This window comes from Schistocerca gregaria, chromosome 2 (assembly GCF_023897955.1).
Source record: "Schistocerca gregaria isolate iqSchGreg1 chromosome 2, iqSchGreg1.2, whole genome shotgun sequence".
NCBI lineage: Eukaryota > Metazoa > Arthropoda > Insecta > Orthoptera > Acrididae > Schistocerca > Schistocerca gregaria.
The window spans coordinates 339,376,978-339,486,446 of NC_064921.1; the positions used below are offsets into that span (position 1 = coordinate 339,376,978).

The following is a 109,469-nucleotide window of genomic DNA, read 5'->3' on the forward strand; positions in this document are numbered from 1 at the left end:
ATTGGTTTAGTCAAAAACGATCAACTGTATCAGAACGAATTTCGAAAGTGAATAAAAAGTCAAAATATTATGTATATAGTTGAGACACCCAAAATAAATTTAGACATCTGATTCAGATATTGGTTTTCAAGTGGCTTATACTTACCAATGAAAGAAGAAGAGGAATAAAATGAAGACAAACAACTTTGCTTCAAAAAAAGACCCAAAATTTTATTTTATTCCTCTTTTATATTACCCTAGCGCCTTAAGAGTAAAATTATATGTAAAGTTATTAAATGTTCTCAAAATTTCAGTGGACTTACCATATTTTTTAACATAAACCCCTGACTTACATCCTTTTCACAAACTCAGTAAACCACTTACAGCGTTTTCCAGAAAACGAAAGAATGGCACTTACTTCTTTTCCCATGTACGCTTTGTTCCCTTTATACATATTAATAAAAAACTATTTACATGTTTTGTAGAGGCATTTTGATATACACATATTTTTTCATAAAATTAATATAATCATCCAATATTTAAGACACATTTATTTAATATTGAAAATTTATTTTGTGGCGCTTACATCTTACTCCATTCTTTGCACAGAATTCACGTCTCAAAATAGTTCATGGTCACTGAATAACAAATGTAACATAAAGTTCTTACTCAGCAAGGGAAAAGTGAAATGAAACCAAATTTCACAATCAAACTTAATAAATCGAGAAAAAAGTTACAGTCATCATGCAACACATCACTGCTAACCAGCTAGGCAGCAGATCACTGTCTTCCATCACTCAAGTGGGTGTCCTTTAGTGGAGGGTCTTTCCATTTCTGCTTTGACTTACAGAACTTCTTGTGGTTTGTCCATTCTACCTGCACACCCTTGGATAGGGGTGCATTTATTGTCAACATCTGGTATGGTCAACCAGGGCACCTTTTCGTGAATGGAGTGTTCTCTGCAACTGGTGAGGCGGGAAGGTCATACATGTGAGGACGTTCCTGCATAAATGATTTCGAAGTATCCCACATTAAATATAGCATGTAACTTCTAGAGTTCCTTTCAGTTTTCCTCCAATTTGCATACTATTTTACTTTCCAAAAAGAAATATGGAAATTAATATACATAACAATGTTTACACTTCCACTGAACAGTTTTTTTTTGGGGGGGGGGGGGGCAGATTACTCATGACTCCCAAGATGCACACCCCTCTCCATCTTTGAATCCAAGTGGCAGACTAAATTGAGCCCAATTCACACCAAACATCCATGGAATGGAATGGAATGTCAGGCAGTGTGACTTCCAAATTATATTTGTATTTCTTTAGTCATCCTGTAAATGGTGATTTAATACATAGTTTGCACAAATTATATAAGATATATCAGGCTTAAATAGCACACACAAATTTATACCTAATGTGATTTAGAAAACGACATTCAATAAACGTTGAATTTTGCTAAAATAATTATAAAAACAACAAGAGAATTGAAAAAAATAGTATGGTGAAGAATATGTGATCCAGTACACAATTTTTTCTTGGTGCTCCAAAAACTCAAAACCAGAATAGAAGCTGTGATCAAGTAAGTACTCTTTTGGTTTCACTTTAAACTTACGTGAATTTTGTATCTCTGTCAGATAGGATGGCATGTGGCTATACAATATTGTGCCGGTATGATACACTCCCCCTTATAAATGTTTGTACTTACTGTGTCGACATGCAGGTAATGCTTCTGCCTAGTATCATGAGAGTAGAAATCACAAATATGCTTGAAGATATTTTTTCTTTTAATATGCGTACTTTTATGAAGATAAGTATCTCGTAGATATCTAAATAAGAAAGAGTCAGTATGTTGAGACTTTTAAATATTGGCCTATAGGAGTCTTTGAATTTAGCATGTGTTAGTGTTCTAACATTTTTATAGCCTAAATATTTTTCTGCTACATATGAAGTTCCACTGAAAGATAATTCCATACGTCAGCAGTGAATAAATAGTGCAATGGTACCTTGTGACCACTGATGTACAGTTTATTTTTATGAGACGATTCTTAAGGCATATGTAACTGTATGTAACTTTTTATTTACATTATTCAGGTGTGGCTCCAATTTCAGGTTATCCTAGATATGTATATCTAAAAATTTTGTCACATGAGACAGTTTTCAGTCAATGCTAAAAACTGGTGTTGCCACATGTAGTTTCTGTGAGATGTGTAAACTGACTGGCAATGTTTTTTTTTCAGGATTCCGTACTAGTTTGTTCGTTCCAAACTGCTGTGTTAAATTTTGTGTTACATCTGCACCTGTTTTTTGTAGGTGTCTTCATCACAGGAGTTAATTAGGATATTTGTTATTTGCAAAAGTACTGGTGTCCCTTTGGTTAATTTTCTAATAAATAATGAGCATAAAGAATGAAAAGGAATGGGCTCAAGCACTGACCTCGAGGGACTCTAGATGGACTTTTTCCCTGTTTAGTACTATGAAAATGAGAAATTTTGTGAGTTTTTAATCTCTATTTATTTGAGTGATCTGTTGATTGTCATGCAAGTAAGAGTGATTCCACCTATTTGGTAGGCCTTTTATTCCATAATTCCTTAGCTTCTGTAACAGGATATCATGATCAATTATATTAAAAGCTTCACTAAGATCAAGGAATATGCCAGAAATACGTTGCTTATTATCGACTACAGTTAGAGTTTCGTCCAGGATGGTGAACTTGACTGACTGTGTTGATGTGCCATTTTTGAATCCATGTTGTGAATCACTTATTAATGTTTCCTTATTTAGAAAGGCCTTAGTCTCCTAAGAAACAGATTTTCAAGAATTTTTCCAAAGCGTGACAGTACTGATACGGGATGAGTTGAAATTATCTGTTAATGTTTCTATGATAAATACTGCACTTGCTTTGATGATAATACCTGCTATTTTATCAGCACCTTCTGAATATTTTGGGTAATCTTTTATAATTATAAATAATTCTTCAGATGTTGTAGGTGATATGAACATAACTCTTGCACAACATATGAATCTGATTGTAGTGTGTTACTGTCTGGTTGTGATTTGTAATGTTTCATAATCAGGTGGTGTGCTATATTTGAAAAGTAATTGTTAAAATTATTAGTCATTACTATGAGGTCAATTATCTGATTGTTATTTTCTTATAAAGTTCTATGGTGTCATGGTCTAATGACATAGTGGCTGTTTTTTGACGACACTCCAGAGTGCATTACTCTTGTTCCAGAAATTTTCTATGTTTTTTGTCATTTTCCTTCTTCTTTATTTTTGATAAAAAATTTCTAAGTATTCGTTTGTATTGTTTAAAAAAATTAACAAGAACAAGATTTGTGGTTTGCTTCGGGTATTCACATAATTTCCTTTATGGCGTCACATTTTTATTCCTGTTGTGATCCATTTATTTGGTCTGTACACAGAATTTATTACTGATGTTTGTTCAGGATTAGTTATTTCAAAAAAGTGTTTGTAAGTGGCCATAAATTTATCGAACTTGTCATCTGTGTTGTTTGAACTGCAAGCATCATTCGAGTTTGATCTTCTCGAGGGAAAATAAAAGTAATCCTTATTTTCATCATTGAATTTCCTGATATCAGAAAAGTTTTTGGGGTGTTGTGTCTCCTGGAATAGCTGTTATTACTATTTGGACATGGTGATCACTAAAACCAGTGTTTACAATTTGTTTGTTCTGGGTATATTTTTCTGAATTTAGAAAAACTTTATCACTGGCTTCTGCTGATGTACTAGTTGGGTTAGTGGCAGTTGATTTAAGTTAAATGACTTCAGAATATCTTTGAATCGATTATTAAATTTATTGGGTTTGGAGAAATCAACACTGAAGTCCTCAAATATGAAAATATTTTTCTTGGGGATATCAAAATTCTCTAACAGCTCTTCCATATTACTTTTTACAAGTTTTTTGTCACTATCCCGTGACTTACTTACACAGATGATTACTGTGTTTTATTTAGTAGGTCTGCAATTAACAATTGTATGTCTCTATCTGTGGGTAAGCTATCATATTTCGTTACATTATTGAATTCTATATTTCCTCAGACATATGTGCAGCTACCACCATATCCGGGTATTTTTCTACAAAATGTGCCTACTAATTCGAACTGAGGTAGATGTGTCAGTGCTCAGTAAAACATAAAACAGAAATATCACTCAAAGCGTTTAACAAGGCTTATGTTTCATTCAGCTTGTTGGAAAGAGTCTCAACATTCTGGTGGAGCAATTTAAAGTTTGAACCAAGGATTATATTTTGTGTTGCTTAGTCACTTTCCTCAGTTTTGGATGTACCATTGTTGGGGGTAAAAAAATTCTCCTCATTTTGAGCGGTGGGTAATCTCTTTTTGCTAGATGGTTCTGCTTTCTTGTGCTGTGATGCTTCTAACGATAATCCACTTCTCGAGTTTTCACTTTTAGCACTTGCACTTCACTGGGTTTCAAACTGTATTTACTTCTCTGAATTTCTTGTTGTTTCTAAGACAAATGCACCTGTATTGTACAACCGCTAATTTTAACTAATGAAGAGAGCCTACTGCATACTTACTCCTTTTCCTGTATGTTCAAGAGAAAATCGTGAGGTGTGTGTATATTACATCCCACTCTTTCCATTTCAAAATTTATTGATATTCTGCTTTTGTTACACGATTTCGAACAGTTCACTGTTTGCACTAAATGTTGATTAACCATGCGTATTTTCTATTTTATGTATTATTTGTCGTATGCTTTATGAACTGGGCGTAAAACAACATTTGTCTTAGTACTGATATGGAGGACACTTGCTTAGACATTATCAGTGTTTTCAGGAATGTTGTTGTATGGGTCTTTAGTATCGTCTGACCCATTTTCACACTAGGTGCAACGTCAATGTCAGTTCAGTTAGCGTATCGTTAGGAAGACAACAAATTAGAACCTCACACAATTGACATAAACCTATATTTTGAAAACACTTCCTGCTTTTCAAGTTATTTTATTCACATGTGACGCACTCGCTGGCATTTATTCGCGTATCTGATGGACAAAAGCGCATACAAGAAGTGCAGATCGATTTATGAACGATGTGTTGTACTTGATTCTATCACAGGCTGTACTCTATAGACGTTTATTCCACAAAGATGTGAAAGCGGTGTTACGTATTTAGGATCGAAAGTAAATTATATATCGTTCGGTCACAAAATGCATAAAATATCCATTTAAAAGCTTACATACGTTTATGATAGTGGATTTTTAATGAAGTAAAGGCCACATCTTTCAAATTACAGATTATGAACCTGAAAAAGCGATAAGAAAGTACCCGTTCCAGAGAGTTCCTTTAAAAATCTGTTTGACAAGCGAAATCCCCTTTCTGTTGCCATCATAAACACCCGTGGGGCAAGAGTTGAATACAGTAGGGGAGTGTGAAGGTAAGGCCGTGTGACGCCGGCCTCTTGGCACTGCTGTGGGAAGTGAACTGTGCACTGCGAAATTGTGCTGTCTTAAGCGCTAAGACAGCGAATTGTTCGCCGCGCTGTCGGAATGTTGAGTATACAGTTCGTTGAGGAGGACGTGCAGTTATAAATTGTCTTCACTTGCGGTGGAACAGATAAAGACCGACGATGAAAGGAGAAATGTATGTGTTTTTCTATTGTAATTTGTTAATTTTTACTTTATTTACGACGTGTAGCCCTTCTCCAGCTTCGCCTCACATTCATGCGCACAATCGTGGCCAAGAAAGAGAGGAGGATGGCGGTTATGTTCCAAGAGATGCTCAACATTATGCTGGAGGCGAACATCATTCAGAATTTGACCATGTAGCTATCCTAGGTAAGAAAATCGTCCTACAATGAACAGAAAAGGCAATTGTTTGGGCATAGAAAGTGTCAGAATCAAGCGCTAACCAGCTAACATTTTTCATTTATAATTTTTGAACATTACCTAAAGCAATCTGAAACTAAAATAAGTATGTTTGTACCTATCTCGGCAGTTTTAAAAATAATTCTCTGTTGCGTATTTATTGTGCACTTGTGTTTTATTGGATGACAAGTTCAGATGCTTGTAGAAACGAATGTCACTTTTGTTTTAGTGATAATCCACCTTTCTTCGTTTTAATCACAGAACCAGTAAAGACCATCTTAGTTAATTTAGCATACGCATATTTTTTACGTACGTTTGAATAGCATTGCTGCCTTTGTGGTGGTTATAAATGGACTGTGTTCAACAATAGTTATCCAAGCGCCAAAACTGAGATATTCTTAGATTATAGCCGTCGTTGCTCTCAGAAGGGCTTCTCTAGTTTAGAAAAAGAACTAGGCTGATACAAGGACAGCTGTGTTTCATTAATTTCTAGTAAAAATAATTATTACATGCACTGTGGAGCATGCCCCTTCTTACACACTGCCCCAACAATAATGTGAACGAGGTTTCACACTGAACGAATTAGGACTAATTGTGAAATGAGTGAAAGAACGGGGGGAGGGGGGTTGCGCTAGTTGCAGGTAGAAGGAAAGCAGAACAAGTAAATTTCTCACGCCATTAAGACATAGGAAAACCAATAGTAAAATCCGTATTGGAAACGGGGTAAGAACATAATTTTAGAAGTAGTGGGATAAAAATACATATTTTTCTGTTTCTACAGGATGCTGACCATTATTTTCTTCCCGTCTAGAAGCTTGTAGTATGTTGTTACCTGCCATGTATAACAATTTAGGATACAGGTAATTTCACAATCGGGAGAGTTTTAGCAGCTATGACTGCACTTCCCTCATAGTTGTTTATTGTACTTTGTCCCTGAGAACTTCATTGTTAAGGGAGATTGAAGTTTGAGCGATTGGGTTGCCACTGATAATGTGTTCATTCAGTAGAGATGAGCTACCTTCAGGTATTGTAACGTTTTTATGGCCCTGATTAATTCTGATGTCTATATGAGGATTTGACATCAGGAAGAGTTGGCAGCTTCAGGACAAAATTGTAGATCTGTGAATAGTAAAATTCGCCTGTATCTAGCTGGCAAACTAGAATAATATGTGTAATTTAATAGTAATTGTAAAGTCCTACATTTCCAGTAGGAGATAACAATGGACTTGCATATGAAGGAGTGCATTTGTTGTTTGAGGCATAGTGGATGTTATACAGCATATACATTGTTGTGCAAAACTTGAGGTGAAAGTAACATTCACATAGAAAGAACTGCTACACTGTAGTAGAGAAGCTAACTGAAAAGATCGTGTAGTGAGGAAACGAAAATAATAAATTTATTGAAAGACAGTAATTGCACCGAAGTCATTGAGATTCAAGATGGTTTCGTTGAAAGTTCAAATGGCAGGATATAGTTCGTAATAGGTCATGTTATCACTGATGGCAACACTTCAACAGTGTGCTCCCATGCTGGTCACAAGGTTGGAGGAGGATCTTGTGGTAGATTGTTCCATTTCTCATCCAGCTAAGTTGACAGCTGCAGGATGGTTGTTGGTGTCTGTGGACGTGCTGCAATACATCTCCCCAGTGCGTCCCACATGTGCTCAGTAGGTCTTTAGTTGGGGAAACAGGTACGCTAGTCCATCCGCTTTGTTCCAAGAACTCCTTGATCTTTGCTATTCGATACAGTCGTGCATAAAAATGAAATTAGGGCCAAATGCACACCTCAAAAAATGCACATGGTGAAGGAGTACAGTGTCACAATAACATTAACTGGTGTATGTACCATGTACAAAGCTTTGGAGGTCAATGTGTACATGCAGTGTTACGCCCTCCCGCACTAGCAAAGTGATAATGTACAACAATGTTCTTGGATGCCTTACATGTTCACACCACTCACCATATGAGGGTACAGCATTGTTGGACATGATTTGTTTTGGTGGACGATGTTTTGTGCTCTGGGTATGTATGATGTCACGTGGGCATTGTGGCCTCCAAATTTTTAAGAAAGTTACTCTCTAGTCAAAGTTATTGTTACACTATACTCCTTTTCCATGTGCACCTTTCACAGGTGAATTCGGTCTGACTTTGTCTTTATGGATTAAAATATGCAACTGTATGAAACAGTTCAGATGGAGTAGCTCTTTGAATGATATGATATTCAACAAATGGACTGGTGTGCTCGTTCATGCCCTCCTACCTCCCCACGCAACTTACATCCCACTGAGCACATGTAAGATGCATTGGGGAGACATACTTCTGTTCATCCACATGCACCAGCAACCATGCAGTAGTTGGCAACCATGCTGGTAGAGAAAAGGAACACCTTACTGCAAGAACTCCTTACAAATTTCATGGCCAGCATAGGAGCATGTTTCAAAGCATGCATTGCCACCCCTGTGGTGATCACACACCCCATTAGCAGTCATAGTCGTAGAATCATCATCAATTGTTGTGTCGTCAATATAATTATTGTCTTTGAAGAAAAGTATCATATTTGTTCGTCTGATTGCATGTTTCTTCATCTTTTGCACTACACTGTTGTATTTTCTATTTGTGGTCCAAGGTCATTCGAGCTATGTTGCTTGGCAGTGGCACATCATACCAGTGTTGTTTTTTCCTGGTGTGTTGCTCACTAGTGTAAAGTTTCCTCACACAGATACTTTGAAGAGTCTTTTTCTCAATGAAGTGTTGAGCAGTTTATTGAAATATCATTTTTTCCTCGGTTCGATTCAGCCTACTCATTATGGTCCGATATGCCCTCTAATCATCAATGTTCTTCTGGTGTGCCACTATTCAGAAGTTTGATCTCTTATTGTCTGAACTGTTTACTGTCAGTGTTTTACTTCTGTACAAAGATTCACTCCAAACACCTTCGTAATGATTAAATGTGTATTCCACTCACTGAACGGAAGTGCTGAGTTGTTGACAAACTCACACATAGAAGAGAAGGAAAAATTGTTACTTTTGGAATTGGTTCTTTGTGGAGCTAGAGTAGAAATACACACACAAACTTGGCCAGCATTGGGGCAGGGGAAAATACTATTATTAACGCGTCATTAGCTAATCCAATTCCTGCAGCACAGCCTCATTTAATGACCTCTTTGCAAGACCTCATCTATTTAGGTCAACTGATCCTCCAAGGCGATTGCACAGAATTACAGTGTCACTGGCAAACTTCAGTTTTTGTTTCATCTTCCTAAACTTTCATTCTGTTGCCAAATTTCTTTGTAGTTCTCTTTTTCTGGTTGCTCAGTGTGCAGCTAAGCTAGCTGAGCTTGTTTGAAACTACTGAGAATTTGTAGCCTCTGGTGTTTGATTGTTGGGAAATGAAGCATTAGGACCAGAAAAATGTGTAACGGAAATAAGAAGAGGGTGACAATACCAGCCACAAAATCCTGCATTGTATGTTTCCTTTTGTTCTCATCTGTTGTCAGCATTTCTTGTTTACATTTTTATGTTGCCATATACTAACAAAATAAGTGTAGTGTACAAATGATATCAATTGTTTTGCCAACATTTTAAAGATAAAAGAAGTGTGTTTGCTTGTTGGTACATTAATTTTCTGTAATACATGCAAGTCCACATAATCATTTTCTACTAGACCATATAAACTGTGTTCAAATGTGTGTTACAATTTTCTTTGGACAGGCAGTGTAAAGGAAGCAGAGGCATTTGATCAGCTGGAACCAGAGGAAGCCAAACGAAGGTTACAGATATTGCTCACCAAAATGGATTTGAATAATGATCAGATGATTGACAGAAATGAGTTACATGCTTGGATAATACGTTCATTCAAGTAAGTTCATTTAATTGTTTGTGTTTGTTTCTTTATCACCTGTTTAGGTTCATGGGGAAGCACGTAATGTTCACCTCCTTCTCTTCTGCCCATTTTCTTACCAGCTGTTTCCTTCTGTGTCAGACAGTGAGATGAACAATGCTTGGCATAATTGCCTCTTATTCATGAGGATAAAGAGAGTAGGCCTAATCCTTTTCAAACCATTTAGATTTGTCTTTTGTGGCTTATGTAAATCATTCTAAGTGAATTCCATGATTGTTCCTGTGGTAAGACCATGGCTAATTTCTTTTTCCATCCATATCCAATATGGGCTTATTCTCCATTTGTAAAGACTTCATAATTAATAGATCATTAAATCCAAATCTTTCTACCCTCTTTCCTTCTATCTCCCCACTGGCAAGTGTATTCCTACTCTTTATATCCTTTCATTGAACAGTAGTAAATCAGTGTTTGTATTTTTCTGGTACTCATTTTCATGTTACTCCAGTCCTTCTCAAGTTATTGAATCAACTTGATTCCTACCCATTATCTTTATGATATTTAACTTACGATCTCCCGCTTCTTTCGCTGGTCATTTTCAACTGTGTCTTTGAAGTTACTGTCTCAAATGCATAGATCACATAGAGGCTTCAGTAACCTTGATTCATAGGATCTGACATGAATATTCACTAATATAATAATGTTGGTATAATGTTGCAGTGCAATAAAGCAGCTGGGGTGGATGAAATTAAGTCGGAGCCTATCAAATACAGTGGAATGCCAGGTCTTAAATGGCTACACAGCATAATTGAAATGGTGTGGGAGTCGGGACAGGTTCCATCAGACTGGACAAAAGCAGTAATCACACCAATCTTTAAACATGGAAACAGAAAAGATTGTAACAACTACAGAGGTATCTCTTTAATCAGCTTTGTGGGTAAAATCTTCTCAGGTATTGTTGAAAGGAAAGTGTGAGTATTAGTTGCGGACCAATTGGAAGAAAATCAATGTGGGTTCAGGCCTCTTAGAGGTTGTCAGGATCAGATCTTTAGCTTACGGCAAATAATGGAGAAGTGTTATGAGTGGAACAGGGAATTTTATCTATGCTTTATAGATCTAGAAAAGGCATATGACCGGGTTCCTAGGAGGAAGTTATTGTCTGTTCTACGAGACTATGGAATAGGAGGCAGACTTTTGCAAGCAATTAAAGGTCTTTACATGGATAGTCAAGCAGCAGTTAGAGTTGACGGTAAATTGAGTTCATGGTTCAGAGTAGTTTCAGGAGTAAGACAAAACTGCTACCTGTCTCCACTGTTGTTCATATTATTTATGGATCATATGTTGAAAACAATAGACTGGCTGGGTGAAATTAAGATATGTGAACACAAAATAAGCAGTCTCGCATATGCGGATGACGTAGTTGTGATGGTAGATTCGATTGAAAGTTTGCAAAGTAATATTTCAGAGCTAGATCAGAAATGTAAGGACTATGGTATGAAGATTAACATCTCCAAAACGAAAGTGATGTCAGTGGGAAAGAAATATAAATGGATTGAGTGCCAAATAGGAGGAACAAAGTTGGAACAGGTGGACGGTTTCAAGTACTTGGGATGCATTTTCTCACAGGATGTAAACATATTGAAAGAACTGGAAGCGAGGGGTAGCAAAGCTAATGCAGTGAGCGCTCAGCTACGATCTACTGTCTTCTGCAAGAAGGAAGTCAGTACCTAGTCTAAGTTATCTGTGCATCGTTCAATCTTTCGCCCAACTTTGTTGTATGGGAGCGAAAGCTGGGTGGATTCAGGTTATCTTATCAACAAGGTTGAGGTTACGAATATGAAAGTAGCTAGGATGATTGCAGGTACTAGTAGATGGGAACAATGGCAGGAGGGTGTCCACAATGAGGAAATCAAAGAGAAACTGGGAATGAACTCTATAGATGTAGCAGTCAGGGCGAACAGGCTTAGATGGTGGGGTCATGTTACACGCATGGGAGAAGCAAGGTTACCCAAGAGACTCGTAGGTTCAGCAGTAGAGGGTAGGGGGAGGTGGGGCAGACCAAGGAGAAGGTACCTGGATTCGGTTAAGAATGATTTTGAAGTAATAGGTTTAACATCAGAAGAGGCACCAATGTTAGCACTGAATCGGGGATCATGGAGGAATTTTATAAGGGGGACTATGCTCCAGACTGAACGCTGAAAGGCATAATAAGTCTTAAATTATGATGATGATGATGGTGACACTTCTCTGGTCATATGGTAGTCAGTCAACTTTATCCTGACTTTATTCTCTCATTAGCATTTTTTTTTTTTAAAATTATTAATCTTTCACATGATAACTTCTGGCATTTTCAGTGTACTTGTCTTGATTTATAATTCTTAAAGCCCTTTTTGCTCCAAGTTTTGAGCTGTTGAAACTTCGTGGCAGGTTAGCCACACCAGAACTCAAACCAGGGACCTTGTCTTTCACAGGAAATGTATTCACTGACTGAGCTACACAGGCATCACACAAAATTCAACCTCACAGCTGTATCTCTACAGTGCCTCCTCCTATGTTCCAGACTTCAGAAAAGCACTCTCTCACCTTGCAGGACCAGCTCTTTAGGCCGAAGGGATATTGAGCAGAAATGTTTTAGCCACAGCCTTGGGATTATTTTAATACAATGCTAATCATTTGCCTATTGAAGCATACCGATTTGATATTTGTTGTATTCATGGTGCTGCAGTTTTAAGGACAGCACTGTACGGCCTTTCTGTCGAGAGAGGAGTTTGATTTATATTGGTGGATTGATGATATTATTGTGATGTAGCTTTAAAACACTACTGACAGCCATGGGTTCTATTGTCTATTTCGCACTGAATGCGCACTGTATACATAACTAATCTTCGTACATTACTGAGAGGACTGTAAATAATCTTCATTATCCATATGCCTAAAGGAGGAAAAATAAGTGAAGAAAAAGAGTTCACAGTTGTACACTGATGGCAAATTATATTATTATGTAACCAGTTGACACTATTTGTTGACGTGTAAAATTTTGTTGAACTTTCACCGTCATCTGAATTACTTTTAATTTTAATCTCTGGTGCTACATTTATGTATGACACACTGTTACATCGTTTTGTTAGTAATCTTCTCCTATAAATGTAGTACTTACTCCAGTTTGGAAAATAAATTTATAAATCACAGGATTTTGTAGGATAGTGTTGCAGTGTGTAACTAAATATATTAATGGGCAGCTATGTGGAGAAATGTACGAAGTCTTGCACCTTAACTACCTCCACAAAATGAAATTTAAGATTATACAGGCTAAGAGTTGTGTAGTTATGCAGTCTGCATTGTGCTACACATTAAGTTTGTAGGCTTTACTTTCATTTTGTTTTAATTAAATTTAAATTTTGTCTTGATTTATTTTGCTAATTATTGTGTACTGGATTCCATTTTTAGAATGCTATCAGAGGAAGATGCAAATGACCGTTTTGAAGATGCGGATGAAAATGAGGATGGGAAGGTGACATGGGCAGAATATGCTGCTGACTCATTTGGACTGGGTGCTAATGAAGATGACGATGTTTCCAATGATAGCAATGACAGTGATGCAAAGGTCTGTAATCATTGTTGTTGACGTATAGGCCTACACTCACTGATTGAGCTTTTTAGGGATGTTTGTGTCCAGTTGTAAGCATAAGTTAGAACTAACAGATGGATCACATGCTGACTTTCAGATTACGGTGGATGTGTTCTTAATATTGGTGCAATGCCAGATTTTCAAAGCTATTTTGTTTTTTCTATTATATGCTTTATCCTTAGTTCAGTGCCTTATACTTATCCGCATTTCCCTTTTTTATGCAGAAAGATAACTTAGACAATGATTTATTAGGCCATACCAGTTTATTAACTTTCTGCATATAACGTGCTGAATCTTGTACGCAATTTTATTTCTTCCATATCAAAGGTGTCAAAAGAAAGGAAAAAGAAGAAATAGTAAAGGAGTAATTGTATGTCCAATCCATCAGTCAATCCACAAAATGGCCAATGTTACTGAGGCTGGGGTCGCGCGTGAAAATTATTTTGGGCTTGTCAATTCTTTCCCTGTCCCAAGAGTTTACAGATTGCTTACCTAATCCTTCCGGACCCACTGTTGGACTGTGTCAGACATTATGGTTTTCTAGTACAGCTTCGATGTCTGACTATGTCAGCCAAGTTTCCATTATTGTAAACATAAAATAAATGATCGGGAGAATGTAGTGAGTAGTAAAATGGAGTTGAAAAGGGTTAATTGTCATTGCCTTTTTCTCATATCCATGTCAACAGATCTGTATTTAATCTCTTAATGTAATGTTGAACTGAAAGTGTGGAATGGGTAGAAGTTGTCCACTAAGTATTACATAGCCAGTTGCAGTGGCTTTTTTCACAACTACTATAAATTGTGAATTGTGTCTTCTTGGAATGGACTGTGATAGATAGCTTTTCAGGTTTGTGTTTTAAGGGTTGGACATATAAATTTAGCTGACAGAGGCTCAATTTTGACCCCATCCTAGAAAACTAATGCAGTTAATATATTCACTATGTTATGTGGCACTTAACTTGGCTCAAATGAAAGAGGTTTATTGTTAATATAAATTAGGATAATATATGCATGACAACACTGCTGAATAAGCTATCAACATGGTTATTATTCTTAGATCACAGATGTGACATGTACATAATATATACACAGTATTTATTGAAGGTTTTGTGTTGTAAAGATGGAAGGAAATAAGCAAAAGAAGGTGTTCCAGCAAAAAAATATTTTTTCAGAAAAATATTTTTTTAGAACTAGTTTTTGATGAGTAACTTGTGTAAAATGTTAATAAGATGTACATTGCAGTTAGTGATTGTTTCCATTTTGGATGGTTGCGGAATTAGTTCTGTTTTTTTTTTTTTTAATTGTTGCAAATAATTTTTGTCCAGAAAACACACCAGTTTTATTGTTTATCATTCAGTCAAAAAATTGGTTAACTCTTTCATGGAATAAGCAGCAAGATCATTGGAACTCAGTTTTCTTCCTGTTTTACAATCAGAAAAGTTGGATATTGTCTGTAATGTAAATGGAAAAACACAGCAATCCTTGCACACAGAAAGCTCCACACTACAATGGCCCAGAATGTAGAAAGACAACAGGAGATGTTTTCAAGTCATGTGGTTACATAAAGAAGTGTTGTTAAAATTCTCTTTATGACCAATAGAAATGAATACGTCATCCGGTAGCTGATAATGCACAGTCACCTGGTTGCTTAATACCATGGTTGGTTCAACTCCAAACACAACCTGGTGCCAACTATGGTGTCACATTGCGATACATCTTATGTATTATTGGCCATGGATTTAGGCAGTTTTCTGTGTGGATGGAAGGTCCAATAGTTAACAGGTTTCAGGGTCCTCAAAATGCTAATTAAACTGTTGATGCAGAGAACGACAGAGCTGTTGCCTATCTGAAGGTTGATTTGAACACTACAATTACTTACTGGGAATGATTCTCTTTATGATTATTTCCTTGCCTTCCTCTGATCTTCTAAGTAACTTACCCAGCGAGTTATTTGAAAATGTCCAGTTTGATGTGGTTAACGAACATTGGTTCAGCTCAGCATTTTCAACACTAACAGATATTGCCAGAAGTAAAAATTGATAATTGCAAGCAAAACTTTGTGAATGACTAGGAACTGAACCCCAGACCTATGTGTCTGCAGACCAGCACATAATCATAGTGCTACTAAACTTGGAGGCTAGTAAAGATATCAATGGTAATTTACCTTCATGTGTGCCATCATCATTGTTCATGCAGTTGTCATACCAGTTCAGACATTGTGGACATCCAGCACCAAAATTACCAACATTCTGTACACATTGATTTCTGTAGAATTTATGTACAGGGCACTTTCTGCTGTTCAAGCTACAAGAAGTGTTCAATCATTATTGGCTACTGTTGATCTTCAGACACTTCTGTTCGCTGCAAACAGTGCTAATTTTCCGTTCTTGCTTTCACAGTGTCTATGAAATGAAATGTCTAAACTCTTCCACATCAATTCTTATGGAAGCAGTTATCTGCACTCATGACTTAGGCAGCAGACAATTTTCTTAAACTAACTACACATGTTGGGGAAAAAAATGTTCAAACCTCAGCAGTGCATTCAGATATTTACTTATGTATCTTTTGTGGTAGGAACTAGTTCTTTATTATTTATTTCTTTTAAACTTGTATTTGCACAAAATTAAATCTGCTCTTAGTGTTAATAGGTTGTGAACTGATGAGTGCAACTGAATTTCACTTGATCTGTGTAATTTTGCTAGTGAAAGTTGATACCAGTTCAAAGTGAAATAAGGTGTGATCAGAGATTGCCAAGTTCAGCCTGATCAGAATTCATTTTTTATCTTAATGTCAGATCAGTTGTTTTAGACACTTTGACCTAAACAAGGCAAGGAGTGACAGTGTTGTGCAGATTTTGTTTGGTAGAAGAGCTGTGATTCCTTGCATGTGGGTAGGAAAGTTGTTTTCGTTGAATCTTGGTATGAAAGTCAATGAGAAGTCTGACACGACTTTGATTTAGTTCAAAAGGCAACACTGCACAACACAAATTTCAATCCAGAACAGTGTTGGGGATGGAGGCAACTGCAAGTTTGTAGGTTCATTGGTTTGGTGGTTCTAAACATCTCTAGAATAAGGTTACCAGCAGGATAGTGAGCAGGTTGACGTGACAGGTTTGGAAAAAAGGATGGCTGCTGAGAGCCGGTCACCCATTTTGAGAAAGAGGAATTACCACAATGGGGGAAAAAAGATGATGATCCTGGTCTGAGGTGCCAGAGTTGGCAGTCATCACTGCATGAGGTGGGCTTGATTGTGAGAGTGAATGGTGTAAGTTTTTCTCCTTCTTTTTGTAACAAAGGTTGTGAATCAAAGCTTATGTGTGTCTTTTAATTGTGCCCTTCTGCAGCTTAATGTGTCATCTTGTCAGTAAGTAGCAATTGAGGAGGGCTGTTCAATAAAGAATGATCATAATTTTTTTATGGTCATAATTTCAGACACTAAAATTTAATTGTTTGATATTCTGTTACATTAATGTGCAACAAACGCACTGTAGTAGCTTCGTTGTTGGAACTCCTGGTTCCTGCCTATGAGAGGCAGGCAAGGTCACCCATGTTCAGTATTGCCTACTGCTGCAATGGAGGTAACATGTGAAGAACAAAATGTGGCTTCGAAATTCTGCTTTCATCTCAACATATCTTCAGCTGAGGCCTATACAACGTTACAGGAGGCCTATGGAGAGTCTGTTCTTCCCCACAGCACAGCTAGAAGGTGGTTTAAAATGTTTAAAGAAGGGAGAGAATCAATTTCAAAGAAAGGTGGACCCGGTGGTCCAGTTACTCCTCTTGCAGAAGAAAACATTAGCATCGCTGGTGTCGTTGTGAGAGAGGATCAATGAATTACCTTAAGATCACTTTATGAAATAAAGACCATTTCATTGGGTGCCACCCACACACTGATGACAGAAAAATTACGCGTGGCATGTTTCTGTGGGATGGGTCCCAAGACCGTTGATTCCCGAACAAAAAGACATTCGTGTGCAGGTCTGCATGCAGTTAAAGTTGATGTTAGAGGAAGATCCAGAGTTTCTTTCAAATGTAATCACTGCTGATGAAACTTTGCTACATCATTTTAATCCTGAGCAAACAGCAAAGCTCAGTATGGAAATCTCCATCACCAATCCCCAAAAAAAGAAAGTCGTTGGTTCTGTTGGGAAAGTTATGGTCATCTCATTCTTTGATATTCATGGAATGGTTTGTCAGCGTTTTGTACCTGCACACACATCAGTTACTGGACAATACTACAGGGATGTCCTGAAAACATTGCAAGTCCATATCAGGCCCAAAAGACCACATTTTCGTGAAACAGGCTGGATGCTGCACCAAAATAATGCACAGCCACATATTGCCAATATTTTTGCTGAATCTCTTGCAAAAATCAATGTGAAGTGCATCCCAGAAACGCTTTTGTGGGGGCATTATTAATCATCAGAAGCAGTGGTGAAGGCTGCAGAGGTGATTTTTGACGGACCTCTTAAAAAATGGTTTCCAGCATGTCTTGGAGGACTCACAGAAATGCTGGGACAAGTGCATCGCATTTGTGGGAGACTTCTTTGAGAAGGACCATCAAAATTATGAGGATGAGGAAAGGTGTGTTGTAAAAAACAAAAAAGAAAGAAAGAAAGATCATTCTCTATTGAACAGCCCTTGTATCTTTTCCTACACCGTTAATAATGATTAAGATGTTTTTCCAAATTTAGGTCATTTTATTCTTCTGGTCAATGCCTTGAAGTGTGGCTATTTCATATGCTGATTGTTGTAGCATCTATGTGTTAATGTTTATTGAAGGAACAATACGGTAGTAATGTCTCTCTATGTGCAGATACCAATACCCCCAGAAGGCCGCTGTCTGTGAGCCACAGCGCTTCCCGAAAATGGTGCTTGCTCACAATGCTCCGTGTTGCTACTACACATTCTGTTGAAGGATAGCACTGCCTGAAGAAAATGCTCCTGTTATCTTGCCAATTTATATCAGACATAAGTTCAGGAAGAACGAAATGGTAAAAAGAAACACTTTCATCCCATTAGTACTGGCAGCTCCTTTCTTGAGCTCATCACCCCTCCCACCCCCACCCCCTCGAGCACACATGAATACACATGTGATTACACGTAAGTGTGAGGGGGCCGAGAAACTTCTGTCTTCATTATATCACAAAAAGTGAAGCACCCTGGACAGCATGAAGATATGGAGTGATTAGTGGGAGATAGCACCTGACAAGAGTTTGAAACGGGCCTCATTGTGGAGCTTCCTTTGGCTGCCTGGGTGAATCGTGCAATATCCAGGTGTGTAAGCATTAAAATGTGACAGTGGAATGCAAGGGAAAGTGAGAGCAGGCACAGTTGTCATCAAGGTTCTGGTCAACCACATCTGTCATAAGAGAGGATTGTTGTATCGGGAACCAAGCACTTTGTAACCTACTTCACATTTGCACCTTCCATCTGAGAACAATTAATATTCTGTGTCACCCTGCACCATTGGTCAAAGATTAGCAGCAGCTGGGATAAGGAATTACCATCTTATGCATAAGCTGCCATTAACACCACAGCAAAAACAGGTGCCTTTGGAGTAGTGCCATGACTGGGAAGCATGGACTGATGATGAATGGGGTCGTATTGTGCTAAACGATGAATTGCAGTTCTTCACGACCCCAGGTGACCACTGTTGGCAGATGTGGTGAGAAGTCCCATTCTTCAAATGTTTTGGAAAGGCACAGCAGTGTTGTTCCTGCCATTGTGGTTTGGGGAGCCATTACATGTAACTTCAGGTCAGGGCTGGTTGAGGTTGAGGACTCTTACAACAGAAAGGTACATCTAGGACATCCTGTGTCTTCATGTGGTTCTGCTCATGTGACAGTATTGTGGTGCAATTTTTCAACAGATCAATGCTCATGTCTCCATAAACTGTCTGCATGATGTTTGGAGACTCCTGTGGCCAGCAAGATCCCCAGATATGCCCCTAATAGAACGTGTGTGCCATTATCCAGGATGTCAAGGACAAGTTAGAACAATTGTAGGCCAGTTTGCATTGGGAGAGGATAAAACAGCTTTTGACACCCTCCCCAAATGAATCAATACATGCAACCAGACCAGAGACAGTGCAGTGTAATACTGATATGTGGGATTATACTGCCAAGTTCTTTGTAAATTTGACTAGGATTTTGTAGTCATTGAAATATTATATACAGTCTCAACTCATGAAGTTTCATTTTGTTTCCTCCTCCATTCCGGGTGCTTCAAAACTGTCTGGCAGTGTATTTAATTCGATTTTATTGTATATTAGATTTTGTTAATCAGTTCCTGTTACCTCCCTAATCTCTGCTCTAAATTCAGCTGTGTAACATATTTTCCAGTTTGGACACAGCAGCTTTCAACCATTGTGTTAAGACAGATATTACAGTCTGATCCGCTCAGTTCTTTCCCCTTTATTTTCAGTCTTCTAAAGCACTGAAGTTTTCAGTGTTGTTGTTATTATCTCCAGTCCAAAGACTGGTTCAGTGCAGCTCCTCCTGGTGGTCTGTAGGTAGTTCTCTGAATAATTGATCTGTGATTAACTACTGTAGTCGACGACCATTTAACTTGCTTGCTGTATTCGCTCAACTATTTTCACCCATGACACTTATATGCCCTACCAAGTAGACTACTCCTTGATTCCCCAGGATGTCACCTATCAACCAGTCTCTTCTTTTAATCAGGTTGTACCCTAAATTTCTGTTTCCCCAAATTTTATTCAGTGCCTCATTAGTTATCTAGTCTACATATCTAATCTTCATCATTCTTCTACAGCACTGCATTTCAAAAGCTTCTATTCTGATGTTGTCTAATCTGCTTGTTGTCCACATTTCACTTCCATGCAAAACTACACTCGAGACAAATTCTTCTTAAAAGACTGTGTAGCACTTAAATTCATAGTCTTTGTGCATTCTGTTCAATCACTCCTCCAAATCTTTCGTCATCTCTTACAGAATCACAGTCTCATTGCCTAACCTCAAAAAGTTTCATTTCGTATTCCTGACCTTTAATTCCATTTCAAAATTTCCCCGTGATTTCTTTCACTAGTTACTCAATGAACAGACTGAATAGCATCAGGAATATGCTTCAATCATGTTTCATTCCATTCTCAGCTGCCACTTTCTTTTCTCATCCTACTCTTATAACTATAGTCTGCTTTTTATACGGTTTGTAAATAATGTCTCACTCCCTGTATTTTATTCCTGCTATCTTCAACTTCCTTGGAGTGTGTTCCAGTCCACATTGTCAAAAGTGTTCTCTAAATCTGAAAGTGCTATCAGTGTAAGTTTTCCTTTCTTTAAACTAACTTCTTAGATAAGTCATGGAGACAGTGTTGCCTCGTGTGTTCCAACAGTTCTCTGCAACGCAAATGGATTTTCCCTGAAATCTGCCTCCATATCTTTCAATGCACTGTGAAATCGTCTCCTGTCTCGTGTTCACCTACTTTTTGTACCTTTTCTGTAATATTGTGACCTCTTTACTTAGTTTTGGCTTGTCATCTGAGCTCTTCATATTCACACAGCTGCTTATCTTTTCTCCAAAGATCTCTTTAATTTCTCTATAGGTGGCATCTCACTTTCCCATAGCTGTGCATGTTTCATCAGCCTTGGATTTGTTCTCTTGCCATTTTTACTTTGCCTGTTATCACTTTCTCTGTTTCATTTTTAAGATGTCTGTAATCCTTTAACCTGCTTCATTTGCTGGATTTTTATATTTTCTCCTTTTGTTAGTTAAATTTTTTATTTCCCTTGTTATCCAGGGATTTCTACTAGGCCTTGTCTTTTTATGTATTTGTTCCACTGCTGCCATCACTATTTCCTCTCTCATAGCTACCCATTTGTGTTCTGTTGAATTCCTTTTGCACTGTTTCACTCCCACATTGTATTCCTCTGAAACTCTCAACAGCCTCTGGTTTTTAAATTTCATACAGATCCCATTTGCTTTACTTCGTATGTTTTTGCAGTTTCTGCAGCTTTAATCTGCAGTTACTAACCAATAAGTTAGTCAGTACACATTTTCCCATGGAAATGTTTTGCAGTTAAAAATGTGATTTCAAAATCTGTTTTACCATCTGTCTTTACCTGTGAAATGTTTTACTTTGGATGATACCATTATCTTTAAGCCATATACTAGGGCTGCATGCCATCAGGGGAGGGGGAAGGGGTGAGGATCGAAATGACTGTAGTTTTCCTTTGATTTCTACTATTTGCAGTACCAGTACAGCAAGGCCATGTTTGCTAATGTTACAGATCCACAAATCGTCTAGGCTTTTGCCCCTGCAACTACTAAAAGGGCTGCTTGTCCCTCTTCAGGAGTCACAAGTTAGTGTGACCTCTCCACGGATATCCCTCTGTTGTGATTGTAGCTACAGTGAGGGGATTTGTATCATTCAGGCATGAGACCCATCCCAACTTGGCAAGGTTCATGGCAGGACATTTTTGATGACAAACAAAAATTCCTGGTAACAGTGCTTTCATTGGCTCATTCTGTGGGGGCAAAACAGTGTCAAGCATATTGTTATTCTGCCCCAGGACTGCTCGAGAAGATCGGTGCTCAACAGCAGAAAGGGAGGAAGAACTTGGGGAGTAAACTATAATGCAAGATTGTTTCAGACCAACAGTATGTTCTTGTTTTGTCCAATTTCTACTCCCTCTGCTTGCAGAAATAAAAATGCACTAAAAGAAAGCATTACCGCCATGTGGTAACTCGGAAGAGAAAGCCACCATTGCATTGTGCAAGGTCTAGGGTTCTGGGGACTCAAGAGATCTAACAGGGATAAGTCAGAGAATCCTTGGAATTTTTCCAAACTGAAAATTCAGAAAAAATTTCTTTGAGCTTGAACATAAATTCTTTACTTAAGTCCAGTAACCTGAAAGACAAAAATAGAATCCCAATTCAAGCTTTTAAATGAGAGAGAGAGAGAGAGAGAGAGAGAGAGAGAGAGAGAGAGAGAGAGAGAGAGAGAGAATACGTAATAGAAAGTGAAAACTTTCTTGATCAATTAGCAATAAATAGTGCGAAAAATGCAAATGTTAGATGCTGCTTTTTATGTTCATAAACAGATAATGTGACCATTTGAAATTTCCAATTTCCTTCAATAATTTGCAGTGAAATAGGAGACTTGGAGGTTAGTAAACTCAAGGTTAGGTGAAGTCAAAGTGGGTAATGTAGCATTACCTCTAAGAAACGCGAAGAAAATAAAAGAATTTTAAAGCAATAAGAAGTATTGAATTTGACTTGGTTCATTACCCCTTTGAAGTTAAATTTCTATCTATATCCGAATCCTGCTCCAGCTACTGCCAGGTCTGGGAGCTGACGAGTCCTCTCCATTTGGCTCGGTCCTCCCACCACTTTTCTTCCTCCACTTGCTGCCAGGTCACACCTCTCCTTTCAACAGATATTCTCACGCCCATTTTCCACTGTGTTTTTGGGCGCCCTCTAGGTCTTTTCCCATCCATCTTTAGTTCTTCCATAATTTTGGCGAGTCTCTGCCCATGCATCCTCATAACATGCCCATATCATCTTAATCTCTTTATTTCAATTTCTTCTCTCATACTTTCTTGTTTGAGGTCCTTTCTAATCTCTACATTCCTTACTCTGTCCATTCTTGTTTTTCCCTTAACTGCTCTGAGAAATTTCATTTCCCCTGCTTGCAGTCTGCTCCAGTCCCTTTCTGTCATTGTCCATGTTTCTCCACCATAGGTGACAATAGGGATGTAATAATTCTTATACATGAGTTTTGCTCTTTCTGAAACCTCATTATTCCAAATCGGATGGTTTTATTGTTTGGTAGAAATTGCCTCCCTTCTGTAACCTCCTATTAATTTCGTTAGTTATTCTTCCATCCCTAGATATTTCACTCCCTAAATAAGTGAAACTTTCTACCACTTTGAGGGGTTCTCCATTCAAGGTAATATTTCCATTGATTCCTTTCTCTCTTCCAAATACCATTACTTCACTCTTATCTTTATTTATTTTTAATCCATACGTTTTCATTATTTCCTTCCACGCATCAAGCTGTAACTGTACATCTACCTCTTTATCACCCCATATTACCATATCGTCTGCAAAAATCATCTTTTTGTCTTTTTCTTTTACTATATCTTTAACTTCCCTATTCATTCCCTCCACCACAACATTAAAAAGCGCAGGAGATAGAATACTTCCTTGCTTAAGTCCTTGTCTTATTTCGAAGTATTCAGAGTTCCCCAATGGTGTTCTAATTCTACAATTGTGGCCTCTGTACATTGTCTTTATAACATTAAAGTATCCATCTTCTATATCTATCTTCTTCAGTTCTTCCCAGAGTCTTTCCCTGTAAACTGAGTCATATGTCTTTTCTATGTCTATAAAAACCATTATCACCCTTTTGTTATACTCCCAACTTTTTTCCATCAGTTGACGGATAGAAAATATCAGGTCGATCGTGCTCCTTCCTTTCCTAAACTTATGCTGTTATTCACTCAGCTCCTTTTCTATCTTTTCACTTATTCGATTTAGTAAATTTCTTTCAAAAATTTTGGCTGTATGACTCATGAGGGTTATTCCTCTGTAGTTTTTACAAAGTCTTTTATTGCCTTTCTTGAAGATGGGAACAATGTCTCCTATTCTCCAGTCGTTAGGTATTTTACTATTTCTCCACACACTTGATAGTACTCTATACAGCCACTGCATTCCCTCTGGACCTGCTGCTCTTATCATGTCCACTGATACTTCATCAGGTCCTGGGGCTTTCCCCCCATTCATCTTCTTCACAGCTTTTTCCATTTCTTCCCGTGTAATTTGTCCTAATTCTGCTTCCCAACTTCTCTCAATTTCTCCATTATTTGTTGTTCCCTCATGTACCTGCTCCTCAGTGTTTAACAGCTTCTTAAAATGTTCTTTCCAGAGATCTTTTATATTCCCTGGATCTTCAATAATGGTACCGTCCCCTGTTTCCATCTTTACCTCTACTTCAGAAGTCTTCCTTTTATTTTTCGTCATTTTATAGAACATTTTCTTATTGCTCTTCACATCTTCTTCAAGTTTTTTTCGTAAACTCTTCCCATGCCTTTTTCTTTGCTGTTTCCACTATTTCTTTGTACTTCTTCTTTTCCTCTATATATCTTTTATGGTCTTCGTCATTTTTAGTTTCCCACCATTTTCTCCATGCTCCATTTTTTTCTTCTAACTGCTTGGATTGTGGTTTCATCCCACCAACTTGTCTGTCTTATTTTTTCCGTTCCAAATGTTTTGCCACATACTTTTTGTGCTGCTTCGACTAAAGTGTCTTTGAGTAAACTCCATTCTTTTCCTAGATCACAGAAAACTTCTTTTGGAAACTTTTGTGTTATTAATTCTCTGTACTTCTCAGCACATTCACTCTCCTTCAATTTCCAATCCCGTATCCTCATCACTTTCTTCTGTTTTCTATTTTTCACTCACTGATTCTTTTACAATTGTCCCACCAGTAATCTATGGTCTCCATCTGCACTCACACTTGGAATTACCTTCACATTTGTTACTTTCTTTCCCCATTCCCTATCTACTAGAATATAATCAATTAAAGTCTTTGTTCTTCCATCCCAACTGTATCTGGTGATAACATGACTTTCTCTCTTCATAAACCAGCTGTTAACTATTTTCATTCCATTCCTCTGGCACAAATCCAAGAGTCTTTCCCCTTCTTCATTTCTGCCTCCATATCCAAAACATCCCAATACTTGCTCGAATCCCTTTCTGTCTTTGCCTACCTGTGCATTAAAATCTCCCATCACTATATTAGCACTCTCTATATGGTTTTCTAACACATTTTCAAAGTCCATCTCCTCTTGTTCGCTACATCCCACTTGAGGTGCATAAATCTGGATTACTTTAAGTGTTTCTTTTTGGAATCTCAGGTTTAAGATTATGATCCTGTCTGATATATATATCTCACATTTTCAATACAGCTTTGTACATTCTTATTCACCGTCACTGCCACACCATTTCTTCCAGACCTGTTATTCCCACTCCAGTACAGTTTTCCTCCTCCTCTCAAATTCTTCTCACGTTTTCCCTTCCACTATGTTTTGCTTAATCCCAATATATCTAACTTCCTCTCTGTTAGTACATCTGTCATTTCTTCCATTTTTCCATTGAGGGTTAATATATTAAGGGTGCCGATATTTAGTTTATTTTTTAGTCCAGTTGGTTTCATCTTCTTGTACTGATGAATATCATCAGGTCTCCCATCATTTGCACCTTTACTTGAAGAAGCAGTGGGGTCAAATCCTGAGTGGTTCGTTCCGAGGCTCGTCTGTTTTTTGAAAGCGATATATGAAGACTTTCCTACTGGCTTGCTAGGCCTAATGCAAGGAAGGATTTTCTGTTGAGGTTGTCTCCCTTAGCCTTTGGAGTTTATCCTCCACCACAAGGCAGTGGTTCCCTTCTCATTTAATCCCCAGAAAGGAGGGTTGCCTCATCTGCCAGCTAAGCCGTTCCGAAGTCTTCCTTCTCCGCCGTCGCTGCCGTTGAGGTCTTCACCCGTAACCCTGGGCATAGGTTGAAGTTAAATTTGAATTCCTATATCCCAGTCCGTAGAAAAGTGGCATGGTCCGACCTATCCCTAAGACTGCAAACCTACAGTCACCTTGTAATATATCCACTGTATCCACAGCCTTCACAATTGACTGACTGAATAACTGATACAATAGCGCAAATACTGAACAAATTGAGGTAACTGAGGAGCTGAAGTACACTATGGACAACTGTGAGGCCACAATATTGACGCAACTATACTTACGCAAAGTACAATTAACTTTGATAGACTCCTTAGAAAATTTTGATGGCAAAAATTTGCTGTGAGTGCATTGAATTGGTTTCAAAGCTACTTGAGAAATACCGCATCATGTTGTATGTAAGAATGAAAAGTTGCCATGAAAGCACATTCTCTCGGGATTGGCGAGGGGCACACTCCTGAGCTCACTATTATTCTCCTCGTATGTCACTGGCATTTCATGAGGTGTGGTTTTCTGTAAATAGCCTTTGTTTGCCGACAACCTCCAGCATTACTCAAATGCCTGATGTGAAGATATAAATACTGTCATTGCCAAGATGAATGACGATCTGCCTTCAGTTTTCAGACGGGTGCAGAACTTGAGACTCAAGGTAAATGGGAAAATGTTCCAAGTAGTTTTAGTATTCCATTAGAAATTAATTAGCTCAGAGTTCCATGAAAAATATCCTCCTGTAGTTCTTGGTGGTAGCTCACTGTTGTATCAGAAAACTGTGAAGATATTGGGTTCAACTTGGAGTGAACATGAGAACTGGGCAGGGAATACTGACACCACATGCAGGAAAACTGATTGTCTATATGCCCTCCAGAAGTATTGGGGATGTGAAGTGTGAACTAGTGCAGTCACCACCTTCGCTGAACCTCCAATTGAATCCAACACAGCACGAGTAATGAAAACCAACCATGGATGTTCGTGTGCATTGCATCTACAACAGACATCTGTTTGAACAAGTCACTGATTTATTTGTCCATTAAGGATGGTAACAGCCAGAGAAGTTTTGTGATTACCATATTCAATATCTTAATTCATCAGGTCACCAGTGCACATGTATGCAGGAGCTAGTATGGCCCATCAGAGATAAAGTACCTGCCCTCTTATCTGAGTCACAACGCAAGATCTCACTTAGCTAGTTTTGTAGCCATACACATCCATTGAACAAAAATATTTGCAAACTCACTCTCTGTTGCCCCCTGGAAAAAGCTATCCTGTATTTTGCACACAGTTCAGTGACCCATAGGAAAAGAAACCTACTACTTTCTTCTGCAAAACTCATTGAAAATTTAAACACATATAACCTGTTTCTCTAGGCCAAACAATAAAGTGAATACTTTCCAATTTCTCATTGTTCTTTCCATTTCTCAGTTGTTCATTCCACTTTCTTTTTCCCTTTCTTCAGTATGTGTATTCCATCACATTTCTCTCCTTCCCCCCCCCCCCCCCCCCTCCTCCTCCTTCTGCCAATCTTTCTTTCATTTAAGTTGCTGTCAAAACTTGTAGTTTGAACTTACCTGGTTGTACTTTGTCATTGTTGTTTCACATTTTGTGAACAAATATAAACTGCCATTTTCACTTTTTATATCCTAGTTCCTATGGCATTTATAGACTTTCAAATAGAATTCTGAAAAGTCGTTCTAACTTAGCAAGTAATGTCCTTAGTGATATAAATGATAGTCAAAAACAGCCTGACAACCTTATAAGTGTGTTGTAAGGTAGGTTGTGCTGAGAAATAATTGTTAACACTCTCAGTACCAGGCCTATTAGAAACCAGGCAATTTTGCCATTGTTTAAAAAAATCACTGCATCAAATCTACTTTTTCAATTGTGGCAAATTTAGTACCATTTTGAAGTTGCACTTTTCTACTTTAATTCTGTAAAAAAAAAGAAAGAAAGAAAGAAAGAAAGAAAGAAAGAAAGAAAGAAAAAAAGAAACTACTTCGGAATGCACAGCTTTAAGGTACAGTTATAGAAATCACATAGGTGTTTTTAAGAATTTAGAAAAGTCATACGGATAAGAGAATGCATTTGTTGTTTATTTTTAACTAATATTATGGCACTACATAACATCTTTCTGTCAGTCTACAACAATTGAATACAAATTTCACACAGAATCATGTTGTTTTTTAGTGTGGAAAATTTTGAAGCAAGATTAAAGGCAGAGTATAACACCACACTGTTCACATTTGTACCGTGTCTCTTGCGAGAAGCTTTGCCATTCTCTTTCTTGCTCCTGGCACTACACACGTGACACACACGAGCAGCATATTTCTTTGTGTAGTTGGAGTGTCTCTTTGTTAGCCGACCTATAGTTCCTTCATTCCTTTGTATGACTTAGTGTGTCACCTTCAACAAGCTGAGCGGCAAGCACTGTTACGAAGTCTGTTATTGTGAGTTTCTTGTTGTGCACTGCATTGTATAGCCAAAGATCGTTTGATACTCCCATCAGCAGCAGATGGAAGTACAATTTTCGCCACCATTTCACAGTTCTGTGCTGGAATGGATTGTTCTGCAGGCGCTGGTCTTCAATATCCACTCCAATTTTATTCGTATTGTAATCCAGTACCTGAAGTGGTTTCATTACTACAAACCCATTTTTCTTAGTATGCATACCAAATGTGGCCTGATGCCTGGTAGACAATGTATACACATCCCTCTTATCCTTCCACTTCATTGCTAATACATTATCTTTACACTAGAAAGACATTTCGCCCTTTTTCAGGTTATTAGATACTAAATCTTTTGGTAATCCTTTTCCTACATTTGTTCACAGTACCAACAGCTCCAGTAACTTTCAGCCAATCGTTGAAAAAGCTCTGGACTGGAATAAAATCGGTCCAAATACATAGTATGACCTTCATTCAGCAAGCCGCCGTCAGACAAAAATCGCAATACAACAGCGCATGTAGAATTTTCAACAATATGCTTACCAGCATAAACTTATAGTTAACAACATAGCCCCTAATGGCTTCAGCAGCAGCACAAACCTTCAGTCCATACTTATGAGGCTTACTTTGCATGTAAATGCAGAAGCTCACTTGACCTCGAAATGGGCATATTCCTTCATCAATTGTCAGTTTTTCTGAGGGACGATATGCCTGGATATGTCGCTCCTTCAAATTCTTTTAATAAGATAAAACTTTATGAAGTGGGTGAAATCCAGCTTCACCTGGTTTTTTTATGTTTAGAGGTGTCTACAAGATGCAACCACGACACTATCTGAGTAAAACACAAACAACTCATAACTTGAGGACAGAAGTTACAACTAAGAACAGGGTTAGTGCTCAAGTGGTCCACAATTTTTGGCTTTCTTGAAATACACATGTGGAAAAGCATACCCAAGAAATGCCTCATCTCACTTGTAGTCACTGGCTTCCAGGAACTCAAAACTGAAGTAGGCTTCATATTATTTCCTCTTCTTTTCTTTTGGATTGTCTTTGATGCATACAAATTTGTCTGTATCTTGAGTTCTTGTACGTCACTGTTAGTAAGGAACACTTTACTGCAACCCAGTACAGAACTTGAGTCACCACTATTCACTAGAATCTGCCTGGGTGTAGTGTTGCAGAGATAAGTTTTAACATGAATTACAACACTGCTATGCCATCTATGGACGCATTTTGTTACTAAACATCTGTAAAACGTACAACACTGGCCAAACCTGTAGAAATGATAAATTTTACAGGTTTGACGCTTAGTATTAATAAAAAAAATATGGTGCAGTGTACCATTTCCAACTTAATTAGCAATGAAGTTAGCCATTTAGGTTGTTTCATGTGCAGATTCAAGTAGCATGCCAAATTGGTGTCAGTTTTTCTCATAGCATTGATGATATTGCACAAGACTGCTCAGTCTTTGCCTTTGGTTCGGTCCATACTACTATCCCATACCAAATTATTGTTTCTGTTTGATTTTAGGAAACCAGATTATTTACATGTTTGGTGATGCAGTCTCTGGCAAAAATGTAGTCAGCACATTTATTCTTTCGAGTGAACAGCAAGGTGGATTTAGAAAGAGATCGTCATGTTCAGATCAGATATTGATTTTAAAATCCATGTTTCATAACAAATTACTAAACTCAAAGAACATAGTTGCAACTTGGATTTATTTTAAAAATGATGGCGTACACAGTCCCCATTCTCGTGGTTTGTAAAGTAACATGATAATGACAGAGTATTTAAAGAGTACTTATATTACAGGCCGAGAAGCTTGAGAATCAAGCTTATGCACATGTTCTTTGTTTTATAAGTAGACTTGTGTGAAATGGGGTTATTATTTGTGAGATATTTTTCCTAGAAAACTATCCCACAAAACTTGTGTTTGTTATTCTTTGAAATGCTGTGATAGATTTGTAATACAAGTGTGGGACAGAAGACAGATGTAGAACCATTTTTTGCTGTGAATTTGTGTGAATAAGCTCCTTATACACGTGTCTTCTTAAACAGATAATAAAGGAGGATAAGATGATTTTTGAAGCTGCAGATAAAAACAAAGATGGAGCTTTAGACAAATCAGAGTTTGTAAGGTTCAGCCATCCTGAAGATCATCCTGATATGTTACCACTCATATTGAAACAAACATTGAGTGAAAAGGATACGGATGGTGATGGCTTCATAGACTTCAAAGAGTTTGTTGGCGAAAAAGGTGAGAAACTTGAATTTCGTGCTACTAATTAAAACTTTGTTTATTTGTACTGCAGTTTTGCCATTTTAATGGTACTACAACCTTTTCCTAATACTCGCAGGAATGTTTGTTCTAACATTTTGTACATATTGTCAGTACCTGCCGACCTTTAACTCTTCAAAAAAATTATTTCCCTTCCCTTTTCTCTGTAATGGTACAGGGAGGAGAATAGGAGAAACCCCCTGTTGGAGAAAATACTAATGATAATGAACTTTCATATAATGTGATTGGTAATTTAGCCAATAGAATATCTGTCTAACTTTGCATGCAATTTCTGAGATTCCATATAGCGGTGCTTCTAATTGCTGTTATGACCTAATGAATTAAATTGTTGTAAGCATTTTAGTACTTGTGATCTACAAGTATTCTCTGTGTGATGGATTAATAGTGAGCTTGTGGGTATTTAGCTGAGTAGTTGGTTTCCATTTTCTGCGCTGTATTCCAATCAGTTGGATTGGTCATTGGAGTATTATTCAGGACAGTGAAACAACACGGCTAAAGACTTCGAAGCTCAGTATTAATTTTAGTACTTGTTTAACACCTGTTCTTTCATCTTTTCCTATTAAAAATGATAGGTTACTTCGCACTGTGTTGTGATATGGTAATTATTCTAAAATTGTAGAGCAAAATGTTTATTCTTTATTTCCTTTCGTTTCAGCGCGGCATGAAGACAAGGAGTGGCTTATGGTAGAGAAAGAAAAATTTGATCATGACTATGACAAAGATTCTGATGGAAAACTTAACTCTGCTGAAATTCTCTCTTGGGTTGTTCCCAGCGATGAGTATGTACCCAATGATAAACATATATTACCTAATATTTATATAATAGAGGGAAACATACCACGTGGGAAAATTATATCTAAAAACAAAGATGATGTGACTTACAAACAAAAGCGCTGGCAGGTCGATAGACACATAAACGTACACACAAAATTCAAGCTCTCGCAACTAGCAGTTGCTTCTTCAGGAGAGAGGGAAGGAGAGGGAAAGACGAAAGGATGTGGGTTTTAAGGGAGAGGGTAAGGAGTCATTCCAATCCCAGGAGCGGAAAGACTTACCTTAAAGGGAAAAAAGGACAAGTATACACTCGCGCACGCACACACACCATCCATCCGCACATACACAGACACAAGGCCTTTACAAATGTCTGAATTTCTTAAATCACAGAGCGTTTGACTCTCATTTAAAAATTTTTTAATTACGTCGTAATTAAAAATTTCAATGGCACATTTGTGTTACGTATCTTAAAATGTAACACGCGCAAAAAAGATCAACATTATACGTGGAAGATTAGCTTCTCTTACAGCTTATTAATCTTAGAGACCAATATTATATGTGAAAGCTTTGCTTTTCTTGTAGCAACAATGTGTATATTAATTTAAACGATTAACTTTTCTTATTTGTGTGTTCGCACTACTTAAGAGTGATCTTGCTGACTACCTCACATGTCCTGTGCTGTCATTAGCTTGTGAGATCACGTCGCAGTCTCGATTTCAATGCTTCGGAAAGTAACATGCAATGTTTGATGGAATTCGAATTTGTACGTTCATAACAGCAAAATATGCAGTGTACATGTTGCTGCACATCAAAGATCTTTCCAAAACGTTTTTTCCCCTGAGTTTCATTTTCTGAAGTGCTGGGAAATTCTAAGGCGATGTATAAAACCGTAAACCATTAAAGGATTAAGTTTTACAGTGCCGAGGAAAAGTGTACTATTACTTAACACAGAGAAAGTGTTTTTCACCCGGGAGAAAGTGTATTTTCAACCGGGAAATATGGGAAAAATATGGGAATTTTTTTTCCTTGTCCATGTATACACCCTGATATCGATTTGTCTCTCACACCAGCTAACTTGGGTGTTGCATTTTGTCACTCACTCATATTTAGGCAACTGCTGGTCTGATTTCTTACCACCACCACCACCACCCAGAAATACTATATAGTATACACAGAACAAGAGTTCACGTGATTCAGAAAGATGGCACCCATGACTTTTCTCTTTAGAAGTGACTGAAGATTGGAAAGACAAGGGCATCCTGCTGCAGATTTAAAGTAACATAATTAGTAAATCTTGTATGAATACCTGTCATTAGTCAACACTGTCACAGCATGATAAGTTCTAAAGAGATAGAAGCAGAAGGTGTTACTTTATCTTTAACTAGTGCTTTGCAATTGCTAAATATGTACGGGAATTGGATATATGACCAAATCTCCTCCTGCCCCTTCTCTTAGTGCATCATCTCCTACCCTCTGTCACATCTCCTCCTCCTCCTCCTCCCCCTCCCCCCTCCCCCCTCCCTCCTCTCTCTCTCTCTCTCTCTCTCTCTCTCTCTCTCTCTCTCTCTCTCTCTCTCTCTCTCTCTCTCTCTCTCTCTCTCTGCCCATCTCCTGCTCTCCCCCCCCCCCCTCCCCATCTGCCCTTTACCCTGTTTATCATTGTTGCAAATGAAACTTTGATTGGGAAGTTGAATGAATGGGATCATCGTTTACAGCATTGTGGGAGAGGTCACGCCAGCTGATGGATCTGTGAGGATAGTGGCACCAGTGACAAGTCTTTAAATATTTTTAATCTGCAAATGCGTGGGGTTACAAACTTTCAGATGATACAGATTCCATGCTTGTAAGCTATAAGTACAACTTTTGTACTCTGCTGAAACTGACTGCGAAGAAGATGAAAACAAAGCAAAACATTGTTGTGTATAAAATTTTTGTTGAAAATTATATATGGGGAAACAATTTTTCTAATGGTTTAAATGCCCTGCTATCATAGTTGTGGCAGTCTACCATAAAGTTAGGGTGTAAATGTTGTCCTCATTGCCTACACAAATGAATAGTACTATTTTGAGAGGTGAAGACTTCTCATCAGAAAGTATCATTGTGTTCTATAGGTGCCTATAGTTGAGATGGTGTAAGTATATCCCTGACAGCTTGCACCACTATTGCAGTTTTCGGCAGCGAAGTGCTAATGGCTTCAGGGGAAAACAGTAGCCACCTACAGAGCTATGAAAACACTGAGATGCTGCTGTAGAAATGTGCACCAAATTGCTTTGTTATTAGTTGAGATAGGCGTGCGGTACTATTGTGGTCACCCCACTGCAACCATCAGGCATCAACTTTTCCGACTTGACTATAGTGTACAAAGAGTGGTTTCATGTCTGTGTGACATGAGCTCCTCTCTGAACGCAATTTAGAGGTGTTCTGAGAGGTCTTCCAGCTCATAATCCTTGCTCATTTGGCCTCTTTTGTATTGTCTCGATTGACACTTACACTCCTGTAGTTGTTTGGAATTGCTACCACTGACATTTAACATTGTGTTGAGGATTTCTGCTTCCCGTTACGCAGAGATTTCAGTCCTGCACACCTTTAGTTTTTCTTCTATGAAAACCTTCAACTGATTGTACCTCTAGAAACTTGTTACAGATTTTAAAGATATAACTTTTATTCACAGCAACAGTTACTGTGACTTCCACATGCAACATTCCCTACTTCATTATAGTGACTATATGGAGCCTCTGATTATGCGTTGCTCTCCAAACCCCGCTGAAGCAACAAAACTCTCATAATGACACGCAGCACAAGTACTGCAGTGTTTATAGGTGACACAGTCTCCCCTAGACTGCTTATATTGCCCCCTCATGGTAGAAACATGGACTATTTCTGCTAGATTTATATTACAGGGCATGTACACCCTGGGACAACCAGGAAGCCTGGGAAAAGCCAAGGAATTTTTTCATCTGGGAAAAAAACTATTTTTTTTCTCATACTTCTGTGAATATTTGATTGTTTTATTTTCTTGTTAAATTTTTGGAATTTTCTCTGGTAAGAACTGATACTTTAACAAAGAATTTTACTTTTGCCCACTACTGCAGAATAATACTGCAGCAATGAAACATAAATGAGAGAAAAAAAACCAATACAAAACATAGGTTACAAAGAAAATGCACCATTTACAACAACAGAACACAGTGCGCATTCAGGCATCTATGACAGCAGAAGTACCAGAGGCTTTAGGATGAAGACTGTGCAATACTTTGTAACAACAAACTGCTTCCAATGAGCGTGACGTCACAACTGTTCAAATTAGTCTTGTTTGAGTAGTTGCCAATGGGCTCGTGTGTATGTGTAGGGCTGAAGTTCCATATGAGCAGTACCTTCTCCTTATTTCAGGTGTGGCTGTTAGCTGTATAAGCAGTAGTTGCAGGTAGCCAGATGCTACCCAGAAAAATTTTTCTGGTGTGCCCAGGCTGCCAGATTTGTGCATGCATAAAGCAGTCCGAATTGCCATGGGGAGTAGTTTCTACGTGATCCTCATGTATGTTTTGTGATTTTTGCTGCTCTCTCTTCGTTTACAGTGCTCATGCCAGATGAAACAAAATGGATTTGTGTGGCCTGGAGCTGTCAAATGAATTAAAATCTTCACATAATCACAGATTATTTTATTTCCACATTATTTGCAATCTAGCATTAATCACTTCGCAGAACAATGAAGTTATTTTTGTTTTGTTTTCTAAAGAAATTTGGCGTTTATTAATCTTTTCCACAGAGGCAGTCTATTTGAAATGAAGCGTTTCATTCCACGCTATGGGCTGGTGTAAACTCTTCACAGAATTTCAAGTGCACATTTTCATATTCCGACATGTATGACATTATGCCATAATAAAGAACTAAACATGAGATAATAGAGTACTTCTTCTCCAACAAAACTGATTTCCTGAAAACCACACTGAAAAGCTTCATCCATGAGACAGTGTTTTTCGATCACAAGATGTGCTTCAATACTATGCTGGTACTTCCTCTAGGCTTGACAGTATAATCTAAACTTGTTAGTTAGACATCAGTTACATCACTTATCAGATGTAGAAATTTGATGCCAGAATTTCCCTATAGGTGGTGCCATCCATCTGTGTAGGGCACACGAGTCCGTGTCTGCGGCACCACCTGCTACCTGTAACAGCTGACGATGAATATCAACATACAGTAACCCAAGTCCATACATCTTTATCTCTTTCAACCCGTAAACTTGCTGAGTTTTGTACCTATGAACTATGATTTGCAGGTAACATTGGTTTTCTATTATCATTAGAAGAAAACTGCTGCAGAGTTGCATTGAATGCTTTTGAAGCTTTTGCTGAACATTCTCTTGGGAAAGCACAGTGTTTAGAGTGGTGATTTTGGTGTGAGAAATGAGTGTGGGAAACCAGTGAAAAGTTCAAAGATAAGGAATTGCTGGCTTTATTGGATGAAGATGATACTGAAAGTCGCGGCATAATTGAATGTGATGCAGAAAGCTGTTTCTCTAAGGTTGAGAGTTATAGGAAAGGTGGAGAAAGTGGGTACAGCATAAACTGAATACAACAGCAAGCACATTGAAAGACTACTTGTGAAATGCTGCTCCCAAGATAAAAAAGGAAGTTGTTTCTATGTCGAATAGCTACTGGTGATGAAAATTGGATATATTTTGAGTCCTAACTGTCATAAATCATGGGTGAATCCTGGCAAACCATTGACATCCACTGCAAGACAAAATTGCTTTGAAAAGAAGACAATGCTCTGGGTTTGGTGGGATGAGAAGAGTGTCATTATTATGAGCTGCTAAAATGTGCTGAAACCATTAACACTGATTGCTACCAACAGCAGATGATCGATTTAAATCGAGCCTTATGTGAAAAAATGACTGGAATATGGAAAAAGGCAACACAGTGACATTGCTCCATGATAATGCCCCATGACACACAGCAAATGATCAAGGTGTTCAGTTGGGAAATACTAGGATGTGCGACTTGTTCTCCATACTTGGCTCTGTCCAATTATAATCTTTTTGAATCACTGGGACACAGTCTCGCTGAACAATGCTTCAGTTTGCATGAAAATGTACGAAAATGTTTCGCAGACTGGTTCACTTCAAAAGAATTGACCTTTTTTTGTGTGGCATTCATAGTGTGCCGGAGAGGTGGGAGGAATGTATAAATAGCAATGGAGATTATTTTGAATAAAATTTTATTTATCAGTTTCAAACAACGGACTTGTAATTATAGCATCCAAAATTCCGGTTTCATGCTTCTACAACTGGTATACAGATTCTTGCTTTAACAAGTAATGTTAGCTTCTCATGAAAAGCTTATTGTTATTAATTCTGGCGTTTACAGAGAGCTATTTTTTCAATTTATTTTTGCAAGAAATTTGTATTTTTTCATACTAGCTTTTTTTCAGTGCTGTGTGGATGTAAACTTGATTGGAAATGTTAAATAACAGTAATACTTCAGTGCTGCACATGATCATGTGGTGCCCCACTACACACGAAATTCTAAATGCAAATTTGGCAAAAGCTGTAAGAATAGAGCAAACACCAAGCATGGGCTTCCTATGTCATTTTAGTTGCGCATGCGCAGTAACACCTGTTTTCTGGCATGCTCTGGCAATTGCACAAACGAACCTATTTCTAACAGGTTGTGAGGAAATATTGTGAATGGTGGTTTGAGAAGCGTTACTTTTAAAGTAAATTTCCTTTTACGCAAGATGAATTATTATGTTGAGAATGTTGTGTCCAGAAGACCAGCCATTTGTCATTATTTCAAATTTTCCTGGCACATCTGAAAGGGCAACACACACAAAAAAAGACAAATATTATATGTGAAAACTTAGCTGTTCTTGTAGCTATACAATTTGTACATTAATTTAAACTCTGAACTTTTTATGTGTTTTTACTGCTGAACGGTGATGTTGCTGATATCATATGTTCCATGCTCTGAATATCTACTGTTGGTGAAATCACGTGGCCTGAGCTATGATTTGCTGACAGAAGTTTGTTGCAATTGTGATTTCAGTGCTTTGGAAACAAATGTGCTGTGTTTGGTGGAATTCGTATTTATTCTTTAGTAATTTAAAATACTCGGCGTACATGTTGCTGTGCACCAAAGATCTTCCCAAAATGTGTACGCAGGTCTATAAAACCTTTACCATTCAAAGGATTGATAAGTTTGAGTTAAAAGGGAAAGTATGTCACTTAACACAGAGAAAGTGTACAGGGTGTCCGAAAAGTCTTACCCTGGTTACATAAATTGATAACTCGGGCTAGAAGTAAGATACAAATATGAAACTGGTGTCTAATTGTTTACAAACTATCAAAGTTTTTTTCACACATCAGTAAACTACCACATGAGCACCCTTGGTAGCATGTAGCACATCTAGGCGATATTCAATTTCTGTGGCCCATCACAACCAATCCATCGCCCAGGAAAGGTCATATTGAGATAGGCACGGACGTCCAAACCCCAGTGAGATGGTGCACAGTCTTGCTGAAACAACACCTGAAGCATCTGAGGAACAGCATACAGTTGCAACATGTCCACATACACTGCAGATGTGATGGTAGCCTCAGCGAAGAAGAGTGGCCTGATAATTCGATCGAGCAATAGCGCGCACCAAACATTCACCTTGTGAATCCCAAATGCGCACCTTATGGCAATTCACTACTCCAATGACAAAAAAAGGTCGCTTCATCGGAAAAGGCCATTCGTCTGAGATAACTATCATCGTCCTCAATACGTGATAGCATTTCGACCACAAAGTCATATCGACGTGTACTGTCATTGGGCAACAAGGCCTGAACAATTTGTACTTTGTATGCACGAAACAATAAACGTTTGTATACAATGTCATGCAGAGAGCTTTTTGCATCTGTAATTCATGTGAGGCCTTGCACACCGACTTCTTCAGACTTCACAGAAAAGACTGCCTTACAGCTTCCAACCTGTCTGCTGAGGTTCTTGGTTGACCAGACATCAGAAGGTCCACAACCGATCCTGTGTTCTTGAACCTCTCATACCAGGCTTTAATGTAACGGTATATTGATAATTTTTACTTATGGACCATCTGACAGCAATGGAATAAAACACAATTTTAGTGCCATACGCGTTTCGCCTTTATTTTCTGCAAGGCATCATCAGTGGCCTGGAATATGTACATATGTCAGCTATTTTATTTACATTTTTTGTCACTGTGCCTATAGGTTATAAACAGTTCTGGTGATTGGTATTTCCTATTAAGTAGTAATGTTTTGAACTGTACTTACAGGTTTCATGGGCAATTTCTTACATATTACAGTAAAAATTATCAATATACCGTAATATTACACGCAACTAAGGAAGACAGGACTACAAAAGTTGAAGATGTCAGGCTTTAATGCTCTTGACATCAGGTGGATTCCTTCCAAATGTTGTCTGGAAGTGTGTCTGCACTGTGGCTGGTGACCGTGTCTCATGGTACCACAGGACACACAGTGCCTTCTCCTGATTGGTTAACATGGCTTCTTGGGCACCGCACCTCATCCACTACTTACATACTGCTAAACAGAAAAAAACTTTGTTAGTTGTAAACAATTTGACACAAGTTTCATATTTGTATCTTACTTCTAGCCTGCGTAATCAATTTATGTAATAAGGGAAAGACTTTTTGGACATCCTGTATTTTCATCTGGGAATTTTTCTTCTTGGCAGCATGTACAGCCTTATTATAAACAAACCAATGTATTGATACTGAAACATACTTCTGGATCACAATGTTTATTTTGCAAGTTTTGGCAATAAACAAAATTCATTTTGACCATTGTATTATATATAATATATATATGTTTACTTTCAACATATAGCCCTCCAGTAGGTATATAAAAATATGTGCATGTTTGAATCCAACATTGTGTCAAAATACAAACAGTCGGTGAAAAACTTTCAGAGACCTTAAGATTTCAAAGAAACGAACATTCACATATTTATTTATATAGATAACACAGGGTAACACCGATTCTGTGGCATCTGATGTATTAATCAATTTCAGGTAATTTTGGTCTGCTGAGTAAGAAAGTAATGTTTTTGCTGCGCTGACTCTACATTTGGAGATATAGGCAATCTAATTATACTGGAATTAAAAAAAAAGGAATATTTGTAAAATGTTTAAAGTTATCAGATGATTTCAAACAAACAAATTGCTATAAATGATACAAACAATAATACCAAAATTAATCATAACCAGAAAAACATATCATTAAGAAAAACATTCTGTATGGGATTTTCTAGTATGTTTTTGGTCCAGACATTGTCTGAAATTCATTGTCGCCAATTTGCATTTTGTGTCCCCTCTGCTTTAGCAATCGCCAGTTCTTTTGCTGCCCAATGAGTAAAACTCATCTCCTACTTTTAGTGTTTTGTTTCACGATTTCATTCCTTTAGTATTGCCTGCTTTAATTCATCTACCTTCTTGTACCCTTTCTTACTTTTATTAATAATTATAAAATATTTTCGAAAAATGTAGTGCATGTTGTTCATATCCTCTTCAAAGTCCCTTGCTGTCTCTGACAGAATTACAATGTCGTTAAGGTTTTTATTTCTTCTCTCCTGACTGTAATTGCATTTCCAGGTTTCTCCTCACTTTCCTATAGTGCTTACTCCATGTGCAGTTGGATAACGTCAGGGATAAGCTTCAGCATTCACTCACATCCTTTTCAATCACTGTCCCCATGCATGTCCCTTGAGCCTTACTACAGCAGTTTGTAAAAGCTATAGGTAACATTTTGCCATCTGTATTTTATCCCTGGCGTCTTCAGAATTTCAAAGAGAACATTCCAGTCAACAGTGTAAAAATGTTTTGATTGTGATTCATTGTTGGTGCTGTTGTTCTGCTATGGACAGCAGCACAAGCCCAGTCTTGGGGAGCGGCATCTGTGGTGAGCAGTGCATAGACTGCAATGTATGCACGTGGGGGTATATAGTACAATGGTTTATAGCCCTGGTATCAGTTTTCAGGACTCTACTATATTTTTGCAATCCACCTGTCTGCAGCAGTAGTGTCTCCCCTAAAAATGGCAATGTTTCCCCCTTCTGGTATCGGCAGCTAGAAAGGGCGTGCAGTTATTAATAACCTTTGTAAGAGGTGACTAAAGGACGTCTTGCACCAGTGAAACTTTTACAGTGACGACTTGGCCATTATTAGAACAGTTGCCAGTTTTAGCTCATTTCACAACATTCCCTTCAAAATTTTCGTGCATAATTACTTAGTCCCATTTTAATGTTCCACCTCCACTTTTCTTAATCTCACAGAAGAGTGGGCCATTTGGGGAAGGACACCTTGCCTGGTGCCTAATCTATTCACCACGTGCTGTGATCCTCTGCAAATGTTTGAACCCAAAATTCAAGTGTGGTAGCTAATCCATTTGGAGTGGGCAGGGGAGGGGGAGGGGTGTTGTATCCCCTCTGACAGTGGACAATGCAGCAGACTCTGGATAACGGTTATTACCCCAGGACCCCAGGTAGCCTTTGCTGTGGTCGGTGGAAGCCATGGGGAGAGCCTCTCATGGGAGTGGGTGGCACGAGGGCAGATGATCTGCAGTGAAATGGATCAAACTCGCCCAAATCATTGGCTGTGCTAGCACGGCTGTCTTGGTGGGTAGAAAGTAAGATTTTAATACAGACGCTTACAACCCCATGGCATTTCGGTCTCGTCATGCTGTGGGACAAGAGTCGGGCGAGGAGACAAGGAGGATGAGTTCAGAGATGTCGCAGCTATAGAGAGAATGAAAAATGGGTCTTCGTTCACCAAATATTGAATGCCAATCTATTGCCAGCACTTCAGGTGTGTTATAATTTGGGGAAATACCTATTACCATCTCTCCTATCAACAGACTCAGTAGGATACAGCGTGTCATCATCTACCATTGGGACTCACACTACAGATGAAGAATTACCCACTAACCAAGAGTGGTATGGAGTCAATTTTGTTTATTGTGTCGAGAGAGGATCTAAAGATAGTATCACGGGCACTGGAGCTGTCATCATAACCTGCGATGGAAATGTTTTACAGAGAACATTAGTCATAGTTTATAGGTGTGATAGAAGACTTTATTTTCCTACTGCTGTACTAATGAGGCTGCATTGTGTCAAAATTCAGTCCTAGTGTGATAAGATCTCAAACACCAACCCCTGGCCCTACTCACAGGTCATTACCTATTTTTCAGGTGTGGGAGGGTACACTGGCTCCCTCGACCCCCACACGCACAACACTGGTGGTAATCGCCCCATGGTGCCCTCTTCCAGCATCGTCAGAAAAGATGGCACACCTGCTGAGGTGCCTTCCTTCCAGGACGAAACAGACCAGCAGTCTACACCAACCAGTGACCAACAGAACATAGGTTGTGGGTTGTAGAAAAGAACAGTCCTCCTCTGCCCCAGAAGTCAAGACAGGAAAATCCCCACAGATACTGAAACCTTATAGGGAAAAGAACAAAATATCTAAAGTTAAACTATATTGTGCTGCTCTGGTCAATCTGGTCCCTCTTCCATGAGAGGTCGAACCTGTGAATACAAATGAAGAACAGCACATGCACGTGGAGTGCGGCTCAGCAGCAAAGTAACTTGTATTTCCATTTCCCCATTGCTGCCTTCTCAGAACCCAGTCTGATGTTTCTGGTACCACCATCACTGGCTGAACGCCATCAGTTAATGGCTATTTTGCAATTGACGTCATGCTTCAGGAGACACTGTTGTTAGAAACATAACTCCTTACCCATACAAATTACAAATCCTACTGTACTAATAGAGTTAACACTAAGACAGCATTTAGAGGAGTCTGCATGCTTTTCCTGAGCATTTGCTACGAATCGCTGTGTTAGAAGCAGTGGCTATTCATGTCCACCTGCCAGTTAGGGTAACAGTATCTAGTATCTATCTACCCAGATAAATCTACACGATATCACTATATGGTGGAACACCTACCTCCATCCTTCCTCCTGGCAAACTTCAGTGCCCACAATCCCTTGTGGGGCTTCCATACCACATTCTAGAAGGGCTGCAGCCTGATCATCTCATCTTTAATCTTGTGGTCTGTTTTCGACAAATCTCTGTAACATTTTACTATCACTACCTCTTTCATAGCCTATTGTGCAGTGAAACATGGACCACATTGGTCAATTTGAAAAGCCAGCTACCAGGCTGTTATCTCCAAAGCAACTTCCGCGGCCCATGACGAGGAGGATACGAAAGGAGTGATACAGGATACTGTTGACATGGTTATGCACACTGTGGAAACAGTGATAACCTATTTTTAGACTCTTCCCGAGTGATATCGGTGCCACAGTGCTCTAAAAATAGCTGCAGCTGTGGGAAAGTATTGCAAGGCACTTTAACCACCACAAGCACCATCTTCTATGGAACATTTAATAGCATCCAAGAGAATTTGAGCAAAGGCTCTGTTTTTAATGAAGAAGAGAAAATGTGGATGTTAGGTTAGGTGTGTATAATCTGACGGGCTACAGACTGTATGTATGGACTGAACTATCCTGCATTTGGCCCCCAACCTCCTCTCATCCCAGGAGTTCCTGGTATGTATGTCAGGGGCAGTGCTTGTACTGATCAGTGTTGAATGTTTCGTGCAATTACCAGTATACCCACATGCATTGACTACCACCTTAATTTTCTGATCCAGAAACATTTGGTGGAGTGAAACTCTATCTTTCCATGTACAAGGCTTTGAATGGCGCACTGTTCCATTTAGTGAATGGGGATCTGCAGCTCTTTAGCAGAATGTAGAGACACAGGCCCTGTCCCTCCCAGTGATGAGAGGATATATTATTATTCCTACCTTAAAACTGGGAAAAAGACACTCAGATTTTTACTAATTATCCATCAATCTCTAACAAATGGGCTGTACAAATTATTCGAAAGAATGGTCATACAACTATGTTGTTGCCTGGAAGCTGGAGAACAAAAATCGGTTTCAAAGTAGCTTTCTGGCATTCCACTCCACAACAGACAAACTGATTGCTGTGTCCTTTGTCATGCAAAAGACTTAACAATACCACCTGGTGCTATCACATCCTGTCTGTGCTGCGTGAGTAGGGCTTTCCATTTTTACCCAGAATTTCTCTCTCTTTGACTGCGAGGTCCCTGGTTTTGCCATCATTGTATGTGGATGACATTTGCTTATATTACAGCTCTGCACCATTGCACACCATAGATCGCTAACTTCCAGGGGCATACATCAAGAAAATAATTTGGCCCTAAACCATAGATATAAATTTCCTCCCGGGAACCCCTGTTATGATGTTTTGTCGACTCAGAACTATACCTTCGCACCCAGAACTTTATCTTAGTAACAACTTGTTTTCAGTCACTAAAACTTTCAAACTTTTAGGTCTTTTATTTGACAGTAAATTAAAGTGGTTACCACACGCTAAATATCCTCGAGATTTCTCAGCAGTACCTCCTGGGATGAAGACCACAACAGTTCTTCTGTGAGGTTTCCTTTACTTTCTTTCTTTTTTAAATAAATCTTTAATTTTATGGTGACTGAACTAAGGCTGTGTTGTACTGAGTTTGAGAGACCCTGCCGACTTAAAGGTGTGTGGTTGTCAGCTGTAGGCTTTTGCACCAGCCCTGTAAACAGCCTCTTGTTGAAAGCCGATGTCCCACCACTGAGAGCTAAAAACTAACAGTACCTGGTCAACTATGGTGTCACAATCTGTCATATGTCTGCCCCACTCATATTACTCAACTCTCCTTTCACAATCAGAAATGGAAATGATCACATGACGTCAGTGGCTGGGAGTTCCGTAGTGGGAAGTTCGGCCGCCAAGTGCAAGTCTTATTGAGTGCAACACCACATTGGGCGACTTGTGCGTCGTTAGTGGGGATGAAATGATGATACAACACCCAGTCCCTGAGGGGAGAAAATCTCCCACTCCAGACAGGAATTGAACCCGGCCTCGTGTGCGTGGCATTCCAACTCGCTGACCGTTCAGCTAATGGGGCGGACCACAATTAGAAATTCAAGACGGTTTATGAATCGCTCAGAAATGGATGACCAGCTGTGATATGACGGGAAGCTCTCTGCTAGGCATCCAACTGGAATCTTTTGTCTGTGTTCCAAGAGTTCCCTCTTGGTGCACTCGTGCCATGTAACCTAGTTCTATGATTCAAATGGATCTCTTTTGTAGTCATAAGAAAAATGATGATACCACCGTTCTCAGGCGGCTGTTTCATTCTTGTCTCCATGATTACACAGATGTGGCATGCACCTACATGGACAGATCAAAAGTCTGTCATGGAGGTGGTTCTGCTTTTGCACATGCAAGGGGGCACAAGAAGTACACTCTGCTGAGTGCATGCAGGGTATATACTGCAGAGTTTGTTGCCACAACATGGGCTCTGCCGTATATAAAAACTCTCATCATGAAGGACTTCCTGTTTTGTAGAAACTTCGAACTGCTTACAAGTAATAGTTAAATGCTACCCAGAAATTCTTTTAGTTGCCAGTGTCCTCCACAGCTCCAGTACGACAGTAAGGCTCATCTGGACATAGAGCCACAAGGGTATTCCAGGGAATTAACTTTCTAACAGATTAGCTAATAAAACAACTCTAGGTAACAAACTTGTACTCAGAGTAAGGGCTGCAGACTTAAGATTGTAACTGTGACATCACATTGGAACCCCTGGGGGTATGGAATGGCAGACTACCACAATCCTCAGTGACCTAATTGTGATAAAGGGGGATGGCTTACTTTCTCCAGGTTTCTCAGAAAGATGTCATTGCACTATGCCGACAGTGTACCAGCCACACCAGATTTATCCACGAGATCCTCCTACATGCAGCTGTGAAAGTTATCTCACAATAGCCCATATTCTTGCCAAGTGTGCCCTACTGGCTGATTTGAGACTAGCAATCAAACGGTCTACCTCAATACTTGAAGATAATGGGTTAGCAGCTATCAGAGTCCTAAATTTCCGGGGGATGGAGGGTGGGGGAAGCAAATTTTATAACAAAATTCACTTCATCTCCACGTTCAGTGTAAAGGGTGGTTATGAGAGATACCTCTCGCTGTGACGTGCACTGAGTTACTTCAGGCTACGTTTTCCATCAGCATTGTTTTAACCTTTTACATGCATATTTTATTTATTTAACTGTTTAATCTAATTAGCTCTATTGTCTGTACAGTCTGCATTTTCTCATCCCATTTTTGTTGGTGCTGACTATGATGACCATTCTTGGTGTAACCTTCAGATACAAGCTATAGGTTTTAGCTGCCTGGGTTTTATCCCATTTTCAACCACAAGGTTGAATCGAATATGAATGGGATTTTTGTTCTTGAGTGTCAACAGTTTGTAGACCTGGACCCGCGCTTCAAGTACTGTTAGGTGGCGCCGTTAGGAGTGGGAAGAGCTGGCTGTTAGCTACTTCCAATAGCTTCATCAGTAATGCTGACACTATCAGAGCAACAGGTGCACGCATCATTATAAAATTTCTTGCTCGTGAAGGAGTTCAAACAATGGAAATTTTCCAGAGATTGACTGCACAGTTCAGTGATCAAACATTGTCAAGGACACATGTGTTTGCCTGGCATAAAAAGTTAAAGAAAGGAAAAGAACATGTGAAAGATTAGCAACATTATTGCCGTTCTCAGTCCAGCCTTACAGCTGAAAATGCTGGCATGGTGAGAGACACGCTTGAAGCCGATTAACAGGAGAGTATCAGAAATTGCAGAACAAGCTGGAATAAGTCATGGGAGCTGTCGGGTAATCATCAGAAATGATCTACAGTTCTGTAAAGCGTGTTCCAGATAGGTCCCTCTCCTTTTGACCGAAAATCAGAAGTGGAGACATTTGTGGGCACAAGAGAAGCTTACAGCAAGGTTTGCGAAAGAAGGTGATACATTTTTGAGTTGGATCATCACCTGCGATGAAACATGGGTCCACCACTACTCATGGAATCCAAAAACATTACAGAGTTGCAGTGGGAAGGGGAGGTCAGCCTAGTGAAAGCCAAGAATCTGTCGGCTGGCAAGATCCTTTCAACAACTTGTGTCCACCAGGAAGGCATTTTGCACATTGAACTACTGTTATTTGTTGAAGCTGAGGGATGCATATTGCCCAAAAGATGAGAACAACTGATTGGACAGGTCATCTCCCTCTGTGACAATGCCAGGCTCCATGCTGTAGCTCAAATGGTCTCCAGACTACAGGAAATGCACACCTCTCCCACTTTCATCCTTTTGCCCCCCCCCCCCCCTCTCACTTCTTTTCTTGATTCTTGGATACAGTCAAGCCCATTGAGACTCTTAAGTCTTTCCCATAGCCATGTGTGCCTCTACAACTGTGTATTTCTTCTCTAACCATTCCTGCTTTGCCATTTTCGGTTTCTATCAGTTTTATTTTCTTGGTTATCCTCATTCTCTTTTGTCCACTTCATTATTAGATTTTATCATTGTATGATTCGTATTTAGTCTCATGTGTTATCAAAGGATTTCTACTAGGCTTTCACTTTCTGCCTATTTGATTCTATGTTTCCTTCATTATTTCATCTCTCAAAACTACGCATTTGTCTTCTGTTGTATTTCCTTCCTGTTTGAGAAGGTGCCTTAGGCAACAATAGATAATCATTTTCAATTTATCATATCCAGTTTCCTTAATTTACTACCGTTTTGCAATTCCGTCAGTTTTAATCTGCAGTTCATAATCACGAAATTATGGTCAGTTAGCCTTTACCCCTGGGAATGTTTTGCAGCTTAGAACAGTGTTTTCAAATGTCTGACTTGTCATTACATAATCTTTATGAAACCTTCCAGTTTTTCCAGGTCTCTTCCACACATGTAGAGCTGTCTGCCACAATATTTCCACCAAACGTTATCAGTAATTTAATCCTGCTCTTTATAAAATTATACCAGGAGGCTCCCTCTATATACCTTTATCCCGGTCCATGTTCTCCTATGTTTCCTTCTCTTCTCTTTCCTGCTATTGAATTTCACAATTCAACTTTTTTCATGTCCATTACCAACCTGAGTAATTTTGTTTCTTATTGTAACTCTTTCAATCTCTTCATCTCTGAAGCTAGTAAACACATAAACAAGTATTACTGTATTAATTGGGGCCTTGCACCTATCTTGGCAAGAGTTACGCATTCACTTTGCTGCTTATAAGAGTTTACCCACATTCTTAGTTTATTATTCATTATTAAACCTACTCCTGTGTTGCTCCAGTTTCATTTTGTGTTGATTGACCTGTTCATTGTACCACTGTACTTCACAAATTTCCATTATATTTAACTCTAGCAAATCCATTTTTCATTTTAAATTCCCCAACTTACCTTCCTTATTAAGGGATCTAGGATTCATTGCTTGGGCCCATATAACACTAGTTTTTTTGCTTATGGCAACCTTGTCCTCAGTCTCCCATTCTGGTCTCTGGGTGGGTCCAATATTTTGTCTATGGAATGTTTTGCCAAAGAGGATGCTATCATTAAACTATCCAGAACAGCTGCATACCCTTTAGAAAATATAGGAGCTGTGGTTTCCCCTTGCTTTGGGCCATTTACAGTACCAACATAGCAAAGCTATAATGGTTAATGTTACAAGCCCAAATTGGACAATTACTTAGATTGTTCCTATGCTGTTACCCAGAAGGCTCATCTTCAGGAACCATATGTTATTGTGACCCATCCAAAGATACACCTCTTTTGTGGTTCCACACACAGTAAATCTGTTTGCATCTTTGATGCAAGCATGTCACCTCATTGTGGCAAAATTGGCAGATTGTGGGAGGGTAAAAGTTGTGTAAATTCTACTGTATTAGATGTAATGGAGTTGAGTATGGAGTGTACTATTTGCTTGATAGATTTGACTGGGTAACCACCTTCTTTTAATTGTTACATTAATATCGTTCATTCCTAGTGACGATATTTATCCTGAGCATTTCTCCTTCTTGATGTCTTTGTTTATTCCACATGAATTTATGAGGTATGTGTTAAGAACTCAGCAGCAAATATTTACCTTTCAAACTTGCTGGAAAGCATTGATATCAGTCATGTCAACTTAATTCATGTTAAAGTATACATGTAAAGTTTCAAAGAGACAGTTGGGTGGCCAGTACATACTTTTTGGATGGGGGAAGGAGGAGGTTGTAATGAGGGACCAATCAGACCTCAAGGTTCCACAACACATCTCTCACTCCTGACTGCAGAAGGAACTAACAGATCAAAAAGTTAGGATAGTGATATTTTTTTCCAAATGTTATTGGAAGTACTTGAAATTTTACCCCCAGAAGATTGATTTAATTCTAGCTAGCTGTTCTGTCTCCTAGTTACTTCTAAGTGTTCTGTAGTGAATTGTATTTTGATACATTAATGTATAAATGATGCCATTTCTTAAAACTTCTCAAGGTTAGTGATAACAATCATGGATATGGTGCTCACAATAACACGATTGTGGTAATTGTTATAACCTAAGGATCTCGCTGCTTGTTTCCCATTAACCTTCATGTGTACATGCTTTAAGCTTCTTGAAGAAACTAAAAATCAAGGGAATTTTATTATGTGGCCTGCATCACTATCCAGACACACTGAATAAAGCAAATATGGAATGCAAATCATAGACTCATTGCCACCCTTCATTACATTTTTTTTTCATGTGCACTTACCTTCAAGCTGAAAGCAGTATATGTGGGTACCACATGTCCAAGTCACAAATGAAGAGCCTGATCATGTAAAAATACACTAGACTCTCGCTAATCCGGCCGTCAGTAGTCCAGCTTGTCTGTAATCCGGTGCACATCCAGAAACACGTGCACAGTGAATTATCCTATTCAACAATGGTTAGTTAAACAATGCTTTATATACTGTATTTGAAATTGTAGCTTCCTTTACAGTTCGGAATCATGTCTTCTAAAAGGAAACGCGTTACGCTAGACCTCAAGCAGAAACTCGAAATTTTAGATAAGTAAAATTGAGGTTCTTCACAGAAAGTCGCTGCTGCTGAGTTCATTATTGGATGAGCATCTATTTATGACATCAAACAGAAAGATGTTATTTGACAGTACTCTTGACAAATGGATAGAGTTGGGGAAATGGAAGATTATGTGAAAGAGAAAAGATGCTTCCTTCAAACACAAGAATAAGAAGGAAGCTTGTGGTTACAAGCAACAGAAACAGCGCTTAACATTAATGGTGTGTTGTAACGCAAATGGGAGTCATAAACTACCGCTTATGGTGACTGGATAATCCAAACATCCACAAAATCTAAACATCCTCATTGTTTTCAGCACTCTGACATCAGTACTCTACCAGTGCTGTATTCCGCTCAGAAGAAAGCGTGGATGGACAGACAGATATTCTCTAAGTGGTTTATTGTTTGTACCAGCAGTGAGAAAAGAGCTAAAGAAGAAAAAGATTCCACTGAAAGCTGTCCTTATAATTGACACTGCTCCCAGCTATCCTTCAGATGTTTCTCTTAAAGTCCGATGGTCACGAGTCCCCTGCACACAGCAATCGGCTACACGGGTAGCAGGGGTTGTGTGGCGTGGACTGGGCCGTTTTTTAGGTTAGATGGCCTCGGGCAAGTACAGAAAGGGCAACAGCCTCAAAGGGTGCAGGGCTAAGTCAGGACATGCGGGGACCAAGCAGCATTGGTATTGTAATTGTAAACTGTCGAAGCTGCATTGGTAATGTACCGGAACTTTAAGTGCTGATAGACAGCACCGAAGCTGAAATTGTTATAGGTACAGAAAGCTGGCTGAAGCCAGAGATAAATTCAGCCAAAATTTTTACAAAGGCACAGGCGATGTTTAGAAAGGATACAGGTAGATTGCATGCAACCGGTGGTGGCATGTTTGTCGCTGTTAGTAGTAGTTTATCGTGTAAGGAAGCAGAAGTGGATAGTTCCTGTGAATTATTATGGGTTGAGGTTACACTCAACAACTGAGCTAGGTTAATAATTGGCTCCTTTTACCGACCTCCCGACTCAGGAGCATTAGTGACAGAACAAGTGAGAGAAAATTTGGAATACATTTCACATAAATTTTCTCAGCATATTATAGTCTTAGGTGGAGATTTCAATTCAACAGATATAGACTGGGACACTCAGATGTTTAGGACGGGTGGTAGGGACAGAGCATCGAGCGACATTATACTGAGTGCACTATCCGAAAATTACCTCGAGCAATTAAACAGAGAACCGACTCATGGAGATAACATCTTGGACCTACTGATAACAAACAGACCCGAACTTTTCGATTCTGTAAGTGCAGAACAGGGAATCAGTGATCATAAGGCCGTTTCAGCATCCCTGAATATGGAAGTTAATAGGAATATAAAAAAGTTTATCTGTTTAGCAAGAGTAATAGAAGGCAGATTTCAGACTACCTAACAGATCAAAACAGAAAATTTCTGTTCAGACACTGACAGTGTTGAGTGTTTATGGAGAAAGTTTAAGGCAATTGTAAAATGTGTTTTAGATAGCTACGTGCCGAGTAAGACTGTGAGGGATGGGAAAAACCCACCGTGGTTCAACAACAAAGTTAGGAAACTACTGCGAAAGCAAAGAGAGCTTCACTCCAAGTTTAAACGCAGTCAAACCTCTCAGACAAACAGAAACTAAACCTCTCAGACAAACAGAAGCTAAACCTGTCAAAGTTAGCGTAAGGAGGGCTATGTGTGAAGCGTTCAGTGAATTTGAAAGTAAAATTCTATGTACCGACTTGACAGAAAATCCTAGGAAGTTCTGGTCTTACGTTAAATCAGCAAGTGGCTCAAAACAGCATATCCAGACACTCCGGGTTGATGATGGCATTGAAACAGAGGATGACACGCGTAAAGCTGAAATTCTAAACACCTTTTTCCAAAGCTGTTTCACAGAGGAAGACCGCACTGCAGTTCCTTCTCTAAATCCACGCACAAACAGAAATATGGCTGACATCGAAATAAGTGTCCAAGGAATAGAAAAGCAACTGAAATCGCTCAACAGAGGAAAGTCCACTGGATCTGACGGGATACCACAGAGTACGCGAAAGAACTTGCCCCCCTTCTAACAGCCGTGTACCTCAAGTCTCTAGAGGAACGTAAGGTTCCAAACTATTGGAAAAGGGCACAGGTAGTCGCAGTCTTCAAGAAGGGTTGTCGAGCAGATGCGCAAAACTGTAGACCTATATCTCTGACGTCGATTTGTCGTAGAATATTAGAACATGTTTTTTGCTCGCATATCATGTCGTTTTTGGAAACCCAGAATCTACTCTGTAGGAATCAACATGGATTCCGGAAACAGCGATCATGTGAGACCCAACTCGCTTTATTTGTTCATGAGACCCAGAAAATATTAGATACAGGCTCCCAGGTAGATGCTATTTTCCTTGACTTCCGGAAGGCGTTCGATACAGTTCCGCACTGTCGCCTGATAAACAAAGTAAGAACCTACGGAATATCAGACTAGCTGTGTGGCTGGATTGAAGAGTTTGTAGCAAACAGAACACAGCATGTTGTTATCAATGGAGAGAGGTCTACAGACATTAAGGTAACCTCTGGCGTGCCACAGGGGAGTGTTATGGGACCATTGCTTTTCACAATATATATAAATGTGTCAGAAGTTCCATGTGGCTTTTCACAGATGATGCTGTATTATACAGAGAAGTTGCAGCATTAAAAAATTGTAACGAAATGCATAATGGATCAATAGAAGTATGCTTCTATCTGTGGGGACCATGTCCGCCCTTACGTGCTGTTTATTCCTCCTCGGCACGTTGATATCTAGCAGCAGGACTATGCAAAGCGTGACACGGTTCGCAGTGTACGTGCGTGGTTCGAAGAGCGTTATAAAATTGTAGCGAAATGCAGGAAGATCTGCAGCGGATAGGCACTTGGTGCAGGGAGTGGCAACTGACCCTTAACATAGACAAATGTAATGCATTGCGAATAAATAGAAAGAAGGACCCTTTATTGTATGATTACATGATAGCGGAACAGACACTGGTAGCAGTTACTTCTGTAAAATATCTGGAGGTATGCGTGCGGAGCGATTTGAAGTGGAATGATCATATAAAATTAATTGTTGGTAAGGCGGGTACCAGGTTGAGATTCATTGGGAGAGTCCTTAGAAAATGTAGTCCAGCAACAAAGGAGGTGGCTTACAAAACACTCATTCGACCTATACTTGAATATTGCTCATCAGTGTGGGATCCGTACCATATCGGGTTGACGGAGGAGATAGAGAAGATCCAAAGAAGAGCGGCGCGTTTAGTCACAGGGTTATTTGGTAACCGTGATAGCGTCACGGAGATGTTTAGCAAACTCAAGTGGCAGACTCTGCAAGAGAGGCGCTCTGCATCGCGGTGTAGCTTGCTCGCCAGGTTTCGAGAGGGTGCGTTTCTGGATGAGGTATCGAATATATTGCTTCCCCCTACTTATACCTCCTGAGATCACGAATGTAAAATTAGAGACATTAGAGCGCGCACGGAGGCTTTCAGACAGTCGTTCTTCCCGCGAACCATATGCGACTGGAACAGAAAAGGGAGGTAATGACAGTGGCACGTTAAGTGCCCTCTGCCACACACCATTGGGTGGCTTGCGGAGTATAAATGTAGATGTAGATGCAGATGTGGACGGTATACAAGCACTCTTTCTCCCACCCAATGTGGAAGCCCTAATTCAGCCCATGGACCAGGGAATTTAGGAATCAGTTAAATGTCAGTATCGACATTCACTTCTCGTCTTGTTGAACAAAAGTGGAAACGACTCTATTGAGAGTATGCTGAAGGTGTGGAAAGCAATTAACATATGTGATATTGTTTTCCAAGCAGCCAAAGCATGGGATAAAGTGGAGAATGCTACCATAATGAAGAGCTGGAGAAAATAGTGGCCACCCGTTGATGCCGAGTTGGATCCAGTAGTGAGCGACGGCACTGTTCCAGTCGATATGGAATTATCAAATACTTTGTACACAGACATGTTCCACAACCTTCCAGGAGGAGAAAAAATTGATGATGATGAAGTTACTAAGTGGCTGAATGAGGATACTGTGATACGGACAAAACTTTAACAGATGTAGAAATAAGTGTGCAAGAAATTAATGATGAAAGTTATGAAGAAGAGGACGCAGGAGAAGAGAGCATGAATATTTCTCACACTGCTGGTGTCGAAGCTGCTGAGGTCTTCCTGGAGTACATTCTGCAACAACCAGATACATGCAGTACCAATGTAATGCTTGTAAAGCGGTTGCGTGATAAAGCGTGCCACCGCCGCGTATCATCGTTGCGACAGTTAAAAATTGGGGACCTGTTTCACAGGAAGTGATACGAGTGTATAATTATGTACAGTATACACTTGAGGACTAAGTTTTCTTTGAGAATTAATATATTTGTGGATTTTATAAAGTATATCCTTTGTTTCAAAATTGTATCCTTCAGTTTAATGAAGTACAGTACGCTATATCCCCAATGTTTTCAAGATAAATAAAAACAAAATAAATGAATAAAATAAATTTCAGACACTCAATAATCCGGCACTTCTGCTAATCTGGCACCCATATGTGCCAGGAACGACCAAATTAGCGAGAGTCTAGTGTAATGGAACATTAGTGATGTCTTCAAGAAAAGTAGGACAATAATTCTTCATTCTTCACAATAAAGGATGACAGCCAAAAACAGTTGCAGGATAAAAATGTATTAAAATTCTTTACCAAGTTTTTGGTACATACAAATATACCTTCATCAGAAGTTAAAAAATCTAAAATTACATCATGCAATGGAGATTAATAAAACAGTTGTGCCAAAGGCGTCGTCAATAATTGAGACATCATCTCCATCTGTACAACATGACTTTGGGCACAGGGTCAAAGCGAACAGTTTAGCACCATTACTTCGCCTATGAACTATCGAGACAAGGAGTGTGAAAGCACATCCTTTATTGTGAAGAATTTCAACAGTTGCTGTTGCAGCCATGTTTAAAATCTTTTAATTCTTAATTCATTGGTATACTGTGGCTTCAATTATTAAGATAAATTATTTTTAAAAAATAATACATGTTTGGTTGGAAATTAAAATTCCTATAGTGGAAGTAAAGAATGCGTCCACTATAAATTATAAGCATATCTAATGGCACTTGGAGCACACACCTTAGTGGTAAGCCATTCTGTGCGAGATGCTTGGATAGTGCATCTGGCAGTTAAAAAGTGGGGTGTCCAGGTTTGGATATGAACAATTATGAGAAGGATAGATTGCTACTCACTGTAAAGGCAACATGTTGAGTTGCAGACATGCACTCCTTTCACAGCGGGCTCCACTTTTTCAAATTCCACCAGTCCCTGTCCTTCACAAACCTGGTACTGCAAAAACATATCTCTGTGGCACATCTGTTGCCTCCACAAGATTATGCTACTGTGCAGTCCCTACTACAAATTGTCTGACTCCTCCACCTGTAAACTCTGCTGGAGGGATCCTATTACAGAAGTCCAATATAACCTCCAACGCCTGCTTAGAGCTGTAGGCCCTTCCCAGAACCTCTCCCCTGAATCCATTTCCCTGTTCACCCCCATGACTCGCTGCACACCCACCTACATGCTCCCGAAAATCCACAAACTTAACAATCATGGACCCTCCCTTGTAGCTAGTTGTTCCCACTGAAAGGATTTTCTACTTTCAAACACTGGTTTGGATTGTTTGTTATATTTGTAAGCAGTATAAGAAAAAGTTTCCTTAGATTTAAATTCAACACTATTAAAAAAAAACTTGATATGCTTCTTGTGTTTTAGGGAGATAGCAGAAGATGAAGTTTCCCATCTTTTTGCTGAGTCTGATGACAATGAGGATGGTATTTTATCATTTGATGAAATAATTAACCACCATGAAACATTCGTTGGTAGTGAAGTTACTGATTACGGTGATCACCTGCATAACATTCATGTCTTTCAAGATGAACTGTGATCTTCCTGTTTTGTGCCACAATAATATTTATTCTTAGTATTTATTGTTTTTTTTTTAATGTGTGTAAATAAATGAGTGACAGAGTGGATTTTTTTATTGTCATTTGTAAATTGCCCCAAAAATTATGAACAGAAGATGCAACAAATATTGTTACACTAATTTTCTGGGTAACGTTCTTTGTACCGAGCAAACACCTTATTCCTTTGTTAGTATGTTACTATTGAAAGTGATGTTTATTACTATCTAAAGTGTTATTTCTGGCATAAATCAGTTATGCCTGAAAGAATTTGGGGAACTGAATAGAAACGCGTGTCAACAGTAATATCAGTCTAATATTTTTGATAAATTTACTATTTGCTTTGAGAAAATGAAGTGTGTTTTTAGCAAGCAAACAGCATAAGTATAAAAAATTTGGAATTTGTTTTACTTGTCATTTTTATTTCTTAATGAATTGTTGTTACTAGTGCATTTTCAGAATTTTCTCACTGCTCGTTCATCCAACAGACATGAATAAACATGCTACTCATTATATTATGAATATATTGTAACAAACATTAAAATGAAACAAAAACACTGTACCATTTTTTGAAGCTTATATTATTGTAGTGTGTTAAAAATAAGAAAGGAAGTAACCCATGCATGTGCGTCACTCGTGCCTCATCAACAACAGAAATGTAAGAAGACTTTTAAGGCAGTTGTGGGAGGGAGGGAGGGAGGGAGAGAGAGAGAGAGAGAGAGAGAGAGAGAGAGAGAGAGAGAGAGAGAGAGAACATGGACAGAAGTGCAGTCAGAATGTCCTGTTCTTTTAGTGTTTTCCTGATGGAGCTTTTGGATGCAGATCAGTATTAATGATTTTTTAAAATATTTTTGTCAAGTGTTTGTTTACTAAAATATTTCACTAAAATAGACGATTTTTCCAATAACTGCAAATTTGTGGCAAGAACAATAAAAAGTATTGTAACATGCACACTAGAGTAGAAGTTTCATTCCAAACTAAAAACCTACCTGAGCAGCTGGAATAGAAATGTGACTGGTTAATTCTATTCTCAAATGTAGTAGAATGACTGCTTCACAATAATGGATGTAATTAAGAATTGAAACTTACCTGCAATAGTTTTGTTATAAAAGGAAACATATGTAATTACTAAGTGGACTTTACTAAAAAGGAAGAAAACAAAGTTGTGACAATCATTAATTATAGCATGTAAGCTTTAATCATTAATTATAGTATGTAAGCTTTCACAGCTGGCGTTGTGACAAATTACCAACTCAAAGGACGAGAGAAATCAAAAGGGAATGTAAATATTAACTGGTAGGTACTCCCAGGAACACACATCATCTTGCAAAAGCCTGATTAGCAAAGTCCAAGACCCATCTTGCACAGCAGAAACGACGACTCCCCTACTCCCACTGCAAGATACAAGGTTTCTGCAATTAAATTTACAGTTTAAAATGCTGTAGAAAGAGAACTGTTGCCCAGAATGAAATCGGATTGGAACAGCATATTATTGACCTGGGGAAACACCATGGAACAATAGAAAATATGACTAATAGACGGTGGTGTAAGTGTCAGGGTACACACACCAACCGTGCGGCTCATAGTTGTTTCTCAGTTTGTGCCCGAGGTGCTCAACATGACTGTCTCCATGAAGAATCAAATGCTACTGGTCAAGTTTCACAAGAATGGTAAAATGCACCCTTAGCCCTGCAGAAGTCCTGGACACTCATAGTTACGAAAAAATGCATTGCTCCAATGTCTGATAAGGTCTGGCAAAAATGGTTACAAAACTTGAAAAAGACAGGTTCCATTGAATTGCAATGTGACAAAGAGAAAGGAAAGCAGTTGATCTCACTCCTGTCAAGGATGTGGCCACAGCAGAATTGAAGGAGTGTAGAATGGTGGTTTGCAGACATGCTGTGCATGGGAAATTGCCCAAATGTAGGTCATGCCTGCAAGCATGGTGCATAAAATCCTATGAAACATCCTGCATTACTATCCACACAAAACCACCCATGTACAGGAGTTGCTTCCAGCTGACATGCCAGCAAGACAAACATTTTCACTCTGTAATTCCTTGCCCACACTGAAGCGGTCAATGAATAGCTGCAGAAAATTCCATGGAGAGATGAAGCCTGTTTCTATCTCTAAGGATAGCCAGGGGATTGTATACTGTTGTATACATCTCAATCGCCAATAAATTTAAATTTCATTGCAGTACCCATACCACATATAAATATTGATACAGAGTAATCTTTTGACAATTACTCATAGGTCTAATACGGACACACACACAGGTTTGTCAATAAAAAAATTTGTAGTTTGGTCAGTTCTCGTAGCCGCCCGGGACTGGTGTAGTTTCCCATTTTCAGTTCAGTTGGTCCTTTACTATAGGGCACAGACAATTTCTCCTGAATACCTTTCTTTCCTGACAGATTTAGTTCCCTTAAAGACGGAGCCTCTGTGCTTAAATGAAAAGAGCTGTATCGAAGATGAGTAGAGCATCATTTGGGAGACCTCCAGCACTAACAGTTATATGATAAATAAATAATAATCCAAATTCTCCTCATTTAAGCTCATGTATTTGCCTACTGAAACATTCTTTAATGCAGAAAATGATCTTCCTTACATTTCAAGAAGTGGAAATTTGGGAGAGTTTAGGGTTGAATAATTCCAGATCCTTTGCATTTCTGCCACATAAAATTTTGTAGCTTCTCTGTCGAGTAGAGAGCTCTTTATTTCAAAAGTCCAGTTAGTAATAATCACAATGTGCCAAAAAATAAGCGCTAATGCATTCCTGCTAAGTTTCTCAGCTCAAATCCAGACTGAAAGGAGGAGAGTATAAAATGACGTTGGAGGGTGAAGGGAGATTGGAACTTGACTGCTTCATAGTGGTTTGCCAAAATACAGCACTCCTAAGTAACAAAAGAGTATATCTGCTTGGTGAAAGCACCGAGATCATTTTCAAATAGAATGGTTTTTTGTGCTTTATGGAAATTTTCAGGAAAAGTGAAAAACTTGTGTGTTGTGCACATTGAACAGTACAGATGGTGTAATGTGCAACTCAAATCACAGCTCCCATATTGTGATTCATCTGTCACTTTTAGTTGAGCCTGTTTATATTTAGATGCTTACAGGGCCATCCACTGATAAAATTTCCCCTTGCGTCAATAATATGTTGTTCCAATTTGACGTCATTCTAAGCAGTGGTCCTCTTTCCACAGAGTTTTGAAATTGAAACTTTAATTATGGACACCCTGTGTATCTTGAACATACGAGTAATAATAGCTCAGACAGTACATCTGTGACTGGAACAGAAACCATAATATAATGTAAAACAGAAACTGCCTTTGCCACACTGTATTGGTTCCTAAAGTACAGATGGAAATGAAGATAATTTCCACTAAATTCAATTAATTCTTTTTAATGATAGTGGGAAAATGGGGACTAAAATAATCAGAGTATGTGTGTGATGTCGCAAGTGAAAGAGTTAAAACTCCCAGCTAATACCTTTTGGCTCCCACACACATATAACAAAGCCAAGATCTTGAACCCTTTTTATTGTTGTGCATGCTACCAACGTGCCTCAGCTCATTTAGAGTCCATTTCGTATGTTACGACTGTGCACTGGCCTGCTGATGCTCGTCTTTTAGAGTTTTTGGCCTGCCAACAGCTCACTCTGCCTGAACTCGATGAAGGGCATGGACACTTACTACAGCTGCCAAAATTGTGAGTGCAGTGTTAGATATGATCAAATGCTAAAGTAGTTCAGTATTATTTAAGTAATTAAATCTCTTGTGTGGAGAAAATACTGGTGAAAACAATTAAGTACCCCATCGAAATACATTATAACATACACACAACTGTTTTTCTTCCTCTAGCTTTAGTATACGCTTCACACGTGGATGTCTTACTTGATGTACGATGTACATCTGCTGTATCCAATGACTGGTCCTCAAGAAACAAAGGAATAACATAATGCATTAGGTAGTATGGGTGAGAGTACACATTGTGGTCTAGCAATAGGGATGGGAAATAGTTATGATGGATGTTTCACTGTCAGGTCAGCCGGGCACACAGTGTCAGGTGAGACTGAGGCTCTGCTGTGGCTGCTGCCTCAAGGCAGTCAACGTGTTACAGAACATGTTAGCACTGTCAAGTCTTAGTCACTTTGACAAATGTGAAAACAGACTATCACAAGTTGAGCTTTAGTCTTCTGTTTATAATGCATATTGACATGCCAGCAAACCAAATACACACACACAAAAAAAAAAAAAATTGCAGCCTGACAGTAACATCTGTATGGAGTTCCACATGTGTGTCTGTAACCTAGGGGTTATCATTGACACAGAAACCCATTGCTTAGTTCCCAGTGATTACATCAAGTGCCCCCCCCCCCCCCCCCTGCCAGTGTTGAAGTCTGAAACGAGGTACACTTAGCTTCATTTGGTCAAATGAGGATCTGAAAATTGTAGTACAGGTCGCTGGCTGTTGACTGGCAATTATAAGCCAGTCCAACATTTCCAAAATACCCTAGAAGAATGAACTGCAGTATCATGTTCTCGCAATTAGAGAATAATACAGACTAACTGAGATTTAAATTTTCATTAAGAAGTGCATCTGCAGATTAAGCTACTGTTCAACTCTATACAAATAAAAAGCGAAAAATAAATAAGAGGAACAACTTTACACATCATACTTTTCACTTCTAAATCTCATCTAACTTAGAATCTGTTCTAGGTTCTCCCTTTTTCCATACAGGCAGTTTGCTCATATAAAAATAAAGAAGTTCTAAGCAGTACAGCATGAAGAGCACGAACAGAAAATTTATCACTCTTTTGAGACCAGGTTTCACACTTGTAGTTTTCATATGCACTCGAGTGCTGCTCTCAAGATATAAAGAGATTCTTGAAACTTTAACTATGTCGTCTTTGAATTGCTTCACCACACTCAAGGCTTGAGCATGCTGAACAGGACAGGACAGAACAGAAGTCAGTCAGTCATCCATGTTCATAGGACTATGAAGTAGTAGTATTACTAGTTCTGTTATATTCAGAAAATGTGTTCGTGTTCATGCCTAAAGAAGAATAAGTGAGTCTTGATTGAAAGGTTTTTTAAATTCTGACTTTTCTTTTTAAACCAGTGAATTTGGAAGCTAGCTTTGTTCAGTAGTCTCAAGATATTCACACCATTATTTGTAACCATGTGTACTGTTAAAAGCAAACCTTAACAAACATGGAATAGATTTTTCCTTTGCTCATTTTGACCACTAATGTGCCTTCTCAGCTATGTACTTTAATATTTCACTCTCAGGTACTGAGGACAGGTGGGTTCCACTTCAGCCACACCAGGACATAGTGAGATTTTCCCAAAAATCATCTAGGTACAGGTCAATTAAAGTGTTTGCTTCATTCTGAAAGGGTTGTTCCATTTAAAGGCTGACAACTCAGGAATGTAGACAAACACTAAGGTATTAATAGCAGTGTTCATGAGAGAATCTGGCTAGCAGTCACCATCAGCAGATGCCTCAACAAAACACACCTGAGAACACCACAGTGGTTTCGATGTCACACGACAGTCACCAATGGGGGAATATTGACTCACAAGGTCTGAAATTTTGTGACTGAAGATGGGAGAGAGGGTGTGTGAGGGGGGGGGGGGGGGGGGGGGGGGAATGAACAAAACTGCCAGGTGGCGATGGCCACAAGATCAGCCAGTAACCGGCTGAGCAGTGAGAAGTCTCAAAAGATGTCTGAGAACTGATTTGCATGCTGGTTCGTACAAAGGGTTCTTTTCCCTCAGGAGGCATGTCAGTCTATTATGTGTCAATATATTCAGACAGTCGGATCTCTTCATTAATTCCAATGTCTGTTGTAACTTTGTGACAACTTACTTTCCATTCCGTGGGACATACTTATTTTCCATTCCATGCTGGATGGATTTTCTTATGCTCCAATGCTCGATTCTTTAAGCATCTGACTGTGTTTTCCTTGTCTGACCTTCAGCTTCCAAATATTATGCTGATGGGACCCCTGCAGACAGTTGACACCATCTGCACAGAAAATAACACCACATTGGCCACTGGGGCCACTATGTGGAGGGATTAGGCTGCATTTCATCCAGCAAAAGAAAGGAAGGAGTTGAGCCGGTCCAGATCATCACCTCAGAGATGCAGGATGCGGGAGCTTGCCCTTTTCTCGCATGATATCCTGCTACTAATGAAGGGAAACAGGCAGATTCCATATTCCTAGATCTCCACAAAATGTCTGACAGTGCATCATTTCAGCCCGTTAACACATTAACGGCAGCATAGTCGCCAGTGGCCAGCAGACTCTCATATCTGATACTGTGTGTCCAGTGGTGGCCACAGCTGAGCCTCACAGCTAATGCTCACAGCTAATGTCATGTGCCTGGCCTAGTGGTGGAACATCCATCACTAAGTATGCACCAGGCACCATGTTATCGAAAGTAGGTCCCCATATATGTGAGAGACTTTGTATAAAACACTAGAACGATTTTCTCGAGTCCTGCTGGAGTGTTTGAGGACTACCCCAGGTCGGATTAAAGAAAGACATTGAAGTACTACAAGGGCATGACATGGTGCCACTACTATATTTGTTACTGGCAAGTTCATGGTGGGAACACAATCTTTTTGTGAAACACCATTGAGAAAATTTAGAAAACTGACATTTGTGGCTGACTGTAGAACGACTCTTCTGTCACCAACATACATTTCATGTAAGGACCACAAAAGCAAGCTGAGAGAAATTAGGCTCATATGAAGGTGTATAGCCATTTGATTTTCCTTCACTCCATGTGTGAGTGGGACAGGAAAGGGAATGACTATTAGTGGTACAAGGTACCCTCTGCCATGCACTGTTGGTGGCTTGTGGACTACGTATATAGATGTAGATGAAGCCTAAGAATATATAAATGTAAATGTTGACTACCAGCTGTCAGCCCGCAGTCATGCCACAAGAGAGCTATACGTTGGGCGTAATTGCATCAGCCAAACAACTGTTATGTAACACCAAATATGTGGAATGGTGAGATGAGGGGATTAATTCCCCCACCCCTGTACCTGCCAAACTACTGAGCTGTGTCTATGCTCAGTCAAATCAGTCCTGGGATTATATTTGTATTGTTGACTGACTAATGCTTGTACATGAATAACAATAAATGTGAATAATAATTGTATTGTTGATTGAATAATGATGGTGATAATACATTTATTTATTATTTTTTAATTTACTTTGTTTTTTGCACTTAGCATGAGGCCATTTGCATATCAGTCCCTCAATCTTAACTCACTACATTTTTGTGCCTGTATTGTGCAACATCAGTACCGTCCTGATGTCACATAATACAAGATTCCTATGTGCTTTGTGGTTGCATCTGTATTGGATTTTATGCTTATATATTTTACTTTAAGTAGTGATTATATTTTCACAGATACTATGTGGGGTCACAAGGAGAATGTCATCATGACAATGACATGTTTTGTTTAAGTTTGTTTCGAGTATTACGATATGATCAGCTTTCTTCCCCGATGATTAAACTATTCATTTAGTTTCACTACTGACAGTACATAAAACACAGGAATGTAATTAGACTAACTGAAAGAAATCAATTGCTGTTTACCCATGATATTGTACTAGATTCAGAAATTACTTTATAATTAAAATAACATATTTTCTTGTAATTGACATCTTCTCTGCTGAAAAGTTGATTATAATAGTAAATAATTATGAACATTAATTACACATATTAGAAACCACTCTTACATATTGCTGTGGCCAGACAAAATCTGAATCTTGTACATCTCTCAAAATATGCTTAATGTATAATGCATTTAAGGAAAATGTTTAGATGACAAAAGTGAAGGCCTACAACTGAAATGTATAGTTTTCACATTCACTACTTTTTTTGTGCCACTACAGATTGATAATTTACAAAATATGATTTGTGGTAACAATGTTTGTGGTTATGAAAGATCTTTTCACAGGTTCTCTAAATGATTTCAAAATTTAATCACTATGTCTCATGTTGGCATACAGTCAAAAATTTAAATGTGAAAGTGGTACATAGATTATCAGTAAAAAAACTGAACATGCTTTTTAGTGTGTTTATTTCATTTGTTGATGCAATCTATCCATAGGACCTACAAGTGAGTCAGTCCACCCTGCCACTCCACCCCCTTCCCCTCGCTTTCTTAGCTTCTACGAAACAGAAGTTTCTTTCCATAGACAACTAAAATTATGGGAAAAGGAGATCAAGTACTGTGAAATTAGTACACCACTGAATGGAAAGCATGTTTAAGAAAGAGATTTATAACCTTTAATCCTATAATGTAAATAAAAACATTGCAACGGTCAGTGTAAAAAGATCATTCCCTGTTATTTATTAATGTCTTATTACAAATTCCATTACTTGTTTTGGAATACTGTGAATACTAACTTAATGACAAGATAAGTTGAAAGCACTTAATACATACCAAAATTTTAAAACATCCAATCTTTCAAAAAAATAGCTTTTATTTACAAAAAACTTGATTTTATAAAACAAACTGACAATGAAAGTATAGGCTGTGATTACCAATCTTGTTAAGTAGAGAAGCATTCATCTTGGGAATCAATAAGAGTAAGTAATTTCTGAGGGAAACGAAAAGTTTACATGAGTAGTTAAATTTAGCAAGGAGATGCTTACTGTTCCCATCCACTATAAGTTGTGTAAGCTCTTATAGATATTTTGCACTGACTTGATAACTAGGTTAATTATATCCACCTTATGAATTCTTATTGCATTGTCCCAAAAGTGGCTTTTTTTTTTTTTTTTTTTTTTTGCTACCTCTACTCATCATCATTTGTTCTGAAACTATAATCATTCTACTTTTTGAGCTGCAAACTTTTTTAAGGACAGGACAGAATAAGTTTTTCATGGGGATGTCTCTAAATTGCTGGTTTCAACATGAGACCTAAGTTTCATAGCTGTAATAACATGAACAGATCATTTACAAAACTCAGTTGTTTTTTTACTGTTCTGTTACAGATAAAACACTTGTAGCAGCAGTATTACAGAGTATCCTTGAATTTGGCTATACATGCTAATTATTTAGTATGTTTGTTAATTTATAGCTCTCCAAAGGCAAGCAAGTCAAAGTCATTTCTGAGTAGAGATATTTCCAAGAAAAGTCTAAAATTTTGCCCATAGATCCACAGTAGTGTATAAGAATACTCCAGCAATTTTATTGTGCAAGTCAAACTCTTGAAAGACATTTTTAGTATCACATTTAAGTTTCCTTGTGGAAATGAAAATAACAAGCCATATGACTGCTGAAGACCTGTTGATCACACTATTGGCAACTGCCCCGTTGCAGCACAGAAAGGTGAAGAGAACTAATAGTACTTGTAATGAAATGTCACAAATTTCTCCACAAAAATAACATCAATTCTGTACAATCTAACAACAGAATTCTTCAATAATATGCTGCACAGATTCAATGGATTGTAAGATCATCAATGTGAAGTTCTTGGCTCAGCTGGGTTTGCAAATTGGACAACTTGTTCTTTAACACAGCCACACCCATTGTCACAATATTTTCAGGCCGCAAAGCTCCTGCACTTTCCACACAGAAGAAGAATTTATTAGGTTTCGCTTCCCATGTATATGGTGCCTCATCTGCAAAAATTGAATTAATTGTTAAAAGTGAAAATGTATACACAGCCCTTAACAAAGAAACCAATAATGGTATCGCTTACGTTGATCTTCTGGCAGTTCCGTGTAGTCACTTTTTGGCCATTCATCTGGCTTAGGGAATAGTGTATGTCTCATGGAATTGTCTGGATCATACTCAAATGACACACCAGCTGTAGGATTCCATTTTGCATGCTCTTTTCCAAAGCCTTTCTTTGCATAAGCTCTTAATTTCAACTCTTGGCCCTTTCGCAGTTTTACTATTAAAATCTCTGGAAACATGAAAAACAGTAAGTACACAATTCACCAGCAGAAACAGACAGTAGACAGCAATCATTTTAATGCAATTTTGTCATATGATGACATGGTTGGAGACCATGGCTGTTGTTTGAAACCAAATGTTGATAGTGTTGAGACAGCAAATAGCAGCAAATTTATTTTAAGTTCCTTTATTCAAACAGTACTATTACCAGTTTTCAATCATTACAATTCATCGTATTGTGATGCATGTTAGAAATGTATTCTGTGACAAATCTGATACAAATTTGTATGTGAAACAATAAGTATGTAGTGGAAATGTATTCTTTGACAAATCTAAAGTGCTCAATGATACAAATTTATGTTTGCAACAATAAGAATGTGGTGAAAACTACGAACATGATTTGATGGACACAAACTATGAAAACAAATACTCCAGACCAACATTCACAACAACTAATTAATAAAACAAAATGCACCACTTGTTCTAATGAAAGCATCAAAGTCGTCTGACGATGACTTGTAACAATTCGAAACCGGTAACGGTGCCTTTTGAATAACAGAACTTAAATTAAATTTGTGGCTGGTTGCTGTCTTGCAGACTGCCCCATCTTGTTTCACTGTCAATGTACTCATGCAGACTGTTAAAGGACTTAAGCCCATATCTGCAATTCTGCTATATGTGAATAACAGAGATGTCTCTTTCTCAAGAAACTAGTTCACATGTTTTAACATAACTGTGATGGGACACACATATGGTTCACATTCCTATGAAAACTCATAAAAACAAACAATACCATTCACCAAACATACCATCTGTTTCTCCATATTCATTTGCATCATCTTCTCTGTGTCGAGATGTGACAGGCACAACACGAGGGTCACTTGATTTTAAATCTGCTGTTGTTACATGTCTTGTTTGGTCATCTGTGCATTTCACATCTAATGTAAACTCTACACTGCATTCTGGGCAGAAATCCATGCACGAACAGTCCTGAAAAAATATTCTTATATGGCAACACAGGAAGGAAAAAAAAAAAAAAAACCAGAAGAGCAAACTGAGGAAAAATATAATGTTAGATTTTGTTGCTATTATGACAATTAAAAAAATATTATTTACTTTACCAAGGATTACACCCTATCTGGTTTGTTACCTCCTCAAAAATCTTGGTCCATCCATCTCTTCCACATTTCTCCTCCTTTGTTTTACACTGTAGATTAGCAACGTCTCTGGATTTTTACGGCTATGCCAACCCCATGGAGAAACACAATGAGCTTTCCATGCGTAACATTTGTATCCCAGTCGGAGGATATTTCCTAAACTGAAAACCCTCAATGATGTGGATAATTAGACTGAACAGATTATGTACTTCAACTTTAATTGGTATTGACCATGATGAAATAACTACTGAAGCTGTAGATATAATTATTCACTACTGCTAGGTGGCTGTCTGGGGTAGCTTCAAAATACGAACAAAAGTTAATATGACCAGTTCTTTACCAATGTGAATAAAACATTGACTGAACAAATCAAGTTGTTTTCATGGTTCATTCAGTAAGTATATTTATCTGTAAAATATTTTGTAACTGGCTGGATGAGCCATTTGTCAGGTCAGAAGAAAGAATGAGCATATGACACTCTTCCCAACATCCTCCCTATACTGTGCCCACAGATGCTTTCCATAGCCATTACAACCGTCACATCACCCTTGCCAAACTCCTGCTGTATTGCCTCATTTACACATACACTACTAGTTACTTCAGCCACAACACTGAACATAGAACATGAAAGACAAGAATACAAGCAAAACTACAGCTGACATGTTTACTGTACAGTTTTCTGTACAGCATGCATGCAGTTGATCACAACCAAAATTGCAAGAAGTGAAATGGACAAGGATTCTATCAGGTCCAGGAGGCATATTTAATTTTAGCAATTTCAGCCCCCCACCCCCCACAAACCACTGACACTAATACCTATACCATTCATTTTTACAGTGATGTGAGAATAAAAAACAGGGACAGTGCTCCTGTACTTTCCTTAGTAAAAAAGCAATTAAATATACCTGTTTTTTCTTTGCAACCCGCAATTTCAGTTCCTGTGTCATCCATTTTCGTGCCACTGATGAGCCAGAAGTTACTCTACAGTTCTGTGCCCAAAACTATATGTTTCAAGTTCTTCCTCAGAACATGACGCTACTGTCTCTTTATGTAACTGAGTGAACAGATTAATCTTCCTACACGCTTTAGTTGCCCTTCACTCCTTGCCAGAACTGCTTCACGGTCACTGATACGATTTTCAATGAGGAACTCCTCAAAGAGGTCAGCTTTATTTGTTGACATTTCATGTAACAGCTATCCATAATGGTTGGGCTTCTGAACTATCTGTTCTAAGTGTTTTCTAGAGAGAGAGTTTAGTATTCTGCATTGAATAAGGATATAACATAAATGTTGAAGTTACCCTTGTATAATGGATGCGGTCAACCACTTCATCAGATGTCAATGGTATTAATCCAATGCGATGTGCCAAAAACTCATCACTAAGGACTGTTGAATTGGCTTCGAGTTGCACCCAATCAATGGCCATAGTTGGTGTTTCTGCTATGAAAACTCTTCTCATGCTATTAGCAACGCTGCAAAAACAAGTCAATATGCTAATATATGATACATTGGATAATGTTATAACAATACAGAATTCAACCTAGCACGCACGCACGCACACACACACACACACACACACACACACACACACACACACACACACACAAGCAAAGCACACTTCATGCATGCACAACTGCCAACTCCAGCGTCTCGGGATGAAATGCTGGCATTCCAGCCCACCAAGATGCTGGAGTTGGCAGTTGTGTGTCATGAAGAGAGAGAGAGAGAGAGAGAGAGAGAGAGAGAGAGTGTGTGTGTGTGTGTGTGTGTGTGTGTGTGTGTGTGTGTGTGTGCGCGTGCGCGCGCTTGCTCGCACTCTCTCTTTATGACAAAGGCTGTGAGTGTAATCTATACATGTGGTTCTCCCCCCCCCCCCCCCCATGTTGCCTGTCTCCAACTAGATGCGTCTTACAAACTTCAATATAACAAACTGTCTACATGCTTCTATGGCAATCCTCCAGATTCATCCAGGGAGCATCACAGATAGCTGAAGTAATTAAGACGACTGCTTGCGATAAGTGGGAAATCAATCTAGTCTTGGTCTGGCACAAATTTTCAGTCATCACCATTGAGTAGTAAATCTATACCATATACAGCTGATGTCAAGGAATCCACTTTCTGTGAATTAATTTTGAAGTATTTCATACTGCTGTGGATGTTCAAAAGTAAGACATTACGCATGCAGCTAAAAGATAAATGCATTTATTGTCCCACTGGTGACAAAAAAAAACAAAACGTTTACTGTGTATCTCAGCAATTCTGTTGATTTTGGATTAGGAGTGACAAAACGTAATAAAACCATCTAGTGGCCCTTAAAGCAGTGTTAAATATGTAAATGACCACATACAGGACGCTTCAGTATTCATTTTACACTTCAGAGGTTTTAGATCAAGTTTTACATACGAATCCATGTCCCGAAATGGCTCATTCCATGTTTCAAGGAAAATACTATGTACACATTTCACTCCTATTTACTGTGATATTACAATGACTGTTCAATAAGAAGTTCAGTGCATAGGCCTACAGTGTGTCTGTGCACTAACTTCACACAAACTCTGTCCAACATGAGTGGTGCATGGTTAATCACTTCTGCCACTGCCACGACTTGTGCAACCAGATCTTCCTCCAACTGGACAGGTGTCTCATAAACAAGACTCTTCATGTGTCCACGCAAGAAAAGTCGAAGGGGGTTAAATCTGGGGATCTTAGTGGCCATGTGGCCCACATTGATCGATACACCTGTCCCCATAAACTACATTCAGATTGTTTTGGAGACAAATTGTAAAATGTACTGCTGCACCGCCATTCATATCAAATGTCCAATGGCACCATTTCTAAAAACTCCACCAGCACTTTTTTCTGTAATCTCATGCACCTGGCACCCATTAGATAATGTCAAGTACCAGGCACCCATTAGGTGAGGAAGAAGGATGTACGGCCCAATCACATGACCATCACAGATACCTGACCACACAATGTGGCCAAATATGAGCAGAAATCTTCATGTACACAAGCCTTTAGGGTTTTCTTGATCCCAAATGTGGCTACATTGAGCATTCAATAACATCTTTCCTGCTGAAGTGTACTTCGTTGGTGAACAAAATTCGCCTTGGAAACTGAGGAAAATCCACACAACGATATAAAAACCAATTATAGAAATTGACACGTGGCACAAAATCCACAGTAAGCATGGCATGTACCTCCTGAGGGTGATATGGGTGGATTTCTTGTTCATGCAGAACATGCCCAACAGACGAGTGAGACACATTCAGTCAAGTGCAATGGCTCATGTGCTCATTGATGGGATCTTTTCAACTAATTTCCTCTTCAAATAGGACAGCGCACCACCTTCTTGGAGTACCATAGTTTGCTCAGTAGCTTTTGAATTTCCCACAGCTCTTGTTTTTCTCAGGCAAACATGGGATGAGATGGAGTCACATGATTTGGAAATTACTTGCGGTACAAACTTTGAGTTTTCTTCCATTATGGCCAGCTTCATTGTAAATTAACAACATATTGGTGTCCTCAGGTATCCAGTTACTGCAGTACCAATCACCATGATGTCAACTGAAGCAAAGCATCACCAAGAAGCATAAAAGCAAGGCAGATGGAAACAGAGAACATCGTAACATTCATGATTGTGGGTAGCCTACCGTAACATGCAGACTGCGTAACCGACATCTAAAGCACTATTGAGTAGCAACTGTTTTCCTTGTAACATGTAAATGTACCATACATGGGTATGGGTTCCTATGTAAAACTTGATCTACTGAGCCCCTCCACATCCTCTAGAAGCATGTAACATGAATTAGCAAACACTCTGAACAAATGTTTAAAAGTAATTATGTCACACTCTTGACAGTTTTTTGGATTATTCATAAAATCTAAATCATTTAACATTTTTAAGTTGTGTTGGTTAGTATAACTAAACTCCACCGAGGTCCAATCGTACTTCTTTCTCGCATGCCACACGCTTGCTGTGTTGCCTATTTTGTTATTACAAATAGTGCCTTGTGAAGTGTGGCTGGATGCATGTCAGCAACACTGACCCCCGTCACTGCAGTCTGTCAATCACAGATTAATCTGACTTTAGTGCCTTAATGGTTTACACTAACATGACTTACTATTTAGGAAATGGGAAGAACAATGTCAGCAGAGCACGAGAAAACTCTGAGAAAAGTTGCAGAATGACGCCAGCAAATACAACATCCATAAAAGAAACGAAAGAGCACAGGGTGGAAAGACACAGGAAAATATGAAGATAAAGGCAGTTTTTAATTGAACATCACATGAAATACGTTGAAAGACACAGAAAGCATAGGTTTAAACTAAAATCTGCACCGACTGAATATTAGTTTGAGACCTATGCTTCCTGGATAGGATCATATAAATATTATTACTCTCCAGGCAAAGTTATTTCTCAAGTAAAGATGGTGCTCCCTTCCCTACTTTGGGCTACAGTCCTCCTAAATTCCCCCATTTGGGATGGTCAGAACGTACACTTGGTGATTTGAAGGTTTTTTGTTTTGGCTGTATAATACAATAAAAACTTAGCCTGCTGGAAACGGGAAAATCATTAAAAGTTTTGATCTAAGATCCACACAGATTAATCAAATATATATTGACTTCTGACCTAATTACCGGTTTCTTCCACTGGCAATCACACTGATCGATTAACCTTATAGTGTAACCAGCAAGCGGAAGGATTCATTGCAATAACATTTGGCATTCATCAATAAATGAAAACAGTAGTCACAAACACTGAGATTTCCACTTGATATGCAGTAAGCACGAAAGAGTTGTGTGCACAGTATAATTTGCCAACAGATTAGATAAATGTCACCTGCATAATATTACACGCACCTCAAGTCTGTGTCCTCAATCTGAAATCTCACATTTTCTTCAGTCAGATCCTTGATATGTACAGTCGGCTGATTAGCATACGGCATTTTTTTATAACAGAAATACTTTGTTGTATAACTCGGCACTACAATACAATAACAACAACAACTACACTGTCAAGGATATCTTTGGCACTTTGGGGTTTCCACTTTCAGGCACATTCAACTTGTTTAAATCGATCACGGTGAAGCCAACATATCCTTCGAAGATCTTTGAGTAGCACGTCCTTATTCACATGTTGAGATATTTCTCACGTACAAATTAAAACACACTGTTAGTAATCACTGTATAACTGTATTCACAGTGGTTCTATTATGTGTGATGTGAATCAGAAAATAAATCACATAGCTTTCCTTTATCAGTAGACAATTCATTTTTGTGTTCCGACACAACAGGCGACGTGTGGATGTTTTGAACATCTTTGAATTCAAAAATATGTCAACCCAGTTAAGTTCATAACACTTGTTTTGAAAATGGCAGCACTGACAGCGTGGTCGCCGGATAAGAAACATAGTGACAGAGAAAGGTAACACAGTAGCGGTTTTTACAACGACCGTGGTATATATGAAGCATCGCGTGTAATATGTTTAGTTGTTGTAATAGGTAACTTACTGGAAAAAGTGCGACGTTATACAGTCTAATAAACCACATGAACTACTGACACATTGGGTTGTAGGGTAAAGCATTAGTTTTCTTTTAGGAAGAAACTGTTCCTATTCAGTAGTTTTCGAGATTTAGCATGCGTTCCAGAATTTCTGCTTATATAACTACTGCCCCACAGAGTGCTATTGCTGTACAGTTTGCAGAACTGTAAATGAAGGAACAAATATGGGAAGCATAAACATGAAAAAGATGTGCAGCGTAGACCTACTCATAGCGGAAAGCAATACTGTATAGATTACTGCGCGGATAAGGTGGTGTTACTGGTATTGTCTTGCGAAACATTTGCCTTCTTGTGCAATTCTGCTTGATATTTCTCCATACAAATGCGTTTTCTACTAGTTGTACATTAATATTAGTTAAGAGAGACTGTCGGGAGAAGAAATTGCTTACTGCTAGAAATCTACTGTAACAGTGTCATGTACCAACAGTTACATATTTTATGGGCTGTTTTGGTTGTTTGATACTGTAGATCATCAGTTTTCCATTACATTGGAAAGAAATTAAGTCATTACTGAAGCATTGTTTCTCTGTTGATTAAAGACTGACAATCATAAATAAATGATGCTGTATATGAATAATTTTTATTCTATTTATTTATGTATTAGTTATTTGATCATTCAATGCAACAGTATAAGACATGTCCGATACACTTCATACGTTGTTGTTGTTGTTGTTGTTGTTGTTGTTGTTGTTGTGGTCTTCAGTCCTGAGACTGGTTTGATGCAGCTCTCCATGCTCCTCTATCCTGTGCAAGCTTCTTCATCTCCCAGTACCTACTGCAACCTCTATCCTTCTGAATCTGCTTGGTGTATTCATCTTTTGGTCTCCCTCTAGGATTTTTACCCTCCACACTGCCCTCCAATGCTAAATTGGTGATCCCTTGATGCCTCAGAACATGTCCTACCAACCGATCCCTTCTTCTGGTCAAGTTGTGCCACAAACTCCTCTTCTCCCCAATCCTATTCAATACCTCCTCATTAGTTATGTGATCTGCTCATCTAATCTTCAGCATTCTTCTGTAGCACCACATTTCGAAAGCTTCTATTCTCTTCTTGTCCAAATTATTTATTGTCCATGTTTCACTTCCATACATGGCTACACTCCATACAAATACTTTCAGAAATGACCTCCTGACACTTAAATCTATACTCGATGTTAACAAATTTCTCTTTCCTTGCCATTGCCAGTCTACATTTTATATCCTCTCTACTTCGACCATCATCAGTTATTTTGCTCCCCACTTTAAGTGTCTCATTTCCTAATCTAATTTCCTCAGCATCTTCTGACTTAATTCGACTACATTCCATTATCCTCGTTTTGCTTTTGTTGATGTTCATATATAAAATATAAATCAATGTGGATCGGATTGGGCAAGGATGGGATAGGAAATCAGCCATGACCTTTTCAATGGGACCTTCGCAACATTCAGCGTAGGGACACGGGGAAGCCATGGAAAACTCGGGCCAGGATAGGTGTACCACACCTGTCTGGAATGCAAGGCCTGTGATTTAACGCTGTGCAGCCTTGCTCAGTATTTTATTTGGGAAGAAAATTGTCAGCAAAACCACTCAGATATTGAGACCCTGTTAGTAACCTCCATGATACAAAAGTATAAACAGTAAAATTATTAGAACATGAAACTTTGTAGTATTACAGCTCTGGGAGGGGAAAGAAAACACCAACTTGAGCCCCTGCTATCACTAATTCCTGCACAACTATTCTTGTATCTGATTGTCTTTACTGAGGTGGTGTATTGCACCACGATTGAACAGAGAAAACAGGAAACCAGCAACAGAGACACTCTTGTGCATAGACACACACAACCAAGACAGGCTACTGCTTTTGTTACCTATATTTTAGAAACTCTTCTCAAGTTGAAATGTTTTTAACTCTGCTTGAAAAGCAGTTTCGAAAATACAGAACCATCTGATCCCACACATCTGCCTTGACCCATGATGTCACAAATATGGCGGAAACGACCATACACCACGACTCCAATATGGTGCCTATGATGTCATTACGTAACCATGGTAACACACACGAAAATACATCGAAAAACCAACACGCACACATTCCACAAAAAACAAGTATGGGAAATTGGGGGTTTTTGGGTGGGCACAAAGTAAATATAAACAAATTTAGACACACACACCCGTACCAAACTACACAAAAAAAGACAAAACTCCCCAAATTCCACTACACACAGTATCTTTTAAAATTGGACACTTTCCTTGATCTGTATAGCTCAACAGCAACTCCCGATACCAGAACCCCCATAGCCACAACCACACATTGTAATGGAACACTTGTGTCGACCCCAACATACAACAAATACACTAAGAACAAGAAAAATAAAAATTTCCCACAACCTAGGTTGGCCACCACAGTCTCACACAGGCACACACCCATCCACAAACACACACCTACACACAACCACAAACCAATGAAAAAATACATAACCAAAAGAAACACCCAGACCCCAACCCAACCTCCCCGCCTCACCCCAAAATAAAATACCCATAAACGAAAACAAAACACAAAATAAAAAAATCTCTATCACACACTACAACTCAACAAAAACTGCAACAAGATAGGTGCTCCACAATTAAATCACAACCCCCCCCAACCCACAGCCACCCACGCAAACCACCCTAACCAACCAACTTCGGCCTGTACATCTTACTAATAGCCCTTTAAAAAAAATGAAAGAAAGAAAAAGCCCTCAGGGACGCTCTTCTGCCGACAGTACTCAGCTAAATGAGACTGAAGCTTGGAAGAGCGCCTCTTCCCCTGACTTAACGGCCCCCCACATCCCCTCTATAGTATTCGTACAAGCCCCCGTCTCATACTTTTTAAACTCTAAACTATGGTTAACAACTAAATGATTGTAGCCCCTCTGACCCAACCCCCTATAAGAAGAAAAAGCATCTGAAACTACAGTGGAACCCGGTTCTACAAACTACTCAACTAACCCCACTAATTTCGCCTTAGATTCCCCCCCCCCCCCCCCACCACCACCACCACCACCACCACCACCACCACCACCACCACCACCACCACCACCACCACCACCACCACAATCCTGCCTGAAAACATTCCGAACACCCACCCCCTGGTACAACAGCCCCCCCACACCCAGAGACCAACCACAGACTTATCCCTGCCATACTTCCTTTTCCCAAACTGCAACTCGTCCACCTCCACGCACAAAAACTTTGAGAGGGTCTATAACAAAAGTAATATGTCAACAACACAATCTCGCGCATGCCCAACCTAGACTTCTCATTCCAGGAACTGCGACTTATGGAGTGCCATAGGTTATTCCTACGGCACTGCCACATATAACTGTCCATGGTCCAAGACACCGGAACTTTTGCCAATGTCATTTCCTTCCGACAGACAGCACGCTTGACCACCTCCGCAATCAACCCAAGAAGCTGTAGAAATTTGATCATCTTCAACTGAGTCGCGCTCATCATAGCATGGAGTCGCACACTATTTATTTTATCAGTCATATCCATACCTAGCAAGACCAACAACAAATTCAGTTACTTACATTAACATACACCTACAGCAAACAGCACTACAATAACTTTCACACAAAGCCACTAAATCGTTAACTCACTGAAACCAATTCTGCTCGAAACACAGCCAAAATGCGAACCAGCCCTTTCATGGATAATATTCATTTTTTACAGATTTTTAAAATGTTAAGGTGATAATGGTTTCTTTTCAGTCCCATTATTATATTTTCACCACCAAAATATTTTTTAAGTTCTCCATTTTTTTCACAACAGGAAGTGGGATACACATGTCCCATGAACCAATGCCAGATACCTTTTCTGGTGACTGACTGATTTTGTAATTTTTTTTTTCTTTTTTGCCATAAACAGGATTTGGCAGAGAATAAAAGAACTACAAAGTGCACATGCATATAATCTTTTTATTTGTGTGGAGCCAGTGTAAAAAATATTCATTACACTTCAGTTTTCATGCTACATGATCGAATACTTACAAAACTTTACATGCCATGAAACTTGGAAAAACATGGTGTGGCACAAAGTGGTACACCACAAGCAGTGCAAACAACTTTTGTTCTCTTCTCTTTAGAGTTTGTGCAGCAGAATCTGCATCACTTCCTAATGCCACTGTCTTTCGGTACATGTTTGCCTACGTTCACGAGCCGGACGTCATCTGGCACACTAGAGACTCCTCTCTTTGCTGGGAAGAAAGTGGGTGTCGATCCCCTCTTTTTCTTGGATGAATACCCATTAATCAATTGCCTTGTTAATCTGAGGCAAAAGGTTAACTGATCTGTCTTCTGCCGCTGTGTTTGATACAATACATAAGATATGATAATAGCTAGATCAAGAATAAAATAGAATAGCCGATGTCACCATTTTATGGATCGACTGCCTACCATATATCTTTCACATAGCTGATCAAATCGGTCATCGCCGCCCATTGTGTTGTTACTTACTACTTCAGGACAGTATACAGTTACCTTAGAGCCATCTTTCAGTTTTCTTTCAATAAATTTGACGTCTTTTGCATTGTTGTATGTGGGAAGAAGGCAAACTGCTTTGTTGTCCTGCTATTGCACAGCAGTTACACCCCACTTTACTGCAAACTGAAACGCTCCACGTTTGAGATCACTTTTTTTGTTTTTTAATATTCCGGGTAGTCCTTTCCTGTTTCCTCTTACAGTTCCACAACTATAGAGGCCTTTGTTCCTCAGTCCTTTCATCAACTTGTAAGTTCTGAAGAAATTACCGGAAAAAAAAAAAAAAAATAGTTGACACAATTCCAGAACCAATCGTTCACACATCTGATAATTCTTGAAGTCTTGTATTGGGGTGCTGTATTTACCAGTGTACACTTCAAAATTTGAAACAAAACCGCTTTTCGAGTCTGCAAGACACCAAATTTTGTAGCCCCTCTTTGTTGGCTTCTTGGGCATATACTGTTTGAAAGATGTACATCCCTTGAATGCCACCATTGATTTGTCTACTGCTTATGTAGAAGTGGTTCATATACTGCCAAACAGTTTTTGTTTAGTGCTGCAATAATGGGTCTAATTTTATAAAGTTTGTCATAGTTTGGATCTGTTTATGGAGGAAGAATGACACTGTTGTCATTGCAGTGCAGGTTCTGTACGATTTTATTGTATCTTGACAGTGTCATGACGTTTGAAACTGAACTCACTTTCAACATTGGATCTGAACTCCAGTAATTGTCAGCTGCTGGTAGCTGATGGATACCCATTATTATGAGCATGGCTATGAATGCCTTCAGTTCAGGAACAGTTATTTCTTTCCATTTGACACTTCTTATGGGCAGCATATAAATTTCTTTGAAAACATATGTGCTCCATAATGTTCTTGCAAAAAAGTTTCTCACAATAAACACATTCACTGTCTGTTACACTGAAATCTACTTTCGATTTTGGCTCCTTACACAGAGTCACACTGTTTTCAAAACATGTAGTGTCATCACCCCAGTCACTGTCAGAATCACTTACATCTTGATCTCCTATCTCTTCAGTGTTTATAACACATGTATTATGTTCAGCCTTTTCATAACAGTTCTCATCAGTGAAAATATCAGGAAAGACATTTGCAGTTTTACTGTCAATGTTATTTGTGAAATGTCTGAACTACCACCTGCTGTTCGATTTTCTGATACCTCATGTGGCATACCACTTCTAAATGACTCTGCATCGTAAGTATTGTCCTCTTCAAGATAATCAGCTTCAGCTTCCAAATCCTCAGGATCATCTGGCAGTGAGAAAAGATAATGGAGAATCTCATTGTCTTTTAGTATCTACAAAATAGTAATGATAATTCATTAATAGCAAGCATGAACTGCACTATTTTCAGCGTGAAAAGGAATAAAACAGCATCACATTATATTTCAAACCGTTAAATAACTTTAAAAATAATGTCTGCTCACCGCCTTCTCTATTGCCTTTGCAGTGGAGTCCTGATTTTTTCCTCAGGTTCAGTACAGTCGTCCCTAGATAGCAGCACCATGCAGAGCTGGGTGACATATATCCCGACACTCGAACTGGCGCTCAAAGTTAGTGGGACATATATGACCCACGAAAGGGTTAACTCACTGAAACCAATTCTGCTCGAAACACAGTCAAAACGCGAATCACCCACTATAATCAGTAAGATCAAACTGAACCAAACACACAACATTTTAAATGGTGACTTGCAGTGTGGCTTTATAGCACCCTGTGTCGAGAAATGGGCCTTTTCAGCAATTTAAAAATTCCATTTATTCAACTGTTAGTTTTATCCCAAAATATTATTCCATAAGCATGACCTGTGTAGATTGCTGTACATGTCGGCATACCCTTCTGGGATGCAGGAAGGCACACAGGCCCCGGATCGAATCTGCCTGGCAGATTAAAAATGTGGCCAGTGTGCTGACTTGTCTGGATGTGGATTACTCAGACATTTCAAAAATGTTTTCAGTCTTTTGAATTGAATGACAGTAGACAACAGGTGGGTTACATAAATTCCATCATGAAGATACAGGATAAGACAAGGAAAAAGAAGGCTATTCCATAAACCACAGAGGAATTGGAAGTGAATAAAATATGCCACTCCAGCACTTTCTGTGTGACTTGTGAAATGATTCACAGAGCAAAATATATGTGTGAATGTAGGCTCTCCTGGCATGTCTTGTTGGTGAAAAGCTCCCGAGTTTCCATTTGGGTGGCAGTGTTAAATACCATGACTTCTGGCTTCCCCAGATGATGAGTATGACACTCATAAAACACTGCAGTACTTTAACACTGCCACCCAGCTAGAAACTTGAGAACTTTTCGGCAGGAGCAAAACGTGCTGAAACGAGTTTCTGGGAGAGTTCCATTACATGATCTTTCCAAAAGACATTGCTAACAGTTTTGTAGATAATATTCTTCGTAACTCATTACCAGTTCTATTTGTAAATCTTTTCTCCCATTGAATGTAATGTTTTGTTCACAGTGAGCATCAGCCTGTTGTCACTGATCCATGAATGCAAGGACTTCATCAGTTATTGCCAGCAGAGACTCGTTAACATTGCTCATTATTAAACTATCATCTACAGTCAGCATAATCTGCAGTGTTTGAGGTCTATTTATTGTTTATATAAACAGGGAAGAGAATGGGGCCTAAGACACAACATTTTTTGAACAGATCAGTACCTTTAGAATGATCCAAATGAGCTCTGCATAATCCATTATTATTATTATTATTATTCCAAATTTGAAAACCATGTTTATTGCTATTCAGTAACATGTGGTGATTTGAGTATGTCTTGATTTGTTGTTCCATTACTGTCTTGAAAAGTTTAGAGAATGGTGAGAGGAGTGATATGGGTTGTGATAGTTTCCCACTTTATGCCTATGACCACTATGTAGTAAAAGTAACACAGTTAAAAAAATTTAATCACTCAGGAACATTCACTCACTAAACGATGAGTTAGTAGTGTTTGCCAAGGGCTTTGCAGTTTGTGAAGTAGTTGATATTATGAATGATACAGGTACTTTGCCTGCATCTATTGATACTTTGCACTTCAGGCTTGTAATCACCTTTACTATTTAGTGTTGGCCAATTAGAAATAATCTCATACTATGTGGAGAGCTCCCATATTTAAGTTTACACTGATTTGTGAAATTCAAGCTAAGCACTTGCAAAGCATGTATAAAGCAATCATTTATATAGTTTGACAGGTCTTTCTTATCACTATTAATGTTATCTATGTTTCTAAGTCAGATTTTATGCTCTTTGCGGTTTTGGTTTCCACAATTTCCCACACAGTTTATCTTGTATTCTTATTAAAGTTTTAATTTCTCAGCACATAAAATTAAAAATCTTTTTAATAAAGTCTCTTAATAGCAAGAGCACATGTAAATAACATTAAATGATAACTGGCTTCAGCTGATTGTACATTCATCTTCAGATCTGGAATAACAACAGAAAATTGCACTAAGGTAGAATACTGAAAGGGATTAGACAGACTGTAATAATACACTTAAACATTAAAAACTATTCAAAACAAAAACAAAAAACTAAAAATGTTATCCCAGATAATAATAACCCCAACTCTAACAGGTGAACTTGACAAAAAACAATCCAACAATTGGCAAAACCTAAAAGAAAAGTTCATCAAAACAGCATAAAATTTAATTCCAATTTGGAAACACCCTTGGTGGAATGCGGATTGTAAAACAGCAGTTAAGTCTGGGAATGAGGCATTCAAAAACTGGAATAGTCGCAAAACTGAAAATACAACACCTTTCTAACTGTAAGAAGAAAAACATCTAAATTAACCTGACAGACTAAAAGAAACTATGAAAATGCCCGACTTTCAGAAATCAAAAAAGAATTCCAAAAGAACAAGGTAAGAAACTTTTATAAAACATACAAACCAACCAGTTACCAACCTCAAAGTCTTTGCTTCAGAAATGAAAATGGCAGGCAGTTTGGCTTTTAGCAACCAGGAAAATTGTAAAGTACTTGCTAATTATTTTGAAAGACTATTAAACCGTCCAGAACCAGTGAATAAATTCCAACCACAGCAAACTAATAACACCAGCCCTAACTCTAAGAACCTGATGAAACCGAAACAACTAAACAAGATGGTATAATTGCAGAACTACTAAAATCAGCTGGCCCTAACACTATAAAAGAGACCACTCAATTAATAAGACATATCTGGCAAACTGAGAAAATATCTGAGGACTGGAAAGCTGCCCTAATTCATCCATTGCATATAAAAGGGGATAGAACCGATGTTAATAATTACTGAGGAATCTCTTCTTCTGGTCACATACAAAATTCTCTCACAGTGTGTACTTTATCGAGCCCAAGAACAGTTAGAACCTAAAATTGATGAATACCAAACAGGCTTTGTACCAAACAGATCCTGTCTGGAACAAATTCTTAATTTAAAACTAGTCCTTAGGCACCAAAGGATTTCTAGTAATAATATTATATGTACATTTGCGGATCTTAAAAAGGCCTACGAGTCAGTTGATCTTGAATCCCTTTTCCAAATTTTAAAGGAACAAGGGCATAATAATTAAACTCTAAGACTGATTAAGGAAACATTTACCGACACTAGCTCTAAAGTTGAATTCATGAGAGAAATTTCTGAACCATTTGATATAGAGACTGGGAAAAATAAAAAGGGTTTCTCAGTTTAAATACTTGGAGGAAATCATACAAGAAAATGGTCTGGAAAAAGCTGCAAATGAAGTTTGCTGTCGAAAAATGGCAACTGCATTCAGATTAAAACAAAATATTTATAATAAAAATCACTTTCTAAATTCAGTGAAGTTGACATTACAGCACTGTAATCAAACCCGAATGTCTTTATGGAGCAGAAGCTTTAATTTTAAATAGAAAGAGGGATATTGAACAAATTCAAAAGAAGGAAGGAAAGAGAGGTTATTAGGAAAATATTAAATCCCAAAATTACTGATGGAGAATCGTATATGCTGAGAAGTAATAAAGAAATAGAAGAATACACAGACATACATGGTTGATGCAAGAAAACGAAGACTTAAATTTTATGGGCATATTAAAAGAATGGCACCCACTATGTTGACAAAACAAATAGTAGAATTCTATGAAAACAGAACTAAGGCCAAATCTGAGCCAATCAAATGGATTGCCTGTGATTAAGAAGGATGTTACAGTAGCTGGTATAACTCGAGCAGATGCTTAAAAGATATTTGATTGGAAAGTTGGTGAGAGGGGAATTAGAAAATGGACTGGAACACCATGGTGTGAAGAAAGAGACTTCATTCTGAAAGGATGAAACAAATTTGGACACAACAGGCATCAAAAGTGAGATTGATTGGTTGTACCTCCCGTACGTGAATAATAATAATAATAATAATAATAATAATAATAATAAGCAAAAGGTCAAGTACATAATATTATAAATTGTGTAGCACCTTCTGGCAAAATGAGACTAAGACACTATTCTGCATCACAGTGCGAAAAGAATATAGGTAAAATAATAGCATAAACCATTAAGATAAAAAAAATTGGTATTGGAAAAACTAAGAAGTAGATAGAGGTCAGTACAGAATAAAATACAAACTGCAATAAACCAAGCAAAAATGTGCAGAGTACAAACTCATCTTAAGAGCCATAATTGATATATAATGTTTTGTGTACAGTATTCTTACACCACTTAGTTGTTAACCAAACAGTATCATGCACAGGAATGCTATTGGGCCTAGTAGTATGTGGACCATCCAGAGTTGTAAGCAGACTGTAGTAGGCTGTGTGTGCTCATGCAGGCCCACAAGGAAAACACAGTATGGCACATGAGTACACAGTCACAATAAGTAAGAAAATGTTATCCATGCAGATTATAAAAATGTGTGTACCACATCACCTTCGAAGCCACTGGACTAATTTAAACCAGACGTGGTACACATATCACTTACTGTCTGGACAGAATCATTGTGATGCGAGAACCACTCATCTCCAAAGGGGTGGAGGTAAGACGGCAGTGTAGCCCATGACACGAGAATACCCGTACTTAAGTTATCAATTATTTGAGAATGAGAACCCAGTGTGAAAAACTTCCATAAAGGTTTAAAATTATCTTTAATGTTTGTTGCAAGTCTCTGACAGTCTCCACAAAATGATAAAAGGAAAAAAAAATTACTTACTACATTTTCACTGTCCATGCAGTAAAACTGCCACATGAAGCATGAAACTTTAATTTATTACTTCTTTGCTGCTTACTGTATTTGTGATACTTTTAGCAGAGAGTATTCACGTATACCACTGATTGTACCAGAAAAATTACAACTTTGTACGACAACACTTAGTTAAGGAGGTAAAATTTCATGAACACTGAATGTATGAAAAACTTACCACACCATGCAAGGTATTGTAACTTATTACTTGTTTACCACAAGTGTATTCATGACACATTTGGCAGAATATAGGCACATATAGCAATGGATGTACCTGCAAAATTATATCATTGTACAGCACATAGTTCAAGAGATACAGTATTGTAAACATTAAGCTGCGTGAAAATGAAACTGCAGGGCAAAATTCACTAGTCATACAAGTGAAATGTAATACACATGAAATATATTAAATATGTGTGAGATATGTTTAACATGTGCATATGCGAGCAAAGCCAGTGGTAAAAAGCTGATCCTGAACCTCTGAAATGATTTCAGTCAAAGTTGCTACACATATTAGTTACAGACTGGAAAGAAATGCTATAGGTGAGAGCCATCAGCCTCTTATTCGGGTGTGATAATATGGGGAGAGAAGGGAGAATGGGAAGATAGGCAGAGATAGGAGAATGAGGAGATGGAGAACACAGATAAGAGGAGCAGGAGGAGATGGGGAGAGATAGTGGAGGGAGGAATGGACAGAAAGAGGGGAGAGGAAGAGAAAGACAGAGAGATGGGGGAGGAGGAGCGGACAGGGGGAAGTAACAGGTGGACAGATGGGAAAAGAGTAGGTTCATAGAGAGAGGGGACAGGAGGAGTTGCACAAAGAGAGGCAATGTGTTGGGAGAAGGGGGGGGAGGAGGAGGAGGAGGAGGAGGAGGAGGAGGTGGTAGGTAGGTAGGTAAGAGGTGGATAGAGAGCGGGTAAAGGTGGACATGGACAGAGACAGGAGGAGGTGGACTAACAGTTTGCAGTAAATAAATACCTAAGCAGCTTTGGGTTTATCAGCTAGTATGCATAATAAAATGCAATAAAATAGTGGATAAAAGAATTAATTAAATGATATCCACATAAAATCATAACACAATATAAAAGTTAAGAAAAATGCATACAAAAATATATGCATATAAGGTGCGTAAATAAACAATTATTTTGACCATTGGTAAGTGATATAATTGCATGGAATCAAGAACGAACGAAATAGGGTACAACTACTGATTAAAAATAAGACAATATAGACTAGGCTGCAAAATGATGCAACACCAACACTCCACTGATTATCAAACAATGAAAAGTCAAAGATGGATTGCTACTTACTGCATAGTGTGTGCGTACGCGCTGACACACACACACACACACACACACACACACACACCTACTGTCTCTGGATGCTGCGGCCAGTCAGTGGCTTGCAGATTGATCTCTGTAATATTGTGTCTAGATGATGTTACAATTTGGCTGCAAGTCCAAGAAGAATGTCTTTTAGTCAGAATTCTGGGAAAATCTATGTAGTTGCCGGAACTGCCCATAACCTTTTTGGAGGCAGCTGGGAAAACTGTTGACCCAGACAGTACCCAACCTTCTTCATATGATCAGTTTGACCTCTAGGCATCTATTACAAACAACAGTACAACACATTCCTTCGCAGCACTGTAATGTGCATAGAAGGTGGGCAAGGGACGAGGACTGGAACCTGGATCAGTGGTGTCATCCTCTTTTCATCTGCAGCTGTAGGGGTTGTTTGATGCATGATGTGTAAAAAGAGTGTTGAGGTAGCCACGATGTACAGACTTTACACACTTGTCACTGCTATGGATTTTGATTTGATGTATGTGTAGTACTGGGACAGGACCCTGCAGCCAGTTGTCCAACGCTACAACCAGAACTTCAGCAGTAGGTACATTTTGAAGGTGATAATGCAATATTTTATTCTCTGCTCACCTTAGTATATAGTTGCACACTTTTGCAGCTATGCAGGTGGTGCAAAAATGTTCTTGGACAATTTTTATTCCATTACACACCCTAAGGTGTCCCATAATCCTCTTTTCATATCACACTAGTCAACTGCCTCATCACTTATAGTGTATGACATCCTAGGGCCAGAACTATTAATGAACCAGATGTTTTGAGAAGAAATCCTTCAATATGAAGAGGAGTGTGTACTGTTATAAAAGTTTCTGAGACATTGTCTCACTCTCGGGTTGAATCTGAACCCTTGCCTTTCATTGAAAATGATCATTCAGGCAGAGATACCAAGGCATGACTCACTCTTACAGCATTGATTCTCCCAGTACTGTGCGTCTCCTTTCTAAATTCTACAATAGCTTTACAGAGTGCTTTGCCAGACAAGCACTCCTAAGGCACAGTGTATCTCAGAGGATGTCCACAGCTCATGGTCTTGCAGTAACGGTCTCGCTTCCAGGGTTTGATTCCCGGTGGGGACAGGGATTTTTTCCTGCCTTGAGATGACTGAGTGTTGTGTCGTCTTCATCATCATTCATCCTCATTACCGTCAGAGGAAGGCAATGGGAAACCACCTTCACTAGGACCTTGCCTAGTACAGCCGTGCGGTCTCTCGCATCGTCCCCTACATTCCTCGGAGTATGGGATATCATCATCATCATCATCATCATCATCTTCATCATAATCATCTCAGAGGATAGTGCACCACAGCTAGTTTCTGGAATGAAAGAGGCTTTGATTAATCCATTCTCTGTGGTAATGTTGCTTCATCAGTGTTAATCAGGCAGTGTTTGTAGGGGAGTTTATGCAGAGTTTGGAAACTGGGAGAAACACACTATCTTCAAAAACAGACATTATGAGAAATGTGTCTGTAGTAGAATTATAAGGATCATTACTTATATACAGCACCCAGCCACAAGTAGAAGAAAGGTACTGGTGGAATTGAAGCTATGAAGGCAAGTCCTGAGTTGTGCCTATATAGCTTAGTTAGTGAAAGAATTTCTTTCAAAAGTCAAGAGTCCAGGTTTAAGTTACGAGGTAGGACACAATTGTAATATGACATGAAGTTTCAAACAACATGCTTAGTCATGGGAATCAAGATGGCCCATACTTTGCCAACATTTTCATGGACAACATAATAATAACCTGTCTGAACTACCAAAACAAGTTTCTTTTGTTTTCTTACAGATTAATAGATCCTTGATCTTGTAAACTAGACTCACTGGCAAGAAAATAACTCCATCATTTCCTCCAGCATCTTGACATATTTTCTAAACTGTGATTCATCTGCTTCTTTGGGGGGTACGGGGGAGATATTCATTACACCTGTGGTGTTTGTTCAGCCACATGTGCTTTAGTGACAATTACATGCACTTCCCATAATCAGTACATTTTATACTAACAAAATATGTAGATAGCTTGTTTCAGTATCTCCAGTTTAGATGAGCAAACTTTTAAGAGACTTTGTTTGTACACTGTATTCTGTTAAGTGATGGAGAAATGGCAAGATGTCAACATTTCATCAGGTAACCACCCTAGAGTGTGTAAAAAAGATGGGACAATGTGCATTTAAAGCTCAATTACAATCTTGGGAAGTGCCAGGATATAATGAATGCCGATGCAACAGACATGCTCATAGAGTGGGAATAACAAGGTGTCTCACAAGTATGTATTATGAAAAAGCTAGTTGGCATGCTGTAGAAACTGCTGCCTTTGTTCTAATTTTTAATATGTCTTTCTTACTTGAGAACATTAAAGCAAACTTCATTCAACTGAAAGTAAGAGCATGTGGTCCAAATTCATTATGATGTTTCAAATGCCAGAGTTTTGGAAATTTTACATTGACATATACAGATAAAATGTGCAGAAGATGTGTTGATGCTCACCATCATGCATTGTCGTCCAGTAAGTATCTGAACTTGAACTGAGAATGCCCAAAGTTCATTGGGAAAGACAAAATAGGAAAAAGAAAAGTAGAGTAATGGAACACATACCGCATACTGAAGCCCTTCTACACTCATGAAGCCTACTTTGATAACACATATACTTGTACATCTAGAGCCGTACTTGAGCTAAAAAAAAGCTTGTGCTGGGTGGCAGGCCAATGGAAACAATGAAAGAGGTCTCTCACTCACTGATATTCAGAAAAGTAGTTAGTATATATAACATATACACAACTAAATCTGTGTACCACTCACTATAAAAGGGAAAGCAGCAGCCAAAAAGTTGAGGCAAAACCCATATCACAAACTGCCAACAACCTCCAATATAGAGGACTGAGCTATGTGCATAGCTGCATTAGTAACTGGACGATATATTCCCCAGGATCCTCCTCCTCTTTCCCTACTCCAATGGAATTTGATTAGCTACTGGACTCTTGTACAGGAATTAAATATTATGTTGTAGGCAAAACATGTCTGTATATTCCTGCAAGAGACATACCCCAAGCCCTCTTGATATACCCATGCTAAGAGTTCCAAGTTGTACAGCAAGGATGACCTGAATTTAAAAAATCTGTTGCCGTTAGCACTCAGCTACAACTGAGTGCTTTATTAGTGATTTTCCTTTTTGCTGTGATAGTATGTTATTTTCCTTTAACCCTCAGAAACATGTTGACAGTAATGCCCTCAGAGAACTGATTGGAGGACTCCTCCACCATTTCTCCCTTTTTTGAGATGTCAGGGCGATTATGTGCTATGAGCTCGTCGAACACCTATCATTGGGGTTGAATTATTGAGGGTTTTCTTTTATAAGAAGATTGGTTCTAAATATGAGTGAAGTGACACTCTTCAGCACTATGACAGTGTCCTTGTGTGTGCTAGACATCTCAACAAACTCCGCAGTCCTTGCAGATGCTGCTTTATGAGAAGTGGTGAACCATTTGCATTCTGTGACAATATCCCATCTTAATCCATCCAGTAGAGAGGGTATGATTCAAGTGAATGAATGTTATGTGTTAACTGATTGCTTCATAGCCAGGTGGCTGTGATGATGTACTGTGATAGTGTCCGGGAGTAGGTGAACCCCATGATAAGATTATACACTATGCATCCACATTGTGAAATCTGATGTTTACTTTAGAAGAAAGCTCTTCCCTGTATGGGTTAGTGATTGTGAATCTGCATTTAGGGACAAGTAGATACTGCTGCAAAGATTTGTTTATCAGTTTGTCTGCAGAAAACGTAGCAGTGTTTATGACAGCAAGGATAGAGGCATTTTCAGAAGAGCTCGTGGTGTGAGTACCTACGCCAAATAAACTGCACTCCATTGTTGACCAACGTGAAGGAATCTACAAGGTAAAAAAATGTGGGTGAGAACAGTTATGTCTTTTCGCTACAGCAGTGTGAAATGACATTAATTTCTGCTTGAGAGAATGTAGTCCAAGAATGGCAGAACACTTCTATTAAATTTACATCAGAGTAAAAATAAGGAAGGTAAGATCTAATATCATGATGATGATGTCATTGGAGACAGACTACAAGCACAATTTGGACAAAGATGATGATGAAATTGGGCATGTATTTTGTAAATGAACTGTCCCACCATTCAAAACAGTCAATTTAAGAATACCTAAGTTAGTATAACAGAGTGTAGATATGAACCGAGCTCCTACTGAATGCAAGTTCAGTGTACAAACAACTGTGCCATTTGTTTTTTATCAGAGAAAACCATTTGTAAAACTTTAAAGAAAATGTATCTTTTTAAATATATATACTGAAACTTTACATTTAAATTTTAATAATTAGTTCTAATTTTTTCTGTACTTTTCGCATCACATATAGACTTTATTGCCATATCTCAAGGACTAAATAAGTCAGATGTCAGAAACTATTGAACATGTTGCCTTAACAAAAACTTTTGAGGTCCTAGTTCCTGCAATTGTACAAGGTGTTCATTCAGTTTGGGCAGACATGTTAGTTTGTTGGATCACCCATTATTGTTCATTGTATCAGACTCTTTCCAACATACCCAGGCAACTCATTATAAGAAAGTGATTTAAAATGCCCATTCTTTTGTTGGGAGTGATATCACGAACAGCATGTGGCTTTGTGCAGGAGACTAAACAAATTGAATCAACAAGTGCCACCACTATTTTTGTATTAGATAGTGCAACAGTCAGTGCAGACTTTTTGTTGGATTGTAATTTGATCATATAACTGTATGGTTACTCCTAATGAACTGTCTGTTAGGCAACAGTGCCATCTACACACTGTGTAATCTTTACCATATGGAAGCCTTCATAGTGTAGCAGTTATATTTCAAACCAGGTTAGTGTATTTGTAATATTTTTACATTTTTTCCCCATCAGTATTTTAAATAAAATTGTTTGTAGTAAAGATACTGTGATTTGTTGTGGTATCTGTTCATCACCTATGCGTAAGACATTGACTGCTGCATATTGAGTGATGGACATACTACCACAAGGTTGGGTGAGGCAATGGCGTTAGGTGTGATGCTCTGCTGTGGCCACATGGTAGTCAAAGTGTTAATCATCAGAGTATCATCTCTGTAATTAGGTGCTGCATAAATGGTACATACACCAAACAGCAATAATAATAATAATAATAATAATAATAATAATAATAATAATAAGCAATTCATTCTACTCACAATTTGAAAGCCCCTGTAAAAGATAAAATGCAAATTTCTGGCTAAAGAAGTTCACCTCAACACATTCGCATCTAACTAAATTATTTAACAGTTACATTGCAGACCCATACACATTCCCTGATACACTTACACATGGAATAACTTATCTGAAACCTAAAGATCAGACAGACACAGCAAACCCAGCTAAATATCGCCCTATAACATGCCTACCGACAATATACAAAATATTAACTTCAGTCATTACACCGAAATTAATGACACATACAACACAGAACAAAATTATAAATGAAGAGCAAAAAGGCTGTTGCAAAGGAGCACGCGGATCTAAAGAGCAACTGGTAATAGATGCAGAGGTGGCATATCAAGCTAAAACTAAACAAAGGTCGCTACACTACGCTTATATTGATTACCAAAAAGCTTTTGATAGCGTACTCCAGTCATGGTTACTACAAATATTGGAAATACACAAAATAGATCCTAAATTAATAAAGTTCCTTAACATAGTAATGCAAAATTGGAAATCCACACTTAATACCCAAATAAATTCAAATATCACATCACAGCCAATACAGATTAAGCGTGAAACATACCAAGGAGACTCATTAAGTTCTTTCTGGTTCTGCCTTGCTCTGAACCCACTATCCAACATGCTAAATAATACAAATTATTGATACAATATTACTGGAACATACCAACACAAAATCACACATTTGCTATACATGGATGATCTAAAACTACTGGCAGCAACAAATCAACAACTCAACCAATTACTAAAGATAACAGAAGTATTCAGCAATGATATAAATATGGCTTTTGGAACAGACAAATGTAAGAAAAATAGCATAGTCAAGGGAAAACACACTAAACAAGAAGGTTATGTATTGGATAACAACAGCGACTGCATAGAAGCGATGGAAAAAAACAGAGGCCTATAAATATCTAGGTTACAGACAAAAAATAGGAATAGATAATACAAATATTAAAGAAGAACTAAAAGAAAAATATAGACAAATACTAATAAAAATACTGAAAACAGAATTGACTGCAAGAAACAAGACAAAAGCTACAAATACTTATGCTATACCATCTGGAGTAGTGAAATGGAGTAACACAGACCTAGAAGCACTCGATACACTTACATGATCACAATGCCACAAATATAGAATACATCACATACATTCAGCAACAGAAAGATTCACATGAAGCAGAAAGGAAGGAGGAAGGGAATTTATCGACATCAAAATCCTACGTTATGGACAGGTAGACAAGTTAAGAAAATTTTTTATAGAACGAGCAGAAACTAGCAAAATACACAATGCAATCATTCATATAAATACATCGGCTACACCACTGCAATTTCACAACCCTTTAGATCACATAACATCAACATATACGAAGAAAGTAAATTTGAAAATGAAAACACAACATGGCAAGCACCCGTATCATCTAACACAGCCACACTTTGATCAAGATGCATCCAACACACGGCTAAGAAAAGGCAATATATACAGTGAGACGGAAGGATTCATGATTGCAATACAGGATCAAACAATAAACACCATATATTACAGCAAGCATATTATTAAAGATCCCAATACTACAACAGATAAATGCAGACTTTGCAAACAACAAATAGAAACAGTACATCACATCACAAGCAGATGTACAATACTAGCAAATATAGAATACCCCAGAAGACATGACAATGTAGCAAAATTAATACATCAGCAACTTGCCATACAACATAAACTAATAAAACAACACGTTCCCACATACAAGTACGCACCACAAAATGTACTGGAGAATGATGAATACAAATTATACTGGAACAGAACCATTATAACAGATAAAACAACACCACATAACAAACCTGACATCATACTCACCAATAAAAAGAAGAAATTAACACAACTAATCAAAATATCCATACCCAATACAACAAATATACAGAAGAAAACAGGAGAAAAAATTGAAAAATACATCCAACTGGCTGAGGAAGTCAAGGACATATGGCATCAGGATAAAGTTGAGATTATACCAATTATACTATCAACTACAGGAGTCATACCACACAATATCCACCTGTACATCAACACCATACAGCTACATCTAAACGTATATATACAACTACAGAAATCTGTAATTATCGATACATGTTCAATTACCCGAAAGTTCCAAAATGTAATGTAACATATACCGTACAGTTAAAAGGAAGTCGCGCTTGATCAAGGTCCGCGTCACTTTCCATTTTTAACCAGACATAATGTCTGAGAAAGGAAAGAAATAATAATGTGAAATTTTATATCAGTTAACACCTATCCTTACTTTTTTCCTTTGTTTGATTTGCCATGTTTCTCAGTACTTTTCTTATTCATCTGCCTCTCATCTCTTCTTTTTTTCCTTCCTATTCTCATTTCCACTTCTTTATATTATACATTCTTACGTGGAGATGACATAGCCAGCTTCCCTTAACAATCTGGCCGAGTAGTTCTAGGTGCTTCAGTCCGGAACTGCGCTGCTGCTACAGTCGCAGGTTCGAATCCTGATTCGGGTACGGATGTGTGTGTGATGTCCTTATGTTAGTTAGGTTTAAGTAGTTCTAAGTCTAGGGAATTCATGACCTTAGATGTTAAGTCCCATAGTGCTCAGAGCCACTTTTGAACTTTCCTTAACGTGGTTGCAGAACATGTAGATTGCATTCAGTGCTCTCCTCAGTGTGTTTTTCTGGCTGCCATTCAGTATGGAATCATCACTGTTAGAAGTGGCAGAATGTCGCTGTTGACTGATCTATTAAATGGAACATTTCCTTTTGTAACTGCCTGTCTCGTCTTTAACTACCTTTGTATATGTGAAATGTTCTGATGAAACTGTTAAAAACACATTAAGAGTGTAGGACCCCACAGACTCCCAGTAGAATATCCAGTTCACAGGTGAATTAGGTATAAATGTTACCATAATTTGTCACAACTACCTGAGCAGAGCATAGATCCCAATGGTCATATGCAAGAATAGATCATGCCAGTCCACAAGTACAAGAAGATAAGTGATACTCAGAGTTACCATCCTCTATCACTCATCTCTCTCTGATATTACATGATGCAAATCATAATAATGATCATAGACAAAAAGATTTTCTCCAAACCAACCAGCATGAATTTTATTGACACCAATCTTTTGAAACTGAACTTGTGCTTCTTTAGCATATATTACAAGTAAGAAATAGCAGGAACCAACTGCAGCCAATGGTGCTGATGTTTTGAAAAGTTTTTTATTCAGCTTCATGTTGAAATATTCAAGAGGAATTTCACTCACACGGAATATGTTGCTACGTATGCAACTGGACTGAGGACTTCTTGACAGTAAGAACACACAATGAGATCAAGAACCTGAGTGTCTCATATTCCAAAATTACTTTGGGTATGCCTCATAATCATTTCAAGTTATATATTAATGACAAATTGGACAATGTCAGGCTTGTCTTCCAGCGAACTGAGACAATCTAGGTGCCTGCAAAAAGGTAGCCATGCAGTCAGTATTCCTATTAGAGAATAGGGAAGAATATCCCTAGATTATTAGTAGATGAGAAATTTCAGGTTTGCATCTTTAGCTGAGATCATTAAATTATAATGATACTGTTGCACTTTCCACTCATCGTCAGAGCTTGGCACAAACTCATTGGCCCAGAGTCTTTGGGAGAAGGGTACTACATTGTTCCTTGCCATTACATGTGTGCCAATATCCTACAGTCATCATAGGTATTCTTAGGTAATACTGTCACCAACATTTTGACCTGAAGTTAGTAATGTGATACAGAAAAAAGTTCCAGGTGGAATAATTGAAGCAACAAAGGTAACCTCTGAAATATAGTTGAGATACTGAGAGATTGAAAGGCACATAAAGAAGAGTGAAAGTATTCCTGTGCATTTGGACAATATCTTTCAGAGCAAGCTGAAACAAAAATACAAATAATCTGGAGATATTCCTGTCTGCTATCTAATTGTGAAGAACAAGAATACCAACACCATGCTACATTATCCCAGCTGCCTGTATTGTCCCAGTTAGCTGGAAATTATAATTAATATTGCCCAATACGTCATTAATATATAACTTGAACTGATTATGGATTTTATCCAAAATTATTTTGGTGTCTGAGGCTCTGTGTGTTCCTGCTCTCTGCTCAAGTGATCTGTCACAAATTATGGTTATGTGTTTACAAAATTCATTTGCATATTTCACAGTGAGCTGTTCAGTCCTGCAGTCATAGTGCATTTTCAACAACTCAAGCTGCTTTTCGATGCAGTTAGAAATGTTTACGTACACAAAGGCAGTTAAGGAAGAAATGTGTAGCAGCAAAAAGAAATGTATCTTATAATACAGGATGATCCATATAAACCTGAACCACTTCAATGGGTCATAATTTACCTCTGAAAGATCGTATAAACAGGAAAGTTATTTTAATGATCTCGGTATCTCTGGGGAATCAGAAGTACCACCCATAATTGCCAAGTTGATTGTTGTTTCTGTGCGTGATTTCATTTGTCCAGTAGAATACTGAGCTGTTCAGCTCGTGTTAGTTGGCAGACACATTCCCAAGTTGATTGTTGTTTCTGTGCGTGACTTCATTTGTCCAGTATAATGCTGAGCTGTTCAGCTCATGTTAGTTGGCAGAGACGTGCAGTATACACTTCGAGAGTAGATTTTTATTGTGAAAACAAATTGGAAGATGCACTCTTTGGTTACAACACCATGGGCATTTCAGAGAGAATTTAATGTGTGCATTGTTTCAACAAAAACAACAATTTTATTGATTGTAAGGAAGCTGGAGACAACTGGTGTATTAAACAGTGATGGTATTAAACATAAACCATCTTTGAAAGCAGAGGTTATTCACAATGTTCAAAGATGCTTGGATAACTCTCCAAAGAAATCATTGCATCAATTGAGCCAGGAGACAGACATTTCATATGGCACGTCAGATAGCTGCTACGGAGTCAGCATTGTGGTCATACAGAGTTCGTACATTGCAAGCAACAGATCATGAGAAAAGAATGTGATACAGTCATCCGCAAAATACCACTGCATGGCGAAAAGGTTGGAGTGTGGTGGATGGCATCAGCTTTCAGAATTGTTGGCCCCATTTTCTTTGATATGAGTGTAGATATCACAGTTTGTACAGGCATGTACATCACATTTATGAAGCAGCTTGATGATGCCACATTTACAGAAGGCTATTTCCAAGTAGATGGAGCAATGTGTTACATGTCTAATGCTTCCATGCAACTTATAACCAGTTTCTTTGGTGACAATAATCTCAAAAACTTTGTGGCCCATGATTACCTAACCTAGCCCCCTCCCCCCTCACACACACACACACACACACACACACACACACACACACACACATACATATATATATATTCACATTTTTTCTGGTGGGGTTATCTTATAAGCTGCATGTACAAGAATAAGCCACAGACAACTGCAGAAATCCGTGAAGCTGTTACACACGAAAAATAAGCAACAATGGTGAGAATACTTCACAGAACATATTGGAATATGGTGAAGCAAAATAATGGTGCAGTGAAGCTGGTGGAGGGCACTTCTTCCAACATTTGCTGTTAGGACTTTGTATGTATGTATAACTGTAATCTCCCAATTGTTTGTCATCATCTCCCAAACTTGGAACAATTCTTTATGATCATAAAATTTCAATTGTGTCCCATTGTTGGTTCAAATGTTATGGCTCATTAAAGTAGTTCGGGTTTATATGTATTGTTCTGTACATCAGTCAGTAGTATCATTCTTCCACTGTTGGCTGCGATGTGCATTTCAGATAGTGTGTTGAATGTTAATGATGATTTTCAAGCTGATGTCTGTTTCGTGATAGCTTTTGAACATGAAAGTTGTACTTATGGGCAGTAGAAGAAATACATCCTAAGTTTAAACAAAAACGTATATTGGTGGCACTCCAAACATAAAAGTCGTCGAAGAAAGAGCCAGTAGCACAAGCTTAGTTGCCATGTGGTGCATGCCTTAGTATTACAGGGAAAGCACAGTTGAAGCATGTTATTTATTTATCATAGATTGGTTTTGTGTTGACAACAATGGACTGTTATGTATAGAATAACATTTATGTCAATCTTCATGGTAATCTGCAATGTGGAAAAACAGTTTGCTATTTACCATAAAGAAGGCACGTCAAGTTGCAGACAGGCACAGTTAAAAGGCACTTATATAAAACTTTCAGTCACAGCAATCATCAGTAAAAGAAAGACATACACGCACACACCAATCACACAAACAAGCAAGCACACCTGACGCACATACGACTGCCAACTCCAGCATTTCAGGCTGGAGTGCAACTATCATGTGGGATACAAGAAGGGAGCAGAGAAGGGGAACAGATGGTAGTGTATGGGTGGGGACAGAGACAAACGCTGTCTGGTGGAGCTATACTGCCAACAGGCACGGCATCAGGAGGTTGTGGGGCAGGGAAATGGGGGGGGGGGGGGGGGGGGGAAGGAGCAGGAAAATACAGGGGGATGCATCGACAGAGGGCTGCAAATAAACAGGATGAGAGATGAGAGTGGGGATGAAATGATAGGACAGAGTGGGTGGAAACTGTTGGGTGGTGGGGTATGGGGACAGTATGTTACTGTAGATGGAGGCTGGGATAACCACAGCACCGGAGAATGCATTGTAAGGATAACTCCTACCTGCACAGCTCAGAAAAGGTGGTGGTGGAGGGAAGCAGCCATTGAAATCAAGTGTGTTATATTCAGCTGCATGTTGTGCCCCAGGGTGGTGCTGGCCAGTCATCCTGGTGGACAGCTGGTTGGCAGTCATACCAATATAAAAAGCTGTGCAATGATTCCAGCAGAACTGGTAAGTGACATGGCTGCTTTCACATGTGGCTTGGCCCATAATATAGACTCCCACATCAAAGACACCAACCACTTCCTTTATGGAGTCTCCACCATCCCATCCTGTTTATCTCCCTGATTCCTACTTGTCACTGTTGACGCCACCTCCCTTCAGACCAACATCCCTTATGCCCATGTTCTTACCTCTATTCCCAACTTCCTTCAGACTCCAAACCCAGTACCTCATTCCCCATCCACCTTACTAACTTTATCGTAACTCACAACTATTTCTCATTTGAAGGGAAGTTATATAAACAAATCCACAGCCATGGGTACCTGCATGGCACCGTCCTACGTTAACCTTTTTATGGGCCAGCCTCCCAAGACATCAAACTCCTAGACTGGCTCAGTTTCATTGATGGTGTCTTCATGGCCTGCATGCAGGACCAAGACATCCTACTGTTGTTCCTTCACAGTCTCAACACCTTCTCTCCCACCCTCTTCACGCAGGCCTCCTCAGCTCAGTGTGCCACCTTTTTGATGTTGACCACCTCCTCTCTGATGGCTCTGTCTGCACTTCTGTCCACATTAAACGCACCAATCACCAACAGTATCTGCATTTTGACAGCTGCCATCCCTTTCACACCAAAAAATCACTCCTGTACAGCCTGGCCACTCGGGGACAATGTATCTGCAGTGACAAACACTCCCTTGCTCAGTATTCTGAGGACCTCACCAAGGCCTTCGCATACAGGCACTATGCCCAAGACCCAGTCCACAAACAGATCTCCCATGCCATTTCCCCTCACACCCCCAATCCTCCCACCGCCCCCAAGAACCAGCCACAAAGGCGTGTCCCCTTCATTACCCAGTACCATCCCAGCCTGGAACAACTGAACCACATCCTTTGCCAGGGCTTTGATTACTTATCATCATGCCCTGAAATGAGGGACATTCTTCTGTAGATACTTCCCACCCCTCCTGAAGTAGTGTTCCAGTGCCCACTGAACCTCCACAACATCCTCATCCCATCCCTATGCCATTTCCAATTACAACCCCTGTCCACAAAGATCATATCCCTGTGGAAGACCCAAGTGCAAAACCTGCCCAATTCGTTCTCCCTGCCCAGCACTTCTAATTTCTATCTGGTCACAGGTTTATCGTACCCAATCAGAGGCCAGGGTGTGTGTGAAAGCAGACATGTAATTTACCAGCTCCGCTGGACTCATTGCACAGCTTTTTATAATGGTATGACTACCAACCAGCTGTCCACCAGGATGAACGGCCAGCACCAAACTGTGACCAAGAACAAAGTATACCACCCTGTGGCACAACAAGCTGCTGAACATAACACATTTGATTTCAATGGCTGGTTCACTACCAGAGCCTTCTGGATCCTTCCCTCCACCACCAGCTTTTCTGAACTGTGCATGTGGGAGTTACCCTTACAATGCTTTCTCCACTCTCGTAATTATCCTGGCCTCAACTTACGGAAACATACTGTCTCCACACCCTCCTCCCAACAGTTTCCATTCCCTCTGTTCTATCATCTCTTCCCCATTCTCATCTCCCATCCTGTTTATTTGCAGCCCTCTGCCAATGCATCCATCCATTTTTCCCTGCTCCTCTCCGTTTTTGCTCCTTTTTTCCCCACCTCCTTGCCCCAAAACTTCCTGATGCTGTGCCTGTTGGCAGTCTAGTCACTGCATACTCCATCAGACAGTAATTGTCACTCTCCCCACCCACACACTACTTTGCCTTCCCTTCACCACCCCTTCCAGATTGCTGCTTGCATCCCACTTGATAGTTGCTTCCGGCCCGAGATGCTGGAGTTGGCGGTCGTGTGTGCCTGAGGTGTGCTTGCTTGTGTGAGTGAATGGTGTGTGTCCCTCTTCTACTGATGAATGCTGTGACCAAAAGCTTTATATAACAGTCTTTTAATTGCACCTGTGTGCAACTTGATGTGTCTTCTTTACGGTAAGTTGCAATCTGTCTTTTCCTACATTGTTTATATTACTGGCTGGAGATTCCACTGTTTCATGACAATCCCCCCCCTCCCCCCCCCCCCCCCTCTCTCTCTCTCTCTCTCTCTCTCTCTCTCTCTCTCTCTCTCTCTCTCTCTCTCTCTCTCTCTCTCTCTCTCTCTATCTATCTCTATTTGAACATTGAACTAAGAGTACAGTGTCTATCGTAATATTTTTCTTTACCTTAATTTCTTTCTTGTACTATCACTTTAATATTTAGATAGCTACATATATATATGCTACTCTACGTGTCGTGGTGTTCTTTGTCCACTGTCAGTCAGGTGTTCATTTACTGTTAAAGAAAGAGAGCCATTAATTCCAACAATTTTGACTAATTTTACAGTTATCTTCACACTTAGTGCTATCAGTACTGTAACAACAGCATATGATGCTGCTGCTGCTACTACTACTACTACTACTACTACTACTAGTAGTAGTAGTGGTAGTACAATAACAAAATATACAGTTTTGCAAGTATGAAAAATCCCTATTACTACTACCACCAACTTGATTTTTCTGCAGCAACTGCTACTACTGAAAATTATGTTACTAATACTAACTTTAACACCAATACTTATTGTTCTCACGTGACACATTGAAAGCCGTGAATCAGGGCAATCTTGTAGATGCAGTATTTCTTGATTTACAAAAAGCATTTGACTGCGTACCACCCCTATGCTTATTGTCAAAAGTATGATCATATGTGGTATCAACTGAAATTTGTGACTGGATTGAAACCTTTTTGGTAGGGAGGATGCAGTGTGTTATATTGGATGAAGAGTCATTTTCAGATGTAGAAGTGACTTCGGGCTGCCCCAGGGAAGTGTGTTAGGATTTTGTTTTTCATGTACGAGGGTTGACTGAAGAGTAAAGCCTCCACCTTCGTAACTCTTCAACAGTTGGCAGTTTTGGTATGTGGCAGATACTGACTTGTTCCGTAATCTCTTCTCTACAGCTCCAGTTGGCGGGAAGCCTTAGCATTGAACAGTTGTGTTGTTACAGTGTAAAGTGTGGAGCCCTGTGCAGACAGCTGGTCAATGTGATTTAAGCAACATACAGTCATTGAATTCTTGACAGCAGAAGGTGTCACCCCAAAGAAGATTCATCAGAAAATGAAAGCAGTTTATGGCGATTGTGTTGATGTGAGTACTGTGCGTCATTGGGCGAGTACGTTTAAAGATGTTGACGCGGGAACATCTGACCTGCGTGAAAAAGAAGTGGACGTCCTGTGACAGCAACCACCGAGTTTCACAAGCAAAATGTTGACAGAGTGATTCAGGATGATCGTTGTATTGCTCAGAGAAATTGTAAACACAATCGGCATTTCACAAGAACATGTGGGTCACATTATTGCTTTGCTTGGCTATCAGAAGATCTGTGCATGATGGGCACCCCGAATGCTGACTCCTGAAATGAAAGTGCACAGACTTGAAATTTGCCAGGAACTCCTCTTGCGTTATGAGTGTGAAGGAGACGCCTTTCTCCATTCGATTGTGGCTGGAGACGAAACGTGGGTATACCATTACGATCCAAGAGATGAAACATCAGTCTATGGAATATCGACACACAGACTTGCCCCCCCAAAAAAAAGAAATTCAAGGTGCAGCCCTCAGCTGAAAAAATCATGACCACAGTGTTCTGGGACACAGATGGTGTTATCCATGTTTATTTCCTTGATCATGGAACAACAATAAATTCAGAGCATTACATCACAACACTGTGGACTCTGAAACGATGGCTAACAAGGGTCCGAAAGGAAAAGGGAAATGGTTTTTCTCTTTCAGCATGACAATGCCAAACCACACACTTCACATGCCACCACAGCAGAACTTCAGAGACTGAATCTCCCCACCGTACGGCATCCTCCATACAGTCCAGATTTAGCACCGTCTGACTTCCATCTGTTACCGATAATCATAGACAATATGTGGGGACATCATTATGCTTCTGATGAAGATGTTGAGAGAACTGTGAGACTGTGGTTGTGAAAACAGAGTGTTGACTTCTTCCGTGACGGCTTCAGGAAACTTGTTCATCGTTGGCAGAATGTGCAAAAGTGAATATTGGTAAGTAAAGATCACATTATAAGGGTTATTTCTGTCTTTGATTTATTAAAATATTCCCGTCCAAACCCAATTAACGAAGGTGGAGGCATTACTTTTTATTCAGCCTTCATATACTAATGAACTTGTGGACAATATTAGTAGTAATCTCAGACTTTGTGCAGATGACACAGTTATCTATAATGAAGTAATGTCTGGAAGAGCTGCTCAAATATTCCGTCAGATCTTAATAAGATTTCAAATTGTGTAAAGATTGACAACTTGCTTTAAATGTTCAGAAACATAAAATTGTGCACTTCACAAAATGAAAAAAAGTAGTATTCCACGACTATAATATCAATGAATCACAGTTGGAATCAGCCAACTCATACAAATACCTGGCTGTAGCACTTTGTAGGAATATGAAATGGAATGATTACATAGATTCAGTTGTGAGTAAAGTGGGTGGTAGACTTTGATTTATTGGTAGAGTAATGTGGAAGTGCAATAAAAGGAGATTGCTTACAAATCACTCATGCGACCAATTGTAGAATATTGCTGAAGTGTGTGGGACCTGTACCAGGTAGGACTAACAGGGGATATTGAACTTACACAGAGAAGGGCAGCATGAATGCTCACAGGATTGTTTAATGCGAGGGAGAGTGTCACAGAGATACTGAAGGAACTGAACTGGAAGACTCTTGAAGATAGATGTAAAGTCTAGTAACAGAGTTTCAAGAATTGACTTTAAATGATGGCTCTAGGAATATACTACAACCCCTTATGTATCACTCACATAAGCATTATAAAGAAATGATTAGAATAATTACTGCATGCACAGAGACATTCAATCAATCATTCTTCTTGCACTCCATACATGAATGGAACAGGAAAAAATTGCAATAACTGATACAATGGGACATACCCTCTGCCACACACTTTGCAGTGGTTTTGAAAGTATAGATGTAGATTTATGTTTAGATATAATATAAGGGTCTCTGGCCCTCAGGAAACAATTAAATATCATAGTGTCTTGGGCAGCTTCGTTCTTTCTCTTAATTGTAGTCTCTCTCTCTCTCTCTCTCTCTCTCTCTCTGTCTCTCTCTCTCTCTCTCACACACACACACACACACACACACACACACACAAAGTTTACTACTATCAGAATGTATCTAGTTTTTCTTTATGTTCTGTACCAGATCAGTCACACTGTCAGTTTCAGCAATATTTTTCTGCTTCCAGACTGCATGGCAACAGATGAGAGTACATCACACATCTTTCAGTAATTCTTCTCAGGCAGACTCGTGTCCACTTCCCTTCACTCTTCCTTTAATGGGCCAAACAATCCTGGAGCTATCAAGCTTTTCTCTCTTTCCCTTGGGCTGTGTATAGGCTTTACTTATCTCTCCTGGGGTGTCTGTTAATTAGTTATGCCAGCATCAGCTAGAATATTTAGGATATCAAAGTCCTCTTTTAATTTAATTATGTTGTAAACTGTATTATTTCTTAAAGCCTTGCTATATCTTGAAACTAGGACATCCACACAGGACACGATTGGTGTGACGATTTTGCTACAGTCACAGCTAGTCGTCGTCCTCCCACCAGCCATGTGTAGATGTGTGGGATATGACCTGGTCTGCAAAGGTAGTTGGCTATTCCCTTACTTAGTCGAAGCATTTTGTTTACATTTCAAAGAAATTGAAAGAGTCTGATTCCTGTGTCTGAGGAATCCTTCTCTGCTGCCATTCTACAAATAACAAATTCCTTATTACTAGCAGATTTGCTGCTGGTTCCCAAAGAATTTCATTCATTTTTCTTACTGTTTTTTCTTCAGCCAGTAGATGGCAGCATGTTTCTTATTTGTAGCTCCAGGGAACATCTGTCCATTAAAATAGAGATCCCATATGTAGATGCAATGCTTATGACTTTCCAACATTGTAGCAGAATTCCTCATTGTGCCTTTCTCACTGTAGTAGCAACAGCTCTGACTAGCTGAAATGCAATTACTGGCTCTATTGCCCACAATTGCAGTTGATATAGACTTGTAATGCAGTCTAATTACAGTCAGGGGCAAACGAAACCTCTTTCGTTCCATATTATTAATCATTTTATTCATTATACAACTATCCATCCTTGCTACATATTCCACGTGGGCACAGAATGTCCAGTACTTGTCTTGGTACACACCAAAATACCTTCAAATTATTGCGTGATTTATTTTAATTGAGAGCCCAAATAAGTCTGCAAGTAACATATCTATATTATTAATCGACTAACCCGGTTCATAATTTTCGGTTTATTGTCCCCATTGCTGGTTACCTATCCTTCCAGGGGCAACAAAAATTTGATTTTCAGTATTTCATAAAATTAGCTCAAGTTTAAATAATTAAATAATAAATAAATAATACACTGTTCACCCGGAGCTGCGGCTTTATCTTGAGGGTGAGCTTCTTACAGTGGTAGAGTCCCATAGGTTTTGGGGGTGGTTTTGATGCCCGGTTGACTTGGCTGCCTCATATTCGGCAGCTTAAACAGGTGTGTTGGTGGCATCTAAATGCTCTGCGATGCCTGAACCACACCAGGTGGGGCGCCAACCGATCTACTCTCCTATGGCTTTACCAGGCGTTAATCCAGTCCTGTCTGGACTATGGGAGTCTGGCTTATGGCTCAGCATCCCCATCTGCGTTGCAGGTGCTGGACCCAATACTACACAGCGGGATACGACTTGCCACTCGTGCCTTCCGGACCAGCCCTGTGGAAAGCATACTAGTGGAGGCAGGTGTCCCTCCACTGCGGTTACGATGCCATCAATTACTGGCTGCTTATGCTGCCCATGTTTTTAGCTTGCCCGGGCATCCAAATTATCGTGTCCTGTTCCCGCAGTCAGTCGTCCATCTGCCAGAACGTCGGCCCCGGTCGGGTTGTCCGATCGCCATACGTGTCAAAGAGCTTCTCTCCGGGCTTGGGTTTTTCCCTGTTCCACCTCCTTTCCGGGCCCCTCTGATACACCCCTGTGGTGAGTGCCTCCCCCTGCCTTTGGCTTGACTTGGCACAGGGCCCGAAGGATTCAGTCCCTCCGGAGGCCTTCCGCCGCCGCTTTTATTCCATCTTAGCCACGTATCGGGGCTCTGGCGTTGTCTACACTGACGGTTCGATGGTTGCTGGTCATGTCGGTTATGCGCTAACTCTAAGGGAACATTGTGAACAACGTTCATTGCCGGCTGGCTGCAGCGTTTACACTGCTGAGCTGGTCGCCATCTTTCAAGCCCTAGAGTATATCCGCTCATGCTCAGGTGAGTCCTTCATTATCTGTAGCGATTCCCTAAGCGGTTTACGAGCTCTTGACCAGTGTTTCCCTCGTTCTCGTCTGGTGATGGTTATCCAGGTGTCCCTGCATACTCTTGCCCGTTGCGGAAGATCTGTGGTCTTTGTTTGGACCCCAGGCCATGTTGGGATACTCGGAAATGAAAATGTTGACCACCTGGGGAAAGAGGCCACCAGTGCACCATCTCTGGAGATTGGCCTCCCGGCGACTGATTTGCGGGCACTATTACGCCGCAAAGTTTTCGATTTATGGGACACTGATTGGGGCAACCTGCCCGTGCCAAACAAACTCAGCCGTATCAAGGAGACGACGACTGTGTGGTGGTCATCCATGCGAGCCAACCACAGGGACTCAGTCGTCCTTTGTCGGCTCCGCATTGGCCACATCCGACTGACGCACAGTTATTTTCTGTGTCGTGAGGATCTCCCTCTTTGTCGTTGTGGGACGTCCTTGACGGTAGTCCATATTCTGTTGGAGTGCACCCTTTCAACTGTGCTCAGGCAGACTTTTGCGCTGCCTGATACGCTCTCTGTGCTTTTATCTGACAACTCTTCAATAGCGGACTTAGTTCTGCGTTTTATTCGGGCAGGGGGATTTTATCGCTTAATGTAAGTGTATGTGTTTTTGTGTTGATTCTGGACTATGGCCTATGATTTGCTGATTTTTTCATGTGTTTCTCGGTGGTTGGCTTTTCCCTTTTTGTTTGTATGGTCGGCCAACCACCGTCACACTCTGTGTGATTTTAGTTCGTCTTGTCTGGTCTTTGTCTATGTTTCTCTTGTTCTGTGTCGTCTGTCTTCTCGTCTGTTGATCGTTTTTATTCTCTGTGGGTGTTTTTAGTATTTGGAAAAAGGGACCGATGACCATAGCAGTCTGGTCCCTTTACCCCCACAAACCAACCAACCCATCAAAGCTATTTTATATGCGGGAGTTCGATTCTTTAAAGAAGCGAGGGTTTACTGGTGTGTGACTAAGAGAGGAAGAGGAGCATAGAACCAAAATATTAACGTCAAAATGTTATTTCAGTCTTGTAGCACAGAATGAGTAGAACACCCTAATTTGTTTTGACACACTCCTCTGTCATTATGTCATTCATTTTTGGAGTTATACACCAACTTAATTGTGAATACTTTGAGAGTTACCTTTGTGGAAAATAATTGGAAAGTAGAATTCAATATTTGTGTTTTTATTTTCCCATTATCTGTTGTATGAAAAGGATAATTGCTACTCACCATATAGCGGAGAGTCTGAATCGCAGATAGGCACAACAGAAAGACTCTCAGAAAGTGAGCTTTTGGCCAACGAGGTGTTTTTCGGAAACAGACAACATTCACATACTCACTCGTGCAAAAGCAACTTATGCACATATGATTCAGTCAATAGCTGTCAAGGCCAGAGTAAACATTTCTTTTTTTACATATCTTTAATGGAAAATTTGATTTGTTGTTGATCATAATTCTTTGTTTTTTAGAAATGAAGTGCCAACCATTTTGTGAGTTCATGTGAGGTTTTTTAAATTGCTTAGAGATACATTGTAACTTTTGACCAGAGATGCTCATTGACAAGGCATTTTAATGTTCCATAATGTTGAATTTCAGGTGGATATGTATATACCCAGCATACATAAACAGTAAGAAGACCAGAGCCGAAGGGAGAAGAATTCCAAGGGAGAAGGTAAGTGTAATAAATTACTATCTCATCTCTTCATTGACACAAAGGTGTAAATGTTAAGATGGCATTTTCTCTATTGATAATACAGGGCTATTATAATGATTGAAGCGATTTCATAAATTCACTGTAGCTCCATTCACTGACATATGGTCATGACACACTACAGATACATAGAAAAACTCGTAAAGTTTTGTTCGACTGAAGCCGCACCTGCGGTTTCTGCCGCCAGAGCGCTCTAGAGCGCAGTGAGACAAAATGACGACAGAAGCCAAGAAAGCGTATGTCATGTGTGAAATGCACTCACATCAGTCAGTCATAACAGTGCAACGGCACTTCAGGACGAAGTTCAACAAAGATACACCAACTGCTAACTCCATTCAGCGATGGTATGCGCAGTTTAAAGCTTCTGGATGCCTCTGTAAGGGGAAATCAACGGGTCGGCCTGCAGTGAGCGAAGTAACGGTTGAATGCGTGCAGGCAAGTTTCATACGTAGCCCGCGGAAGTCAATGAATAAAGCAAGCAGGGAGCTAGACGTACCACAGCCGACAGGTTGGAAAATCTTATGGAAAAGGCTAAAGCAGAAGCCTTACCATTTACAATTGCTACAAGCCCTGACACCCGATGACGAAGTCAAACGCTTTGAATTTTCGGCGCGGTTGCAACAGCTCGTGGAAGAGGATGCGTTCAGTGCGAAACTTGTTTTCAGTGATGAAGCAACATTTTTTCTTAATGGTGAAGTGAACAGACACAATGTGCGAATCTATGCGGTAGAGAATCCTTACACATCCGTGCAGCAAATTCACAATTCACCAAAACTTAACGTGTTTTGTGCAATCTCACGGTTTAAAGTTTAAGGCCCCTTTTTCTTCTGCGAAAAAAACGTTACAGGACACGTGTATCTGGACATGCTGAAAAATTGGCTCATGCCACAACTGGAGACCGACAGCGCCGACTTCATCTTTCAACAGGATGGTGCTCCATCGCACTTCCATCATGATGTTCGGCATTTCTTAAACAGGAGATTGGAAAACCGATGGATCGGTCGTGATGGAGATAATGATCAGCAATTCATGTCATGGCCCACGCTCTCCTGACTTAACCCCATGCGATTTCTTTCTGTGGGGTTATGTGAAAGATTCAGTGTTTAAACCTCCTCTACCAAGAAACGTGCCAGAACTGCGAGCTCCCATCAACGATGCTTTGGAACTCATTGATGGGGACATGCTGCACCGAGTGTGGGAGGAACTTGATTATCGGCTTGATGTCTGCCGAATCACTAAAGGGGCACATATTGAACATTTGTGAATGCCTAAAAAAACTTTTTGAGTTTTTGTATGTGTGTGCAAAGCATTGTGAAAATATCTCAAATAATAAAGTTATTGTAGAGCTGTTAAATCGCTTCAATCATTTGTAATAACCCTGTAGAGTGCCTCATTAATAACGGCCTGCGTATTTACACTGCATATGACTGAATGCTTGTTTTCATTACATTTGAATGAATTCACAAATCATCCACTGTAATTAGTCTGTTGGCCATCTAATGCCTTTGCTGCCTCATATATCTCATTTGTATCAAAGGTTTGTCAACAGCTGGTGCTGATCTTGCAACAGATAGTCCTTCTAATGTCACTCCAATTGGAGTCACTTTTAAGCATTTTCTCTTCCTCTGCTCCATAATGCACATGGACTAGGAACAAATGGCATTGGTACAGCACATTGAGAATTACTGTCTTCCATGCTCCCCGCTGTAGTTTGCACATGATGTATTCAGTAAAATGTAAGACGGCAAGAAGCAGCTTATAAGAGACAGAATAGATGAAGGCGCATCAACAGTGTGTATTTTGAGTTTGTATGATTTAGCTGCATGGGTACTTGATGATACAGATCATAAAATTTGAGCATGCATCCAAGTGTAAAATCTGAGCATGCATCCAAGTGCTACTTATAGGGAATTGAGGTAAAAGTTAACAAAGAGAATGCATGTGCTTCCCTCAAAGCATATGTTGGTAATAGCTACTGGGAGTGATGAACAGTTAAAATGGTGTACCAGCAACCGATTCTTAGTAGAGAATGACATAACAACAACATAGTATGCTTTTAATCTCAGGAGCAAATAAGTATAAGTTTTCAACATAAAGCAGTAGTATTCAGGATTTGAATAAGTCATTTTTTTGGGGGGGGGGGGGGGGGGGGGGGGGGAACGTGTTGTGTGGTCGTGGGAAATACATCTGCAACCAACCACAGGAGACACTGCAGATGTGTCTGTCACCACACCCGAGGTTTCCTGTTTCATACATCGCATGAAATTATTAATAACTACTTCAGTGCAACAATTAACTGCAAACATACTATGTATATCAGTAACAGAAATAAAACTTCCTGGGTAGTTAAAACTGTTGTTTGGACCTGGACTCGAACGTTGAACCTTTGTGTTTTGTGGGCAATTCCTCTATCTCTGTGCAACCCCACCCACAAGACTTCAATTCTGCCATTACCCCTTCACCTTCCTTCAAAATTATACAGAAGTTCACTTGCATACCTTATGGGACTAGCATTCATGGGAAAAAGATGTGTTAGCCACAACCTAGGGTAGTTGTTCCACTGCTGTCCCATAGGACACACACACTGATGCAGCCATCCCGCATCTCACTCACAGACAAGTGCAGCTAGTATGTCTTTCCACCAGGTGGCCCCATTACACACATTCTGCACCCACACTAACCGTGTGGCCAACCGTGCCCACATGCACTCAGCCAGTGCAGAACTGTTGCATAGGCTGTGGTTCAGCTGCCTGCCTGCCTGAGCGTCAGCCTTTTGTCAATCCCTGTCCATCTCTGCCTGTGGGTGCCAGTGGCCTCTGCCGGGCACACAAGCTTGAACAGCTTATCCTAGGGAAATGTTTCCAGAATGAATTTGAAATTTCGTGGCCGATTAAAACACTGTGGTGGACAAGGACTCAAACCTGGGACCTTTGCCTTTTGTGGGCAAGTGCTCTATCAACTGAGCTATCTGTGCACGACTCAAGACATGTCCTCAGGGCTTCACTTCTGCCAGAGCTTCTTTATCTAATGTCCAAACATCATGTAAGTTCTCCAGCATACTTTTGCTGGCTAGACAATGATTGCCATAATTTATGTTCTGAAACAAGGCGTAGTGTGACTAAAACTATTGTCTGTATTGTAAACCAATCATTTCTTGGTAAAACTTAGTCTTAATATCATGTAGGACGCATGTCAGTGAAATTAGCAGCACAACCATATCGCCACATACAAAAAACCTTATACAAAACAGCTACAAATGTGGCACATAAACACACTCAATCTAAAAGCAGAAAGGCACTTTATATGAATGCTGTATTGCCATATCGTGAATTAAGACATCGTGAAACTGTAATCCCTGTTAAAAGGCTGATCATTGAAACTAAAGTAGTAGTAGTTGTCATTGTTGTTGTTATAATAATAATAATAATAATAATAATAATAATAATAATAGTAATACTAGTAGTAGTAGTAGTAGTAGTAGTAGTAGTAGTAGTAGTAGTGGTGGTGGTGGTGGTGGTGGTGGTGGTTTTTTTCATCTATAGATGTCTTTTACAAGGATACTGGACATGTCTTAATAAGAACAACAAAATGAAGTAATGCACATATAAAGACATTTACATTCAGGTCTAATATGACAATGATGGGACAGGTAGCAGGCCATGGTATTATAGCAGCAACCATCCCAAAATTAGCCTGAAGTAATTTAGGGAAAAGTTAAATCAGGATGGCTGGATGAAGATTGGAGTCTTCACCCTCCCAAATATAAGGCCATTTTGTTTCAAACAATGCTGGCCCATTCAGTTTATCCCTGGTGTATAACACTTGTTTTTTGAATAAGTTATTTAATCATGTAAAAGGGTAATGCTACACTGCTCATTCATTTTCACTCCCAATCATGGTGTTTCATTGCCCACATAACTGACACAAAATCCTGGTATGTTCCTATGTGACTCCCACTCCCAAAGCCTTGCCACAGGGACCATATCCCTGTGGCATACCAAGTGCAAGACCTGGCCAAACCACTCAACCAGCACCTCTTACTCCAGTCTTGCCAAAGGCTTGTCCTATCCCATAAGAGGCTAGGCCATCTGTGAACGCAGCCACGTCATTTACCAACTTTGCTGCAAACACTGCACAGCTTTTTATAGAACAAAGTTACTACCCAATGGTCATACATGCAGCTGAGTCCAGCATGTTCAATTTTGATGGCTGCTTTACAACTGAGGTCCTCTAGATCGTTCACTTCTACAATCATCCTGGCCTCAATCTCAGGTAACCCACTGACCCCGCAACCTCCAAACACGCGATCTAGTGT

At 39.1% G+C, this 109,469-nt stretch overlaps 2 protein-coding genes across 2 annotated transcripts; one reads left to right on the plus strand and one right to left on the minus strand.

Annotated features, from left to right (window-relative positions):
- The first annotated feature begins 5,033 nt into the window (after positions 1 to 5,033).
- Positions 5,034 to 55,316, plus strand: LOC126337003 (reticulocalbin-2). The gene is made up of 6 exons (XM_050001249.1): positions 5,034 to 5,798; positions 9,540 to 9,687; positions 13,114 to 13,270; positions 30,272 to 30,470; positions 31,168 to 31,291; positions 55,057 to 55,316. Exons 1-6 carry the CDS (start codon positions 5,591 to 5,593, stop codon positions 55,226 to 55,228), a joined length of 1,008 nt encoding a protein of 335 aa, XP_049857206.1. The 5' UTR covers positions 5,034 to 5,590; the 3' UTR covers positions 55,229 to 55,316.
- Positions 55,317 to 63,597: 8,281 nt separating this feature from the next.
- On the minus strand, positions 63,598 to 71,296 carry LOC126337004 (DNA-directed RNA polymerase II subunit RPB3). Its single transcript, XM_050001250.1, has 5 exons — positions 71,202 to 71,296; positions 67,639 to 67,810; positions 65,991 to 66,171; positions 64,985 to 65,191; positions 63,598 to 64,904 (listed from the first exon to the last, which is right to left on the minus strand). Exons 1-5 carry the CDS (start codon positions 71,285 to 71,287, stop codon positions 64,723 to 64,725), a joined length of 828 nt encoding a protein of 275 aa, XP_049857207.1. The 5' UTR covers positions 71,288 to 71,296; the 3' UTR covers positions 63,598 to 64,722.
- Between the last annotated feature and the right edge of the window lie 38,173 nt (positions 71,297 to 109,469).

Bases quoted from the DNA above. Each gene is read 5' to 3' on its own strand.
- LOC126337004 (XM_050001250.1), bottom strand. From the start codon at position 71,287: ATGCCGTATGCTAATCAGCCGACTGTACATATCAAGGATCTGACTGAA. The intron at 67,811-71,201 runs GTGCGTGTAATA...TTGTTTTTGCAG, and splicing joins ATTGAGGACACAGACTTGAG to CGTTGCTAATAGCATGAGAA. The intron at 65,192-65,990 runs GTATGTTTGGTG...TCATGTTTCCAG, and splicing joins TGAATATGGAGAAACAGATG to AGATTTTAATAGTAAAACTG.
- LOC126337003 (XM_050001249.1), top strand. From the start codon at position 5,591: ATGAAAGGAGAAATGTATGTGTTTTTCTATTGTAATTTGTTAATTTTT. The intron at 13,271-30,271 runs GTCTGTAATCAT...CTTCTTAAACAG, and splicing joins GCAATGACAGTGATGCAAAG to ATAATAAAGGAGGATAAGAT. The intron at 30,471-31,167 runs GTGAGAAACTTG...CTTTCGTTTCAG, and splicing joins AGAGTTTGTTGGCGAAAAAG to CGCGGCATGAAGACAAGGAG.